General features: G+C 33.4%; 11 protein-coding genes and 3 long non-coding RNA genes across 20 annotated transcripts; 8 read left to right on the top strand and 6 right to left on the bottom strand.

Moving 5' to 3' along the window:
• The first annotated feature begins 2,328 nt into the window (after positions 1-2,328).
• LOC105330330 (E3 ubiquitin-protein ligase TRIM71) lies at positions 2,329-12,800 on the top strand. Of its 4 annotated transcripts, none has more exons than XM_066068300.1 (5): positions 2,329-2,829; positions 3,074-4,784; positions 5,102-9,511; positions 9,803-11,519; positions 12,086-12,800. In XM_066068300.1, the coding sequence occupies exons 2-3, from the start codon at positions 3,113-3,115 to the stop codon at positions 5,443-5,445; spliced, it is 2,016 nt and encodes a 671-aa protein (XP_065924372.1). In that variant the 5' UTR covers positions 2,329-2,829; positions 3,074-3,112; the 3' UTR covers positions 5,446-9,511; positions 9,803-11,519; positions 12,086-12,800. The 4 variants fall into 4 exon arrangements, with proteins under 4 accessions (XP_065924372.1, XP_065924373.1, XP_034328537.2 ...); XM_066068301.1 differs by having other exon boundaries at positions 2,329-2,846; XM_034472646.2 differs by lacking the exons at positions 2,329-2,829; positions 3,074-4,784 and having other exon boundaries at positions 9,268-9,511.
• Positions 12,801-13,121: 321 nt separating this feature from the next.
• On the bottom strand, positions 13,122-20,615 carry LOC105330332 (coiled-coil domain-containing protein 172). 2 transcript variants are annotated; one of them, XM_011431960.4, is made up of 9 exons: positions 20,503-20,615; positions 20,236-20,389; positions 19,119-19,204; positions 17,136-17,252; positions 16,812-16,977; positions 16,359-16,460; positions 15,933-16,035; positions 15,431-15,596; positions 13,122-13,257 (listed from the first exon to the last, which is right to left on the bottom strand). In XM_011431960.4, exons 2-9 carry the CDS (start codon positions 20,318-20,320, stop codon positions 13,192-13,194), a joined length of 891 nt encoding a protein of 296 aa, XP_011430262.3. In that variant the 5' UTR covers positions 20,321-20,389; positions 20,503-20,615; the 3' UTR covers positions 13,122-13,191. The 2 variants fall into 2 exon arrangements, with proteins under 2 accessions (XP_011430262.3, XP_065924374.1); XM_066068302.1 differs by lacking the exon at positions 17,136-17,252.
• On the top strand, positions 20,545-25,133 carry LOC105330331 (uncharacterized). Its single transcript, XM_011431959.4, has 7 exons — positions 20,545-20,720; positions 21,004-21,635; positions 21,874-21,928; positions 22,285-22,432; positions 22,900-23,088; positions 23,395-23,542; positions 24,126-25,133. The coding sequence occupies exons 1-7, from the start codon at positions 20,545-20,547 to the stop codon at positions 24,347-24,349; spliced, it is 1,572 nt and encodes a 523-aa protein (XP_011430261.3). The 3' UTR covers positions 24,350-25,133.
• Positions 25,134-25,736: 603 nt separating this feature from the next.
• On the bottom strand, positions 25,737-27,761 carry LOC105330333 (glutathione S-transferase theta-1). Its single transcript, XM_011431961.4, has 4 exons — positions 27,576-27,761; positions 27,016-27,103; positions 26,564-26,717; positions 25,737-26,272 (listed from the first exon to the last, which is right to left on the bottom strand). The coding sequence occupies exons 1-4, from the start codon at positions 27,685-27,687 to the stop codon at positions 25,934-25,936; spliced, it is 693 nt and encodes a 230-aa protein (XP_011430263.2). The 5' UTR covers positions 27,688-27,761; the 3' UTR covers positions 25,737-25,933.
• Positions 27,762-36,662: 8,901 nt separating this feature from the next.
• LOC105339048 (uncharacterized) lies at positions 36,663-56,044 on the top strand. The gene is made up of 6 exons (XR_010708295.1): positions 36,663-36,822; positions 37,824-37,970; positions 38,876-38,968; positions 39,093-40,409; positions 42,300-42,394; positions 56,030-56,044. It is a non-coding gene; the product is annotated as an uncharacterized lncRNA (long non-coding RNA).
• Positions 44,557-47,736, top strand: LOC136269463 (uncharacterized). Its single transcript, XM_011444449.4, has 4 exons — positions 44,557-44,652; positions 45,625-45,771; positions 46,997-47,089; positions 47,214-47,736. Exons 1-4 carry the CDS (start codon positions 44,574-44,576, stop codon positions 47,522-47,524), a joined length of 630 nt encoding a protein of 209 aa, XP_011442751.3. The 5' UTR covers positions 44,557-44,573; the 3' UTR covers positions 47,525-47,736.
• LOC105348254 (uncharacterized) lies at positions 53,296-57,897 on the bottom strand. Its single transcript, XM_066068370.1, has 6 exons — positions 57,779-57,897; positions 56,285-56,389; positions 56,022-56,141; positions 53,822-54,013; positions 53,652-53,698; positions 53,296-53,562 (listed from the first exon to the last, which is right to left on the bottom strand). Exons 1-6 carry the CDS (start codon positions 57,840-57,842, stop codon positions 53,536-53,538), a joined length of 555 nt encoding a protein of 184 aa, XP_065924442.1. The 5' UTR covers positions 57,843-57,897; the 3' UTR covers positions 53,296-53,535.
• Positions 57,898-59,493: 1,596 nt separating this feature from the next.
• Positions 59,494-69,351, bottom strand: LOC136269596 (cysteine-rich secretory protein 3-like). Of its 2 annotated transcripts, none has more exons than XM_066068369.1 (7): positions 69,217-69,351; positions 66,726-66,781; positions 66,285-66,363; positions 65,296-65,387; positions 64,337-64,427; positions 61,794-61,933; positions 59,494-59,638 (listed from the first exon to the last, which is right to left on the bottom strand). In XM_066068369.1, exons 1-7 carry the CDS (start codon positions 69,263-69,265, stop codon positions 59,543-59,545), a joined length of 603 nt encoding a protein of 200 aa, XP_065924441.1. In that variant the 5' UTR covers positions 69,266-69,351; the 3' UTR covers positions 59,494-59,542. The 2 variants fall into 2 exon arrangements, with proteins under 2 accessions (XP_065924441.1, XP_065924440.1); XM_066068368.1 differs by having other exon boundaries at positions 66,726-66,795; positions 69,217-69,294.
• Positions 69,352-74,531: 5,180 nt separating this feature from the next.
• Positions 74,532-78,428, top strand: LOC105332829 (uncharacterized). The gene is made up of 3 exons (XM_011435552.4): positions 74,532-74,728; positions 76,408-76,531; positions 77,947-78,428. Exons 1-3 carry the CDS (start codon positions 74,726-74,728, stop codon positions 78,336-78,338), a joined length of 519 nt encoding a protein of 172 aa, XP_011433854.3. The 5' UTR covers positions 74,532-74,725; the 3' UTR covers positions 78,339-78,428.
• A 4,584-nt stretch (positions 78,429-83,012) lies between these two features.
• Positions 83,013-85,438, bottom strand: LOC105332828 (uncharacterized). Its single transcript, XR_010708548.1, has 3 exons — positions 85,284-85,438; positions 84,106-84,190; positions 83,013-83,440 (listed from the first exon to the last, which is right to left on the bottom strand). It is a non-coding gene; the product is annotated as an uncharacterized lncRNA (long non-coding RNA).
• Positions 85,439-86,539: 1,101 nt separating this feature from the next.
• On the top strand, positions 86,540-88,389 carry LOC117689992 (uncharacterized). The gene is made up of 3 exons (XR_004602134.2): positions 86,540-86,792; positions 87,171-87,267; positions 87,889-88,389. It is a non-coding gene; the product is annotated as an uncharacterized lncRNA (long non-coding RNA).
• Positions 88,390-89,855: 1,466 nt separating this feature from the next.
• LOC109619318 (leukocyte elastase inhibitor) lies at positions 89,856-91,968 on the top strand. The gene has a single exon (XM_034472652.2). It carries the CDS (start codon positions 90,164-90,166, stop codon positions 91,286-91,288), a length of 1,125 nt encoding a protein of 374 aa, XP_034328543.2. The 5' UTR covers positions 89,856-90,163; the 3' UTR covers positions 91,289-91,968.
• Positions 91,969-96,781: 4,813 nt separating this feature from the next.
• On the top strand, positions 96,782-98,246 carry LOC105332830 (leukocyte elastase inhibitor). The gene has a single exon (XM_034459917.2). The coding sequence runs from the start codon at positions 96,935-96,937 to the stop codon at positions 98,057-98,059; it is 1,125 nt and encodes a 374-aa protein (XP_034315808.2). The 5' UTR covers positions 96,782-96,934; the 3' UTR covers positions 98,060-98,246.
• A 378-nt stretch (positions 98,247-98,624) lies between these two features.
• Positions 98,625-116,605, bottom strand: LOC105346035 (cysteine-rich venom protein pseudechetoxin-like). Of its 2 annotated transcripts, none has more exons than XM_066068547.1 (12): positions 116,375-116,605; positions 114,057-114,171; positions 112,836-112,879; positions 107,473-107,551; positions 107,205-107,296; positions 106,923-107,016; positions 106,310-106,452; positions 105,238-105,323; positions 102,185-102,267; positions 100,761-100,865; positions 100,120-100,239; positions 98,625-99,350 (listed from the first exon to the last, which is right to left on the bottom strand). In XM_066068547.1, the coding sequence occupies exons 2-12, from the start codon at positions 114,097-114,099 to the stop codon at positions 99,235-99,237; spliced, it is 1,005 nt and encodes a 334-aa protein (XP_065924619.1). In that variant the 5' UTR covers positions 114,100-114,171; positions 116,375-116,605; the 3' UTR covers positions 98,625-99,234. The 2 variants fall into 2 exon arrangements, with proteins under 2 accessions (XP_065924619.1, XP_065924620.1); XM_066068548.1 differs by having other exon boundaries at positions 114,057-114,119.
• Positions 116,606-120,543: the final 3,938 nt, after the last annotated feature.

Raw genomic sequence — 120,543 nt, 5'->3', positions numbered from 1 at the left:
CTCAGGAGAGTAGATGATTACATTACTAGGATTCTAATTTTCTGGAACTAAGATTTAAAAATGTGGATATGAGCCTATATCAGTATTTTTCATAAACAGATGAAACATGTTGTTAAAACATTGACATTCGTTAGATACATGTATTATTGATCATGTCTCGTGGCCTAATGTTAGCATGCTATCCGGGATTATACTAGTAGTCGAATCTGAGTTTTCAAACTAAAGTATCATAGGGAATGCAAAAAGGTCACCTATGATAAATAGGTATTTCTAAAACATGCAGGCAATCAACTTCGTAAAAGTTTACGAAGATACTTGTTTGAATTTCATATTTAAATTCATTCTTATTCATCATTGCTAATGAGTTATTTCGCATGATTCATTGAAAGGTCTAGTTTAAAAGCAGCTTATCCAAAGTTCTAACAAATGGACTTGGTGCATGGAAGCATTGACGATCTGTGCACTTATCTGTTTGTTTGATTTAAATGTCTTGTGCAACTAATATTGAACATTTTGACAGTGAATAAAATGTGTAACTGAACTAGATATCTTCATGCCCATACATTGATCTTAACAATTACCAATAAAGCCTATTCCATTAATAGACTTAAATCTTTCGTTCCATCTATGAACTGCAGCTTGTTAATTTTTTACCTTAAAAAACAACTAAATAGTCATTGACAAAATAATGTCATTTATTAATGACGAATCAAAAACTTGTACAAATAAACCACGTCACAAACATATCTTGACAGAAAATCGATGCATTTTCAAACATTGAGGGAGTTCAGATAAGACAAATTTTTTCCTCTCATTAATTTTTGCATGAAAGATTCAATTCTGTTTTAAAAAACAAAACCAAATAATTCATGTCTTGATAATATTCGTCTCCACACATGTAATGCAGTTGACTGATATCACTATTTAAAACAGATAATTACTAATGACAAAGCCTTCTACACAATGCTGCTTTAAAATTGCATCTATAGCACTATGTCTAGAATTATTCCAAACAAATATTATTTTTAATTTTTCTTTTTCAAAATTAATAAGTATCGGATCGACAGAGCCTCGATGTCATCATAAAACATATAATATAATATTTTTTTTTCTATCCATTCTGAAAAAGTATTTCCAATAATAACCACATTTCTCTATTTGAAAAACGAAAAGTAGACATATTTCAAAAATATTCGAAAAGAGGTTTTTTTTATGCCTGATGTACCCTAAGAGCCAACGAGTTGTTAAAAAAGCATATGATTTCCTCCATCATTGGTGATATGCTTAAAGTGTTGTATAAGTCGAGATTAAAAACTAATACCGCTATAATATTTGCATAAATTTATCAATTGACTGAGTCAAGAGACATAAATGTAGCTTTTGTTTGTCCGTCTGTCTGTACAATCATGTATGGTCCATATCTTTCTTATTGAGGAACATTGACAACTCTTACTTTACGCAAAGATTGCTTATTAGGCGATATGTCATGATTTTGACCCAAGGTCATTTAGGAACGTTCAAGGTCATTAAAAAAGTTCATAATTTGTGTCTGCTCTATACTCTTATGAAAAACATCGGAAGTGTCTACTTTACATAAAAATTGCTTATGACCCAAGGGCGTGTCAAAAATTTTACCCAGGGTTAGTTGTGCAAGTTTAATGTTATTTTAAAAAAGAAACTGTTTAATTCCTGTCTAGGCCATATCCTGTAATGAAAAATTATAAGAGGTCAACATTAATCACAAAGATTGTGACCTTTTACATGTATACGTCCTGACCATGAGGTTCGGTAATTAATGCCAGTTTAAGGTCATTGTCAGAAAAATGGGGCATCTGTTACTTTCAAATAAAGAAACACTTGAGTTGTTATATTTTCTTAGCGAGGATATCATTATGAGCTTGCTCACAGTCCTTCTAGTTTACATATTATAGTTTGAAAGATAATCCAAGGATATATCATATCTATATATGTATAATTTATAGCTGCATGCTACTATGCACATAAACAAATTGACAAAGAATGTCGTTTTTCTTTATTTTACAAGATGAAACAAACAATTATTCCATTATTCATATTGTATAATACACATGCATTGAAGAAATTGTTATATTAAATATCTGAAAATTCAAAGCATACAAGGTAGCATTCAATATACCAAGTCCCAAGTATTGATTATTCAAATATGCATTAATCTACTGATCAAATCAAAAACCCTTTGCTAGTCTAGTGATTTAGTTATTTGCCATTACAACTGGCACTTCTCATACCCCTGCTTTGTTGTGTGCGGCAGATACACGATTCTTACAGTTCAAGTTCAAACAAGCTGATTTTGATATCCCTATAATGTAAATTCCCACAATGACTTCCCCCACCAATTGCAAGAAAAGGAAAACTAGAATTATATCAGGTTCTAATGTCTATTACACTACATGTAAAAAGGAAGAAAATGAATCTTCGTTTGTAAAACTGAAAAAATAGGGCAGTGTACATGCATTATTCGGAGTAAATTTAATATATTACGTTGTGAAAGTGTTGTAAATAAAGAGTTTAGTATACATTAATAAGCTTAAACTGAAGTTGCTTGCCTTGTATTGATAAACAGTGAAAAAAGCAAAACATTAACAAATCGTGCTATGAACAATTTCCTTTTAAAAGATTTCGTTCATTACGCCGAACTCTAGCGGCAGTTGGAATGCTTGATATACGGCAACACATTATAATCTGATAACGAGTAAAGCCTAACATTGTCAAGTGATATCTAGGGTTTTTTTATGTATCGCCAGACCAGGAAGTTTAGCGCAATGGATTTACATTATGATGAATGACAAGGTTTGAAGCTTGTAAATGTATATATTTTATGACTATATTCTAGCAATTTCATAGATGTCATGCCACACAATTATCTACATTTGTATAATACATTTGGTTCATTATTTTCAGAAAGCTCTTTCGATTTTTGTGATTTTGTGATGATACATTTCCTGCTTAAGCACACAACAAGACGATACTTTTAGAATGTTAATTATCTACTTAGATAATATTATGTGCATAATCTAACTTTATCGTTTTAAAGGTTAGTTACAAATGTCTACATTCAAATAAGACGTAAAGCATGGACCCCCAATGCAGAGCCCAGGATGCCGTACGGTGCTATATATGTGAAAGATCCTTCCCCTCGATGCATTGTGATGCTTGTAATGTCTGCCTTTGCAAAAGCTGTGTTGGTGAACATCTCTCAGATTTGTCTAAATCTCATAAAGTGGTGCCATTCGAACAGCGGAACGCAACACCTAACTATCCTAGATGTACAAAGCACACCACAAGGCAATGTGAACTTCATTGTGAACAATGTGACATTCCTATTTGTGTGCAATGTGCATCTTCTAAATGTCACCGAGGTCATAAATTTGTTGACATGCTAAAAAATTTGAAAAGCAAACAAAAAGCCTTACAAAAAGATTTGGACGAATTAGAAAGATCATTATATCATAATTATCAAACATTTGCATCAACCATCCAAATAAAGATAACCGATATTCAAGAAACGGCAAAGATAATGGCAACAGATATCGATGCTCAAGGGAAGGTCTGGCACAGAGAAATAGACGTCATAATGAAACATCTAAAATCTGAAGTCAAGAAGATTGAATCCAAACAAATGGTTGTCTTAAATAAACAACAAGAAGAAACAAATCAAATCATGGATGAAATAGAACAGACAATTCTTGATTTGAAGAAAGCATTAGACTCAAATGATATTAACTTTGTATATGCTTACAGATCTAGGAATAACGAATTCAGAGAAATGCCTCCTGACCACAGCCTGTCATTACCAAGGTTCATCCCTGAGAATATTGATACAAAACAGCTTCAAGAACAATTTGGTTCTCTGTCAATGATGCCTGATTTAACCTACGAGAATGAATTCGCAATGAAGACAAAAGTGTCTGATGATGATTCGATATACGAGAATGATTCAACAGTAAAGACCACAGATGCTGAAAACTCGCTTCTTGATGAACCAAAGATGATTGTTGCCAGAAACACAGGTACTGGAACCTTGAATACTGCTGTCTGCTTGAATGATGAATTAATCTGGACAACTGGTCAGAGCAGCATAATAAAGCTTTACAATTTGCAAGGGGAATTACTTTCTTCAATTCACACCATGTCAGGAAACTGGCCATGGGATATTACAATCACAAAGAGTGGAGATCTCTTCTATACTGACCCACAAAACAGAACTGTGAACAAAACAAAAAATGATCAGATATGGACTCTTCCAATAGTAAAAGGTTGGGTACCACGATCTATTTGCAGTACTCTCACTGATGATGTCCTGGTGCTCTCAGTGCGACATGATGATAAACAAACACAAGTTGTTCGTTACACCGGTTCTTCCAAAACGCAAACCATTCAATTTAATGAGAATGGTCAACCTCTCTATTCACCCGGCTGCTACAAAAAAATCATTTGTGAGAATAGGAACATGGATATCTGTGTATCTGACTATGGGGCAGGTGCAGTAGTAGTGGTTAATCAGACTGGTATATTGCGGTTTACATACAGGGGTTACCAATGTACAACAAAGGCATCATTTTTTCCAAGTGGCATTGCAACAGATGGCAAAGGTCGAATTTTGACTGCAGACAGTATCGAACAACGTATCCACATCTTAGATCAAGATGGACAGTTTCTTCGCTATGTGGAACACAAAGATTTACATTTTCCTCGTGTTCTGTGTATAAGCAAAGGTGGAACACTTTTTGTGACTGAGTGGGAAGGTAAAATCTTTTCTTGAAACATGCTAAAACTAATTGAATTACTAATATGACAGAATTCAAGTAATGATCAGTTCAGTATTTATGCTGTAAGAACATTGGCATTGTGTGCAAGGTCAAAATTAAAAAGATGACACCATATTTAAAGTTTTCAAAAACAATGTGCAAATAACCTTACTTTTCATTTAATAAGTCCTTGTACGCATTACATCTGCAATAACTGCGATAACTGCAAATTTAAAGGCTAGAGCTGTTAATATATTAATTTTGTCAGTATGGTCATATGGGGGAAAATCTAAGGAGATTTCAATTTTTTTCAGCGCAAGTGTTTGATGTGGTCGTGCAAGAAACTGAAGGTTCAAAAAGACTAAATTTAGAGAACTGCGGACAGTACAAACTCTATGTCACTATGGCTTCAATAGGTCTGGGGGATTATGACAAACGAGAAGTTAAAGTCAAGTGGCGGTTTGAATACATTCGCAGATATGGCTTCCACTCCAGGACTCTCTTCTCGTTAGAAGCAGGGAGGCGATGTGAAACCGGGGAAGGATTTTTCAATTTTCTAGTACATCAAAACCAAGAACACTTGACGTCGGCCCTTGATAAGGCAACAAGGGTCAACAAAGAAGATGAGGCGTTCTCTGTCAAATTCAAATTTCTTTAAAACTATTTGAAAACAAATGTGACAAATAGAAAACCAAGGTTTTTCATTCAATGCTGGGCTAAAGCTATCATATAATTAGGTGCCTAACCAGATACCACCGCCAATCATTTTTGACTTTCTTTTTTTTTTAAGATTGTTTAAATAGATAATTTCTTATGTAGTATTTAACTATTGGAACAAAAAAACCTATTATATATGTTGATTCCATATGCGTGTTTGAGTGCATCTTTAAAATGTGTGCGTGAGAGAGATATGTTCAGAAAAATCTAACGATGAATTCCAATGGCTCTAGGATATTTCCGTTGCTTGAAAAAATATTGTAACGGTTCTTCTTATTTATTATAAACCGTTCAAATAGCAGATCATTATTTAATGCTTTTAAACTACAGTATTAACAGAATTTTATGTTCTACAAACATATATTTCGTTTAATTAGATTAAAAATCATTCACTCATGATAACAAAATTGAGACAGCAGAATATGTGTCAAGATGCTCTGAAAAGCATTAACTGCAACCAAAATATGATACAGTAGACAAATACACCATTAAAAGGTGTTTTAAAGATTAGGTTTACAAGAATAATCCTTCGATTTTATATTTTATCTTTTTTAAGAGGGCTTGATGGCCGTGGCCATTTTAGACTGTATTGATCTCCTTTAGAAGAAGAGCTCTATCTAAAAATAAAGGAAAATATTACCAAATTTTAATGTTAAAATATATAAATTTTCCTTTACTAAATAATAGTTTATGACCTTAACAAATCATATCTTAAATTTTTCGGTAGATCTGTTGACCATCCAGGCCCCTGTAAGCATAGACGTGAAACGGTTGCCCTTCAAAGGAAATTAGGGATATGTTCTATTATATGTTATATCTTTAAATATATTAATCATTTTATTACACAATGCATCTTGATAAATTTGCACATTTATTCTTTAAGGGGTGGTAGAAAATGGGTGCTCTTTTGACCATGCACTGATTTTGCAGTGACTTCTGCTACTGAACATAGAATATGCAAAGAAAGTGCTTATTCAATTGAATAAAACTTGATGTCTCTGCTTTTGAAATTCATTGTTCGGAAAATTATGTTGCTAGAATCATCAAGGTACTCTTTAGGCCATATAGTATTAGTATACAATTATCTTTTTTCTGTGTTTTAGAAGATGATGAGGATTAGAAATGGAAATGTTCCTTCTCGATGAATATGAATTTCGTGAATGTTGGTATCGTAGTAAGACTGAAACTATAATGTATCAGAAGTGCATTTTGATAACTGTTTTTATACGTCTGGATATTTTAATCATAATTTAATTCTGGTTGTAACGCAGCATTTGATTGGATAGGAAAATTGAGTTAAATTTGTATTACCTGGTTTGCACGTCACAATGCACCAACGCAAAAAACGTACAAATCCGCTTGACGTTACGTTTGAATTTTGAACAGATAAATATCATTTTTAAAAGTAGAACGCGCTTACTTTGTACAGTAAGTTACAGAAAATTCAATTATAAGAAATGAACTCAATATCATCCCAAGTTATACTCGTTAAACCTGGGTTAGAGCAATTTACGCTTTTTTATAATCCGCTTCGCGGATTGTAAAGCGTAAACTGCCCCAACCGAGGTTTAATGATTCATGAGGTTAATAAAATAAATAACCAACTTTAGACATCAAGAATAAAATAAAATATAATTGCAAGTTCGTTTTTTTTTGCTTTAGCAGTTCACAGCACATATAATAGTGTTTCCTTTCTGATAGACTTAATTTTGTACAATAAAAAGCTTGCTTTGACCTTCCCCCTGATACTCGTTTCCACGGATGACGTCACATGTCAGTGTCACTTGTCTGACCTGACGTCTGCTGGGTGGGTCCGCTTGACATCTCTTTGATGCGACCGTCATTTTCATTTCTGTTAATCGGCATATATGTCTATATATCATAGAAATGAACTAAATATCATCCCAAGTTATACTCGTATAACCTGGGTTGGAGCAAATTATGTTTTTTTTTATTATCCGCTTCGCGGATTATAAAGCGTAAACTACCCAAACCCAGGTTGTACGAGTACAACTTGGGATGATATTGAGTTCATTTGTATGATATATATATAGACATATATGCCGATCGGCATATATGTCTATGAGTATCAGGAACTGTACACCGGGCTGATGAGAGTAAGCCTTACGGGCACTGAGGTAAAATTAAGAGTTAAATAAGTTCAGCGACATACACATCCCCGTTAATACTCAGTAAATACACTCGTACCATTTTTTCATAGCTATATCGCCTTTTCTTTGTCATTTCAACTCGTTCAAAATATGTCAAATAATATTAACTGACAGTAAAGACACCAATACTTATGCCCCCATATCATTTTTATTCATCTCTTTACTAAATTGACTTCATTTAATACATTAATTTACACCATACCCGATGGTCTTCTTATTTAAATTAACTAATTTATAAGTTCGTCCCATAATGGAATCCAGTAATCCTTCCCCAATTTCCGTTTTCTATATCGCACCGAATGAACCCTGTTCTAAACATCTCTTTCTCTAATTGGCATGAGTCTTTTTAAATCTCTGAGGTTGTCTATCAAAACTATATCTGATATAGTACCGTGTATTTCTCATAGAACTTTAACAAGATCTAACAACCGTTCATTTTTTTCTTCTCAAGATTTGCTTTTTTCTCTCTCACCAGCATTTTTTCTTTCCATATTTTCCTTTTGTGGGTTTTCGGTTTTCTTTTTAATTTCATTAAGTTTTGACAAAATAGCTTCATAAAGTTTCTTAAGATTCGAAACCTAAGAATCACAACGTCTCTGGTTGTCTTCCAGTTGTTTGGGTTCCTTCTGTATTCTCTTTAATCTCTTGCACGTCTTCTTACTTATATTTAGAAAAATTGTGTTCTTTAGCTCTCTTCTCCGTAGAATGGCTGCTGTGGGTTTTATTTTCAATTCGTGATCCTTGTGATCTGTTTAGGCACACTGTTAACAAATGAACTCATTACAGTCATCACATACTGTATCCAGTCTTAACTGGTATTTTATGCACATTGAAATATGCTGTATAAAATAATGCAGTGATCTAAGGTTTTATCTTTTAAGTATATGTTGGCAGACCGATAATCGTTTTGTTAAGAATTAGAGCTAAATTGATAGATCAAATGTGCAAACTGCAACAAAAATGTGCACGCTACACTCTGGTTTATTCACAAGGACGATCGAGTTGCCAGTAGCTGGATCAGTTTAAGCACATTGTCTGCATTTGCATCGGAGTACAGTTTAGACTTAATTGCAATATAGATATCGATATTGGCAAATTGATGTGCTTACAATATACATAGCATGACTGACGCATCAAATTAGCTATCGAATCTACGTGATCAATTCGTGGTCAGTTGAAAATACAAACAGACAGTAGCCCCGCTTCGTTATAAGTTAAGGCGTTAACCATTTTTTTTACATTGCATTTGCGTGCAGAGTAAAATTAAAAGGCAAACAAGTCAAACGTAAAACTTGCTTAGAAAATAGACAAATATGTTTCAATTATTGTTTAAAGTTCACTTCACATAAATCTCATTCATGTTCATTTTTTGCCATTTTAAATTGTATCATTTTTTCTTTCAATATAAGAAAATGCGTCAAGCCTTTAATAAATCTATTCATTTATAATGAAATACCGGTATGTTAATGTTGTCGGTTTTCATGTAAAATATATGTATTATCATTCAATCCAATTCTACTTATCTGTTCCTGTCATTTTATATTCTAATAAAAATAGTGTACCTTATGTAACACAAAATACTTATATAGTGAGAGAATAATTTAACTTGAATTTGGATTTATTAATTTGAAATTTTCATGTTACATAATTGACAAACACTGGTAGAGCTAGCTTTGACATCCTTTCCCACAATTGTATAACAGAGATAATGGCTTTTAATTTGAAAGGATGATAAAATACTTGTTTATATTAAGTGTTTACATCATGTGATATTTTATTTTTTTTAGATCGCTACACCAGGAAGAGTAGGGTGATTCATCATGGTGTAGTGAAAAGGTTTGTAAATTTTAGATTGATATAAAACTATTTGGTTGGCTGTATATCAACTATCATTCTTTCATACAGTCAGGTATAACTGATTATCTTATACGGTCGATAAATGATTTCCGAACGTTTTCACTTATTCACAAAGCGGATTATTTATCTTCTACCAGTGTCATGTTTTAATGCGTAAATATGTGAAGGGTGAGAATTCATATTCTTTCTTATGTTTTAGATATATGCTCGCTATTCTTTTTAAAATCTTAATCATATCTTGATAAATGAATACACCATTGTCTCTTACAGGTTAATTTTAAAAATATTTATGCCCAGATAAGACATGACACCATGGATCCTCAGTGCAGAGCGCAAGATGTCTTACGGTGCTCCATCTGTGCAGTCTCTATCCCCTCGATGCATTGTGATGTTTGTAATAGCTGTCTGTGTAAAAGCTGTGTTGGTGAACATCTTTCAGATTTGTCGAAATCTCATAAAGTGGTGCCCTTCGAACAGCGGAGTTCTACCCCTAATTATCCTACTTGTACGCAGCACACTTCCAGGCAGTGTGAACTTTTTTGCGAACAATGTAAAATTCCTATTTGTGTGCAATGTGCATCTTCTCAAGATCACAGGCGCCATGAATTTGTTAACATTATGACAATTTTTGAAAGAAAAAATAAAGACTTGCAAGAAGATTTGAAAGAATTAGAAAAATCAATATACCCTAATCATCAGAAATTTGCATCAAACATCCAAATAAAAAAGGCCAACCTTAAAGAAAAGACAAATGTATTGACAACAGATATTGACACTCAGGGAGAAATCTGGCACAGAGAAATAGACGCTGTCGTCAATATTCTAAAATCTAAAATTCACGAGATAGAATCCTATCAAATTGGTGTGCTAGATAAACAACAGGAAGAAATAAATCAAATTATTTTTGAAATACAGCAAGTCATTATTAATTTGAAGAAAGTGCTTGTCTCAAATGATATGTCCTTTGTCTTCAGTAACAAATCCAGGAATACGGAATTTAGGAACTTGCCGCCTGAAGTCAACGTTTCCTTACCGAGGTTCCATTCTCAGAAGATTGATACAAAAAAGCTTCAAGAACAATTTGGTTCTCTATCATCGATGTCTGATTCAATGTACGAGAATGAATTCGCAATGGGAAATCTGGTGTCTGATGTAAATGCAGAAAACGAGAATGAATTCACAATAAATACTACAGGAAAAGAAGCCTCGATGCCTAAAGAACCGAAAATCATAGTTGCTAGAAACGCCGGTCAAGGGGTCTTGAATAGTTTGGTTTGCTTGAATGACAATGAAATTTGGACATCTGGTCAAGACAGCACCATAAAGCTTTACAACTTGCAAGGTGAATTACTTTCGTCAATTCAAACCAAATCAGGAAACTGGCCTTGGGATATAGCAATCACAAAGAGTGGAGACCTCTTGTATACTGACCCAAAAGATAGAACTGTGAATAAAGTAAGGAGTAATCAGATACAGGTGGTGACAAGACTAGAAAGTTGGTGGACACCACGATCAATATGTGGAACTCACACTGGTGACATCCTGGTTCTGGAGGTCAGTTATGATGAAAAACAAACACAAGTTGTGCGCTACACCGACTCATCCAAAAAACAAACCATTCGTGTTAACAGTAATGGCAAGCCTCTCTATTCCTTCGGGTACTACAACAAATTCATTTGTGAAAATAAGAACCTAGATATATGTGTATCTGACTATGGAGCAGGTGCAATAGTTGTAGTGAATCAGACCGGTAAACTGCGGTTTATATATACTGGTTCTCCGGGTACTACCGAGAGATTATTTTTTCCAAGTGGCATCGCAACAGATAGCCAGAGTCAGATCCTGACTGCAGAGAGTAACAGCCAGTGTATTCACATCATAGATCAAGATGGACAGTTCCTCCGCGATATTAAACACAACGACCTACATTTTCCTCGTGTTCTGTGCATGAACAACAGCGGAAATATTTTCGTTGCCGAGTGGGAAGGTAACGCAAAATTATAATATACATGTACCATTGTGTTAAAATGCGAGATTCAATAATAATATGGTTTTTGTAATATAAAGATATTCGAACTGGCATAAATTGTCGTCAGTAAATAGAACTCATCATTAAAGTAAAAAACCCAGGTGCTTGAACATGAAACAAACTCCCTCCCCTTGGCGTGGGATGTTGGGTGGGGTGGCTGTCTATTTTTGACCTTATGAATAGTTGACTTTTCTCTCGAGATCCACTTATTTTTTATAAAGGAGATGGGTGGGCTAAATTGGGGGGTTCTTTTCAGATTTGAAAAAAAATCTCAATAAGAGATTCGACTACTCCAGGTGTCCAAATCGGTGGCTTAATTTCGTCCAGTTTATGTGCTAAAAGCATAAATAATTTTGCCTCTATGCCTTTCATTTTCCATACTCAAATATTAATGATAAACTAACGCTTTTAATAAACTAATAATTCCATGTTTTAAATTTATTCAATAGATACTTGTCTAATTATTAAGATACAATTGTAAAAACAAATATAATAAGCCCTTTAACGAGAGCTTTATTTTTCAGCACAAGTGTTTGATGTTGGCGTGCAGGAAACTGAAACTTCAAGAAGACTGAATTTGGAAAACGGTGCAAATTACAAACTCTTTGTCACTAAGGATTCAATAGACCTTGGCGATTTCAACAGACAAGAAATCAAGATTAAGTGGCCGCTTAAATACATACGCCGATATGGCTTTCACACCAGGAATCTCTTCATGTTGGAAGCAGGAAGGCGATGCGAGACCGGTGAAGGCTGTTTCAATTTCTTTATAGACAGAAATCAAAAAGAGTTAAAAATGGCCATAGACAATGCAGCTTACGATCAAAGCGAGGGGGCGTTCTCTGTTAAATTCAGGACGCTTCGGAAATAAGCAGGAGTTATAAAACTCAAAGGATGCAGGACATAACTGAACTAACTTCTAAACCTTAATGATTCCATGAAAGTTATTGTATTTTATTATATAATTATTTTCGGTATCAGACACCATATCTATCTATCTATCTATCTATTTATCTATCTATCTATCCATTCGTATATCTATCTATCTATCTATCTATCTATCTATCTATCTATCTATCTATCTATCTATATCTATCTATCTATCTATCTATCTATCTAATTGTATTTTCCGTAGTCATACAAAGATAACAATTGTTTGGGTTTTTTATGTTCTCTCATTTTTCAAAGGGTAATCGAAAATGCAATTTAGATTAATCGGATACTACACACCCCCCCCCCCCCCCCAATAAAACATTGTATGACTGATGATAAAATTAATATTTTCATATATATCATAACCTAAATCGTACGACTCAAGGAAGAGGAAACACTTTTGTGCATCATAGTTTTTATAACAAGAAAACAACTCATTTAATTATGATAATATTTCAAGAATATGCAAATAATGGAAAGTGGTTTTTTTTTAACAAAATAAGGATGTAGGTTGATGTTTGAATCGTCCCAACATTTGTCTTCCTTCTAAAATCATTAGAATGGTACAATCCTAATGTGAGACAAATTGTCTTGGTTCCTCTTGACTTTAAAATTTAAGTTATTATTATGAATAAAATAAAAACTAACTTATCTATCAATTAATTCTCAGTGTTTCTTATTCAACTCGGAGTTTGTTTTATTCTCTTTCAAAGTTTGATACTGTCATTTTGTTAACACTTGCTTCTTCCTCATTCATTGGTAACTACAATAAATGATAACATTTTTTTATAAGTCATGATGAAAAATAGTATTTTATAGTTATATAAGGTAATACCATCAATGTATAAAGAATACAAAAGTTAGAGTTCATATAATGGCATAAAAAAAGACAGGAAATATATTTCTGGTTCCAAAAACGGTTGTATATATTCATGTATAATTATACGAAATACGAGATTCAAGAGCCCCTTCACAACCGTACAGCTGGAGTTCAGCTGAGCCAACCACACTGTTTATTTTTAATAGTACATGGAAAGAATAATTACATGCAACACGTGCATAATGTATATGAAGCGCTTAATCTTGATTAACTGAAGTTTAGGATGAAGCACTGACAGTCTCTGTCAAATCACAACTTTGTATACGTAAAATAATTACGGCAACCATGGAACGAGACACACTTCATATTTGATAGGAAACCGTCAGATGGAGAAAACTTATTCTGTGGTATTTTTTTCTTCCCTTAAGAATGATTGCTATATTTAGTACATAACAACACCTCTGAAATATTACGACAAAACTTAAGAGCTCGATTCAATAAAATTATCTGTGTTCTTTAATCATGAATTCACTCTCTTCACTGACAGCTGTAACGCAAAAAACTACATTAAATTTTATTTTATAACAGAATGTTATTCGAATCAAACCCATGAGTTAAATGTAATATTTTTGTCAATGTTTATGCACCCTATAGAGAAAAGGAAGTTCTGATTGGGAAAAACATGATGGACCTTCTATGTTTGTAATATTACAATAAACACTAATAATGGTATCAAAACCCGCGAACTCCCTTAAAATAGATTTACATCATCCACTGACACTTGTAAAGCGGCAAATTAGAAACAGTGTTTCCTAATCAAATTTCTTAATAATTTTTAATATATTTTTGTCAATATTTAGCTAATGAGCCCAAATAGGAAACAGGAAACAGGAAATTACGATCATGGTGGAACAAGAACGGACATACAAAGTTTGTTATTTTACAATAAAAATCTCCGTTCTATTCGCCATTTGAAGCAAAGTAAACCGAGTCCTCAATTATCGCATGGAAGTACAGATCTTTTTTTAAGTTGTATATTTAATCATTTATTTTTGAAGCAAAGTAAACCGAGTCCTCAATTATCGCATGGAAGTACAGATCTTTTTTTAAGTTGTATATTTAATCATTTTTTTTTCAAAAAAATTTGAATCGAGTTAAGTGATTCAGATGAAACGTAAATATATTTAATGAAATGAAATTTAGTTTAAGGCTTTTAAATCAATTAGCACCGATAGTATTCTCTATTTTATAAAAATATTTCATTTATAAAATTAGTTCCTTTATTTTGCATTTCTTATTTTTCTGAGAGGTGACGATTTAAAACCAACAATATTTAGGTAAACTTTTTTAATTCAATGTTTTCTATTATTCGTTACATTTCTTTTAGCATTATTTGTTAAAGGGACTTGGATACTATTTGAGCTCAGAATTTGTAAATTTTAGTTTTCCATTCTCAATAACTAGAATGGTTAAATAATTGAATATGGGTATTTTAAATAATAGGTCAAAAATTAAATGCAAAGAAATCGTGTTCCAAGTAAGATAAAGAGAATGAACTAATTTATTTTGTAAACAAAGCTCTAGTCTTGTTATTGTTTACATATGTGTGTTATATTCATATAAGTTTGAATCGATCAATTTTTGCTTTCTTTTGTGGATAATAGAATTTATAAACATATTACAATGTAATCAGTTTGCCACGAATCATAATTCAAATAAATAGTAATTCTTTTCTTTACAAGATTTGTAAAACAAATATGAGACTCAAGCTTGCTTTGTTTACATAACAATGAATTCTGACCTCTGTATCTCGTTTGTACCTTGATTTCTGAAATTAATATTTTCGTCTATCATTCAAAATGTTTAAACAAAAATAAAAAGAGATTTTAAAATCGTGTTTAGCTCCCTTTGATTTGAATCAGAGTCCGAACTGCATTTTAAGGTAAGTTTTGGAAGGTCTATAATGTGAAATACAATATGACAACAAATTAAACTATAAAGTAATTTTTTTTAAATTAGATGTTTTCCCAAGTTTAAAAGAAATGTTTATGTGGAAAAAAACGGAGACCAATCAAACTGCTTGTGGTTGAGATGACGCGATAAACTGTAGTTTTACCTTTTCATTTGCTGAGGCCTTTGGTTGTGATGACGTCACGGCCCACTTACGTTCCCGTATCTCCTTCTGCCACCAGATCTGCTGTAGGCGCTGGAGCTCGTGCTGTAATGTAGTACACTTGCTCTCCATACTAACTTCGTTTAGACTCTCCAGTTCTTTGTTCAAGCTAAATGAATAGTTAAATTACCACGATGTTTATAATTATTATAAGAATTAAAATACATGTAGAGTAACTTTTAATGTAAAGTTTACGGGTCGACAAGCTACAAACAATTGCAAATGGTTGTTTAAAGTTGAACGGAAGAAAATAAAGAAAACTATACATGATACAAACTTACAGAAACACACAAAAATTAATTATAAAATTTTTTAAACTTTTTAATTCAATCAGAAAAAAAATCTTTTCACGATCCCAAACGTTGGGAAACTCAATCTATAAATGTTTTGCTCGATTCACGCAATGTTCTAAGGTTCTGTTTTCAGACAGGATCCCGACATGTACCTTAAGAACTCTGGATCTCTGTGCGGAATAGCGTTTAGTTCCGACTTCCTTGCACTGAGGATACCAGTCTGCTCCCTGAGTTGTCTAAGCTGTTGGTCAAGTTCTAAATTTAGATTGCAAAAAGGTATATCAATCATCGGTTGTGTCTGATCTTTTGTTACGGACACCCTAACTATACAATATGTCATGTAAACTAGTTATTCCTTTTTAATATATCTTAACAATATTTTAAACGGTATCAAAAAGTTTTTTTTTTCGTTTGTTATACACTGTAAGCAATTTTAAAAAGCATTTGATAGGTAAGTGTATGAAATGTATTATGATATTTCTTTGCAATTGTGAGAATCTTGAAATATGTTGTCATAACTTCTGCAGCTGGTGTTCCTTTACTGTAAGAATGTTTCGCTGTATTTCTGTCTGTAATACCTTTCATTGTTTTTTGAAGACCCTGGGAAGTTTGCTTTTCTCTGTCAAGTTGTGCTCTCAGTTCTTGAACTGCTCTCTTTTTCTCGGTGATTCTTTCAAGCTCTTGCAGAAAAAGGAAACCACAAACATGCAATATGCCACAGAGATGCAAGTTCTCCTTTGGATGGATTTTTCTCATGAATAATTGATTCGCATTTTTTTTTAATCTTACAACGAAAATGCTCATCGAAAAAAAGTTATAATAAAAAAGTGATAATAGAATAGTATTGAAAAACAGAAAAAATACAACATTGTCGTTTAAGATTCCTGGAGAACATTTAAAATTGTACGATGGGCTAAACAAATTTATCATCGAATAAGTATTTACCTCGTACTTCGGTTTAATTGCAAAGAGAGTTGCGATCAATCCATATGGGAGAGAAGGAAAATAAAGAGATAACAAAAACAATTCACCTGATTTGAGGTCATCTTCAGTGAGCCTAGCCTTCACTAGGGCTTGTTTCTGCTCCTCCTTTCTGCGATCATGACCATTGCTTTGTAACCCATAATTCTGTATAAATGTCATTACAACTTGACAAAACAGTTCTCTAGCTTTCTCCCCCTGGTTTTGCATGTCAGTCTGTGTTAAGGGAAAAAATTGCATAAACATTTTTAACTAGATATCGCTCATTGAAAACTGGACCCCAAAATGATATTATCAAAACTTCAATATTCATGAAAATCAAACGATTAGCTGTAGAGAAAGTAAAAAGTGAAACTGCGAGTCAATTCACTAACTACATATTTAGAAATATCGTCTTTTTCCTTCTCTAGAGCTGAAACTTTTTCTTGCAGGATTTTTTCTTTGTTTTCCTCAGTGTTCAAATTGACCTCTTCTTGAATCAATAAATTTGTCTAAAAGGATCAAGCATACATAAAAAACATGGACTGAACATATCAAAAAGTTTCAACTCAAGATTCCTTGTACTTCGCTGCATGAATGGTACGAGACGTATCTAACTGTCATGATGAATATTTGGATTTACCAGGTGGCAGAAGATACACAACTGCCACCCGGTAAATTTGAATTTTACAACTTGACCTAACTATAAGAATCTAAATTCTAAAACATTGATTTTTCACTAATGATTAGGAATATACAATGTAATTTTTCTATATGAGATTGAAAACAAGTTTAATTCCGTCGTTAAGATCTGGTACATCCTAGATTTTTAACAGTAATTCTGTGAGTTGTAATGTTGATATTTAAATACAATTCATCTATCATATAAATACATTTTCTATTATTAAGTTTGACCTATATCTATAGTTTTGAAGCGCACGTTTATTTATGTATTCCTAATATCGGGCGAGTCAAAGTAATTTCCCCAGGATTTTTCAAAACAATTTCCCAACCGTGAATATAATAAACCGATGTTCTAGCTACTTTTTGATGTAAGGTGAAAACCTGTCGAACTTCATGATTAAATACCTAAGAAATGTACATTATACTATTTGGCATCGATCATTTTTGTACCCGAAAAATTAACACGTATATGTAGTATGGTACCCGGATATTCATCTTTGCTCTGAGCCACAGTCTATTAAGAATATCCCCTGTGTTATAATAAAACTATTATCATTGCAGTACCGGAGATAATTTGATGATGAGGAATGCACAAAGAGTGCAGTCCTCTTGGTTCTTTTTTTTTTTTAAATTTATTTATTTATTTTTTAAGAGGCACTTACTGCAGATACAAATTTTAACAGAAAATTTCTACAAAACCAAACTCAACAGATTCCAAAGAAAAAAATAAAACTCTTTATACAGTATAGGGGTTCAAGGGTTCACTTTCCCTAACAGATAGATTTGCTTATGAAAAAATTCAAAGGTTGTCACATCTCTCTCTCTCTCTCTCTCTCTCTCTCTCTCTCTCTCTCTCTCTCTCTCTCTCTCTCTGTGCAATTCTTGTAAGTTAGAGTGCAATAATAATAACAACTAAATTTTGTATTTTTTTTTTTACAAACTATTAATCAACATGGTGACATTTTTTCTATGATGCGCATAAGCGTCGGAACCAGGGGGGGGGGGGGGGGTGTTTAGCCCCCTCTCCTCTATTTTTGCAATGTTAGCTATAACCATACCATAATCTTTTTCTTTTTTTTATTTTTTTATATTTGCTGTCAAGAGCTCTGATAAGTCTAGCCCCCCCCCCCCCCCCCCCCTCTAACTTTCCATTTGCTTTCGACCCCACCGATGCGGATTAGATAATAATCATAATAATATATTCTGATGCATATCCAATCGGACATGCAGTGCACCACCAGGACTTTAAGTCACGATATCAACAGTAGTACAATCAATGGTATTAGCGGCATTTATAGCACTGACGGGTGTTTCCTATTTTAATACAGTCTTTAAGGATCCTTATACGTAGTTATGTATAACTGTGATTGTTAAAATTTTGCATTCCTTTTATGTCTTCAAACAGGTAAGCAATTCAACTCTCATTTAACTGAAATAATTTGTTAACATTAAATTTGAAGCACAAAAAAAACCCTCAAAAAAGATTCGTTCATATGGTGATCTTCGGCCAATATGTATACACACTTTATAATAATTTAAAAAAATTGCACAATACTTGACAGAGAATTGTTAGGTCTTTATTTTTGCTTGTTACTCGATCTACAGCTGACATAGAAAAGAGATTATATGATATTAAAAAAAGTTCAAGGTCACGTTCTATTAATTTAATGATCTATCAAAATGTATTAACTTACTTTAAACATCAGTTCCTTTTTCAGTTCATTGTACTTTTTCTGTAGCCCACCTCCTCTTGCTAAAGTTGATTGAATTCTGCACTTCACTGAAAACGTGGAAATTAATATCATAACGAAGTGAAGTATGTTCGTCTTAACTTTCTTTTCGCCACATTTTTTAAAAAATTAGACCTACCCACCCAACCCCCCAAAAATGATCGATAATTTGCTCTGGAAACATCAATCACACTGGTCTTTTGTTTAATTTTTTCACTGTACTGGGGTGGGGGATATTTTTGGCGAATGGCGATTCGTTTTTTTTTTTTTCATGCAAAGGTCAATTAATTCATCTAATACGTTAAGGGTACTTAAATTATACCAACATGGTATTGGAAACTTGGTATGGTTCGCGCACGTTCGTAAAGTTTGTGTTCTTATGTATATGTACATGTAGCAAGAAAAAATCCGCACAAATTCAACACGAAAGAAAAGTAAAACATCAGTGTCAGAGTGGGTGAGATTGAAATAAGACAAACTCAGAGTATGTATCGGATGATGTAGGATGATATACTTCAGTTTTTGTCAGTATAAAGCAGCTGAAAAAGAATTAAAAAACAATTACCGTATAGAATTCTAGACGTTTTCGGGACCCTATCTCACTATAAAACTGTCAGGCACGATGACGTAGTATCGTTTTTGAAGGGGGCAGCCTTATCGAAAAAATATTGGACAAGCAAAGAAAAAAACCAGTTATATCTACTTCTCCGATCCAGTTTATGAAAATAAATCCTAATTCGTGGGAGAGAGAGAGAGAGAGAGAGAGAGAGAGAGAGAGAGAGAGAGAGAGCAGTATTTCTTAAGCTTCAATATCTCTGTTGATTTCAATAGGCCTACAATGTATATTCACTTCCATTACATGTTCACAAAAAGTGGACTCCATATTATTTCATTTTCATATGTATCTAATTAAAATTAGACCTTTGATCTCGCTCTCTATATATAATGTTACGAGCGGTAACCACACATTACAGAGAGCGAGATGAAACGGTCAAATTTTGATATATATATATATATATATAATTGAGGAAAACGTCTGTTGCAAGAAATAGTGAGGGGGATGGATGGATAAGAATCTTACAGTCATGAAGATACTTCTTCTTCTGTTGTGCATGTAGTTCAGAATGTATAATCTGATTAAACAGATCGTCCAAATTCGTTGACATTTTCTCTTGTTTGTACTTCGCGCGTCTGCTAATACTGACCGATTGACGTCAAGGTTTTTTGGAGTTTTCCTAGCCGGAAGAGAAAAAGTCACGATACACACCGAAATAATTCGGGCGATTGTTGTCAAAACAGTGAGTCACTAGCGGTAATGTCTAAGAATAGATTATTACTCTATATTTACCTTTACCCAGGTATAAAAAGTCAGAAGACCTAGTTGAACAGGATGGCAGAAGGTGGTTGCACAGATTTTAGCGAAAGTGAACAACAATTAGATCTATTGAATATGGAGACCGGAGAATGCGCGAATCCGGATTTGGAACCCACTGCCGTTGTGGAACAAGCAGAAGGGAGAGAGGACAAAGATCTGCAGTTGTCAGCGTTTTTGGAGAAGGCAAAAACGTACGTTATGATTTTATATCGATATTAATTGAACTGTGAAATTAATTGATAACTTGAATAAAGATTGCTTGATCATGTTGATAATGCCTGAACAGCTGCTGAAGGCATATAGGCCTATATATATACCATATATATAGCTTCTTCCAACCAAAAAAAAATAAATAAGAATTTTCTATTCTTAAGTTAAATTCTCAGTTGCTAAACATTAGATCATATGATAAAGACTTTTTAAATAGCTTAACCATTCATTTATTTATAAATTATTTGCTCTCCAATATTTTAGTGATCGTATGTATGAGCTGCGCCAGATCCAGTATGGGGAGAGACCAGTGACAAGCACAGGACATAAGAACGCCATTGACAGCTTTTTTGCCAAGCATCTTCAGGTCCAAGAGGCCAAGTTGGAATCAGGGAAGGAGAATGTTCCAGCAAATGTGGAAGATGTCGATGAAATTCGTCCAGAGACTGTAGTGGTAGAAATCCAAGGCCTTGTTGAACAGCAGAGGGTATCCAGTATTCTGGGAACCGCATTCAGACGACGCCTTGAGAATGTCATTCGTGGCACCCTGTCAAGTGTGTCAAGAGCACCGCGAGCTTCATCGCAAACAAATTCATCTCACAGCAACTCTCCACAATCATCTCAACCGAGCCCACAGACAGCAACAGCTGACGTAATATCTCGAGATGGAACATCTCAAGTATCTCGACAAAGTTCAAATGCATCTACACCTAGCAGTTTATCTCGAGATGGAACACCATCTTGGGTACCTACACCCCCCCGAGTGTCGAGAGACAGTACTCCGGCAGAACCTGATGTACCATACAGACCAAGGTCATTGGAAGTACTTCAGAGAGAGACTGAACGCAGTAGAAGCAACAGCATCGCCAGCTCACGAAGCAGATCTTCCATTAATTGTAAGATATTGATTGCAAACCTATCAATTACATATTTACTACATAATTTGATATTAATTTCAAAATATCAATATAAAAACTTTATATAATTTTACTGTTGTCCACTAAACTGAATATGTCATAATGGCATGTTTTACCTATAAGATAATAATATTTGATAAGATTGAAAAAAGCTTGAAATAATATTTTAATTTTGGCATATTATTTAAAATCTGAAATTGAGGGGTTTTTTTTACAGCAACAGAGAATGTGGTTCCACCTCCACCTGCTGTTCATCCTCCACAGATGAATATGTAAGTGTAATTTACATAGATTTAGGCCAAAATTAAATTATTGTTTGTTTGAAATTGCCTCCCGCCTCATTGAAATACTCCGGGACCGCTGATCAAATTTTATCAGTAAAAAATCAAGAAATTTTTTTAATTGTTTTTTTTTTGTTGCACAACATTTACCTACTTACAAGTTTATTCAGATTTTCATTTTTTACTAATTTTTGATTTGTTGAACTTCCAGTTTGAAAAATAAAAAAAATTCCCTCCCTCCCTACAGGGTCTGGAAACCCCCAGGATATTGATGTGATTTTTCCCTTGAACTGCATGTTCATGTGTTTTTCTAATATGTGTTTTGTATTTAAAAAATACCTTTTCAGTGCCGACATAAGTTCCATACCTCTCCATGTTGTGGAGGAAATGCAGCGCGAGGAATTTGTACAAGAGATCAGTGAACTGGTTCACCGTCAACTGGTTACCTCTACCTTGCAAGGAAACTTCCGAACTACGCTGGAACTGACCATGAGGGTAAGATTATGATTCTGTACTTCAGTTTGCATTTTAAAAATTTAAAATGCAGAAAGAGAGGCCATTCAGAGTTGTCTATCTTGGAAAGAAACATTTACAATATGTACATGTATTTTCTTTTACCTTAAGATATTTTAAGAGAAATTTGGGGTTAAATGATGTTGGAGTTTGAATATAAATACCGTGGAATCATTGTCATTCCTGGAGACCAATTTTTATTTACTGGGCATTTTTCAAAAGATTCATTGTATCAATTTGTGGCTTTTATGTTATGTGTTATGAATAAAGAAATATCATTATTTGTTCAGAATTAAACTCATGTTAAGGGAAACAATACCACAGAATGCTGTACAAGAGTGAAAATACTTTTGCACTCTTAAGATCAACAGCATTTACATATCTGATGTTAATTTTATTTGATTGTTTGAAAAAAAACTATTGAATTGTTTATGATGACCATTTGATAGGATCGCCTGAACGGTTCAGACACTGACGGACAGCGAGTGCAGGAGTTCGTGCGATCGATACAACCAACGCAACCAATCATCCGCAACGACTTCTCCCACATTGGGCTTCCTCCACAGCAGCCAGGGGCAGATAACTGGGACAACATTTCTGTGACCAGTGTTAGTGCTCATGCAGTGCCCTACACACAGGTAAACAACACTGATAAATTATTCAAAGTTCATAGCATTAAGATTTAAATGTTGATTAAATTTTTTGACAAAGAATCAAAAACATATGTTCTCTTTTAGAGTACCGGGTACATATTTTCAGTTTTCCATAAATTTGAACTCATTTGTTTAATACATGTGCCGGTATATAGATTGAGAAGATAACTATGTCAACAATAAGAGCTTTATTTCAAATATGTGTACAGTAATTATCTTGTCACTCATTATGACTGTCAATAATTAGATAAATCAGGTACAAGTACTGTAGTATGAAATGTAATTTTTCAGTCCAATCTGTACCTCAGCCGGGAGATGGCCAGTCTGAAGGCCCAGGTGGAGGAGATGAAGTCCATGCTCAAGGTCAGCTTCGACCTTCAACTTGACATCCAGCGGGCCATTAGACAGGAAGTGGCGGCGGCCATGTCAGAAAAGTCAGGTGAGTCTGAGGCAAATTAATAAAACTGTGATATTTCTCTGGCTCTTTTTCTTGGTTCTGATAAGCTGGCTGAGAAAGAGTTGAGAAAGTCCTAATAATATACATGTTCTTTTTAATTTGATGTACTACGGATAAGTTATTTGTCCCTAAACTCAAAGATGGGCTATTCATGTTGACATACTAAATATTTACTTCTTGAGCATAAAATTGTTATATTTTATATACTTGAGATGTCATACTAAAATGAGTCATTTTCTGTGCAATTTTTCATCAATGCAAATAGAACTGTAGTAAGTTGTATTGACCTATCTACATGTAGTAAATAGTATTTGATGTGAATCCATTACGTATTCATTTAGACCAATAGCTAACAGAACTTTTGTTATTCTAAACTGCTAAAATTATGTTCGCCTAAAATTTCAAAAGGGAGTGAAAAAAATGCCTGATAAGACTGTCTGTGATTTTTCTGACATGTAAAACTCAAATCAGCTCAATTAATTAGTAAATTAAAAAAAAAAAAAATTCAAATTCAATGACTGCAAATTAACAACAATAATTATGATCTTTTTCCTGCGCTTTGTAGATGGGACACGTGAGACAGCGACCTCCAGGCAGTCTCGACCAGTCAACGACTCACACTGCCTGATTTGTCTGGACAAGTTCTCCGACTCCGTGCTCTACCAGTGTGGTCACATGTGCGTTTGTTACGGCTGTGGTCGGCAACTCATGTCCCGTAACTCCAACTGCCCTGTGTGCCGAGCTCCAATCAAGGACATTATTCGCACTTATAGGTGTAATTTTGACTGAATAGGAGGGGTGTAAAATGTTTTACCGTTACCGTACTAAGAACAGTGTGAAATCACATTCTGTTTATAGATAAAACTGCTTTTAGAGACTCAGTCACATATTTGTACAAAAAATGTTGCATAACATTTTCTCATTTATATCTAACTGAAGCATCATCTTCACATAGATTACAAAAGTCATTCTTGAAAGCTTAACTTCACTCATACAAGTTATATCTGGTCCTAATTTGTTCTCAGATTTATTGTCTTTTGAAACAAGTTTTTATTGTGTAGATTAGTCAGCTTATACTAAGTCAACTACAAGTGATTAGGCAAATTTTTTAATGAGCTCTGTGGTTTTCAGTCATGCACTGACTTTCAGGGCATTGTGTTTTGTGATATACATAATTATTACAATGATATCATTTTGTACAATATTCTATTTTTATACATTTTTACATAGTTAAGTATGTGTTATATATACTTTGTATATTTAAATATGTAGTTACATGTATGTGTAATGGCTTCACCATCTTCTGAAAACAGACACAAGACTTTAAAGTCTTAAAAGATGTCATTTGATTTTTCCGTTAAAAGTATGATCAGAATATGTAAATATATTTTCCATTGGTTTATTTTATCCTATAGCTTTTGTCACTGCATGGTTTTATGAGTGTTTTGAAGATGTGCAATATTGATTATAGTCATTGATCAATTGACTAATTGTTAGACGTATTTAATTAAGATACAGTTTTCGTTGATCAGTTTGAAATAAAATATCATTATTATATTAACATTTAAAGAAATTTATGTTATATGTTGTGTAACAATAATCTCCACTTGCTTATAGAGAATTTAAAAAAGTGTTAGCAACACTATATAAATAGTGCCTGTTTGAATTGGGAGGGTAACAGTTGAAATTGACACCCCGAGAAAACCGTTGTCAACCGACGCGAAGCGGAGGTTGACAATGGTTTTCGAGGGGTGTCGATTTCAACTGTTATCCTCCCAAACAGGCACTATTTATTTTATTATACTGAATGTCAATTTTAAAGAAAACTTAACTGTTTTTCTATTGGAATGACTTGAATTCTACGGCGAACCGTACGCGCATCATTTACGCGCATGTAACAATTCGTTATGTTACCCGTTGCCAAGTGTGTTGCTAACTCTGAGGATAATAGAATGGATTATCAACTGCGTCTTAACCAATCAGATTTCAGTATTTAACATGAAAGTATAATAAATGTATATATTATTCAGTATGATAAATTTGCCTTGGTCATTCGCTCATTGAAAATTGTGGTTCAGCATTAATGCCCTTGTTAGCATGCATACATGTATATGTACCTCGAGACAGCAATGCGACTCTTTCTCACTATTGACAATGACAACAAAGAAAATATACACTGGCTTGTACCACGACTTTTATAGCAATTACTTTTTAAAACATATTAAACATGATACGTGTAGTAGAAAGTTATGAGTATTTGCAGGGTATAGAACCAACTATAACTTATGGAATCAATTTTTAAATTCAAATATCTACCGATACCGGGATTCAGAAAGAAGATGTAAATGTTCCAAAATTGGTGTAAGAAGAAATTCACATTTTGGAATTGACTTTTGGGTCAAACATGGCTTCCATTCCGAAAATGACCTCATGGGTCTGATCAAACAGTGACCCTAGTCTCGATTTGACGCGATCGACCCAGGCTTTGACCTTGGCGTTGCTTTTATACATCATCTGTTCACGAACTGGGACAAGCTGGACCAGTTCACACACCCCTAAAAGATCCGCCAAAGTTATTTCATCTCCACACAGGTATAAATTGTTTTTAAGGAAGTATTGGTCAAGTAGTTTGACCATTTCGGCGACCTTTTCCCGGTAAAATTTGACCTTTTCCCAGTCTATCGGCATTCCTTTCATTCTTGGTATCAGAATCTACAAATAGGATGAACGTACGGTGAGTGATCATGAAATCAAGAAATCAATCACATTCAGAATTTACAAGTTAACGATATACAAATGTACATGTACATACATGTATTAGGGGTAAAGGTTAAAACAGAATAATTGAATGTACGTAAAATAGAGTGTATATTTGAGTAACACAATTGCCGATAACGTTACATAATTAATTAACTATCAGAAGAGGTTACATGTGGCTGTTGATAACTCTTGTGATTATTAAGTAATAATTGCAATTGTCTTACATTTGTATACACAAATTACCAGATTTTGGAAAAGCATTGCACAGTTTTGTCGCAGATTTTGATGCTGCCAATTCATGTATTCATCAATTCTGGCAGTAGTTGCAGTGTCATTCTCTGGATACCAGTGGCTTGGTGCTTTGTATTTCTTAGCCAAATATTTCAATATCGCAACACTGCAAAATTAATTGCAAAGAAATGATATTAGCCACACTAAAACTACAGTAGAAATCACAATCGCGTATTTTTATGCCCCCCCCCCCCAAGTTAATCGATCAAATTATTAAATATCATACATGTAATTTATGTTTTATTGTGCGTTTATTTAATTTTTGATATATGGATCCTAAAACTGACATTTTAGGGGTTATGCTGACAATATCAATATCAATGATGTATGTTTTACGAGCTGTTCCTATTTAAAATATGGTTTGAGTTTTATTTTGATAAATAACTAGAGATCGATTGATGTACCTCTCGGTGAGGACAAATCCATTGTCGTCTATGACGGGTACACGCCGGAAGGGGTTGATCTTTCGGAACTCCTCTTGCCTGTGCTCTCCTGTGTATTATTCCAACATATATAACATAAACTTCTAGTTCTCACATGTAAAATGAATTTATCCAAGTAATTGTGATATTGTCTGACGTTGTATACTTTACTTCATTTCGTTTGTTAATATAAAATTCAATAAACGGAAACATCATTAAACTTTGCATGATTGTACTACAACTTTTCAATATTTTTCAAGATATGTTTAGCCTAAAAAGCATTAAAATTTGAAATGTAACACGCATGCTTGATTTTCAATTGAATGTTTTTTTTATTAAGACTGTTGAGACCGCGCTGCAAGTTACACATCTTCCCAAGTCAAGGGTTTCTGATCCCAGGAACCCCTTACTTGGGAAGAAGCAAGTTACACAATGAGTAGAACTTAACTATACCGACCTTCCATGGATTGATAGTATGTGTCAGAATATAGAACGATTGGAACATACTGCCGAGGGTTAAGTAAATGTGCTCAAATTCTTACCTGCCCCAATGGAAACAAAAACTTCATCAAACGGAATGTTGTTTAGCTTTAAAAACATGAACACAGCTCGTGAGGGTTGCGAACCTAGATCGTAGTACAGTTTTAGCGCCATATTCAGTGACAGGTGTAAACCGAAAGAGATCTGTATACATACACCTTTCCTATCGCATACATCGACTGTGTAAATAAATTATCTAAACAAGTTCAGGGGTGTCCAATGTTATAGTAACACTTTTATCGTTAACTAGTGCAACTTTTAGTGAATTGTCTTACATTTAAAAACAGTCAAGGAAACAGTGGCCATGTTCATGAAAGTACGATCTATTTTATCTGAAACATGTATTATTCTGTTAATAACATGGAAATAGAACCAGTGGTAATTAGATTGTGTAGATTTTTAAAAGTTCATATATATATATATATATATATATATATATATATATATATATATATATATATATATATATATATATATATATATATATATATATATATATATTATTCAAAGGCACATTAACTAAGTGAATGTCCGATTCGGACATAATGATCGAAGTGCGCTAAAAACAATTAATCTATCATAATCTTCCCTCATGTGTACATTAAATATATGGAAATTTTTAAAACTCGAAATTATTTCACCAAAAAAAAAAAAAAAACCCAAGAGAAAACACAAAAAACAAAACATATATATGGCAAAAGTTTTCATCGATAACAATGAAGTCGTCAAACAATAAAATGAGGCAGAATTTTACAGACCATTGAAATGCACAATGCCTCCGCGGATTAACCAGTATACTTTATTAGTAGCTTCAATGTTTTCCTCACAATCATCTCGTCGTTTATTATTAAAACAAAAAAACGCTTGATCTTTGGTGATTCATGCGAGATATGAAGGTGGCGATATTGTAGAACAAATACATAACCCGCGTTAGCGGGTTATGTTAATTTTTTTCTTCATAACCCACACAAATCATTAAAGAAAGCATTTTATTGTAACAGTTTATATTTACATCTTTCTTTTAACTAAATAATAAATTGATTGTTAAAAGAAAGTATCAAAGTACTGAAAGTACTGTTAGACGGTGGCGTCGTTTGAAAGTGGCATATTACATGTAATAATGAGTGATGTATGATAATTATTTTTGTAGAAAACCGCGGCCAGTATCGCATTCATGTACTAATACTTAATGCTTACTCGCACAACTAGTCGTGAGTTTCCTACATGGATAACTCTGTGGAAATCGTAGCTGTGATCTCACTCTACACTTTACAAATGCTGTGTCTCTTGGTCGTCATCTTTTGGGAAAGACCCAAAGATTTATCACAGTAGTCTTTGTCGTATAGAAGTTTGTATCTATATTTTGTATTAATATGTTTGTATACTATATATCAGTTGACATTAAAACCCCGTTTGAATGGTTGCCACCACATATTGAATGAATAAATCAAATCCAAAGCGATTTCATCACAGTACGCCCAAATATTTGATTGTTTGAAGAAGGGGAACTTTGGTTTTTTCCTTTTTGACCTTTGGGTTGACCCCGCAAATGGGAACAACTTTTGAAAAGTGTGGATTGGACTATTGTGCTTTAAATATATTGTGGATTTCTCAAAGTAACGAGAACAAATAAAGCTTTGGTATGATAAAATACTTATTTTTACTAACTATTTGGGCATACATATAGTATGTTAATTGTCCCTCTCGACAGCATTTTCCCTCATTTTCTTCACGGGGAAAAAGTTGCAGTCTTGTGGATCATCACATTTGCTTTTTTTCCCCTCATAGTCAGTTAATACATTAAGGTGTAAAGAAAATGGAATGGGTTTACAAGAACCTGTCTGATAAAACTGGTATTGCTTTTGGAGTGCACGTCATCATGAAACAGAAGAGTAAATCAATATTTTATCTTCGACTTTAGGGGATTATTTCCATTTGCTCACAACGAAAGTGAATGAAAATTTTAAAAAATATCATACAGCATTCGGTCGCGGCAGTTTCATTAATCAACGTTTTAAACATTTGTTCTATTGTATTTAGCTATAGATTTATTCAAACCATTTGAATGAATTCGGGAAAGTCACATGTATATTTTATCGCTTCTCAGTACACTTTAACACGCATAAATTACTTGCTACATTAAACTTTTCTAGTAAACTTACAACAAATATTGATTAATTATACAAAATAAGTTTTTAAAAACACCAAACAAACAAAATTCAAGCTGAACGCACGTTTTTCTGACCGTACAGCTGTGTGTATAAAGAAGATGGGGGGGGGGGGGGGGGTAAGATGGCACAACTGCCCTTTTGGTTTAGTTGTAAAATACAATTTCAAATTTAGCATTTTTTCAATTAAATATATTTGATATGTTATTATACAAGTTTACAAAATGGTAATTTCTAACTATATTCAGTTTGAAATATTTCAAAAAGATAAGAAAAAAATAATAAATTTTTAAGTTTTGGTGGTATCGAACCCAAGTTCTATAAAGTTTCCTAATGGCTGGTGCTCTAACCACTGAGCCATTTCATTCACAACAAAGTGCGTTGTTTAAATGCTATATGAGACAATGACCATGAATTTTCGGACTTGTATTATATTTCTAAAACTTTCAATTGTTGAGCTACAAAATGACATTTTTGAACTGTAGTGGGTCATCTCTCCACATTTTTGTTGAGTCCAATCGGTTTATTAAATTCCATTAAACCACATTTAGACTGTAAAAAAAAAATATTGAGCTCAGACCCACTCTATGAAAGAAAATGAATTGAAGTTAATCTGATCTATCTAATCAGTCCTCATATGGTCATTTTACACGCCTTATTCGCCCATCTTCTTTGATTTTATTCTTTGCATGTACTAAACAATAGATCTAGGGTTCGCAAATCCCGGCAATATTTTCGGAAAGCTTTATTTCTGTAGCTCAGCAGAATTCTACAGTCATCTATGAAGCACATTTTTTTGCCTTCATGTTTCATTATTTATCGCAAATATAGCATGAATGTATACGCTACGGCCGATTTAGCATTGTGTTAAGTGATGACACTTTCTAACCGGTGTGTATTTCAATTGCGAGTCGCAACAAACTGGCGCATTTATATAGGCCCGCCTATTTGTAAATGCATGTTGACAAAATGATGCTAACACTTGGAAACAAATGTCGAAGAAAGTTCATAATAGAGTTGTACTCGCGAATTAAGAATCATTTGAGAACAAACGGGGCGATGTTTACGTACATATGTAAATAATGTTATCTGTTAGTGAAAAAATGCCCCAAAACCAAAGAAAAGATGCTCTCTTACATTACCGTTCATTATGTACCATAAATGTATATGGAATATCGCATGTTTTTTCTCACAAAAAAGCTAGCGTTTGCTGCAAATTAGAGATACACGAGCTGACACGCCGTGAAATCCATAAGACGTTTTACAGCATATGTAAAAAAAAATCTGAACTAAAAATCTTTGAAACATCGTAAAATGTAGTTTATAAACATTTAAAATGGCGACTCGATTTGCACGTGAATTTTACAATCCGACGTCGATTAGCGTGTTTGAGAGAAAGTCAGCAGCAAGTAAAGCGTCAACATCTGCAGTAAATATTGTCTGATGAATATTGAGGTGCCTGTAATAAAATTTATGTTTCTACAGACTGAGTGAGGTACAAAATAAGGTACATTGTAAATCACAGGTCAGTCGAAAATTTAACACATTTGTATCGTAAATTTAAAGTTTTTGTGTGTTTGAAAACACATGCACACTTGTAGAAGAAACTGTGCCATTGATCGGTTGAAGTTCAATAAAATGTAATTTATGTAATATTCATTGTCAGTATCTGTTGTGAATTCTTTGGAATAAGCTACAACAACAAAAAATATACTGCTCAACTAAAACTAATGCGTTGAAAATGGCTGAATTTATCGATGAAGCGTAATTGCTGAAATATGAAATGGCAAACCAGTTTAAATAGTGTGTTTCTGACAATTATTTATATCATAAAAAACAAGAAGCAATTATTGTGAGATCTCTTGACCAATTATCGCAGTGATATAGTTTATATGCAGTCCTGATACAGAGTTAAACGTCAAAACTGGCAGTTTGAGCCTTATATTATTAATACCGCGTAAGCAGATAGGGTAACGGCTCATTTAAAATAAAACACAATTTCATACATTATTTAAATGTATGTACAAAATAATTAGCAGCTATAATGCTTAAAATATCTGATAAGATTAAAATGAGTTCTCATACTGAAATCGACACGTAGATAAAACACTGCATACATGTACCTAACAGAGTTATCGTTCGTTATCCGCTAGGGTCCCCGTGAGAAATACCCTTCCGGTCAGGACCGTAGCAATAGACAGTGGCTATAAATAGCCACCGTCTAAAAATTCCCTTAATTACTGTTTATGTATAACAGTGTGTTAGCTAAACGAAACACACGTCAGCCAAATCGTCTCCTGTGAGACTTTGAGCCTGACGCCATTATGATTATTTCGTGCAGTCCGTGATTTTTCGTAGGTCGCTGTAGGTTTCGACCAATCGATGAACAGGGCGTTTCGATTTCAGTCCTGTCAGTTTCAGCCGCTGTAGATTACGACCAACCGATAATAGTCCAGTCCGATTTGGTCGACAAAAAACCTTTCAACGGCAAATAATTATTATTTGGTCCAGCATATTTTTTCAACATAATTAAAGTGTGCTGATTCCAAAAAAATATGCTGGCCATAATGAAAATGGCGTTAAGTAGCTCAAAATGGCGATTCAAAATTGCGAACAACCAAATTTTATATTTTTTTCTTAAAGTCTTTTCATTATTAACAAACAATAATGAAATGATCCAGCTAAGTATGTTATCATATCTAAAGTGTGCTAAGTTTAAGAAAAAATTTGCTGACCTTCCCCAAAAAGCGTTAATTAGGTCAACACGGCGATTCAAAATGGCAGATACCCAGATTTTAAATTTTTTTCCTAAAACATTTAAACTAGGGAAAACGCATAAAAACAATAATAATTCAGACCAGCAAAGTTATTTTTGCATATTAATTAAGGCGTGCTTAGTCTGAAAAATATGCTTGCTATGACAAAAATGGCGCTAATTAGGTCAAAATGGCGGTCAAAATGGTCGCCAGACAAATTCTATAATTCTCTTACATGTAAGTCTTAAACATTGGGGTAACAAACGATTATAAATTGGTTCAGCATAGCATTTTATCATAACTAAAGTGTGCTGATTCCAACAAAATATGTTGATCACGATAAATTATAGTTAAAAATGGTGGACAACCAGATGTCATTAATTTTCGTCTCGCAGTCTCTTTAATAGAAAAAAATAACAATACAAAATCACAAATTGGTCTAGCAAACATATTTATCATAATAAGGTTGTTTCAAGTTTCATGAAATGTGTTGGTCTTCATGAAAATGACGTTAATTTTGTCAAAATGGCAATTCAAATTGATATATAGTAGTAGCCAATTAAATTTCATTTATCTCTATATAGACTACTAAAGGCCTCTTAAATGGGGAAAATGTTTGAATATCATAATTTCAATACTAATGATGTCACTGACAATCAAATTTGAACACTTGTATTAATAGAAAAAATTCCACCAGCTTTTCATTTAGAAAAAAAAAGTTTTCCATTATTAAGCTACAGTATATAATTATGTTATTTATACACTCTTTTTTTTAATGATAAGATATATTGTGATTTGAAATTTGCAAATGTCTTTACCCCGGACGTAGGCCCGTTTACATTCACAGATAAAGGTTCTGCAACCTGTGGGGCAGTTGCAAGCTATCAAATCTAAGAAAGCTTTAGTTATAAGATCTTAAGGTCATTATAGTTCCAGCAACAAACAACCATCAACTAATTTTTTTATCCAATCCCGGCTGGGCATGGTAACATGATAATATGGGCATGCTTATATATGCCTGTCTCCCTATCATTACTTTGGTGTGTGTTTGTTTCCAAAGCGGCATTCAGAAGTTGGAGAATGGGGCTACAATAGGGGGATCAAGTTTTACATCTATATATGAATATATAGAGAAAATCTTTTAAAATATCTTCTTCTCAAAAACTATTAGGCCAGAATAGCTCAAATTAAAATGGAAGCATCCTCAGGTAGTGTAGATTCAAGTTTGTTCAAATAATAGTCCCTGGGGTAGGGTGGGGCCATAATAGGGGATCAAGTTTTACATAGGAATATATAGAGAAAATCTTTAAAAATCTTCTTCTCAAAAACTATTAGGCCAGGAATGCTCAAATTTGAGTGGAAGAATCCTCAGATAGTGTAGATTCAAGTTTGTTCAAATCATGGTCCCCGGGGATAGGGTGGAGCCACAATTGGGTTATACATTTTTACATAGGAATATATGGAGAAAAACTTTAAAAACCTTCTTCTCAAAAACTATTGGGCCAGGAAAGCTCAAATTTGAGTGGAAGCATCCTCAGGTAGTGAAGATTCAAGTTTGTTCAAATCATGGTCCCCGGGGGTAGGGTGGGGCCACAATTTGGGGATCAAGTTTTACATAGGAATATATGGAGAAAATCTTTAAAAATCTTCTTCTCAAAAACTATTAGGCCAGGAAAGCTCAAATTAAAACGGAAGCATCCTCAGGTAGTGTAGATTTAATTTTGTTCAAATCATGGATACTCTGGGTGAGTGGGGCCACAAGTTTTTCATAGGAATATATATAGAAAATCTTTTAAAATCTTCTCAAAAACTATTACAGGTAGGCCAGGAAAGCCCAAATTAAAATGGAAGCATCCTCAGGTAGTGTAGATTTAAGTTTGTTCAAATCATGGTCCCTGGGGGGTAGGGCGGGGCTACAATGGGGGATAAATTTTTATATAGAGAGAAAATCTATAAAAATCTTTTTCTCAAAACTAATAGGCCATGAAAGCCCAAATTTGTGTGTATATTTGCCAGTTGCTTATGTCCATCAATTATATATGAAAAGTAGCTGCATCGTTTTCAAAAAGAATTTAGTAAAGAAGAATTAATCCTGAATAAATGAAACTTATCAAATAAAAATTATTACATGATTTCTGTAATCATTTCATTAGTAAACCTCAGAATAATGAAATGCATACTGATATAACTTCTGACAATATTGTTATGTGACATTTTCTATTTATAGGTACTTTACATCAATCCTATTGCTTCAAAATCTTGAAAGTTAATGGTATTTATGCTTGTGGTACCATCAATACCAGTCGCAAAGGATTCCCACATCAGCTGAAGAACCTAACTTTTAGTGGTCGTGGTGATACTGAACAACTGCAACAAGACAATTTGGTTGCAACAGCATGGAAAGATGCTAAACCAGTAATTGACCAATTTCAGATTGTTGATGGAGTGTATATTGTGGAAAAAAGTATGTTATCCATTTGGTAAATCATCATTTACTTTACAGGTTCATATTGTTTTAACCACATCAGATCCACTTGGAGATGGTCTGACACATCGTCGTGTATCTGGGGGTGAGGTCATACTAATACAGCGACCACCAGCTGTTGCTGCCTACTAGGAGAACTACTATGGTGTTGATCGTGCCATGCAGTATCGCTCCAAGTGTCCCGTTGGTCGACAGTCAAGAAAGTTCTGGAAGTACTTTATGAATTTCATCCTGGAAGTGGCCCTGGTCAATATATTTTTCCTTTGGAAGATGACCCCTGATGTGGTGAAACCAAGATAACATTATTCTTTAGGTGATCTTCATGTTGATGTTTCCATGAGTCTTATTGCAGATTTTTCTAACAGGAAGCAGCCTAGTCATTTAGGAAAACATATGATCACAGCAGTAGGTTTGAGTGAGCATCACAGCATGAAGTTAGATCGACCTCGTGGACGGTGTAAATGGTGTGCAAAAAAGGGCAAGAGGAAGGATGTTGTTTATTGTTGTGACAAGTGTATGATACATCTTTGTCAGGGTGCTTGTTTTCAAGCATATTATGTACATGATCAGCTTCCAATTTTGTAATGAATGCATATTACAGTTTTTATTGTTGCTGTCATTTTTATCTTTATTGTATGTAACATATTAAGTAACTGTCTTTTTTATTTGATATATTTCTCCTGTAGAAGCTATTCACTAATTAGAAATTAAGAGCGAGAAAGAAAGAGAGAGAAAAAAAGAAAGTGAGAGATTTTTTGCTATAACTTTTAATCTGAAAATGTTAGAAAATAATTTAATGATACCATATAAAACACCTGTATTTTATATGAAAAAAGTTGATTGGCATATAAACAAGAATGTATTTCGAGGGTTATTGCTAACTTTGAATGGATTTGATAGAATATAATTATCATAAACATTTCAAGATGTAGGATGTACATGTTAAGATTACATTTTACTAAATGTTACAGGTACACATGTATATAAAAATTTGAATAGTGTAGATTTGGACTCGCTGTGAATTTCCATCATATCAATGTATTTATTTATTTCTTATATACTACCATTATACCATATCACATTTTTTTCTTCAAATTTGTTTTAGTTGAATGTGTCAATGCCTGCAAATTGTCCATAAAATACAGCATTATATTGCTAAATTTATGTTCCAAAGGTTTCCTTTACTACTTGACAATTATTTGTTTGGATAGATTTAAAGGTTAAAAAAATACTATAACTAAATTTTTGGAGCACACAACTTGGACAATTGCATAAATATTTTATTAAGTGTCAACTTAAGTGTCAAGTTTGTAACTTTACAAAGTGTTTAATATTAACGCTTGTTTAATCATGTCAAAAACACTCAAAATACATAAAATGTTGTGTTCTTGACCATATTGTGTTGCCATGGTTACCACAAGGTTGTGACACAGAGCATAGTATGAACCTTTAATACCTTACCTTTCATAATATATATAGGTTACCTTATGTAAAGTCTGTCAGAAAATGTCGTAATTTTCATTTTAAAATTGTTTGCTAAATTCTTAAAAAAAACTGTCAAAACGGCGGCGGTTAAAGGTTTAAGTGGCTTTTTTTATGTTTAAGTAATATAAATTATAACGATTTAAAGGGTCCATCATGTGATCATGTTCAAAACAAGGAAGTGAATTGGTCGATCATATAAAATGAACAACTTTCTTTTAAATCAGCTATTTGCACGGATTGTCAGGCTTGCTATACAGAAAGAGGACACGTTTAAAGATGACAGCCGCGTTAACCTTTCTTTGTGTTGTTTCTGTTTGGAGTGGGGTGTTGTCCGATGTACATGTAGGAGGAATAGGTTCAGTAAAAATTTTATTTTACACTGTATTTTTATTCATAATTGTCTTAATTATAAATCGGATGCGATACCTGTAGATCATCAATGCTGTGTATGATATTTGATAAAGAGGAAGGAGTTGTTCTACGCGGTATTTCCTAACGTACATGTACACATGAAAGGCAAAGTTTTTGTGAATATCTCTTCACTTTTCTTTCAATAATTCCGCTAAGAGAAGTTTTAAAATTTTGACTGATTTGCTCAATTCTACTTTCTCTTCTTTTAATAAATATTAAGATCCCCGTCGCAACGGAAGAACTGGTTATAGAAATACGCTTATACCGATTCTTATTTTTTGATTTTTTATTCATATATATTCCGATCCTTTTGAAGACCTTATCGTATTTACATGTATTCCAATTCCTAAAAGTCATATCTTTTTTGCCTTACCTATTTTCTTTGATTTGTAGAGTTGATATTTCAGAATCATCTCAAAGGATTAATTAAATGAAATTTACAGAAATAATAGAAAATGAACTACTTCCGTTTGATCAAACCATTTTATTTCTTTGTTCTCAAAAAGGGTGTTATATGTTTAACATTTTCCTCATAAACAAATATTGATAGAAACTTGAGATGTTAAGTGATGATTGATTATTTATCACTTGGTCAATATAGATGGGTGATATAAAGATATAAGACCACCGTTTAGCATTTTAAATTTTGTAAAAGGGATATTTCAGCAATGATAAGGCCAGTGTTTCATTAGTGATATTGTTCACTTACATTTATTTTTTCAAATTTTACGTACAGAATGCCAAAATCTCTTAGTTTAGTTAGGACTAACTATTAAAAATTGAAACTGTTTAGTTAGGACTAACTCTTCAAAATTGAAACTGTTTAGCTAGAACAAACTCTTAAAAATTAATTTTTTTTCAATGAAATTCAGCTCAATGTCTAAAATAAAATACCGATTCATGTTTATGAAAAATAAAATGATCTTTTGTCCTTAAAATCCTCAGGCCTTCCCCAGACTGTTGGTACCGAGCTGGGGGTCGCTGACACTCGGCTGAAGTATGTACAGAGTACTGTCACAGGCAGCTGTCGGTGTGGCGGGTCCTCGTGTCAATGCTGCAAGACCATCCGGGTCTTAACGGAGAAAGAAGACGGTAGTAAAAAATTGGTCATATATTCTATCTGATTAAAATCAGATCCTCAATATGCTCCTTGATTTTCTAGCGACAATAAAAAAAAACAAGGATCGGATCGAGGATCTGATTTTAATCAGATTGAATTTTTAATATATTGATTTATTAAGAAACAGTTTTTCTTCATTTTTTTAAGCATGAAGCTTCTATATATAAGTTCATATTTTAAATAAACGTGTATAATTATGATGTTAATTGATATCTATTAAAATCTAGAGGTATCCATTGTGTCTGTTATTACCAGTACATGACGTCATCTCTGGCATGCTTGTCAAAGAATTTCCTTTTTATTCTTTTTGGCGCACAAACCCAAACGACCTCTCTTGCATCACCGAAACATATATCCTCTTTATCACCTCATCACACTCTTGAGTACCCCTATAATCGTATACATTGGCCATGATTTTGCGACAATGATCCTCTATCGTTTTGATTAAATTGTATACATCCGATTGCGACGATGACCATCTGTCGTCTTTAAATTTTATACGTCTGATTTAGATAGTTAAATTTCCCGCAACGCATGCATCCATAGACTACAAAGTTCAATTAAAAGCAGAAGTATATAGATACATGTACAAGTACACATTCAAGTAGTTTTAATAATTTTCTCGCTCACTTTGGTGAATCAATTTCCTGTTAAAGAACCAAAATTGTGCTTTATGGTTTTAAAGTTATGATAATTGCAGATAATTTGCACGTTTTATATTTAACCAAGATTGATATGAATTTTGTATCGAAATAAAGACAGGTTGAAAGAAATGCCAACCTTGGATATCACAAGTATCGGTTATAACGAGAAGTAAAACTATGTCCCCAGCATCTCGTTATACCCGGAAGCCACTGTACATGTTCTTTTTTTGTAGTGTGTATCAAAGTACAATACTTGAAGAAAAACAGTGGAGTTTTGCTTACTGTAACTTGGGGAGGAAAGGTTGTTTACAGTAAAGAAGTGTCAGGTTTGTTATCTTTAATACATGTGACATCAATTTCACTTTCTGATACAATCAATTCAATCTAACGAAAATGGCGACATTTTCTATAATGAATTTAACAATACTATGACGTCATTTCGTGTTACAGTCAGAAACCCGCCAGCAATTTGCCTGAAAGTTCCTTTCCTGAAAAAAGTGGGCAAGCTTTGCGTGCAGTTATACAACATGGATGTCGGTAAAAGTGGTCTGTCGTGATGCGCACGCATATCTCTCAAAGTTGCGTTCATTAAGGTGGTAAAAGTTGAGCTGGGATGCTTCAAAATTCCGTTTGCCGAAGATAAAATAATGGAGGTCAAAGCTGGTTCCAAAATGGAGGTGTTGCTACGTAATCGCGAAAGAGATCTCGAGATGAAACTTTTTGCCATTTATCTGAAGCATTTGTTTCGAGAAGACCAATGAACTTATTCTTGTATAGTCTGACCCATGAATAACTACATGGACACAAAGTGTATAGTGTAGAAGTCTAAAAATTTCAGATGCTTTATTTTTATATGAAATAAGTTTTCAATATTTGCATTTCTATAAAATTTATTCTTTAAACCCATTCCTCGGCAAAAAATGATTGTTTGTCTTTTAAGAAAAAATTAAACTAAGGTCAAAAGATATTGTCTTGTTAAATTTTTGAACCATGCGACAATTTATTTTGCTTCATTCAAACAATGATTACTTAATCATGTTTGACCATCTCAAACCTAACAACTTGAATGTTCTGTCATTGCTGACATAAAATTCACTTAGAGGGTTCTTAGAGGTTTTCAGTTATGATTTACTTTTTCTTTCGATAATCTAACTTCAAGGAAACCCCTTAAATTTGAAGGCAGGCAAACTACGTGTGTTGTTGAAACGAGTAAAAAGACCATTACTATTACTGTAATAAATTCATTACTCTTTATTACATGTAACATTCTCGATACTTGACTCCTTCGTATTTTGATATGTCGCTGTATGTCAAGCAACGTGTATAACTTGAGAAGTCATTTCATACTAGTACAAGCCATTTAATTAACCCAAAATTAGAATAATTATTTACATATTTACAACGGCAGTAGTTCAAACAAATAATTTCTGCCTTGTGTTGAAGGATTAGTGATAAGTTAGATCTTCCCCATCCCTTTTTGAAAAAATCGATGCTATGTGCCTGTTATATTATATAATATTATCGGATGTAAACAATCTTTCTCTCGTGATTTGATGAGTTTATTGAGAACCCTCTCATAACACTTCCTGTTCATCTATCATTTTGACGGCGCTTTATTTATATGTATATAAATCATAAACAAACAAACAAACTCAGAAAAAAACCACATCATAGATTTTTAGAGGGAAATCTTTTGTGAGATGTATGATATACATGAAACAAAACTCCAATCGATAAGGCCATGAAGGCTTGAAGTTTGATTAAATGGTAAGTTAAAGTGGTGGTGATTATCATGTTAATCGTGGGGATAGTTTAACGGGATTTTTCATTTATCCTGAAAAAAGTTTATCTTTTCCTATCGTGTATGAAATCCCATTGTATCGTGTATGAATTCCTATCGTATCGTGTATGAAATCCTATCGTGAATGAAACCTATCGTATCGTGTATGAAATCCTATCGTATCGTGTATGAAATCCTATCGTATCGTGTATCCTGATCTATTGTGCATTTGTTTTTTCTTTTCGTGCGCTCAATCCATTCTATCGGTTATTTTGTGAAAAACTAACTTTAATATGTTGCCTTCAGTGTAATCATTTCACAAGTTCACTTACGCTAAAGATTTTTTGCACACAAGTTTGGTTATATTCCATTTCCAAGAAAATAACTTAACGAGTACTTATCTTTTTTTCGACAAGAATACATTTTTTTCTTTCTGTTTTGTCTATATTATATTTTACACAAAGTTTGATACGTTTTTGAAAGAAATCTTCTTTGGATTGGACGAGATGAATTTAATTGTGACAATTGCATGTTAGTTTCAAAGCCGATAATTGAATGTATTTACGATGGTGCATTTTTCAAGGACCACCGGAGTTCGTCTTCATCGAGCACATAATAGTCTTTCATCATTTCATCGTATTTGATCACCGTAAGTAATGTCCAAAATACCTGCGTCTTTGAAACAACTGACGAGAAAATAATGATTTTATTCAACAAATTCACCATGAAAAAATAATTTATTTGATTTTTTGAAAAAGTACAAACCGAATTTATGGTAACTTTTTTGAATGATTCTTAAGGTCAGACGACACGTTCCTCAACTTTATATTTATTAACTTTTACCAGGAATTTGTTAATGGTTTACTACTACTTTGACAAGCTTTCTTGCAAAAAATTAGGATACCTTGACAGGCATTTCTGCAAAATACTAGAGTTTGCAATTTCTTATATACTCTTCTTGAAGCAACACTTGAATTGAAGATATAAAAACAAATAAATATACAGCACTGCGAAAATTCACCATATTGGAATTCAAACTCGGCCGGGCTTGGGCTTTGAACTCACAACTTCTAGATCCTACACTCCTGACAGTGAGCGGCCACAGCTATAACCACTCTGCCATCTAGGCATACATCCATGTATAAGTAAATTCTAATCATTTTAAAAGTAATTACAAAAATAATAATTTTATTGGAAATCTTCATTACGAGGAGATACAAAAAGATGCTCGAGGAACGTGTCGTATGACCTTAAATTAAAAAAAAAAACCCACTTCACTATTCATTGTTATTATATAAATAACATGAATGTATACATTGATTTACATAATATATTCTACAATGTACAATTAAAGCTAAACAACAAAAAATGAATTTAACTTGCAGATGAATAGAACTTGAATACTGTTATATATTTTAAAAAAAAAACATTTTAAGACATGTTACAAAATCTTAAACAACTTATCATTTTTAAACTATACGAATTTATAACAAGTTAGATTTAATGTAATAAGATTAGATTAATAAAACAAATACAATTATTTCTTAGGTTTGTTCAGTTTATTTCATCGATTCAAGTAATACAAAAACCTTTCGAATTCTTTAATTGACAACTGGTGCTATAGTGAAAAAAGTTCCAAAATACCTGTTTATAAAAAAATAAAACAAAATTATTATAATACAGCAATTCAAAATTCCATACATGCAGAGTTGAGCTAGTCCCAGTAATCGATGATTACTCACCAATAAGGCAAGAGAGATAATCGAGAGAGTTCCACTTCTGTCGGGGCCTAAAGCATATAATCAATATAACAATTATAGTAATACTTTGCTGTGAAATCATACTTGTAAGTTGAGTGTTTAACATTTTTCAAGCAGAAATAAAAAAGAGGAAGAACCAGTGCCTGAGGAACTTGATGGCGTCACTGATGACGTCATCGGACCTAAGGTCACAGTATCAGAAGATGAAACCCGTGAGTTCAGAAGGTACAAAGCTGTAGTTGTAGATGTTGTTTCGTTTGAAGTTGTTGCTTTTTCGGTTGTTGTAGTGGCCTCGGTCGTAATTGTCAAAGGCTGCGCATTAAAGTCGTCTTAAAAAGGGAAAATCGATTGAAATAAGAATTTAATTACCAGAGCTAGAGGGTCGTTTTAATTTGCGTTTGGAATCGATGATATTAAACTTGATCTGTATAAAAAATTCAAATGTTGAAGATAAAATAGTTTAGAATCTTTTCTTATAAGTCAGGGTATATGGTAAGAACTTATTTGATCATACTTGTATCTAAAAGAAAGTGGGCGCTCAAGTTATTAAGTTTGAGGAATGATCGACACGAATCAATTGTGATTTAAATGTCTATAACCTCGAAACGCTACAACTGATTATTTGAAGGTACCACTCTCTAGGAAGTTGAAGCATGTTTTCTGCTATTTAAAAACTAAGTAACATGCTTTCGTTTTTAACAAAAGTTGTCCCAACGGTTGACAGCCTTTCCAGTGAAACCTGTTACATGCATATGTATACAAGTCAGAAAGCAAAACGGTAGAGGACTAGTATAGTATTAATAGTTTATATGCTCTAAACGCCTTTAAATTCGGAAATAAGACAATCATTTAAATACTGTGTCAAACTTTCGAAAAGGTTATACCATCGTTGCAAAAGGACAATAAAATGTTTTCAAAAAAGTCCATATAGTTAATTTATAATTTTAAGGAATGAATTTAATATATATTAGTTTTATACGAGATGAAATAGTTTGGGACTGTTTACGTTTTATAAAATCGCGAAGCATTTAAAAAAAACGCGTAAAGTGTCACAATCCATTTTATATCGTATAAAACTAATAAATATTGAATTCATTGCTTATAATTTAATTTTGTTGCTATCAGTTTTAGATGAAAACGTTCATTTAAGCATTGAATCACTATTTTTTTTAAAAGGTGTGGTTTCATAGCTGCATGCAACGGTGTTTGCAAACAAATTGAGTAACGCGCACTAAAGTTTTCAATGCTTATATTTACGTTTCTTAACATTTATTCTCTTTCCGAAGAAATGATTTATTTTTTTAAATAACTGAAACTGAAATAATCAATGCAATTTGATAGAGGGACATAAAGTAAATGTAAATATTTGGCCTTTAAATTGACATCAAATTGTACAAACTTCAAACGTAATGTCAGATTGATGCGTTTGTAAACATCCATCTTTTTTAAACAGCAGTAGCATATCTTATGTTGAGGTATGTCATTTTTACCGTTTCGAATTCGTGGAGAGAAGATCCAGAAACAAGAAAATAATTTAATAACAGCTATAAATAATAGATTCAAACCCATATTTTGATAACATGAAATACCAATTCAAAGGTTCTTTTGCCAACTTCCTCATCGCAAAGAAACAAAATTAAAAAAAATTGAAAATGTGCCCTTTATCAAATAAGCAATGAAATTTTCATTTTTCCAACGCTCCAAGATTCAGGCCAAATTTGCATCATACGCGCCCACTTTCTTTAAGGTTGATCTGATGTGCAACTGTAAAACAACTTCTATTCGCAACGACTTTATTTCGCAAATATCTTGAGATGAACTTGGTCGTAGCGGGTAATTTTCGCGATCAAAAGCCCTATCTACAACAGTGTGTTAGCTAAAAGAAACACACGTCAGCCAAATCGTCTCCTGTGAGACTTTGAGTTTGACGCCATTATGATTATTTCGTGCAGTCCGTGATTTTTCGTAGGTCGCTGTAAGTTTCGACCAATCGAAGAACAGGGCGTTTCGATTTCAGTCCTGTCAGTTTCAGCCGCTGTAGATTACAACCAACCGATAAAAGGAGCGGGCAGATTTCAGTCTGGCTGTTTCTATTGAGCAATGAATTGACTATAAGTTTCCGTAAGAAATAGAGGGAATCATACTCGGTAGATGTAAAAATGAATCAATAATCCCATTATTTCCAGAAAATATGTCTGTTCATTTGTTTTAAGTCAAATGATCATGCAATTCTTAAGTGGCTTTTTTTAATGTTTAAGTAATATACATTATAACGATTTAAAGGGTTCCATCATGTGATCATGTTCAAAACAAGGAAGTGAATTGGTCGATCATATAAAATGAACAACTTCCTTTTAAATCGGCTATTTTCACGGATTGTTAGGTTTAAAGATGACAGCCGCGTTAACCTTTCTTTGTGTCGTTTCTGTTTGGAGTGGGGTGCTGTCCGATGTACATGTAGGAGGAATAGGTTCAGTAAAAATTTTAATTTACACTGTATTTTTATTCATAATTGTCTATATAATAAATCAGATGCGATACCTGTAGATCATTAATGATGTGTATGATATTTGATAAAGAGGAAGGAGTTGTTCTACGCGGTATTTCCTCACGTACATGTACATATGAAAGGCAAATTTTTTGTGAATATCGCTTCACTTTTCTTTCAATAATTCCGCCAAGAGAAGTTTAAAAAGTTGACTGATTTGCTCAATTCTTCTTTCTCTTCTTTTAATAAATATTAAGATCCCCGTCGCAACGGAAGAACTGGTTACAAAAATACGCTTATACAGATTCTTATTCTTTGATCTTTTTATTCATATATATTCTGATCCTTTTGAAGACCTTATCGTAATTATTCTGATCCCTAATAGTCATATCTTTTTTGCCTTACCAATTTTCTTTGATTTGGAGAGTTGATATTTCAGAATCATCTCAAAAGATTAATTAAATGAAATTTACAGAAATAATAGAAAATGACTTACTTCCGTTTGATAAACCCATTTTATTTCTTTGTTCTCAAAAAGAGGGTTATATGTTTAACATTTTCCTCATAAACAAATATTGATAGAAACTTGAGATGTTAATTGATGATTGATTATTTATCACTTGGTCAATAAAGAAGGGTGATATAAAGATATACGACCACTGTTTAGCATTTATAATTTTGTAAAATTATTTTGATATTGTTCACTTACATTTATTATTTCAAATTTTACGTGCAGAATGCCAAGATCTCTTAGTATAGTTAGGACTAACTCTTAAAAATTGAAATTGTTTAGTTAGGACTAACTCTTAAAAATTGAAACTGTTTAGTTACAAATGTAGAACAAACTCTTAAAAATTAATTTTTTTTCAATGAAATTAAGCTTAATGTCTAGAATAAAATACTGATTCGTGTTTATGAAAAATAAAATGATTTTTTTGTCCTTAAAATCCTCAGGCCTTCCCCAGACTGTTGGTACCGAGCTGGTGGTCGCTGACACTCGGCTGAAGTTTGTACAGAGTACTGTCACAGGCAGCTGTCGGTGTGGCGGGTCCTCGTGTCAATGCTGCCAGACCATCCGGGTCTTAAAGGAGAAAAAAGACGGTAGTAAAAAATTGGTCATATATTCAATCTGATTATAAAATCAGATCCTCGATACGCTCCTTGATTTTCTAGCGACAGTAGAAACAGTAGCGACAGATCTGATTTTAATCAAATTGAAGTTTTAATATATTGAAGTTTTATTTATTAGTCATAAACAATTTTTTCTCCATTTATTAAGCATGAAGCTTCCATATATATATGTAAGTTCATTTTTGAAATAAACATGTATGATTATATTAATTGATATCTATTAATCTAGAGGGTATCCATTTTGTCTGTTGTTACAACTACATGACGTAATCACTGACATGCTTGTCATAGAATTTCGTTTTTACATTAATTTCATTTGGCGCACACACCCACCTTGCAGTGGTCAAGCGACCTCTTGTATCACCGAAACAACGATTGAAACATATGCCCTTAGGGCTAGCACTATATTGCCTCAAGTCACATTCTAGATAGAGTCCCCCTAGGATCGTGTACATTGGTCATGGTTTATTGCGACGATGACCATCTGTCGTCTTAAACTCTTATATGTCTGATTTGGATGATTAAATTTCCGCAACGCATGCATCTGTAGACTACAAAGTTCAATTAAAGGCGGAAGTATATATAGATACACAAGTAGTTTTAATAGTTTTCTCACTCACATTGGTGTACCAATTTTGTGTTTAATGGTTGCAGGGTTATGATAATTGCAGATAATTTACACGTTATATATTTAACCAAGATTGATATGACTTTTGTATCGAAATAATTTAATTCTGATTGTAACGCCTCATTTGATTGGCTAAACAAATTCATATATATCGTATAACATACTTGTCTACGTCACAATAAGACGCGCGTGTGAAACGTATTAATCCGCTTGACGTTATGTTTAAATTTTGTACAAATTAACATATTTTAACTAATTAATGGGCCTTATTATCTATTTCAGGTAGTAGAAAATTAAATTATACGGAATAAATTTAATTTCTACCTATGTTATACGAGTATAACATAACTTGGAACAGTTTACGCTTTTTGATAAAGCGTAAACTGCCCCAAGTTATGTTATATCGTATAACATAGGTAAAAATTAATTTTTTAAACCGCTTCGGGGTTTATAAAGCGTAAACAGCCCCAAGTTTTGTAATATCGTAAAACATAGGTAGAAATTAAATTCATTCCTTAAATAAAGACAGGTTGTAAATAAAATACATGTTCTTTCTTTTTTTTGAAGTGTGTATCAAAGTACAATATTTGAAGAAAAACATTGGAGTCTTGCTTACTCTAACTTGGGGAGGAAAGGTTGTTTACAGTAAAGAAGTGTCGGGTTTGTTATCTTTAATACATGTGACATTAATTCAACTTTCTGATACAATCAATTCAATCTAACAAAATTGGCGACATTTTCTATAATGAATTTAACAATACTATGACGTCATTTCGTGTTACAGTCAGAAACCCGCCAGCGATTTGCCTGAAAGTTCCTTTCCTGAAAAAAGTCGGCAAACTTTGTGTGCAGTTATACAACATGAATGTCGGTAAAAGTGGTCTGTCTGGGTGCGCACGCATATCTCTCAAGGTTGCGTTCATTAAGGTGGTAAAAGTTGAGCTGGGATGCTTTAAAATTCCGTTTGCCAAAGATGAAATAATGGAGGTCACAGCTGGTTCCAAAATGGGGGTGTTGCTACGTAACCGCGAAAGAGATCTCGAGATGAAACGTTTTGCCATTTATCTGAAGCATTTGTTTCGAGCAGACCAATGAACATATTCTTGTATATAGTCTGACCCATGAATAACTACATGGACGAAAAGTGTATAGTGTAGAAGTCTTAAAATTACAGATGCTTTATTTGTATATGAAATCAGTTTTCAATATTTGCATTTCTATAAAATTTATTCTTTAAACCCATTCCTCGGCAAAAAATGATTTGAGTTAATGTTTGTCTTTTAAAAAAATTAAACTAAGGTCCAAAAGATATTGTCTTTTTTGAAACATGCGACAATTTTGGTTCATTCAAACAATGATTACTTATGTTCGACAATCTCAAACCTAACAACTTTCAGCGTTCTGTTATTGCTGACATAATATTCACCTAGCAGGTTCTTAGAGGGGTTCAGTTATGATTTACTTTTTCTTTCAATAATCAAACTTCAAGGAAACCCCATAAATTTGAAGGCAGGTAAAGTACGTGTATTGTTGAAACGAGTAAAATAGCCTTTACAATAATTACTTTAATAAAATCATTACTCTTTATGATTTGTCGCAGTATGTCAAACACGTGTATCATTAATAAAGTAATTTTATACAAGCCATTTAATTAGCCCAAACTTAGAATAATTATTTACATATTTACAAGGGCAGTAGTTCAAACAAATATCTGCCTTGTGTTGAAGGATAAGTGTTAAGGTAGATCCCTACTCAGACGCGTCATCAATTTAGCGGATATAAAAAGCTTTAAAATTGAAAACGATATGTGTTCGGATTTACCGTTTTTTGTTCTAGATTTCAATGTTTAATTGATAATTCTGAATTTGATAAAAGCAGTCAAGTGTAAATAATGTCTACCAGTATATAAATTAAGGCTTTACTATTCAATGAGTCTAATAGTTGGAAATCGTGAAAGTTGGTACTGAGATTTTAGAACTTTTGTGTTTATATATCACTGGCGTCGGAAGCAAATTGAAAGTAAGGGGGGGCTAGACTAATCCTCAGAAATATTGAGGAAAAAAAACAATTCCCAAAACCATGGAAATCCTAATCCGGGGGGGGGGGGGGGGGGGGGGGGGGGGAGTACCTATTCTTTCAAAAAAAAAAAATCTTACCTACCGAAATGTTTTTCCCTAAATCATGAAATTCCTAATCCGTGGGGGGCTAGTATGCCTATGACTCCAACTTCTCAATCTTTTAAGGTAAATTTAGGAACATGGTTATGCCTAACTTTGCAAAAAAAGAAGGGGGGGGGGGGGCAATCCCCCTAGCCCCCCCCCCCTCCCCGGTTCCGACGCCTATTTATGTGCAGATGAAAGGCACTGTTTATCCATAAAATTAATTTGTACTCAAGACATGTAGTTTTGAAAGAAGACTTTAAGTGTTTGTCAAGGCAACGAAATGAAATGCTGTTTTCTGATATATTTTTAAATTGTGTTTATGACACTTTTAGCTTTCTTTGATAAGTGGGTATATGTGTTCTAAGGGTCATAGAAAAAAAAGAAGCATGAGAAGTACTATATTTTTTTTTGCTTTTTAGTTGCAGTAGACATAAATCTAATATTTTAAAGTTTAAAAAAGGGTGTTTAACCATAAAATTTTTAAGATAAGTTAAATATTGTGCAATTATGTAATAATTTTGAAATAGCATTTTTGTAACATTTCATTATAAAATTTCATTTTAATGAATCAAATGATGATAATCACACTTGTACTTACTTTCTTACAAATTTAATGATAAATTAAAACTTTTGAAACTTTGTTTTGCTTAGATATTTTTTAAAACATGAGCCAAATACTGATTTTGGTTGAAATCATGAAATCGAAGAAGAGGGTATGCATCTTCTGGAGACTGTACTGATAAAAGTAGATTGTTAAGGCATGTATTTTTGAGGCTTTTTATTACGTAAGGTATCATTCTACTTAATTTAATGAAAAAAAAAATCCTTACTTTAAAAAATCCTGAGTAGGGACCTATCTTAAGTTAGATCTTCCCTATCCCATTTTCAAAAATCGATGCTACGTGCCTGTCATCATATATATATCTACTGTTATTAGTGTGTAGATGCTCTCAGATGTGAACAATATTTCTCTCGTGATTTGATGAGTTTATTAAGAACCCTCTCATAACCCTTCCTGTTCATCTATCTTTTAAGGGTGCTTTATCTATATTAATCACAAACTAACAAAAAAATTCAGAAAAGACCACATCAAAGATTTTAGAAGGAAATCTTTTGTGAGATATATAATATAAATTGAAACAAAACTCCAATCGACAAGACAATGGTAAGTTACAATGGTGATGATTATCAGATTAATCGTGACGATAGTTTAACGGGATTTTTCGCTTATCCTGAAAATAGTTTATCTTTTCCTAGTTAATATCGTGTATGAAAATTTTATCGTATCGTGCGTGTATCCTGATCTATTGTGCGTTTGTTTCATCTTATCGTGTGATAAACTTATTCTATTGGTCATCTTGTAAAATAAATAACTTTTATATGTCGTCTTCAGTGTAATTATTTCAAAAGTTCAAGCTAAAGATTTTTGCACCCAAGATTGGATATATTTCACGATAACATTCATAACCCTAAAATGTTGTTTGAAATGCAGGTTTTTCTTCGCAGACATTAGCCACTAAAGGGTCGTTAGAACGGATCATAATTACATGTATATGTTTATAATACCGGTGACATATAGTGCCTTTTCCCCCTAGCCATCTTTCCTCCAGGAAAAATGGCTATATAGCAGTTTTTCCCCCACGGAAAGCTCACTATATAGTGGGCTTTCCCCCTTTTTATAGCCAGATTACCCCCACGGAAAGCCTACTATATAGTGGATTTCCCCCAATTTTACTTTCCGGCCATGTTTATTGCGGACCATTCGTGACAATGATTTGTAATAACTGATATGATATTAATTTCTCAAAAAAAGGATAATTATGGCATTTATTAATACATAGAATAAAATACATGGTTTTTCAACCCCAAATATGAACTAAGGCATGCGCCTTCATAACATGCATGTGTCATCATCGTTTATTTTACCTGTTCTCACCCCTTTATGGAACACCTTTTACACGGATTTCGGAATACCTCGAATCTTTTTCATTTAATCGATGCTTATCTACAGTTTTGACTTCGACGTTTTGAACACGTGAGAACACATTTGAGTGAAAATACGCCGGTTTGGAAATTTAATTTTCCAATGTATTACCATCAATGTATAAGCTTCTCCCAGGGAACTAACTGACCAATCTTGACTTCATTTTGTAGAGGAATGGAATAAAAGGGAAAATGTATTACCCCCTTCGTCCAAAAGGCTATCAATTTAAAATTCATACCGTTAGAATTGACGATCTTAAAAACAATTATATATTTCTTCTTCTAAATATCAAACGGGAGACAGGATGCAATGATATGATGAGAAACTGAAATGTTTTAGTTTTACTTTGATTGATGGGGTTCTAAATCATGGTTAAGGGGTATTTTAATTATGTATTAAAAGCATGTGTAAAGTTAGTGTTTACCATTTCGTTTTAAAGTAACGCATATTCATGTTTTTAAGCACATTTCTACGAAACACGAGATATTATGTTGTTAACATTTTAAAAAACAATGAAATGTCTTCACAACCAGAACAATGTCGGTATCTTTGCTGGTTACTTTGGAAAATGTGAAATGGAGCCTGAACTAACTTTATGTTATTATTGTCACTCACTATTTGCTAATTTTTTTCACTTTTAAGTTTGCAACTTGATTTATAAATATACAATTTTGAAAACGATGCTATATAAATCAAGATATACGATTCAATTACATGTACCTAAAAAACTATACTATTTGTTTCATATTTTTGCAATAAAGATTTACTTGTGTACCATATTATTTCTTCGAACAATTAAACAAAAGTAATTAAAAAAACAAAACAAAAACAAAAAACAACCAACACATACATTGTAATGAGCTGACTTTTTTTTTAAAATATAAGCTTGTTCTTCTAATCAACAAACAAGTAAAAAAGTCGTATATGCGCTTCGGTTGGTTATTTATTTTTTAATTTCGGTTTCTCCTTTTATAAATAAAAGTTCATTTTTTTATTTATCTAATTATTTATTATATCATTAGTCATCTTATGAATTGATTAAATGTTTTGAAGAATAATGAATTTTACCCGCGTACCTTTTTAAAAAAATTTGTTCGTAAATTTAAAAAACAAGCAGTAGAATTAAACGTAATTTTCAATCATGTTAATAAAGAAATATATGAGTGAATGTGTATTTTTAAATGATGTTTTTACTTTTCAATGACCGTAAAAATATGTTCATGTGGTCATCTATAGTTTTTGAGATATGGGGCCCTAAAAAATACATATTCTTTATACATGTAATTGGATTTCAAACATCGGGCTCGGAAACAACAAAGGCTCCTACCCTGCATGGGGGCTTAAATTTTCGGTGTCATCTACTCGTGGTATACCACTATTACTGTGAAAATATGGTTACATTTAATTGGTCATCTCTAGAATTTGAGATTCGGGTCCCCACTTATAAACCACTATTCAATCATTATAATGGGGCTTTAATCATCGGGCCCTGAAACATCAAGGGCCCCTACCCTGAGAGCTGAAATTTTCAGAGTCATCTTCAAGTGGTAAACCACTGCCGCTATAAAAATATGGTGATATGGTCATCTGTAGTTTATGAGACATTGGACCCTAAAGAATATGCACTATAATTATTATAATAGGATTTTAAAAATCGGGCTCTGAAACATCGGAAACAAAATTTCTCTAAAATAAAGGTTTAGCCTGGATGAAATTTTCACAAATAGACTAACAGTCTGATAAATTTATCAAGAAATTCTTAAAACATTCTCGTTTAATACAATTTCAGAACACAGAATTATGCATATAAGTGTAAAACTTTTTTCAATAAATTACCTAAATTAAGTTCTATGTGTAATTCCATTACACACATGTTCAACTTTCAGCATTGTCTATAAAAATAATAAATCGGCAAAACAAAACTTAACCTGTACAGATGAATGCAGATATACATGTATGCAACCTGGGAGTGTAGAAACATTGATTTTAATCCTTACTGGATTTCCATAAATATTTTTTATAAAATCTGAACCAAAAACGTGAGGGAGAAACCCTACTATGGGGGAAAAGCTACTATATTGTAGCTTTTCCCCACGGGGGGAAAGGCTACTTTATAGTAGGTTTTCCGGGGGGGGGGAAGCTACTATGGGGGAAAAACTGCTATACAACACCGGTATCAAATATTGTTAAACGTTTTAATATACATGACGGTATGTCTTATAATTCAAATAAGCAAAAGGCAATCAGTTGGAAATAGCTGCGATTTAAAAGTCGCAACTTCTCGTTGCGTCATTTATTAATTATACGTGAATGGCCATAAATCTCTATTCTTTATTTGATTGGATTTTTATTTTGACGATTTTTCAGGCTTTTGCGGACTTGCTATTCACATGTTTATTCACCAGAATACCTTGATTACAAAAATATCAGAACCATAGGGGGGGGGTGGGTATTATATCACCGGAAGTCATGTTCAAAATACCCACGTGTTTGAAACAACTGTCGAGAAAATAATGATTTTTAATCAACAAATTTACCATGATAAAATGATTTATTTGATTTTTTGAAAAACTTTTTAATAACTTTTTTTGGATGATTCTTAAAGTAATAAAAAACAAACCACTTCACTATTCATTGTTTTTATATAAATGTATACATTTATTTATAAATAGATTATATATTGTACAGTGTACAATTAAAGGTAAAAAACAAAAAAATGAATTAAACTTGCAGATGAATAGAACATGAACATGAATACTGTTATATTAAAAAAAAAATGTTTTTAAAGTTACAAAATCTTAAACAGTTTATCATTTTTAAACAATACGAATTTATAACAAGTTAGATTTAATGTAATGAGATTAGATTTAATGAAACAAATACAATTACTTTTTTGTTCAGTTTATTTCATCGATTTAAGTACTCAAAAACCTTTCGAATTCTGGAATTGACAACTGGTACTATAGTGAAAAAAAGTTCCAAAATACCTGTAAATAAAAAAAAAAAAAATTATACAACAATTCAAAATTCCATACATGCAGAGTTGAGCTAATCCCAGTAATCGATGATTACTCACCAATAAGGCAAGGAAGATAATCGAGAGAGTTCTACTTCTGTCAGGGCCTAAAGAATATAATCAATATAACAATTATAGTAATACATGTACTTTGCTATGAAATCATTCATGTAAGTTGAGTGTTTAACATTTTTCAAACAGAAATTAAAAAAAAGATAAACATGTATTACCAGTGCCTGAGGAACTTGATGGCGTCACTGATGACGTCATCGGTTCTGAGGTCACAGTATTAGAAGATGAAACCCGTGAGTTCAGAAGGTTAAAAGTTGCAGTTGTAGATGTTGTATCTTTTGAAGTTGTTGCTTTTTCGTTTGTTGTAGTGGCCTCAGTCGTAGTTGTCAAAGGCTGTGCATTAAAGTCGTCTTAAAAAGGGAAAATCGATTGAAATAAGACGTAAATGAAGAGAGCTAGAGAGTCGTTTTAATTTCCGTTTGGAATCGATGATATTAAACTTTTTGAGAAGGAGAGATCTGTATAAAAAATTCAAATGTTAAAGATAAAATAGTTTAGAATCTTTTCTTTTAAGTCAGGGTATATGGTAAGAACTTATTTGATAATACTTGTATCTAAAAGAAAGTGGGCGCTCAAGTTAGTAAGTTTGCAGGAATGATCGACACGAATCAATCGTGATTTAAATGTCTATAACCTCGAAACGCTAAAATTGATTATTTGAAGGTATCACTCTCTAGGAAGTTGAAGCATGTTTTTTGCTATTTAAAAACTAAGTAACATGCTTTCGTTTTTAACAAAAGTTGTTCCAACGGTTGACAGCCTTTCCAGTGAAACCTGTTACATGTATAGGCGTCAGAAAGCAAAACGGTAGAGTACTAGTATAGTATTAATAGTTTATATGCTCTAAACGCCTTTAAATTCGAAAATAAGACAATCATTTAAATACTGTGTCAAACTTTCGAAAAGGTTATACCATTGTTGCAAAAGGACAATGAAATGTTTTCCAAAAAAGTCCAAATAGTTAATTTATGATTTTAAGGAATGAATTCAATATTTATTAGTTTTACGTTTTAAAAAATCGCGAAGCAGTTTTAAAAAAACGCGTAAACTGCCACAAACCATTTTTATATCGTATAAAACTAATAAATATTGAATTCATTGCTTATGATTTCATTTTGTTGCTATCAGTTTTAGATGAAAACGTTCATTTAAGCATTGGATCATTATTTTTTTGAAAGATGTGGTCTCATAGCTGCAACGGTGTTTGCAAACAAATTGAATAACGCGCACTAAAGATTCAATGCTTATATTTACGTTTCTTAACATTTTTTCTCTTTCCGAAGAAATGATTTATTTTTAATTTTTTTTGCCTTATTCATTGAGTAATGTGCAATTTACGGAAGAGCCATTGGAACAGCCGAATCATGCTGACAAAAATAGTGCATACTAGAGATTTGATAACTTATAAGAGAATTCTATTTTCATTCTGTAATTTGATGAATTTACTTTTGGTATACTAAGAAATTAATCAACTGTTTTCATTTCACTGTTAAAATATGTTTACATCAATGAAAGTCTTGAAGTCACGAGGAGAGTCAGTCATGTTCTTCGAAAAATACTAAAGGAAGACTGTATTCATACGCACCAGGTTTGGTGATTGGGTCTTCTGTGTTATGCGTAAATATCACTGAAATAATCAATGCAATTTGATAGGGGGACATAAAGTAAATGTAAATATTTGGCCTTTAAATTGACACCAAATTGTACAAAATTCAAACGTATTCTCAGATTGATGCATTTTTTAATGTCCATCTTTTTTTAAACAGCAGCAGCATATCTTATGTTGAGGTATGTCATTTTTACCGGTTCAAATTCGTGGAGAGAAGGTCCAGAAACAAGAAAATCATTTAATAACAGCTATAAATAATAGACTCAAACCCATATTTTGATAAAACAAAACACCAATTCAAAAGTTTTTTTGCCAACTTCCTCATCGCAGAGAAAAAACAAATGAAAATGTGCTCTTTATCAAATAAGCAATGAAATTTTCACTTTTCCAACGCTCCAAGATTCTTGCCAAATTTGCATCTTACGCGCCCACTTTCTTTAAGGTTGATCTGATGTGCAACTGTAAAACAACTTCTATTCGCAACGACTTTATTTCGCAAATATCTTGAGATGAACTTGGTCGTAGCGGGTAATTTTCGCGATCGAAAGCCCTATCTACAACCGTGTGGTTATTACACACATAGATGTACGGCAAGCCCCGTTTCGCGGCGAGAAAATTTGCGACGAAAAAAGAGGCTCTCGCAGACCTTGCAAAATTTCTCAAACGCGAATAAAAGTTGGTTTACAGTATTTGTTGACTTTTCGGTTTCTGTAAGGGAACGAACGTTTAGTTAAATAAAACCCTCTTACAATTACAGACGCCACACATGTTTGGACAGGTGTACGGTACGTTTGAGTACTTGGAACAACCCGAGGGCGTTATGGTGTTTGTACACCAAGGAATGTCAGGGGTCAAGGCCGAACAGTTCACTGAAATGTAAAAGTTATTTCTCATGTTGTGAAAGCAAATGTGTTGATATGATATATACATGTAAGAATAAACATCAGCAGAAAACGAAGTTTGATGCCAGAGATTAGTTTCTCAAAAAGCTTACAGCATGAGAAGGACTCACTTGAACACGTGTTTCCCACGTAGTAGGGTCTTCCCAATGAACACGAACATGTGCATTTGTCTATGTGCATAACTCCATCATTTTCACAAATTAAGCCGTTACAATCTGAAAACAAATAATTAACATCGACCCTCTGATAATTAAACGTATGGAAAATTGTTATAGGAATAAATGACGATTAAGCTGCTAGTGATGATGGCAGATAACTTTACAAAATTGGTATATGTCCAAAATAACATTGAGCACAAGGAAATGACATTTGAAAATGAAAAGCACCCCTGTACCTCAATGACCAAATAGCCAAACACAGTAAGTTTATTCTTGGTTAATGGTATTGTTTAGCTCAAATGACACCCCTACGAATGTGTTCGGAGTGTTTTCTTTATCGTTGCTAAGTATGTAATAAATTCAGAGATGCTCGAATAAAAGTTCACGAGATTTCAACGCGATTTGTTTAGTTCCTGTGAAATTTCGAGTGGATGTATGTGTTCGAATAATATTCTCAAAATACATTTTACGTAAGTACTGGTCGTTTTTCATATCACATCCTACTTTGATCGATGTAAAAACATGAACATCTTTTGAGATGTATGTCTTATTTCATCATCTAGCAGTTATTTAAATTAAACGATGATATTCAGAACAGAGTTATCGTTTGTGTTCAACAACGTGAAGAATGGTTGAAAATATAAACATTTGGTTGCTTAATAAAATCATAGCCATGTTTGATGCTTGTGGTGTGCAATACCATGTTTTCAAAAAAAATAATTGGCGTCTGTTTTGCATAAAATCTTAGGATATAGAACAATTTTCAAGGAACATTCTGCATAAAAAAATATAGTCTGTTTCACTATTGATGCTGTTACTAGGTCAGGCGCGGATCGAAAATTATTCCTTAGGGGGGTCTATACTAAGCATGTAAATTGCAGAAAAAAAAACTTATTTTTTGTATTGTCTCAATTAATTAATTAATTAATTAAGACAAACTTTAAAATCAATAAACCTCTAGATTTTATGTTTGACTACAAGTACCTAGATTCTATGAAAAAGACAGTAAACACCAGGCACGTTTTTTACTGCGAAACTGAAATGGTCAAATATAGCCACGTGGTCTAAAATTTAAATGACAATAATATTGACAGGGGTGAATGAGGTATGAACAGACGATTGTGCCATATTTCTGCATGCTGTTCAGCTAGTGCAGGACGGAAGTATGGAAAGGATACAAGGAATGGGTACTGTGGTTTCATCAATCAATATTCGTTGAATACCAGTTTTCCTGGATTTCGTTTTTAAGTTGATCCACGAAATTAAATGTTCATTGAAATGCAATTTCTATTAACATTTAGTATTGACAGGGTCATTGGCCACGAATTTACGTATCTTTGAAACTGTGATTTTTACTATATCCACGAAAATTGACACCCTTGAATATTAATGAAACCACAGTACTGTGTTTATAACGTATATTGTATGGTTCTTTTTCTTTCTTACCACAGAGATTGTTTTTGCATTTTGAAGGACAATCTTGACAACTGGTACCGTTCTTGTAGGGCATGGCGCCAACAAGGTTGCCTCTAGGAAACAAACATGAACATTCACATGCATGCACAGGTCTGTGACAAAGGATTAAGGATAAAACACTAACAAACAAACTAACAAGCAAAATATTTTAACACCTCCCTCCAAGAAAAATGAAGATTGAAATTTATTTATTTTTGTCAATTTCGAATAAAAAAATAACAACAACAAGTATTAAACACAGTAAATGCAATGCAATCAATGTTAATACATTAATCAGGAATTAATCACAACTGCTTGTCCACAAAACTAATATTTGGAAAGAAACATAATATCGAATAACACAAGGTTTTAAAACTTTAATTAAGCAACATAGACTAGCATTTGTACATCGAATTGAATTTAACGTTTTCGGTTCTAGAATAGTTATATTCCAAAATATCAGCATAAATATATGCCAGAAACCACGGTTTAGAACTTAAAAAAACTGATCAAAGAAAATCCGAGGAGGAAGAACGATATTTATCTTATTTGTAGAACATTGAACATTAATTATTAATACTTAATCAAAGGGATTTTGTTTTGTTACATATTAACTATTTTCGTCTATTTCGCATGTGTATTAAGATTTTAAAGTGATCTATTGAACTGCCGGTCAATAGACTGCGATCTATTAGACCGCCGGTCAATAGACTGTGATCTATTGGACCGGCAACGTATTTTAGAAAAAAGTGAAATTGCTACAAGATTAAAAGATAACGTTATTATGTTGATTTTACTATTGTTCTTAAAATTTATCTTCATGGTGTGAAAACCTTCTGTAATTTTATAATTGTAAACTCGAAATACTAAACACGGAATTACATGTAGGTAATAAAACAGTCAATAGACCCGAATTTTTTTCCCGAGGTGCAGGGAACAGCTCAGTATGATCTATTGCCCGAGGCCAACAGCCGAGGACAATAGATGTTGTTTTATTACAAATTAAATATTTGCGTCTATTTTGAACTGCCGGTCAATAGAATGCGATCTATTGGACCGCCGGTCAATATACTGCGATCTATTGGACCGGCAGCGTATTTCAGAACGCGGGTATGTTAATGTTACATCCTCTCGATAGTTCTCTGGGAATGTATATTCCTTTACATAGACGCTGTTTTTAGTACTTGGTGAAACCAAATTCAATGTTATCAAAATGGAGTATGAAATAATTAACAGTTTTAAAGCCTCATATAAGGTAAAAGACTATTTAAAATCTAATTGGTTGAAGACACCTCCTTCTTTGTGTAAACTAATATTAAATTGAGATGTTGTAATGCATGCAACAGGTCTTGTGCATGTGAAAGATAGGGAAAAAATCTTAGTATATTGCATAATGGCACGAACACATCTACAATATGCAAATTGTAAACCCCGAAAACTAAAAAAGGAATTAGGTAATAAAACAATTATTTAATGCTTGAACAGTCAATAGACCAGAATTTTTTCCCTTGGTACAGGGAACAGCTCAGTATGATCTATAGCCCTCGGCCGTTGGCCTCGGGCAATAGATCATACTGAGCTGTTCCCTGCACCTCGGGAAAAATATTCTGGTCTATTGACTGCTCAAGCATTAAATAACTGTATACTGATACTGAGCTGTTCCCTGCACCAAGCATTAAGCATTAAATAATTGTATAATACATTATTCACTATTATCTTCAAGCAAGGTAGAACACTTTTGGTCAGTAGTGGGACTTACGCTGGCGAATAGTTACAAACGTAATAGTGCGTATTGCTTGCGCTACAGTAGGCGTATCCACATCCAACCTTAATGGAGGACGACCACACCACCTTAATAAAAAGATAAATTTATGAACATATAGAATAGCGAAAACATTTATTTTTGTGTGAACTTTTTTATATATTTACTATTAAATATATTAACTAATAAAAAGCAATGTTTAAAAGTTCACCGGGATATAAACTTTTTAACTTGCTGTTTATTTCTTTAAAACATGTACGATATAGTACAAAAACATAAATTAATTGATTAACGAACGAATAAAATAAGAAGCTTATGGGCCACACCGGTCACCTTAACATCAGTTCTTAAATATCTTTCATAAGAGGTAAAGCGAACTTAGTATGCAATTTAGCCAACAAAATAACAATTTTGCAATCATATAGTTAAGTTAAAATATTTCTAAAGAAATCAAAATTACCAGGTTAAAAGAGTCTTAGTTATCTTACATGATATCTTTAAAATCTCCATGTTAAAGATATATTCTACGAAAATATTTAACATACAATTTGAAATTTTGGTTATTTTTAACACTTTTAACCAAAGAAATCTGATAAAAATCATGTTCTAAAGATATTGTAGACAGTCAATACAATGAACTAATTATGGTTTAACATGGTCTATGTACTGAAAATTAGGCAGGAATATTCCATTTAATGACTAATTTATATCATTCATGTATACTCGTATATATTGAGAAGACCATTCGTGTGCTGTATGCAAGGCCTAGCGGTAACGCATAGGTCTTTTTTGATTTTGCGATCGTTGGATTGATTTCCATGAATGTTAATTTTTCACTTAAAGAATGATTAGAACAGAAAGTTTTAAACAACATGCATCTATTCTGCTGGATTTTTAAATTTAAATTCCCTAGTACAAAACACTACCCGTGTACCATTTAAATGCATTTTGCTGAAAATACATGTACATTTGTAATCACGGTTCAGAATACTAGGATACATGTATACATTAAGTATCACCTGAATTGATATACAGAGTTCTAAATACTAATATCTCGATGTTGGTTTCCCAAACTGTGGCAAAGCAGTGGAATCATAAATAAGAACTTAAGGTGGCCGATTTGGGATTTTTTGCAGAAAAACTACAATAGAAAAAACTTTTTTATTTTTCGACCATTTGTCGTTTAAACCAACTCTAGTTTATTTGCATAGTTTCAAAAAATCGACCATCTGGTTCTTTTAGGGGCCAACTCAAAATAAAGGTACATTTACTGTAGGAATATATAGGAAAAAGTCATATCTATATCGAAGAAAATTCATAAGAAGTATAAAAACACAGTATTATACTAGAATGCGCAAAAGCATGCGCAATGAAAACTTCAGTTGGCCTCCTTAAGTTTCGGAAATCATGTAACGTCGTCAAGTACCTGTATCTGTTCTTTGTAAAAAAAAAAAATTCTTTCCGTTAAACGCGGCTTTAGGCTATTATTCTTATATTATCAAAGATTTGAGAATACATAAAAACAATATATAAAAAGAAGATGGATATCGTATCTCACATAATGACATGAATTATTATCATGAGATCAGCGATACACCAACTAACTAATTATCTTTGGCCTCAATGCATCAATTTAACAAAATTGAAAATTACATGTAACTATTTATAATTATTTCTAAAAAAAAAAAAGTATGTAGATAAGAGGATGCTTACATAGTGATATCAATCTTCCGGCAAATATCATAATTTTTTTTCTATGTCTGTCTATGTTGAACTTATAGAAACCCTCTTGGGGCTCCAGTATTAGTCCAGGGGTAACCAATTATACGATTTACATGTACACTCTACACTACCTTAGAGTACATATATACTGATATAAGAAATTGTGCATTGATTTCTAGTTTTTGAGAAATTTTTTTGAAAGAAAATTTCCCTATTGGTTCTAGTTGAACTTTGAAACCCTCTTGAGGCCGCAGTATTGATCTAAATGTCATAGTTTTAACCATATAAAATGTACACTACATGTATCTGAGGATGTTTGCATAGGAATCTTTTAAATTGCAGCATTGTAGTTCTTGAAAAGATAATTTTAATAAAAAAATTTTATATAAAAGGTCAAAAATATGAAAAATTTACAGAGAGACCTTCGAACAGACGACGGAAAACAGATGATCAGAAAAGCTCACTTTAACCTTACGTTCAGGTGAGCTAAAAATTAATAAGTTTCTTAAAGACATGACATACTTGAGTATAGTGCCCCACTCCTGAGTTCGAGGTCCCTCCGTATGTAAACTTGGACACTTCACTGTGCCAAAGATTGACCGTGCTATTCCAAGTCAATTTGGCGCCTCCGTATGCCAAATTCTGACCAGAGGAAAATCGAGCTTAATGAAATAAATTGTAAAAAATATTATTTTATTTGAGCTACAATTTTAAAATTATTAACATAAATTTTTAATTGTGAAATAATCGGATATCTGAAAGGGTGATAAGTATGCATTTCAGTAGAATTAAAATGAAAACATGATGGCTTGAATGTTGTTTTTATATTTATATATATACAACTATACAACATACACTTACTGATAATAATCTGTTTAATCCCTATCGAAATTGAAAACCACATTTTGAATTAACATTTTTTTCCCTCTAAACAGTATTTTTTTATTTCTAAATTTTGTTATTTAAACTTAATTATCGGAGATTATTCTTTGCAAACAAGCATTTGTCATAATTATATTTTTTGTTTATTCATTCAAATTCGAGATACATAGATTACAGGTTCGCGTAGACAAATATCATATAAAATGTGATTCCCGCTAACATCGAAATATTTCAGCCAATTGAGAAACTTTCAATTTGAACGATCCGCAAATACATGTTAAATTATAATGTACTGTTACTCATTTATATCATTGCAGCCGGAGATCGAACCAATAATAACTTATGCATCTTGGATGACCATCACACAGCCAAGACTATGTGATTTACTTATATGTAGATAAGGTTGACTACCGGGTTAGCCAGGATATTACTTGTACATTAATTTAAATCTCTATACATTGCTAATATAGCCTTATTTGTGCGCAATTTTTGGGAGTTGATTTTAATCAACTCTCCTATGCAGTTACTCAGGCAAACCGAAAGTGAAACAGTGTTTGGACCTAAGCACAAATCAACACCGCTGACAACATTTACTTCTAATCAATAAATTCGATGTAATGAGTTCTTAAGCATTGTTTTTCAAGGAAACTAATTTATAGATACCTTGTAAATAGTCAGATTTTAAAGGGTACAAACAATATAGATATTTTTTGAAGTCGTACATTTTATGTATTCCTACGCCAGAGTTTAATATAGTCTCTGACAATCAGACGCTCGGCTGTCTCCGTAAATCTCCGACAAGCAGAGTCTTGTCGCAGATTAACGGATACAGCTGAGAAACTTGAGTTCAATTTTGCTTGAATCAATAAAATTTCTCATAACTATTTCGATTACTGATACGCAGTTTGATGGACTAATTCTTTGAATATTACACAACATGGTTGATATTGGATTTTCACGAATTTCCTGTAGGAGAATTCATATTATTAATAATGTGCGTAATTCAAATGCTTATACTAGGAATTTACTTGCCATTCATGCAAAATTACATATAGTTGATTTTAAAATAAATAATAATCGATAAAACCAACTCCCGTCAGCACTTCAGTACTTTGATTTTACTAGCTCCCTGCACCTGTGTTATTTTTGTATACATGTGTAGTATACGCAAACATTATCTATGGAATCTATACAACTCTAAATACTTTTTTATAGTCGGTATTTTTTTTCATAAGCAATATAAAACTATATGACGGAAATAATTAACCATTATAGTATTTTAGGTATTCGACAATATGCTTTGTATATAATTAGTACTAGATTTTTGTGCTTGAAGTTATTGTATACTTTGTTTGTTCTTATCAATAAATAAATTATAAAAAAAAAAAAATACAACCGTGGCGTCGAACGATCAAATGGACCACAGGTATACATTAACATATGGACAGTTCCATTCCCTTTACCCCCCCCCCCCCCCCCCCACCTACCATCCTTAAATTTTTCAGAATCGCCTACCTGATTTTAAACCCAGTGAATTGACTCTCCTATTAATAAAATACCCCTGAACACTTGCAGGATATTGCAAATTAAAAAAAGAAGAAGAAACATTAAACCAATGCTACATTTCTTTTTAAGGTTCGCCCATCTGCACATCAAAAAGAAGAATGGCGAAGGAATGGCAACCCTGTGCACGAGCACATGCAATCGCAACTTCTCGGGCCGAGAAGTTCCGAGCTTGCAGGAAAGGCCCGAGAAGTTGCGATTGTAGCACATGCTGTGATTTGGGACGGCTTCTATTTGCATAAACATGTATATATTTACATTTTAACTGTGATAACATAACAAGTCAATTTTGAACCCTGAACCCAATAACTTCATAAGACATGAGTGACAAAAAATGGACGAGTGTTATAATAGCATAACCGAAAAACTGTATTGGTTGCGCCGCGTAGTAATACATAGCATGTGCTGCATAAAAATAGTGGTTTTAAAATAATATTTTTTAAAGTGTACAAATGGGAAATAATATAAATATTATCTATCATATCAAATATCAAATCTATCATAAAGCCCGAAGGGCTTTATTGGATTTGACCACGCCCGACCGAAATTATCACTTCATAATACTCGACGAATGATGCCTTATTCTTTAAATATTTATTATCTATACTAGAACACTGTACCTGGAATCCGCCTTTGATAGCTTCCATCGTGTTTGATCTCACAGTTTTCCGCCCACTTCTGTGCCACTAGCGCCACATCGTTGTCCCAACTCTACGAAAATCAGTGCAAAAAGAACTTACTAATAAGAGCTATATGTGTTCAAAGTCAAAGTTAAGTGTGATATCGACTTAAACAATATTTCAATACGTGATTTGGGTCTTTTTTTTTTTACTGAGTATTTAAGTTCACTTTTGTAGTATTTAATTATATTTATTAATCTGTCAAATAAAATATTTATATAATAATGTTGAGAGAAAAACAAAATACAAAAAAATGTCACTCCTCTTTGGTATAAATATTATTTCATAGGCGTCGGAACCGGGTTGGGGAGAGGGGGAAGGGGGGTTTGCGAAATGAAAAAAAAGTGATAAAAAAGCTCACTTATATTGTATATAATTATATTTATTAATCTGTCAAATAAAATATTAATGTAATAATGTTGAGAGAAAAACAAAATACAAAAAAGGCACTCCTCTTTCGTATAATTATTATTTCATAAGCGTCGGAACCGGGTTGGGGAGGGGGGCTTTGCGAAATGAAAAAAAAAGTGATAAAAAAGCAAAATTGTATACTCTCTCAATTTTTCAGAAATTAATATCATTCTTGCAGATTTATGATGTTTTGAACTGTTGTAAGCTCAGGATGAAATAATATGACTATATTTGGCCCGTTTTAAATTGCAAAAATGTTTTTTTTTTCACATTTGCATGTTCGCTTATTTAATGTTTTCTTTTTGTTATTTTTTGTTGTTGTTGTTAATTTGTTTTGGTTTTTTGTATTTTTTTTGTGTTGTTTTATTTTTGTTTTGTTTTGTTTTTTTGTTCTGTTTGTCTTGTCTTGTTTGTTTTTTGGCTTTTCAGTTAGTTCAGATAAACAATATTAACAAATTTAGATTCAATTGTGATATAATAATTCTTACCATTTTCATCATGTTTGTAGCAGGTGGGTTGACCTGTGACCTCAGGAGATTATGCAAATTGACGATATCCACCTTTTCCTGTTCAGTGACACCTAGTGGCATGGGACAAAATCATTCAAAGCACGGGCAAAAAAACCCAAAAAAACAACAACAACAACAACAACAAAATAAACCCTAAATGTTCATTTGAATTTTTGTTTAGCAATTTGCTATACACTATAAATTCTTGTCATAACGTATTTATTAACAGTAACTTTCAGCATTATTCAGTAATTTCTACGTGAGCGGATGGAAGAATGTTGTACTAATCAGCTAGATTGAATTCAAAATGTGATTCACTTAATATCATTGACTTTGCGTAACAGTTAAGTTAATTAAATGATTTATTCACTTGTGTCTATTTTATTTTAGTCATGCGTTAATTTTCAATTGTAAATTACTTTTTAAGAAGAAATTTGCCCAAATCTTATTACAATCTTCACTTGATAGTGCTAATAATGAAGTTTAAAAACAGAAAGTAGAAAATTGACATTTTATTTTATTCAGTCTTTATCCAGTTTGTCGAACATCAGTGATCATATTATAAGTTGAAAAGCTGAAATAGAAGTTCGAGCAAGGTTTTAATTTGGATTTAATTTGAGTGATAATTTTGAAAGTAATATTAGTACATGTATTTAAGAAAGAAAGATCTAAAAGTATCCATTTCATTATAAGTTAAAGTAAAAATATTATTACAATGGCGTCGATCAAATTCTTTTCTTTACGTGTACTTACAAGTAGTAGTTTGGTCATAATCAATGTGATTGAAATAAAGAAAATCAAAGTACCGAAAAAACTGACGAAAAAAATTAACAATATCCCACATGATACGCTAAACTTTAGTCTATACAAATTAAAAGAATAATATTATTGCACATTCAATTATATGATAGAAAAGCGAGAAGAAAAAGATTAAGTTTTTCAGACACACGTATCCATGTTGTACCTACCGGCTTGGGTAGCTTGGGCAGATCTGTTCAGGCAGGCGGAGTGGTTCTCAATGGTAGTAAAACGAGGCTCACAATTTGCCTGTAACAGACCAAAATATATCATTTACACTGTATAGGAAAAAATTATGTTTATTTCTTATCATATAGAAATGATTAATTTTGATTACTTATTGTATAGAAATGATTAATTTAACTAGTACTTGTTGTATAGAAATGATTAATTTAACTACTTCTCGTAAAGAAAAGATTAATAATTTAACTACTGGTTGTAAAAGATGATTTATTTTAATTACTTATTGTTTTAGAAATAATTAATCTTAATTACTTTTTGTATAGAAATGCTACTATAGAGAATATTCACGAATTTTTTGTGAAAATGTGTGTTTGTTGAATGCCTGACTGTTTATTTGTAGTATTGTACAATAACTGAGTATCACTCACATTTGTGCTTCTTTTGAGTCTGACGTCATCCGCTACGCAAGTAAATACCATAACACCTAAAAATATAATACTTATTGACAAGGTCATGCAGTCGTTCTTAAATTACTCTTTTTCAGTCATCAAGTAATATTCAATCATTTCGGTAAACATGAAATTCCATTACGCACTACGACTGCTTTGGAATGCTTAATGTAGTCCTCATAATGTTATTGATCTAATGAATCTAAAGGATAGAGCGAGTACATGTACAAGCAACACAATTCATATCCTCTCTCATTTTGCATAAGACTAATGTAAATTAGTAAGCCGTTAGATGAATCTAGGTACACAAAAGGTTAAACGAGAAGTGTCCTTGCTCCTCTGTCACAGATCCCTTCACCCCAATCCCACCCACCTCACCCTATGTCCGATTTTGTTTTCCTGTAAGTGCATGTTTTTGTTTATATATGTTGCATGTCCATGTGTCGATATAATTTCAGTAGTTCTCTTGTGTAGAGATACCGGTACCTGGTGTTATATACTGGTACGAGGTGGCCAGCATTATTGATATCAGTCTAGCTCATGATCAATTAGGTTTAACAAATACTTTGACAAAGGTAAGAGACGGAGAGACTACTCTACGATGACAAGTACATGTAGGATCATTTTGATACAGGTTTGGGGTAATGCTAAATTTAATGGTTATGCATTGCAAGGTGTAATCATGCCACAAAAGCATTACAAGTAATGCTTATGTAATGCATTACTTTCCAAAATCTAGTGTAATGCTGGTATTACATGGCATTACTTTGCATTACTATGCTCTTCTATGCATGTTTATTTTTAAAATTGTGATGAATTGAATAATTGAAATTGTATTTGATTAAAAATTGTTTTAAAGAAGAAAAAGTCATTCTTGAGATAAAGATACTTGGTCATATGATTAAAAAAAATTAATTAAGAATCCATTCTTAAATTGTCAATATAACTAGCTGTTACAATTAACACAATTTCATAACATTTTAAGAGTATTGTTATAAGGAATATTATATCATTTGACAAATTAACTACAATTAGTTGTGCATTCAATGAAGAATGTGTCAACAACACACAATGCCCCCAGGACTATCTAAGTAGTACCAAAACATTCCAGTGTATTAAGAGGTGCTAAACACCCCAATCCCCACCCTTCTCTTAACTGTGTTCCATTAGAATAGAGAACAGACATACACCCTTAAAAGCAAAAAAGAATGCATTAAAAAGAAGTCACTGTCTCTGAAAGCTTAAAAATAACTTCCAGTATTATAACCCATTTGAAAATAATGTTACTCTCACTCTCTCTCTCTCTCTCTCTCTCTCTCTCTCTCTCTCTCTCTCTCTCTCTCTCTCTCTATCTCTCTGCTGTGTTGTATATTAAGTACAATAGTTTGGACTGATAGAAAATACAAGATTCATGTATTTTATCTGTTATTGCATGGACACTTAAATATATCTTAGATTTTCAAACCCGACAGGATGCAGTTAAAAGATGAAACCTTTGAAATTTCACTGATCATAAAGTGCAACAGCAATCTTGTTCAAGTCATTAAATTTGAACCTGATAGTGAACATAAACCTTTAAAAATGTTAAAGCGTGTTTTATATATGAAACATTTGCAAAAGATTTTTAATCAGCTTTTAAATTACTTTTTTAAAACTTATTGTCGACTTTTCACAAAATAATGGGAATGGTAATGCATTACTTTACTCATGTAATGGTAATGTAATGCATTACTTCAAGAAAATTAAGTAAATGGTAATGGTTATTTAATGCCTAAATTAATGAAGTAATGGTAATGTAATGCATTACTTTACAATGTAATTCGCCCCAAGCCTGTTTTGATATAAATAAAATTACCGCAGGAGTATATCAATTTGGCTAATTCAAAACACCATAAACCTCCAAAAATGAAATTTATTTCTTAAACATTGATAAAGTGGAATATGTTTGCTTTTTATCACCTGATTTTTTAAATATCATTTCGCGAAGCCCCTACCCTCCCCCCCCCCCCAGGGGGTTTCGACGTCTATGGATACATGTAAGTGAAACTTTACTTGAAAGCATTGAAGACCTTACAATATCTAAAGACTTGGTAAAATTACTAGTGTATCATATACATGTATGTATGTACCGTTCAATGATATTAGAACGTTACGTATCATCGTTTAATGCTTAGTAACTAAGATCAATCGCCACATGTACATGCACGAGGCGGCTTTTTCTCACAACTTTCAATTTCAAAGGAATTCTTAATATGTAATTTTACTAAATTTAATGCAAGTAAATTGTCATCTATGTAAAGCTTGGCAGAATTTTCAGGATAATTTATAGACAAAATAACCATGCATGTAATTTAACTTTATGCTTATTGTCATTGTACAATATTAATTCAGTGATCACATTTAAATAAGACAATAATTAAATATTAAGACTCGGATTTGTTTAATAATGTTTCAATGAAAAATAACTTACTTAATATGTAAAACCAGCGGATTCGAAGATAAGGTCCCATATTGTTCATTTATATGTAACCGACTCGTGAGCATTAGAGTAATTGTCAACTCCCAACGATTTGATTGGCATTATATAAGGGTGTAAATGAAAGAGTGGAGTCATTTCCTAAAATGGCGGATGTTGGAAATGAAGACTGGGCATACCATTCAGGCAGTCATCGAGCACCTTGCATAACCACCGTGTACAAGCTACCGACACCAACATCCGACTTGCTTACTCATGCATACTGTCAAAACAATCGGAACGTTTCAGGCCTTTCCGACAACCGGAATGTTTTCCGAGCTCTGCCGGGAAGGTCCGAGAACAAATGCAAGCTGGCTTCCGTAAGGAAAGAGTATAATAGAACAATTTCATCTGAATTACAATGCTTTTTCACACAATGGTATACATAGTATCAACAGTTTAAAATTAAATGTATCAAATTAGAATTTCAACTTAAGTAAATATACTGTTGAAATTAGTAAATTTTATACTGTGTGTCAAATGAATTTAGAATCTGTCGAAAAAATAATAAATAAATTAGTACTATACATTTGAAATTAAAATATTCATATATTCTTTACATCTAGAATCGTTCCGCGAGATTGCCAAAAAAAATCAATAACAACTTTGTTTTAATGAAGGAGGCAAGACATTCAAAAAATTAACCATCAGGTATATAATAAAATACTAGATACGATTTAAATAGCCATAAACTCAAAGAAAATGTGTAAAAAATGTTTTTATTTAGCTTTAAGATTTGAAATTTTTCCTGTATCTTTACATAAGGCTCTCCAAATAAAGGACAGTGATATCGTCTAAATATAGGCACGGCCATCCAGCTATCTGAATTTCCTCTGTAACAAAAAGAGTCAGTGCAAGATTCGACTCGATGTTTTTTTCAGTAGGACCTGTGTTCGACTGGCCCTAGTGTATTCTTAAAGTAACATTTAAGGAATACGGAATCGTTCTTCCAATAAAGACCGAAGGGCTTTATGATAGATTTGATCACGCCCCGACCGAAATTATGCACCTCATAATATTCAAAGAATGATTCCTTATTACTTCTATTTATATAATTAAAGCAATCGTACGATTTAATATTAATTTAAATATACATGAAAATAAGCAAACCCGGCTGGAGCCTCAATTTGGAGGCATTTGCAGTTATGGTTTATATAGTACAAAATCGATATGACTGTAGTATTATCACAGACAAAGGCACTGGAAAATGTCAATATTTTAATTTAACCTCTTCATGCTTGACCATAAGACTTTTAGTTATTTAATCTAAACTGAGATATTTTGAATAATGGGAGCCAATAAAAAAGAACGTTTTTTTTCGGTGTAATATATGCTACAGTATTATTGTTCTTGAATTGGAAAGTATAATACATTATTAATATCAATTGATTGTGGTAAATCTGCAACAGATGCATATATCTGATATGAATATTGAAACTCATTCAACAAAGAAGACACAATTGAAAAGCTCAACATGATTGCGTATTGGCTTGGTCGTTCTACATGTAGCCCTCTTTTAACAAAAGTGCAACAGGAAACGTAAATGATAAAAGAGAAATCATTAACATAAAAGTAAAGTCCAATAACCATACACCATGTAGAGAGCTCTATGCTAATTTCCGCCGTACAAATTTGTTGTTTGTGAGCTTTAGATTTTACCGAGAATTTTGTTTGTCATCATAGCCCTATATGTCATACTTATTTCCCGAATTAGAACTAATTAATGCAATTGTTGAAGCAAAAAGCTTTACAGCATTCCGTTATGCGGTTTCGCTTTGTCTTCAAAGGAGATTATTATGTCTGCTTCATTGAGAGAGAAAAAACGAGGACTATTGTCACATTTCCTCGAAATTTAAATTTGTCTAGAGGCTTCACTGCAAACAACTGTTTCGATTAAAAATTAATCGTTTAAAGAGGTCCGCTTGCTCCTCAGGTTTTAGGTAGCCATTTGGGGTCACATCTAGTCTGAAAAGTCTGCATCACATATTAATTCTAGTAGTTTATTTATATTTAACAATGCCAAATAAACGTTTTTGAATAAGATTGTTTAAATAAAATTACATTTTTATGGGTTTGGTAAGGGACTATATTTTGTGACGGAAGGTTTTCATGAAAATGTACAATTTTCCTAATTCAATAGTTTTAGAGTACTGTTACTTTAGCTTCATATTTTTCAGCACAGACCAAACTTTTAGATTGCGTATTACGATATATTCATAATGTTCTGAAAAACATATTTGAACAATATTTTGATATTTCTATCAATGTAACTTGGCATATTTAGCTTATATTTCATGGAAGTTAAGAAAAAATTAAGTCCAATTTTGGCCTCAAATTAGCTTATTTCATGCTATATCTCAAATGTTTGAGATGTGACCCCTACTTTTTTTTTTTACTTTTGTATGAGACATTAAATGGATATCTCTTTGGTTGCAAAGTTTTGTAAAGATGACAATACTAATATTTTTTTAATTGCGTTATAATTTTATTACTCCAAAATGTGTACTCATCTTAACATCTGTTGTTGTGTTCATTATGTACTGCCTACTAGTATTTGAAGCTACCAGTAGAGCAGTATTTTTCAAACGTTGACTTAGATATTACTTTTGTAGTCACTACATGTGTTCAACTTCATACTGTATCAAAATCATAATTAAATAATAGTTCAAACTATAAACATGTGTTTGATTTCTTCAAATAATCAATTTCCATGCAAACTTTAAGCAAATATTTTGGAAAAATTATCATTTCTTTTTTGGGCCCTATATTTCCACACAAAAAGGATAGCAAAAAATTGCAAAAAAAAAAATAAAACAAATGAACATTTTACGTCTCCATCTTCATATCTTAGTTGTTTTTGGATTATTGACATAACAAGTATTTCAGGTGCCAACCTCCTTACGTGTTAACTATAAAATGAAATTGACAAAAACCAAAAAGTAGATCATTCGAACGATCGATTAGTTATCTAATTGTTGATCTTATACGTCCGCTAAATATTCTTGTAGTAACATATTTGTACTTCTCAAATTCAGGCCTAAACGTGCATTTTTTAATCATTATATGCGTATTTGGTAAATCTTTAACACAAGAATGAATTTATGTTGAATGAAAAATAAGGATTCATTCTTAGAGTATTACGGGGTGATAAATTTGGTCGAGGCTATATATTTTCATTACTATATTGAAGGATTATATCGACTTTTAGTCAATAAACACTAGCAACATAATTTTATATCGCTACAAAATGTGTTTTTGTGAGTTGATTTTAATCAACTCTCCTATGCACTTACTCGGGCAAACCGAAAGTGAAACAGTGTTTGTACCTAAGCACAAATCAATACCGCTGACAATACTTAGTTCCTGAAAATAATCGATAAATTCAGATGCAATGTATTCTGAAGCAATTGTTTTCTCAAGAAAACCTATTTATTAATACTATGAAAATAGTAAGATTTTAAATGGTACAAATAGTTTAGATATTTTTTTAAGTCGTATGTATTCATACGCTAGACTTCAATGTACTAGTCTCGTTCAACCAGACGCTCGGATGTCTCCGTTATTATCCGACAGTCGAGCGTTTGGTTGAACAAAACTAGAGTTCAATCTTGCCTGGATCCATACAATTTCTCAAAAATATTTCGTTTTTGATACTACTTGCCTTGCAAAATCACATATCGCTGATTTTAAAATAAATGATAATCGATAAAATCAACTCCCGTCAGTACTTCAGTACGATCTTCCTTACATTGCCATTTAGAAAGATTTTTTCATTTTAGGTACGCAATTCATAATTTTCTCAAATTGTATTGCCTCTCTAATCATTTGTTTTACACGTAGCGTTACTCCTTTTTATATAAAAAAAACCAACTTAAAACAAAATCATTTCAAAATTCTTACGCATTCTGGAGTTATACTATGGTTTCATAGATATTCAAAGGCATGGATTTTAATGGATTAAATGAATTTCACAGTATCAAAAACACATAAATATTCGTTATAAATGATCATATCAGTACAAAATGTCTTCTGGCCCCGGGCCATAAAACTTACTAATAGTTGAACTCAATTTCGATCTCTTTTCCACAAGGAAAATATCATTTTTGAACCAGTCTTACTTTTCCACAAAGAATATATAGTGGGAAAGTGAGATCAGAGCTTATCTAAGTTTTATGCCCCCGGGGCCAGATATTGCATTTCAGTGACACTCCACCCAGTAACAACATCCACGAAAAGATGAAACCAAGATAGGTGTGGAAATCAGTGTCATATTTACTACTTTATGTAATCAAGAACATAATTGATTGTCGGAATGCAAAGTTACCGAGAACCCACTGTAACTAAACGTGTTTTGAAATGTGACTGTATAATTTGCAGCAACATTTAATTGCATGCATTATAAATAAAAACAAAAGTTGCACAACGTCAAGTAACAGGTGACGAAGTTTATTCCGTTTCGGGTTTGGGATTTTTTAATTATTCGGTGCACTTGTTAGTCAAATTTGTTTACAAAAGATTAAACAAGACAGATGGCCAGTTGCATGTTAAAAAGTGTTATTACGCGTCCTTTTCCGTAACAGATTGATTATTCATAACTAAGTAATGCCTAAATAAAAATGGGACTGAAATATTTGTTAGAATGATAGCATATTAGGCCAGATTTATTTGGATTTAAAAATAAAACTCTCTGTGAAATAAATTTACATGTATTTTGTTTTTAATCCTTTCCTTTAGACTAATTTACTTGTATTTTAAAAGCTATTTTACATGCGATAAATTAGAACTGTCATATTATAAGATTTCATTTTCAGTATTAAGATGTTTAAATTTTTTTATGTCTACAAATAAATAGTGCTACATTCATAAACAAGACCAACCGCATAATTACACATCAGTAAACATTGCCTCCAGAAGAGAGAGAGAGAGAGAGAGAGAGAGAGAGAGAGAGAGAGAGAGAGAGAGAGAGAGAGAGAGAGAGAGAGAGAGAGAGAGAGAGAGAGAGAGAGAGAGAGACAGACAGACAGACAGACAGACAGACAGACAGAGAGAGAGAGAGAGACAGAGAGGCAGACAGAGATTCATGAAAAATTACTAAATGCTGTTAATTAACTTTTAGAATGTAAATTTAAGAAGTGACACATCATAAACACTAAAAGTGCAATGACTTTATATCTTGAAGCACTGAAAGAAAACAAGAAATTCGTTCCTCGATTTTTTTTTCACTGGAATTCCCCTCAAATAAAACAAGAAATTAACATTTTAATGTTGATTGTTTAGGGAGACAGAGTAACAAAGGACTGAAGTCAATGAAAGTTACATAAAGATACTTGATAACCATAAATTATGTGAGGTATATCTGCTCGTTAAGTTCATGGTGTTGGATTTGAATGTAGAATTTTTAGTCGGTGTCATCTTCTAGGACAGGGGTTATTTTAGATTACCTGGAAAGTGTTAAGACGGGAATATGGTAAGTGCATAGATAACATTCTTTATAATAGTTTTTTTTTCATCTTTTATTAAATTGAAATATTACGACAGCCTTTATAATCATTTGTGTTGTACCCTGCTCATCTTAAATGTAATAAAATATTAGAGGATAATAGTTATTATACGAGTAGTATTTCATTTATAAACGCTGGTCCACATAATTATTTGTCAAATTCTTCACTGTGAATTCAATATAATAAATTAACGTGTTTTGGCCAATGACCATGGTTTTTTTTAAAACAAAGACGAAATCAAAAGAAATACAAATGATCAGCAATACACCAAACCTACAACTTTTATTGAATTTACCGATTCGTCCATTTGATCGCTCGCTTGATTTCAAGAGTCTGGTTAAATACACAATTTTTTTCAGTTTATGGAAGATTATATGAGATTATAGGAGAGTATTGTCATAATGTTTTATTGCTGTCAATAGATTCTCCACCATAATCTTCACACTGACACACCGTCGCTTTCCATGATTTCCCATGAAATGATTTAGTGAAATTTTGAAATGTTACAGAGAAACTTTAACAAGAAAATGAAAGTTTATCTATGTTTCTTCCTTTTTCTTTGTTTAACACGAATGAACATTCTCGAAATATCAGATTTTCGGGCGGAAGACCTGAAATAAAAGATTGCTTTTGCGGAAATATCAAAATTCTCTTTTAAAAAGTAGTAATTTGCAAATTTGGTCTGCAAGGTTAGGGTTCGGGTTATTTATTTCTTCACAATTGATGTTACAGTATAGTACCTACATCCAACAGCTGAGACAAAAATGTGAGACGCATGGATTACATCACTATACATTTCAACCAAATTTTTTAAAATAAATGCTTAGATTTGTTTGTGACAAAAGTATGTGCAATCATGAAGCTTCACGTATACCGTATACGGGGAAATATTCGCACCCGTTTTATTTTCGCCCCTTTCGCCCTCGTTGTCAGAGAACGAATTTAAGACTGGGCGAGTTATATGTTGCAAATTACATCCCTCTTAACGCAACTGCATCTGGGCGAATTCAAGATGGGGCGAAATAACTTGCAAGTGTAAAAGGGCGAAAATTACATGGGGCGAAAATAACCTTGTATACAAATGTATATCCATTACGATAGTTTCATATATATTGTACATGTACTTAAAACTCTATCTTAAGAATTTTTTTTTCAAGAAATTCAACTCTACAGTATGTAATATTATTTGTATGCGTTAAAGCGTCATGGTATAGTTAGAATTCTAAATTGTTGTGTCAAAGATTACTTCAACAACAAAAGGGGCCTACTATTTAACAAAGCATATGTGGAGAACTACTTGTATTTGATGATCTTTTAAACAAAATTTACTCTGCTAAATTTTCCACAAATTTTGTATTTTGATTTTATAAAAATGATTTAGTCACAGTTATAAAGGCTTTTGTTGCCCATGTGAGCGACAACTTCTTGGGTATCATCACCATTTATTTTAGGCAGATTATAACTAATAGAATGATTAATTTTGCATTATAATACGTCGGGCTCACTGAAATATATTACATGTACTAGTATTTTAGGGAAAGAACCACACAATCTTATTTCTTTATGAGAGATTAGATAAAAGCAAGATTTGCATTGTTAAACATTAGAAACAGGTACTAGTATACTAGCCGTTTTGATATTTCAGGTGGGTATCCGAATGGTACTATTAACTGTTTTGATTGGTGCATTGGACTCCAGGACGTTCGGAACACCTCTTGTTGTTCACCATATTCTCAGACCGATCCGTACCGATTGCTCAGTACCGGAAGGTAGGTATGCGCTGTAGAAGTCAAACCAAGAGCAGCAAACTGAACTGGAACAAATTTTGGAATGTTGGAACCAACTTTATGTAAACAGCAAATATGATATAATTATGTGAATCTCAATTTTAAAAACAGACAGTTTCTGTTGATTCACAATAAACTTAATCAATATATAAGTTAGAGGATATTGATATCAATCGTTTCACGGGATACAAGCATTGGTAAAATTATATATTTATAATAATTTTCTAATATATAAAATAAGCAAAATAATAAAAATAATTATATAAAATATATAATTTTCTAATAAATTACAAAATTCACTTTAAAACCACAGTACATGTAAGTCTCCAAACTTTGTTCTGGGACTTTGTAACTCAAAGGTAGCAAGAGAGTGATAAAGTACCTGGTCATATTTTATTAAAATTGAGAATTGATTAATGTTTAATGATTATCATTAGTAAGAGGGATGGATGTCTCTCATTGAAATTGATACATGCAATATGTAGGCCCCTGACGTTAAGTACATGATAATCAGAAGTAAAATCCGAAACCTCTATCTATGACTTGTTGACTGACCTTAAACAATAAAATCGTAAATTGCACACGGAAGGTAAAGTTACTCGAAAAGTAAGTGGATGGGACATGTAGAAAACTATGCAGAGAATTAGCTGGGGGATGTCTAAAAAATTGAAAAATCATAAAAATCGGCCAAAAAAATAATGAAAGGGACAAAATTTCTGGAACATTGTGTAAAAAAATTTACACGTCTAGTCTGGTAATTTTCCTCATAAAATGGTGTTAAGGTCAGACGCGACCTATCTTCATTTTTCACTTTTTTTCCAATCTCAACAATGTGAAATTTCCACCATGTAATTCCAAAATTATATTTTCATGTTATATGATACTTTTAAAATTCAAATATAAAGTGTTTGATCGAAAATATATAATATTACTTTATTTATAAGCATTCCAATTCATTTAACATGCTATTTTAAGGAAAATTCTAAATATTCTAGCTCCGAAAAGAGCCTGGTCATGTTCCCTGAATTTTTCGGAATTAACAGGTTTAAATGTTATAATAAATAAGGAATATCATATCAAGAAAAATTATATAAAATTGAGGAACGTCTCGTGTGTCCTTAAAGGTACTCAGTGCTGATTGGAAAATTGAGGAAACTTTCGTTACAGAGTTCCAGAGACACTCTTATAGCTACTGTAACCTGTTTAAAAATACTGTCCCAAACCATCAAAGTCTTCAATCAATCCTAAAATATCCAAATCCACGTGTACAGGCCTACAAGAAATTATTTTTTTCAAAATGCATACATCACAAATTAAAGAGGTTTCTTGTATGTATTTTTCTGTATACACATATAATTTATATCAATTGCGTGTATTTATCTTCTCTTTTTTTGCAGCCGGTTCGAAGCCATTTTTCTACGGTACTAACAACCTAGCCTGTATTTACCTGACACATATCGGGCTTCACAGGAAGAAGCGCTCTCTTCAGCTCCCCGTCCACAGTTTTGTTCATAGCTTCATTTACTACGATGGCTGGTTTGCCGAGTTTGGCACCAAAGACACCACACTCAGGCGCCACAGCCCAAAAAACGCCCACTGTGGTCCCAAAATCATGCATCCACCCGCGGGGTTCTCCAAACTTCCGTTTGACTGCATTAGGAGGTGTGCCTCCAAGTACCATCTTGTGTTCGGACAGTACAATCTGCTGAACAACAACTGTCACTATTTTTCGAACCGGATGATGGAGGTCCTCTGTCACGAGGTCACGTGTCCTTTGTGGTGCTTGTGACTTATGAACTTCTCTGCGGTGTTCCGGTTTAGAAGAAGCAAATTAACTTTTACCAAAGAGTACGTGTCGTCAGTTCAGTTAAAAAAGTATACGTTATATGTATATCTAATAGATTTGGAACTTGTGACATGTTTTACTTCTTAATGGTACTTTACATTAACAGGGTAACATGTATCTGCTAAACATCGCTGGCTTTATGTAAATATGACAACGCACATATGGTCCATTTTTAAACAAATTGCGAAGGGGGAGGTGACATTAGGGTTGCCTGTACCACCCCATTTATTTCCAGGAGCCATTTATCTTGCTTGCACCCCAAATACTTTTTGAAGTTAAAAAAGAAAGTTTACATACACGCCAGATATAAGATTTGGATTTATATTTGGCAGAAGTGAGATGGAATTTTTTTTGTTTACGTTTTTATTCTGTTTGTTCTTTTTTTTCTATTGCTGGCCAAGATTTTTGGGTACAAATAAGTCTGTCTCTCTCATTTCGAAATTCGAAATTGATACTACGGTTCTGGCTTTAACAAGCTAAATAACAGCAAACTTTACCCTGAAACATTTCTAAGTACACATATATTTATTGTTAAACCTTCTGTCACTGATTAATGTGCATGTGCGTGTAAATAAGTATTGATATTTCCCTTTATCTATCGATAGCCTATTTTTTTCTTATAAATCATTTCTCTTTATGTAAAGATTAACGAAAAAGAAACCACTTTGACATTTAATTTTTTTACAGACGTTAGTTGGGAGATGGGACAAAATATGCGCACCAATACCTTGAAACAAAATGTCCGGTTTAAGGTGGTATTAGACACCCATCGTTATCAAATAATACGGATAAATGTATATTATAATCAATATCATTTCACCGGTTTAGAATTTTCAAACTTTTTTTTTTAAAGTTCTTGGAAAGGTAAAAATTATAGATTCGAACTTATGACTTACAGGATAACGCTCTAAACCATTGTGTAACAATTTTGCGAAAAAATACTTATTAAACTATATACTTGATTATATTGTTCCTTTCGATAGGAAATACGTCACGATATGGAAATGTCCCAATCCACATTTAACACATTACCGTCTGTAAAAAGATCTGATATCTCCGTAGTTCTTATTCCTTGTAAAAAGATCTGATATCTCCATAGTTCTTATTCCTTGTAAAAAGATCTGATATCTCCATAGTTCTTATTCCTTGTAAAAAGATCTGATATCTCCGTAGTTCTTATTCCTTGTAAAAAGATCTGATATATCCGTAGTTCTTATTCCCTGTAAAAAGATCTGATATCTCCGTAGTTCTTATTCCTTGTAAAAAGATCTGATATCTCCGTAGTTCTTATTCCTTGTAAAAAGATCTGATATCTCCATAGTTCTTATTCCTTGTAAAAAGATCTGATATCTCCGTAGTTCTTATTCCTTGTAAAAAGATCTGATATCTCCGTAGTTCTTATTCCTTGTAAAAGATCTAATATCTCCGTAGTTCTTATTCCTTGTATCCTTTCTGATATATTTCGTTTTATCAAATGAAATATACAACATGACTATAGTCATGTTGTATATTTGATTTGATAAAATGAAATATATCAGAAAGGACATATAGTCATGTTGTATATTTGATTTGATAAAATGAAATATATCAGAAAGGACATATAGTCATGTTGTATATTTGATTTGATAAAATGAAATATATCAGAAAGGACATATAGTCATGTTGTATATTTGATTTGATAAAATGAAATATATCAGAAAGGACACTTGTAAAAAGATCTGATATCTCCATAGTTCTTATTTCCTTACATCTCTTAAAATACATGAAAACTTATGATCGTTCGAAGCAATGTTGTACTCAAAATGCAGTGCTGCTTTTGTGTTTATTATTTTTATCTAATATTAAAAATATATTAAATTCTGTCGACGATCGCCAGCTTTTACAAAAGGGCTGCAGGATACTTTCCGGATTTCAATAGCGGTAGAGTGAAAGCACTTAGCTAGTAACTGTCAAGGGGACTGAGTCTACTGTTTTGGTTATAATTTAAACAATTAAATGCTTTCTTTGGTGATTCATTCGGGATGTAAAGGTAGCGACATTGCAGAAAAAATAAATAATCCGCGTTAGCGGGTTATGTAAATTTTTTTTCTGCAATGATCGCTACCTTCATAGCCCGTATGAATCATCAAAGAAAGCATTTTATTGTTTATATTTACATCTTTTTTTAACTAATTAATAAATTGATTATGAAAAGTAATTAAAATTCACTAAATTACTGTTTACGTACCTGAGTACATTAGCTAAAAGAAACAGTCAAATCGTCTCCTGTAGGACGTTGAGTCTGACATCATCAAGATTATTTCGTGCAGTCGGTGGTATTTCGTCTACGCGTAGGTCGCTGTAGGTTTAGACCAATCGATAAACAGGGCGTGTCAATTTCAGACCTGCCAATTTCTTCTAAGTTTCCGCCGCTTTAGATTTCGACCAATCGATAAACGGGGCGTGTAGATTTCAGTCTGCTTGTTTCTATAGATCTATGAATTAACTATAAGTTTCGTCAGAAATAGAGGGAATAATACTTGGTAGATGTAAATATATACACATACACACTGCATATCATTGTCACAAAGTCAGACACACCCTTTAAACTTAAAAGACAACCGCTGATTAATTATTAAAATTAAGGAAAAAGGACATTAGCACTATTTTAGATGTAATCTATTACCGACCATTTCGCCGGAAAATTAGTCCTAATGAATTTCACACAGCGTGCTCTTAATAAACACAAATGTGGTACTCCAAAAATAGCTGCAAGAGGTTTTATCTTTTTTGTATTAACATTGTAAAGCTAGCGCTTTCCAAGAAAGTGCATTATTGCTTGGAAATTAATTGAATCACCACATTTGTGTTAAATGTTAAATAGCAATTCGTCCGTATGGATGCTCGTAAGAGTCAGAGGGGGTATATACTGTACATGTATACCGCCCGTTTCCGACGGTCTTCAGTATAGAAATAGTCGAATGCAAGAGAAGATACCACACAAGACGATGACAAAAGCAACAGCCATAATCAAAGTCAATTGTAAAGCGTTCGTACTCATGTTCGTGCATTGCATTGCAATAATTTGGATCGCATTCGGTCGCGTCTGAATACTTTGCATGTTTACTATTTTGAGGAGACTTATAGATTAACGCGACCACAAAAACGTATGCAACGAATGTTAAAGCTCGTGCAACGTATGCGATAGCTCATGCAAAGCCAAAAAATTCCGATCGCAAAGTGCTGTAAAGTGCTAGTGTGCCAATTGTGAAGGATGTTTTTGTAGAGACGTCTTACAACATTAGATGAATCACAACTGTCTATGCGTGTATTTTGCTCAACGTGTCTCATGTAATCGTGCAACATTTTACTATCATTGCACGATTTATCAGCTTCCATTTGCCATCCTCTGCCACCTGTGTATATATACCCTGCACAAGCACCTCTGTTTTAAACCACAATTGACCATCGATGCTGCTGCACCAATACATCCTTGTTGTTTGCTTGGTTTATATATACCCCATATGTATAAATAATTATATATACCGGTATACTGTGGAATCATTTTCATTCGTGAGGTTCAATGTTTGTGGTTAGCCAAATTTTTCCTTGTTCCAAGGGACGTAATTTCGTTGGTAAAAAGTTTAACGTAATTTAAAATAAATACAATTTAATTCTGATTGTAACGCCTCATTTGATTGGCTAAACAAATTCATATATATCGTATAACATAACTTGCCTACGTCACAATAAGACGCGCGTGCAAAACATATTAATCCGCTTGACGTTACGTTTAAATTTGTACAAATTAACATATTTTAACTAATTAATGGGCCTTATTATCTTATTTAAATAGTAGCAAATTTAAGTATAAGGAATAGAGTTAATTTCTACCTATGTTATACGAGTATAACATAACTTGGAACAGTTTACGCCTTTTTATAAACCGCTTCGCGGTTTATAAAGCGTAAATTGCCCCAAGTTATGTTATATCGTATAACATAGGTTGAAATTAGATTCATTCCTTAAATATTAGAATTGCTAGAGTAACTACATGTTCTTGGGGATGTGAATTTGTGGCCAAGAGTTATCCATGAAAACCACAATTTTTCAATTGCACGAACATTTTGTCGCTTCTGCTCGTGCGTAAATTTTGAAAGGGCCTTTAAAAGCGTACACAAAATGGGACCAATCAGCTTTGAATTAAAATATAACTTGTAATCGCATGTAGAGTCACACAAGAGTATCACAGACGTCATTTATTAATTTTAGTTATGAATGAAACAATTAAATATCTTTCCTATCTAATATAGCTGAGGATGTGTGTTTTCACTGCGAAGAGAATATATGAGTATTTAAACGTTAGGTGTCCGTGGAGTATACTTATATACGAGGGAAGGAAATAACAATGCTGCCTATAAGTAACAAAGCATACAACAATGCTAACTTTAAGAGAAAACAGATAAAATAAGTTGGTAAACACGTCCATGGGAAAAGGTCATTAAACAAATTTGTCCATACCTAATTATAAATTATCCAAACTTGCCAGGGATGGAAAAAAAATGGAACTGTTTTCCAAGAATTACATGAACGAACCTGGACCTTGCAAAACTTGGGCTTCTAAAAATAAGTGTTACATTTTTTAACATTTTACTCCAATTTATTTTCAGTGTTAATTTACGCCATACACCAATTAGGACACACTGTGTTGTGACAAAGGATATCCGCCATTCTGTTTGTAAACATGTGACAGTTATTTTTAGTTTTGCTAAATTTCCCAAAGACTCTTTCGTAGTTGCGTGCGCATCCAATGATGCATTCTACCGGAAGAACACTGAATCCCGCTGGATTTTTCTCTGGCTTGATTGGACAGAAGTCTCCGACCATTGGATGAGTGTTTCTGATGACGACGCTGGCATGGGGCCGGGTCCCAAACTCTAAGTAATATCCGTCATACCAGATCCATCGATGGGATATTCCAAATGGGTTGCGATGTACCGATCGCGAGACCCTGCGCGGGAATAACGACATGCACCATATATTTGTTTTTCCGAAATAAAATGGCTCTGAAAATTAAAAGAAAAACTTTGAAACTACAAAATAGTTAACAAGTAATTTATTCATATCATAACTTTACTATATTCATGTACCAGTGCAGTCCTAGGCTATATGTAACCCTGTTGAATGTGTTGGAACCATTTTAACAAGGGCTTGGACTTTGGATAGTTATATCAAAGAGCAATGTGACGTAGGCCTGCCTATTTCATTGCAAGCCACTCAGCCATGGCTTTTGAAATCAACAAGAATTTTATGCCTTTTGAGATAAGACTATTTAATTGAAGCAAATTTCGCTTTAAACCACGTCATTTTTAACTTGTTTTGACGCAAGGAATATTTAACTACGCCCTAATGAATGTCCAAGGTCTTCTTAAAATGGTTCTAAGAGAACAAAATTAGCACAACCCTCATTCTGCATCTTAATGGACATCATGAAAAACTAATCTTTTAATTGTGCTATGGAATTTTATATCTACCTTTCTGAATGGTCAAAAACCTACTAGGGTTTTCATAATTCTTGTTAACATTCGAGCTCTGGATATAAATACTGAGTACTAAATACTAAATATCTAACTATCAAATGAAAAGACTGCATACATTTGCAAAAGAAATACATAAAAGAGAAAGTTAAGAGACAATCCTGTATATATTGCAGTGAGTTAAAAAGACCTACTTCCCACGGGTTGGCAGTTAGCTGTCTTCTTTGGAAAAAGCCACGAAGAGGCGCCGTGAAGGACGGCTAAGGAAAATAACAACACCTGAAATATGAAGCAATATGGCAACGTGAACATAAAAATATGAAATTGTGTAATTATAAAGAAGGTTTTTTCCCAATCATCATATTTTGATAAATAATTCTGGAGAAATATTTTAGATAATTAAGACGATGGTACATGTACAGTGAAGCAAATTAAAGTATCATCTATCAGTGTAAGTGTATATCGATGATTTCGAAAAGAAGTTAAAACTGAAATTTAAAATGGTCTTGATTTTAATATACATTGGTCATTTAAGAGAAATCGCTATCTAAGTAAAAAAAGTAAAAAATTCCAGTGAAGTTGTCTCTCTTATCAAATAGACGATAAACCTTAAAGACCAAGGTTTTAAACCGGCCAGTTTACCTCAGCAAGATTAGTAACTGATGGGCGAAAACGGTATATGGAAGTCAAAGAAATGGATTAATATAAATAAACAAAGTAAGATTAGTTTCATGATCCCGGGGCCACAAAAACTGAGACAATCTCACTTTTAAACCTAGTCTTATTATAGTCTCACTTTATGCTCGCTATACTTTCCTTATGTAATAAAGAGTTCTTAAAACTGAGCCCTTGTAAGTTTTATAGGCCGCAGAATGCTATACAATGTTAATTATGTGTATCCGTGGTGTATCTTGTTTATCATTTATAGGGAAAATACTATTGACCTATGAAAAATAAAATTTGAAAGATCGTATTGATAACATGGCTGTATGCGAAATCCTGTCATGGATCATAAGGAAGTATAGACTTTATGTTCACGTTTAGTTGTTTAATCAAATGTCTTTCACTTGCCATCAAAAAGAAGTTTACAAGTAAGTTTTAAAAGAAATCAGTATCTGTTTATTAAAAAGATAACAAATCTATAATACCTATTCTCAAAGCTAAGAAAATGAAATTGATACCAAAACATATATTATTACGAACATTATTTTTATGTAAAATCTTGGCACACGCAACTGCAGATCTTAATTATGTGTGCACATGAGAATTTGTGTTAGTTTTTATTTTGATTAGGAAATACATTAAAAGCATTTAATGGAAAAAATGAAAATAATGATAAAAATTCGACAAATGAATTCGAAATAGTACTCACAAATGCACCGGTGTTTTTCCCCATTGTCTTAAGCTTTCTATTGCACAAAGACAGACCTAACGCCCAGGATAACTTATAAAGTCTGTTTGGAACAAAGATCTATGACGTAAACAAATCAGGCAGAATGCATCTATCACAAAGTTACAAGTACCTGTCGATGAATGATCGAGAGCAAAGTTCGATCGGTGGTATATATGTACTTCCTACCTGAGGTTAATCACTAAATCTACCTGAGGTTAATTACATTTACCTAGTATGTTAATGAATGCCGTGGACTACATTGCAACTATGTGTGCGCTCCACACCTCAGGTTTCATAAACTATTTGATGATAGGTCAATCCTAAAAACTCTATAGATTGTGTTCTGTAATTAAGTTCAGAGGTGGGGGGGGGGGGGGGGGGGTAAAAAAGCAATCAATAATGGTCATTTCCCTTCCTAACTTTATACCCCCCTTCCCCTTAGGAAAGCCTCCTCTATATTTGAACTTTTAACATCAACTATTGACACTTCTTGTTTATTGTATACACTTTCATTAATATTCACAGCTAGGTGAAACTGTATCGGTTATTAATAAAACCAATATTGTATGTGTTAAACACTGAAAGTGTCCATATATTTTAACACCTTTTCCCGACTTAATATTTTGACTTTTCTATGTGAATTTTCTACACAAACTCTCTCTCTCTCTCTCTCTCTCTCTCTCTCTCTCTCTCTCTCTCTCTCTCTCTCTCTCTCTCTCTCTCATTTTAATATTGTTGCAAACGGGTGGACATTTGAATTGTCGCTCGAGTTTTTTTCTCTAACTGTTTCATTGGCTACGACAAGGAATTGATCAAGATAAGGTGGCCCAAGTAACTTACATAATAAGCATGTTGCAAAGAGGAAGAGGGGAGGAATGCACAATATACATTTTAATATATGATTAATAGATCAAGAATCGAATCTTATTACCAGGACGCATGCATGATAGTACATGTACATGTATAAAATAAGGAACTCTTCCCTTCTGATAAGAAAGCATATGCATTTGTTTTTATCCATAGTATATATTAGGTTACATGTGCGAGATAAAATTGTAACAATTAACTTCTTTTAAAAATACCATTCTGCCTTAAGACGTGTATTTCACAATGTTTATTTCTGTTCTTCAGTTAACAGATTAATTCTTATATATCAAGTAAAGTTTGGTCAGCTATATCTAATTAAATGTGTTTAAAAAAGATCAATGATCAACGAAGACATGACTACACACGACGACGGACCTTCCCCCCAACAATCGCAATAGGTCATTTTTGTGATCCTAATGACCTGGAAACCCATTTAGGAGTATCCATCATCAAATTCGTCATAAAAGAACGTGAATTTAACGCCTCATTGATTGTTTAACTGTTAGTGGAAATAGAACTTGGGTCAAATACCGCTGATCCATCACCATCCTTTTATTTTATTGTGGACTTGAAAACGTTAAATAATTAGTGACTTTTATTTGTTCCTTCAGAAATATGAAGGTAAGCTTTCTTCTTACTACAGTTAAGTTCGTTCATTCATGTAAAAAGTTTTGGTTTGTAGGATTTATAAAAAAAAAAAATCCTTCAAGATTTCCTATATATCCTGTATGGAATACTACCTTAGCGACAATTTCTCCAACTGGACGTTTATCTTCAAAGCTTAAGTTTAATAGTGAAAAATATTAGAATAATTATAAACAAATGTGGTTTTATATAACTCTAATCAATAGTCTATCAAACAGCATATTAATTACTATATTTTTCAGTATCTACTTCTTAGACAGATCTGAGTTTTAAAAAAACGTCGCCTTGAATACCGGCCTAATTATTCAGCACTGTGTTCGGATGTGATTAAAAGTCTTACTTATTTATTTACAGACTCTGCATCGTCTATGCGTCTTTCTACTTGTCATCAGACTCCTTCATAGCACACCTGTCTCACGTGTGCTGAGAACCGACTGCAGGCACGGAGGAGGTGAGGGTGGGCGGGGCCGAAAATCTTACTTTACATGTATATGTAGTCAGTTCGGTCAAATAAGTCTCGGGTGGGATGTCTATAACTGTGTGAATTGATAATCGTAAATATAGTGAACGAGTTGACATTTTTAAAAAAAATTTAGAGGGTTGTGTATATTTTTTTCTGCAATGATCGTTACCTTCATAACCCGCCTGAATCATCAAGGAAAGCATTTTATTCTTTATATTTACATCTTTCCTTTAACAGATTATCAAATTAATCGCAAAAAGTAGGTAGAGTTAACTAAATTATTGTTAATGCACTTCAGTACGTTCGATAAAAGAAGTAGCCAAGTCGTCTTATTTGGTTATTTGAGTCCGACATCATAATGATTATTTCATGCACTCCGTGATTTTACTTAGGTTGTTGAAGGTTTCGACCAATCGATAAACTGGATAGAACTGGATTGTGTAGATTTTAGTCCTGTCAGTATCTATAGCGCTGTGAATTACGTAATTAAGGTTTTCTTAAGATACTGTTAGATATTTGGAAAATGCAAACCTATATGCATGTAATAAAGGCCGACTCAGTACCTTTTAAACTTTTGAAATGATTCAACATTTTTATTTTCTCTTTCAGTATCAACAAAACCGTTTTATATAGGAACGACACACTTACAGTGTATGCTGAAAACTGGTATAAACATGGCACTAAGTCCCCCCTTAAACGGAAGAAAACGAAGAGCTCTTCAAGTTCCGGAGATAGATATGTCGCATTCTTATCTGTCATACGAAAACGTGCTACTGGAATTTGGACTCAATGGTACGCGGATCGAGTACCAGGGTTATCCTATGTTTTCTGAGAGTTGTCCGTCGGCATATTTGCCTGTTCCAGCTGGGTTCTCTTATCTTTCTGTTGACTGCATAGTCAAGTGTGCAAAGAATTATCATATACAATTTGGAAATTACAAAATCTTCAGCAATAACTGTAATACATTCACCAATATAATGTTGGACATTTTGTGCCATGAAATCCGCTGTCCTTACTGGTGTAGATAATAAAGCTAATTTGTGTTTCTCTCGAATGAATAAACGAGTTTCTTAAATTTGAAATTAATATTTACATTGTATATATTATTAATAGGTATTTTTGAAAATTGTATAAAAAAATGTTTATTATAAGCCATTCTCTCTCTCTCTCTCTCTCTCTCTCTCTCTCTCTCTCTCTCTCTCTCTCTCTCTCTCTCTCTCTCTCTCTGTGTGTGTTGTCTATATAGTATAATATATCTTCTTAATTTTAGGTATTTATTGATGATATTTAAAACTTTTATTTAGACACTAGCATATAAAAATGTTGCACTTTGCATCATATAACTGTAAGCACTGGTCCAAGGTTTTATTTCATTAAGATGTATTCCATTAATTTTAAACTAAAATATTTGTAAGTCATATGAAGCAGGTGTTTAAAATTTGATTTTACATTCGTTACTTTCTTGAGGATTTCAAGTTTTTATGTAACAGTGATCACAAAGAAGAAATTCAATTTTTTGTTACGATAAACCACTGATACACGTCTTGAATATAAATTTCTGAGGAATTTTGGAATTTGTTTCTTTAAAACAAATGTGCTTGCTTTAGTTAGCAGATGTTTACTCTAAAATTATTTGAGCATAGAATGTACAAAAAAAAAACCCCAAACCAAAACCAAACCCTCCACCCCTCCAAGAAAAAAATTTTACTTTATTTTTTAAACTACCCTCCCCCCAATTTGCTTTTTATAAAAAAAGCTTGCCTTATTTTTTAAATCCTACCCACCTTCCAATTGCAAAACAAATAGAAAAAAAGACCCCCCCCCCTCCCCACCAAAAACAAAAATCAAAACAAACACATAAAACAACAACAAAAATTAAGAAATTAACGAAACTAGCACAATTAATTGATTGTACGTAGAGAGTAATTTAATTTCTTTTCGTATGTAATTTTTATTCTTTTAAATACATTTAACATTATGGCAAATTACAGAACATTACGCATGTTTAGTTAATCAGAAGTCTATGTCTATACCAATAAAAGTGAGTGCTAACATTTTGAGGATTTTTTTTTAAGGATAAAAACAATGGCGTGAGATAAATACATGTAAAAGCTAAAACTGTAAAAGTACATGTTTTAAAGTAGATCTCTTTTTATAAATAATTAAGTATTATATACAAAAATAGATGCAAGCGTATATGCTATTTTATGTTATCACTACATGCTGCACATGTGCATGCCTCTCAGACTATCGTTAATTATAATGTATCTATAATTGCGCTTGTTGAGTTTAAAGTTTATTTTCAGCTGTCGATACTGTAGTTCTTTTTAATTCAAATATACGTCTTCAGAAAACAATTGAGTTTTTACGGTGCATCTCTTGTAAGAAAAAAAAAACAAATATCGTTAGCTGCAATCTTCTTTGTTTCACATAGGCTACTTTGGCAAAGAACTTATCATGATTAACTACACTATAAATTCTTTTTTATTACACGGTTTTATAAAATACCAGCGCTAGTACAATACAGAGCCCATAAACGTGTTATACACGTATAGAGAGCATGTACACCGAAAACCTGTGGGGAGCCCCATTTACAGGTCAAAATGGATGAAAATTGTAAACAAGAGGGAGGATTATACATAACATAGTGAGGGATGACCAGGTAGAGCAGGTATCCCATGTTTATCGAGCACCACAGGTAAATACAATTACAGCTTTATTGCACACTATAAAAGTGGCAGGCGATCTGTGCACTTTGTGAAATCCGCATAATCCCACGGAATCACGCCAGAACGGAGATAAACACGGAAAGAGACAGGAAGTGATAGAATTTATCAGCTCTACAAAATTTTCAAATTTCAACAGGATCTTTACAAGATCAGTCATGGAGAGTGCAGTCACGGACTTCTCTTTTAAACTCTATCAAGTTCTATGCGAAGGGGGTGGGAATCTGTTTATGTCACCCTACAGTGTATCGGCGGCTCTTATGTTAACGATGTTGGGCGCCAAAGGGGAATCCGAGAGGCAGATAAAACAGGTATTGGGAGTAGCGGGAGTTCCTAACCCGCACCAGGCGTATCAGAAGCTACACGCCACCCTGACAGGAAAGTCCAAGGACGGAGCAAAGCTCGCCATAGCCAACCGGATATTTTCCAAACTCGGTCTGGAGATTAAAGAGTCGTATAAAAAGGAATCGCTGGACTATTACAACAGTGAAATAGAATTGTTGGATTTTGTGGGAAACCCGGAAGAGTCGAGAACTCGAATCAACACCTGGGTTGAGGATCAGACCAACAATAAAATCAAGGATTTGATTCCAGAGGGAGGGATTAATTCCCTTTCGTTAATTGTTCTAACCAATGCTATTTACTTCAAAGGGGATTGGGAAAATGCATTCAAGGCCTCGAATACAAAGAGCGAACTATTTCGAGTATCCGAGACAGAGTCGGGCACGGTTGAAATGATGAATATGAAAAAGGAAAAGTGGCTAATTGGTATGTCCAAATCACTGGATTGCCAAGTTCTGGATCTTCCATACAAAGGGGGAGAACTAAGTATGTTAATCGTTCTTCCGAACAAGGTTGACGGATTGTCGTCATTGGAATCAAGCTTGTCGGCTGACACGTTTCGGGAACTAACAAAGGAAATGTACCGCGAGGATGTCATTGTCTCCATACCGAAATTCAAACTAGAAAGCTCGTTTCAACTGGATAAAGTTCTTGGTGGGATGGGAATCACCGATATCTTTTCCAGAAAAGCCGACTTTGGCGGCATGATGGAAAACCCGCCAGATGGCACTTATGTATCCGACGTCATTCACAAAGCGTTTGTTGAGGTCAACGAGGAGGGCACGGAAGCCGCCGCTGCTACAGCAGTAATGATGAGACTGATGTGCATGCCGCTAGAACCAATAGTATTTAAAGCGGACCACCCCTTCCTTTTCCTGATCAAAGAAAATTCGACCGGAACTGTATTGTTTATCGGTCGCTTCTTGAAACCAACCAACTAATATCTTCAAATGTAAACCATAATTTTTACGAACTAAATTCTATTATCAAAATTAATTGTATTAATACATGATCTTGTATAAATTGCTTATAGCTTTCAATGTTTGACATGTACATTTAATTTGTTATAAGTGTTTTCACATATATTTTGTACTATGAATTATTTATTATATTCATTGCAATACAAGGCAAGGTTCGACAACTCCATTTCCTGAAGTAAACTGTAAACACATACAGCTGATAAAGAAGTAACCAATAGTTTTAGAAAAACTTGTATAAACATGGCTCTAAACGGAAGAATACGAAGAGCTCCTCAAGTTCCGGAGATAGATATGTCGCATTCGTATTTATCATACGAAAACGTGTTACTGGAATTTGGACTCAATGGTCCCCGGATCGAGTACCGGAGTTATCCTATGTTTTCTGAGAGTTGTCCGTCGGCATATTTGCCTGTTCCAGCTGGGTTCTCTTATCTTTTTGTTGACTGCATAGTGAAGTGTGCAAAGAATTATCATATACAATTTGGAAATTACAAAATCTTCAGCAAGAACTGTAAATACATTCATCAATATAATGTCGGACATTTTGTGCCATGAAATCCGCTGTCCTTACTGTTGTAGATAATAAAGCTAATTTGTGTTTCTCTCGAATGAATAAACGCATTTCTTAAATTTAAAATTAATATTTACATTGTATATATTATTAATAGGTATTTTTTAAGATTGTTGATATAATGTTGATTATATACTAGTAGTCATTTTCTCTCTCTCTCTCTCTCTCTCTCTCTCTCTCTCTCTCTCTCTCTTGTCTATATAATATAATACATAATCTTAATTTTAGGTATTTATTAATAATATTTAAAACTTTTATTTAGACACAAGCATATAAAAATGTTGCACTTTGCATCATATACATGTAAGCACTGGTCCCAGGTTTTACTTCATTAAGATGTATTCCATTAATTTTAAACTAAAATATTTGTAAGTCATAAGAAGCAGGTGTATGTAACGATGATCATGTAGAAAGAATTCAATTTTTGTGTCTTGAATATAAATTTCTGAGGAATTTTGAAATTTGTTTCTTACAAACAAATATGCTTGCTTTAATAAGCAGATGTTTACTCTAAAATTGTTTGAGCATAGAATGTACAAAATAAAAAACAAACCAAAGCCAAACCCCCCCCCTCCCCCCACCCCCCCAAAAAATCTTGCCTTATTTTTTTAAACCCTACCCCCTCCGATTGCTTTATATATAAAAAAAAGCTTGCCTTATTTTTTAAACCCTATCCCCTTCCAAAACAAAGAGAGAAAAAAGACCCCCCCCCCCCAACCCAAAAACAAAAAACAAAAGAAAAACAATAACAACAACAAAAATTAAGAAATTAACGAAACTAGCACAATTAATTGATTGTACAAGTGAGTGTTTTGAATTTTTTTTCGTACACAATTTTTTTTCTTTTATTCATTAAACATTATGGCAAATTAAAGAACATTAAGCATGTTTAGTTAATCAGAAGTCTATATCTATCCCAATAAAAGTGAGTGCTAACATTTTGAGGATTTTTTTTAAGGATAAAAACAATGGCGTGAGATAAATACATGTAAAAGCTAAAACTGCAAAAGTAAATGTTTTAAAGTAGATCTCTTTTTATAAATAATAAAGTATCATATACAAAAAAAAAAATCAGCTGTCGATACTGTAGTTTTTTTTATTCAAATATACATCTTTACAAAACAATTGAATTTTTACGGCATCTCTTGTAAGAAAAAAAAAAATGTTTATCGAGCAACACAGGTTAATAAAATTACAGCTTGATTGCACACTATGCATGCACGTAGCATCGTTTTTAGCTCACCTGAACCGAAGGTTCAAGTGAGCTTTTCTGATCACCCGTTGTCCGTCGTCCGTCCGTCCGTCCGTCCGTCCGTCCGTCCGTCTGTCTGTCCGTCCGTCTGTAAACTTTTCACATTTTTGACTTCTTCTCAAAAACCTCTGGGCCAAATTTAACCAAACTTGGTACAAAGCATCCTTATGAAAAGGGGATTCTAAATTGTTAAAATAAAGGGTTCAACCCTTTTTAAAGGGGAGATAATTACGAAACAGTGAAAATAGGGTGCATGTCTTTAAAAATCTTCTTCTCAAGAACCACTGCACCAGAAATGCCAATTTTTACAAAAAAGCATGTATATATAGTTAAGCTTCTAAATTGTAAAAATCGTAACCCCCGGACCAAAACTGGGGCCCCATGCGGGGTTCATAATTTAACATGGAAATACATTAGAAACATGTTTAAAAATCTTCTTCTCAAGAACCACTGCACCAGAAATGCCAATATTTACACAGAAGCTTGTATATATAGTGAAGATTCTAAATTGTAAAAATCGTGACCCCAGGATCAAAACTGGGGCCCCAGGCGGGGTACAAAATTTAACATGGAAATACATTGGAAAAATGTTTAAAAATCTTCTTCTCAAGAACCACTGCACCAGAAATGCCAATATTTGCACAAAAGCTTGTATATATAGTGAAGATTCTAAATTGGAAAAATCGTGACCCCTGGACCAAAACTGGGGCCCCAGGCGGGGTTCAAAATTTAACATGGAAATACATTAGAAAAATGTTTAAAAATCTTCTTCTCAAGAACCACTGCACCAGAAATGCCAATATTTACAAAAAAGCTTGTATATATAGTGAAGATTCTAAATTGTAAAAATCGTGACCCCCGGACCAAAACTGGGGCCCCAGGCGGGGTTCAAAATTTAACATGGAAATACATTGGAAAAATGTTTAAAAATCTTCTTCTCAAGAACCACTGCACCAGAAATGCCAATATTTACACAAAGGCTTGTATATATAGTGAAGATTCTAAATTGTAAAAATCGTGACCCCCGGACCAAAACTGGGGCCCTAGGCGGGGTTCAAAATTTAACATGGAAATACATTGGAAAAATGTTTAAAAATCTTCTTCTCAAGAACCACTGCACCAGAAATGCCAATATTTACACAAAAGCTTGTATATATAGTGAAGATTCTAAATTGTAAAAATAATGACCCCTGTACTAAATCTGGGGCTCCAAACGGGGTTCAAAGATTAACTTAGAAATAAATATGATAAATGTTTTAAAATCTTCTTCTCAAGAACCACTGCACCAGAAATGCCAATATTTATACATAAGCTTGTATGTATAATGAAGATTCTAAATTGTTAAAATAGTGACCCCCTGGCAAAAACTGGGCCCCCAGGCGGGGTTCAAAGTTTAACATATATAAGAAAAATGTTTAAAAATCTTCTTCTCAAGAACTACATTGCAACAGTTTGGGATATTACTATGCATACATCCTTGGCAATTGTAGATTCTAAAGTGTTAAAATCATGACCCCCGGACTAATACTGGGGCATCAAGAGGGGTTTCAAAGTTTAACATAGAAATATATAGGAAACATGTTTTAAAAAATCTTCTCGCGAGCTACAATGTCATTTTTTGTGAGATTACTTTACTTGGATCCTCAAATAATGAAAAATTTAAATTATAGAAGCGATCTAATACTGGGGCTCCAGGAGAAGGGGTTCAATGTTTCACATAAAAAGATAGGAGGGAACATGTTTAAAAATCTAATGGAGGAGAACTACAATGCTTCAATTTGTTAGATTACTATGCAAGCATTCTCAAATTGTAAAGTTTCTAAATTGTGGAAGCCGTGACCCCCAGACTAATATTGAGGCCCAAGAAGGGGTTCAAAATTAACATAGAAATATATAGGGAACATGTTTAAAAATCTTCTTCTCAAGAACTACATTGCAACAGTTTGTGAGATGCAAGCATCATTGGCTATTGTAGATTCTAAATTGGTAAAACCGTGACCCCCGAACTAATACTGGGGCCCCAAGACCCCAGACCAGGGGGTTCAAAGTTTAACATAGAAATATATATCGAAAATGTTTCAAAATTTTCTTCTTGAGAACTACAATGCTACAGTTTGTGAGATTACAATGCAAGGGTCCTCAACTAGTGTAGTTGTTAAAGCCAACCATAAACCCCGGACCAATACTGGGGCCCCAGAAAGGGGTTCAAAGTTTAAAATAAAAATAACATATGCTAGGAAATAGAATGTTACAAGGAACTGTTGTTCAGGTGAGCGATGTGGCCCATGGGCCTCTTGTTGAAAGTGGGGGGGGGGGGGGCAGACTCATCCAAAAAATCTTGACAAGCAAAAAAAAAAAAGGAAATCAGACTTTCCCAAAATCTTCAAAATCCTAATCCGGGGAGGGGGGGGGGGGGGCTGGCGTAGTATATTATTTCTATTTCAATCCTAATTTTCTTATTTTCATATCAATTTTTTAATTTTTTACATCCTCCAAAAAAAGTGGGGGTGGGGGGGGGGGGGGCAACTCCATGTTAATTCAATTTTTTATATGTAAATTTTAAAAAAATTGTTGCTGCGAGAAAAAGTGGGGGGAGGGGGCAGGCCCCCCCCCCTGGCTCCCCCTGATGCTACGTGCCTGCTATAAACAGGTCGGGTACACTACCTTATATGGATAGCATTATTTAACACGTGACAGTATTTTCGGCAAACAGATTCTCCAATCCAGTGAATGAGTTGCAATGCATGACGGTCTATAACGTGTTTACGATTCAACAAACGCACGTGGTATTTGTCTGTTTTTTACACAATATTTAATTGCTTGCCGGAATGTTTGTACGTCTTGATTTTTACTTAAGAAGGTAAAAAAGGAAAGGTTACGTACCATTAACTTTGTTCCATGCTAACATTAAAATTTTTTGTTGTTTTAGTTGATTAATTGTTGCTTCAAAAATGATCAGTATCAAAGGACTGACAAACATACGCATACAAGTACAAACATATGTTGATAAGAAAAAACCCCATCACATTTGTGTATTGGTGACTTTATCATTATGCACTAGAAATAAATACAGGTAACTGTACATTTTTAACATACGTGAATAGCTGCGGTAGTAGAAATGCACAAATATACAAACGCAGAAGCGCAAGCTATATGCAGCATAAAGTAGTTTGTTCGTTAAGCATTCTGATGAATGTCCCTGAAGAAAATATCAACGCGCGTTCTACTAATGTTGTCCCAAATATGGGGGATCACGTGAAAAAAACAGTACTCACTGCTTTTAATTCAATAGGACGTACCTCTTTTGAACAATGACAATGGGGTATTTAAATAGGTTGATATAAGTCCTCATATGCAATATTTTTTGAATGTTAGCATAGAAATTGAAGTTCAGACATAATTGTCTATATTACTTTCGTAAATTCTGAAAAATAATTCAAAATGAGTTTCTAAAGGACAATGCAAAATGGTATATATTTTAAATAGGCTTTGTATATACTGAAACTTGTAGTAGCACACAATGCCTTGCAACTCATTCACCTGATTGGCTTGTCGATAAAAGTAAACAGATGCCTAATTTAGTATGCAAATTTATGCCGACGTCACAAAATATAGTGGTATCGACCTGATAAAAGTAGCAGACGATCTGTGCACTTTGTGGAATCCGCAAAATCCCACGGAATCACACCAGAACGGAGATAAACACGGAAAGAGACAGGAAGTGATAGAATTTACCGGCTCTAGAAGATTTTCTAATTTCAACTCGATCTTTTCAAGATCAGTCATGGAGAGTGCAGTCACAAACTTCTCTTTTAAACTTTATCGAGTTCTATGCGAAGGGGATGGGAATCTGTTTATGTCACCCTACAGTGTATCGGCGGCTCTTATGTTAACGATGTTGGGCGCCAAAGGGGAATCCGAGGAGCAGATAAAACAGGTATTGGGAGTAGCGGGAGTTCCTAACCCGCACCAAGCGTATCAAAAGCTACACGCCACCCTGACGGGAAAGTCCAAGGACGGAGCAAAGCTCGCCATAGCCAACCGGATATTTTCCAAACTCGGTCTGGAGATTAAAGAGTCGTATAAAAAAGAATCGCTGGACTATTACAACAGTGAAATTGAATTGTTAGATTTTGTGGGAAACCACGAAGGGTCGAGAACTCGAATCAACACCTGGGTTGAGGACCAGACCAACAATAAAATCAAGGATTTGATTCCAGAGGGAGGAATTAACTCCCTTTCTTTAATTGTTTTAACCAATGCTATTTACTTCAAAGGGGATTGGGAAAATGCATTCAAGGCCTCGAATACAAAGAGCGAACCATTTCGAATATCCGAGACAGAGTCGGGCACGGTTGAAATGATGAATATGGAAAAGGAAAAGTGGCTTATTGGTATGTCCAAATCACTGGATTGCCAAATTCTGGATCTTCCATACAAAGGGGGAGAACTGAGTATGCTAATTATTCTTCCGAACAAGGTTGACGGGTTGTCGTCATTGGAATCAAGCTTGTCGGCTGACACGTTTCGGGAACTAACAAAGGAAATGTACCGTGAGGATGTCATTGTCTCCATACCGAAATTCAAACTAGAAAGCTCGTTTCAACTGGATAAAGTTCTTGGTGGGATGGGAATCACCGATATCTTTTCCAGAAAAGCCGACTTCGGCGCCATGATGAAAAACCCGCCAGATGGCACTCATGTATCTGACGTCATTCACAAAGCGTTTGTTGAGGTCAACGAGGAGAGCACGGAAGCTGCCGCTACTACAGCAGTAATGATGGAGCTGTATTGCATGCCGCCAGAACCAAAAGTATTTAAAGCGGACCACCCCTTCCTCTTCCTGATCAGAGACAATTCGACCGGAACTATATTGTTTATCGGTCGCTTCTTGAAACCAACCAACTAATATCATGAAATGTAAACCATAATTTTTACGAACTAAATTCTATGTAATAATACATGATCTTGTATAAATTGCTTATAGCTTTCAATGTTTGACATGTACATTTAATTTGTTATAATTGTTTTCACATATATTTTGTACTATGAATTATTCATAATATTCAGTGCTATAAAAGGCTGAGAAATATCAATTTGTTTATTATCTCACTTTTAAAATAATCTTTGGATTTAGGCAAAGTTCGACAACTCTATTTCCTGAAGTAAACTGTAAACACATACATCTGATAAAGAAGTAACCAATGATTAATACCTTTGAGATATTTTAGATGGTACGTGTAACTGCAATTTTTGAATGTAAACAAAATTGGCATTGTTTAATAGTTTAAATATTTCATTCAGGGTTGAATAGCAAGCCATGGATGAAAAGTTTTGAGGCTACGCTACAGCAAAAAAACAGTATTTTATATGATTGTATGTATCGAATGTGTATAAAACCATGTAATTGGAAACAGAAAAATATAAGGACGTTTAAATATTGGCTAAATATAAGCAGAACAATAGAATAATAATAATTATTGTTCTTTTTCTTTATTGTCATAATATATTGTACATTTATAAAGATACATGACGTTACATTGAGCAGTAAAGTAACATAAATTAAGATTTAAGGGTGACCCGACCAACAGATTTGGTGTGTCGGTCGTAAAGATTTCAACATTTTAATTTTCTGATAAAACTACAGATACAAAGCAAAAAAAACATTAAAAAGTTAAGACCCTATTTACCAGGGGCCATGTATTATGGGTACAAATTTGAGTTAAAGTTGATTTTTTATAGTTTACTGTCTGTAAGCAGACAAATAACGTACATATATGCACATAGTTTTGGTGAACAAGGGGGCCTCTATATAATTGTGAGATAACCCCCCCCCCTCCCCATATAGAATCAGGATTTATGGTGTAAGGGTAAGAATCTGTTAGGTTATTATTATTATTATTATTATTTATTCTTCAATTTTATCCCATTGCTTCTTTTACCGATGAATCTTGACAAGTGTGGTCCAGAGATATTTATAGTGACCCCCTCCCCCTTAAAAAACTGTATCAGTTATTTCATACAAAAATGTCTGACACAAAAACATAACACGATATGAACAAACGTAAACATTTACATTCATTTTCAGAAAATTAATCGAAATGAAATCAATACAATCATCGTTGTTAAGATCGATAACCGTGTATTTGACTTGACTGGTTCTTGTCCCCCGTCAGGTGCCGCGAATCCGATCCCAGCATCTGTAAACAAATTGTACTTATTGTCACAATTCTATACCAGAGCGTGTCATAAAACAATACAGTATCACCGTAACCATTCCATACCAAAACTTATAAAACCTTATTAAAAAAAAAGCTTCCATTCTATTCCACATCGTTCCATAAAACAAATATCACTGTCGCGGTGAGAATTATTTTGTAATGACGAGATATTCGAGAACGTCGCGTAAAATTCTTGCACGCGTTTAAGGTGGAATGGGACACCTGTCGATATTAATGTGGACAAAAGAAAAGAAATATCAATATACTTTCACAGATTTAGAATTTTCAAATTTCACAATATTTAACCAAGAAATAAGTTTTCAAATTTTTTTTAGAAAGTTAAAACGTATTAAAGCCCCAGCGGTAATCGAACTTATGACTTACAGGTTTGTAGTTAACGCTATAACCAATTGCGCTAAGCTGTTAAGTAACAATTTCGGAAAAGGAAATATTCATAAAATTAATATACTTGATTTTATTGTTTCGATAGTAAACACGTCACAATATTGAGGTGTCCCATACCACCTTAAAAGTTGGTTTACAGTATACGTGTATACTAGTATATACAAGTGAATTATAATATAAAAGCGTTTATCAAGGACTTACTTGGGTACATAATACAATGCATTTAATATAAAAGTGTTTATCAGGGACTTACATGGGCACGCTTTGCAATATGTAAAAGTGTTTGTCAGGGACTTACATGGGAACGCTTTGCAATATGTAAAAGTGTTTGTCAGGGACTTACATGGGCACACTTTACACATGGTGGGACAGTCCTGGGGGACATTAGTGAACCTGTCACACATTGCTGGGGTGAACTGTGGGCCGCAGATGTAGGAACGGTCCTTTTGACCGGTACAGTTCACTGAAAAAAAGAACAACAACGAAAATTTATCATTATTATTATTACAGACTGAGCTGATTATGGAAATAATACAACATGCTAGTATTCAAGGAAATGATTGCCTTTTGTTCCGTCCAGTTTAAATTGCCCTTACATTTTTTTTTATAAACCTATAAATCATAATATTTGAGCTTGTATCTCTAAATAATTAAATGTATTTAGGTAATGTTTTTTTTACATTAAAAAGAAATTGAACACGGAATATAAATATCAAAAGCAATTTGCATTCTCTACGTGTACACTGACAGAAGCCAATAGCCCTAGGATATCAAGAATATGGTCAGACACTTCTAAAAAAAAAAACATAAACAGGCACGTACATGTACGTATAAAGCAATTAGGTACAATTAAGTATTGCAGAATTAAAAAAAAAATTCAGATAACACGCCGCTGTATTATGGCCGCTTGTTTCCGGAAGTACAATATCTGACGAAATCTCACGTGGCGCGAGATTTGTAATTTCTTACTCAGTCTGTACTTACACTGGCAGGACGGACCGACATAAGTAGTGGTCGGTGTTTTACAGGTGCATGCGCACGCATTAAAGTCCATAGTTCCTCCATTCTCACATGCCTTGCCTTGACAATCTGAAAATAGTCCAGATATGATTAACACTCAATATAAGGTGGTATGGGACACCTGTCGATATTAATTTGTATTAACGTACATTGTAATCATAATGCATAATTCACTGTTTTAGAATTTTCAAATGTTACATAATTTGACCCAAAAATGTGCTTTAAAAAATATAAAAGCCCCAGTGGGATTCGAACTCATGACTTACAGCTTATTACACTGTAGTTAACGCTCTAACCCGTAACGCTACGCTGATATGTAACAATTGTTTAAGTCTGTCCCGAGTTATTGCTTCCGTCATTTTTTGATGATTTTAATAAAAATACACATACCAGTGAAAGAATTACAGTTGAAATCAATGAAATGGAAAATATCCAAGATATCTTCTTTGACAAGTTATCACTTTTCACTCATAAAATTTCACAGGAACGAAAAAATTTTTTTTTACGGATATTTATAATGGAAAATGTTTACATGTATATCTTTTCTCCATTCGGAGGTACTCGGGATACCTCGCGCAATTTTTCAACGTTATTATCCGGGCTTATTGATGGCTGATGCAATGCAAAAACCCCGTAGATTTTTTATTTTGGGATGTATATTGAAACCTGAAGCGGTAGAGGGGGCGTTTCAAAACAGATAATCTGGACATTTTTCCTATTAAAGATGAATGGAGATTGAGCACAAGAGGTATTTATTATAACCGAAATATCAAGCAAAAAGGGGTGAAAGCAAAAACTCGGGACAGTGTATAGAAAGAGAATGATTAAAAATTATACTTAATTGATTTAATTGTTTATTTCGATAGGAAGTACATGTACGTCACAATATGGCGGTGTCCCTTACTACCTTAAGCAGGATCCTGGCTCATAATATTTATTTTAATTACTATTTTTCGAATTGTAATTGTTTTATTCTAAATCAGTTAAACTGAAATTTCTAATCAATGATTCATCTAAAGCCCTTAAGAGAGCTGGATAGTCGAGGCCGTTTTAAGACTATACAAATCTCCTTTAGAAGAAGAGCTTTGCATAGAAATTATCGGAAATAAATTAATTTTTTTACAAAGTAAAATATTTGGAATTCTATTCACCAAAAAAAAATTGATGGCTTCGAAAAAATCACAACCAAAATCTTAAGAAAGATTTGATGTTTAATTTGTTGACCATCCAACCTCCTTAAAATTAATACTTGATTAAATATGTGTGTTAGTAAAAAGATATATCACTGTTCATATTGTTAGTTAAAGGTGGGGCAAAGAAGTGAAAGATTTACTCGAAAAAATTAATTTACGTTGCGTTTCTAATGTGTAATTTACGTAATATCTTACCACATAGATTATTATCACAGCTGTTTGAACATTTGCTGCATGACGATCCCGATTCATACGGGTTATTTATGTCCAGATTACCTCTGCAAAATCAGAAGAATTTAGCTGTGTCTACTTTAATGTATAAAACATACCACGAATAACAAGAGGCCCATGGGCCACATCGCTCACCTGAGGAACAATAGGTATAATACAATCAGCTTAATGGAGTCATAATTAATACAAACTATCTGGACAATGTACAATAATATATGTAGATCCTGTATAAATAAAATCCATTTTTCCCCTGGATATTCTTATGTTTATAATCATTAGTCCCTATTTCTAACAGGATGATTTAATAGTCATATCATATGTTGAGTATTGCAGTTCTCAAAAAGATCCTTAACAATAGTTTATATATGGGATATAAACCTACATCAAACTCTGAACCTTCTTGTAAAGCCAAAGAATTGTCCTGGGGCAAAAGTCTTAACAATTATAAAGAATCATCTGTCTGATTAGTTTCTGAGAAGAAGATTTTTAAAGATTTACTCTATATATTCCTATGTTCAATTTCAACCCCCCATTGTGGCCCCACCCTACGCCCGGGGGTCATGATTTTCACAACTTTGAATCTACACTACCTGAGGATGCTTCCACACCAGTTTCAGCTTTCCTGGCTGATTAGTTTCTAAGAAGAAGATTTTAAAAAATTTACTCTATATACATGTATTCATGTGTCGAACTTGGACCCCTCATTGTGGCCCCACCTTACACCCAGGGGTCATGATTTTCACAACTTTGTATCTACACTACCTTCCACACAAGTTTCAGCTTTCCTGGCTGATTAGTGTTTGAGAAGAAGATTTTTAAAGATTAACTCTTTATATTCCTATGTTAAACTTCAACCCCCCATTGTGGCCCCACCCTACGCCCGGGGGACATAATTTTCACAACTTTGTATCTACACTACCTGAAGATGCTTCCACACAAGTTTCAGCTTTCCTGGCTGATTAGTTTCTGAGTAGAAGATTTTTAAAGATTTACTCTATATATTCCTATGTAAAAGTTTGACCCCCCCATTGTGGCCCCATCCTACACGCGGGGGTCATGATTTTCACAACATTGTATCTACACTACCTGAGGATGCTTCCACACAAGTTTCAGCTTTCCTGATCTTATGGTTCATGAGAAGAAGATTTTTAAAGATTTACTCTGTATATTCCTATGTAAAAGTTCGACCCCCCATTGTGGCCCCACCCTATCCCCGGGGGACATAATTTTCACAACTTTAAATCTACACTACCAGAGGATGCTTTCACACAAGTGTTAGCTTTCCTGGCTGATTAGTTTCTGAGAAGAAGTTTTTTGAAGATTAACTCTATATATTCCTATGTTAAACTTCGACCCCCATTGTGGCCCCACCCTACACCCAGGGGTCATGATTTTCACAACTTTGAATCTACACTACCAGAGGATGCTTTCACACAAGTGTCAGCTTTCCTGGCTGATTAGTTTCTAAGAAGAATATTTTTGAAGATTAACTCTATATATTCCTATGTTAAACTTTGACCCCCCATTGTGGCCCCACCCTACACCCGGGGGTCATGATTTTCACAACTTTGAATGTACACCACCTGAGAATGCTTCCACACAAGTGTCAGCTTTCCTGGCTGATTAGTTTCTGAGTAGAAGATTTTTAAAGATTTACTCTATATATTCCTATGTTCAATTTCAACCCCCCATTGTGGCCCCACCCTACCCCCGGGGGTCATGATTTTCACAACTTTGAATCTACATTACCTGAGGATGCTTCCACACAAGTTTCAGCTTTCCTTGTTGATTAGTTTCTGAGAAGAAGATTTTTAAAGATTTACTCTATATATTCCTATGTTAAACTTCGACCCCCCATTGTGGCCCCACCCTACCCCCGGGGGTCATGATTTTTACAAATTTGAATCTACACTACCTGAGGATGCTTTCACATATGTTTCAGCTTTCCTGGTCTTATGGTTCATGAGAAGATTTTTGAAAATTTCTCGAAAATTTTCATAAATTCCTAATTATCTCCCTTTGCAAAAGAGCGTGGTCCTTAATTTTCACAACTTTGAATCCCCTTAGGCTAAGGGTGCTTTGTGCCAAGTTTGGTTAAAATTGGCCTAGTGGTTCTTGAGAAGATGTTGAAAATGTGAAAAGTTTACAGACAGACGGACAGACGGACGGACGGACAGACAGACAGACAGACAGACAGACAGACGGACGACAGACAAAATGTGATCAGAATAGCTCACTTGAGCTTTCAGCTCGGTGAGCTAAAAACTAAACAATTTAAATTTATCATCGCCTGCGCTCTAATAATACGCAAGTTTATGTTTATACATATAATTTTACAAAACAAAGATAGTGCTAACCTATCTGGGATGAACTGTCAAACTATAAAACGATTTTGGGAAATAAATTATATATTTTTTTCATTGATAGAGTAAATGATATATATTCAAACTAACAGACGCACAAGCAATATTTGGACGCTAGCACTGTTACATGTATGAAGGTATGAGACAGTAAAGAAAATAGTCATGTGTACAGGATATATGTAACTTTGGGACAAAATTGACTACATGTATATCTAATTTAATTAAAAGCAGGGGGGGGGGGGGGGGCAGTGTATCATAGAATTTTGTTCAAGATGCCTACATCCTAGTATGGGAGTATTTTTTTCTGGTAAAAAGAAAAGTAATGCTGTCTGTGTGAGAAAAGTGTTTTTTAGCAGACAATTATTGCCGTCATATGAGAATTTGGTAAACAAAAGAGATATTTTAGATCGAATTATTTAAGAAATTACGTACAAATGGGCAAGCAGTACTACATTGAGTAAGAAATAAAAGGATATGGTTATTGAATTATATGTACCGAATGTTTAGACTTTTTATATACGACTTGACAATTCGAGCTACACAACGTGTAAATATCAATGCCATCAAAGCAGGAAGACAGACAACCACACAGAAAAACAATATTATGGGCAGAGATAACGCCAGAACTTATAAGTTTGTGTTGAGGTTACTGACCCGGGTCCGTAATTACACACGTAACTCCTCGTTGAGCCACAGACGGCAAACCCACAACCTATCTTTATGGAAGTCGCCCAGATAACCTAGAAATAGACCATAATTGTTAAAACATGTAGGTTATATGTGGATGCTTAATCAAATTATAAAGGTAAGCCATCGTCATCGTTTAAATTAAATAACTTGACAAACTAATATAATTATTTTTTTTAGGTAATTTTAATATTATGAAATATGATTTCGCAAAATGGTTACGTAACTGTTTTCCTTTTTAAATAAATGATGTAATTGGTATAGCAAATATTCTCTGCAACGTACTTTGAGAATTACATTAAAATTATATAGGGACACAATTTGAAATATGTTGAAGCATTTAACGTACTATGTTTTAAATATTTATTAAACATCTTGTATATATATTATCAGGCACGTAGCATCGTTTTTGAAAGTGGGGGGGGGGGGGGGGCAGACTCATCCAAAAATTCTTGACAAGCAAAAAAACAAAAACAAAAACAAAAAAACCCCCAAAATAACAAGATTTAAAGTTTCCACAAATCTTCAAAATCCAAACCCTGGGGGGGGGGGGGGGGGGGGGGGGGGGGGGGGGGAGAAGGTGACTTCAATTTGACTCGTCATTTCCTAATTTTCGTAACAATTTTTTACATACTTCCAAAAAAAAGTGGGGGGGGGGGGCAACTCCATGATAATTCATTTTTTTATATGTAAATTTTTAAAAATTTGTTGCTGCGAATCAAAGGGGGGGGGGGGGGCAGGCCCCCCCTGGCCCCCCTGATGCTACGTGCCTGATTATGTAAATGAAAAAAAACCCTCATTGCCACTTTGATAAATTTTAATATTTTCGATTCTACTATCTGTTTATCATTATACGTTTTAGTTATCAATTTATAACCTAACATAGCAGATTCCGAGTAGACAAAAACACATTGTAATGCATTCATTGCCATTAGTTTTAAAGTTTTCATGAAACGCAGCTACTTGCAACTGGTTTGGCAATACTGTCTATACAACGTACCCAGTCCTTCTATTATAAACATACACATTTTTGTTATACCTGGGTATAGTGGCCCACTTTCTTTAAGTCATTGTTTCCCCCCAGGGTGAAGTCCTTGACCTCATCATACCACAGCTTGATCACGCCTGCCCAAGCCAGGTCGTAGGACGCACTGGCCAGGTTCTGGCCCACAGAGAAACGACCTTGATGTAGAAAGGACGAAGATCAATTTTCCTCTAAACCATGTTTAACATTAATTTTTGTAACATCACTTGTCCTTTAGCTGAGCTGATAATGTATACGTGTCAAACCATTTAATTGTATTTGTGTGTCTAAATTTATAAGTGTAATATACATGCAGTCAATTTTGAACTGGTAACGTTTTCAATTGAATAGACTCAATATGATTATAACAACGTTGTTTTTTCTCGACATGCAATCAGATGTCAAAAGAAACTAAAGAGAACAGTACTAGTGCCTTTGTTGATTAAATCAGTAACAATCATAATATCTTCATTAAATTTTGACAACATTAAGTAACATATAAACCGTTTATTTTGTTTTCTCACGATAAAATTATCAGCTTACTAATAGGAATACATAGAAAACTGCGTTCGATTTACTCATCCCGGGTAGGAAACACGACACGGAAAGTTGCGTTCGATTCACTCACCTGGAATACTCCGCTGTCGACCTCCATCATGAACGAGACCCTTACAGGCGTCAGCGTACTTCTGAGCGATCATGGCTATTTCATCATCCCAAGACTTAAATTAAAATCATACGAACCATCTTGATATAAGTTAATATATAAAGGTATTTACAATGAATGTAGATGTACAAATTTTAAGTTCTAGTAATTGAAAATTTAATGGGTCAAACTTACAACTCCAAGTATCACAAATCACGTTCGATTTTAACGGTTGGGGGGCTGTGTTTTGTGACTCTTACTCACCATTTTTGCCATGGCAACAGCACGCGGGTTTACACCTGATCTGTACTCGTTATGTTTACTGACTATTACATTTTTGTCCTCATCAGAAATACCTGCAGGTAAGAAGAGTCAACATTTATCTTTTTGCTTGACAGTCAACATAATTTGTAAGAGTTACAGTTCTTGATTTCTTTATGTTTTCTCGATATATCTGTATACACACACAATAAGTTGACAGAGAGAGAGAAAGAGAGAAGGAGAGACAGACAGACAGACAAACAGACTTTACCGGAATCAGTAGCAATGGCAGTCTTTTGTAAACACGCAGAATGATTTGGAATTACCTGGTACTTCTGAGCACAACTAGTCTGAAAACAAATTGTTCAGCATAAAAACAAACAGCAATAGTCATTCAAGCAATAATAATTTCGACTTTTTAATAATTCATGATAAGAATAATTTATATATAATAAAATAATTTTGGAAAATAATAATATTTCATAATTTTTTAAAATATATTTTATAACTTGAGTAGATGGTCACTGGTCAAGAAACTAAAAGTTTTTTTTTACTGATTAATTAGATTTTGCAAGTTCAATGTATGGCGATTGACATCTTCGCTAGCCCAGGGTTTCTGATCCGCGGTGCGGATCAGAAACCCTTGGCTTGCGAAGATGGGCGATTGAAAGTGTGCGTTACTTAAGTATGCAGAAGTTCCTATGGTGGCAGGGGATAGTTTCGCAGGAAAGACCCGGTCAAAATTTTGAAATAAAGGGAGAACCTGGGGTTTGGCTGGTTATTTGAGGGGTATAAATTGGTAGACTATTTATTGCCATCATTTTGTGGATAGAGGAGCTCATGTCAATTTCATTGATATATGACACTTTAATACTGGTAGCACTTTTCATCAGATATGGAATAAAAATGCGAAACTGAGGCCAAAATTTTCACTTTCGGTTTTGTGCTTGAAAAGTAGGGTGGGTTCAGAACACGAAATGTCACTCGAAAAGAAGGTGATTGACCCCCCATCAATTGGTGATTATTTGCATGGGTATACATTAAGCTACAAATCCTATGGTAGTTTATGGCAGTTGCTCGGGACTGGAGCGTGGTTCTGGACCCGTGAAAATGTGAAAAAAGGGCAATTTTTCAGAAAATTTTGAGACCGTCCCTGGCTGTTCTTTATAGTGCTATATGTAAGTTGTACTTGTTTTATTCTGAAATGTTTAAAAATTCTCAAGAGTTGGGACCATGTGTCCCCTGCATGCAAACCAATTTTAGCAAATTTAAAAATCCACTGAAAAATTAAATCTCATATATGAGCACTATCTGCCTCACATTTCCTCGACCAGAAAAACTATCCCCTGCCACCTTGAAGAAAATGTCAAATTTTTACTAGGCTTGAAATTGAACAATATGGGAACAGAAAAGATGTTCAATGTGTGTAAAATGGGAAACTGGCTGAATTTTTATGATTGCTCAACCCTGTGATGAGATTTAGGGGCCAAAATGTAACAGGGGGTGGTCCATAGAAAAAGTGCAACTTTTTAGCGTTTTGGGTTTGTCCTTATTTTAAAACCCTTTATAGGCATTTTATTCTTATTGATATTAGATGCAGGGTTGAATTTGAATTAACTGAATAATATTATACCATTTTCTTTAAATTTTCTTGAAATTAATTGATAGCCATGCAGTTTTATGAAGTTTTAAACCCATAGTTTTGATAAGAAATTGCTAAATATTGTTCTTTCTCAAGCTAAAACAGAAAAAAGTAGCTTTTATGGCTAAATATATATTTTACATGTGCTACATATAAATTATATGTAATTACATGTAATTCTGAATAGTTAATATTTGCATTTTAAGTCATTATAAATAATTTTAAAATGTCTGATTGTCAAAAAAGCACCCCCCACCCTTCAATTTTCTTCACCAAAAACCCAAAAATAGCCTTTGTTTCACATTTCTCTTGATAAAATCTCATAGGTACACAAAATTGCTCCCATTTAAAACAAAACACATATGTCTGGTTTCTTCTTTATTGAAAATATATCAAGAAAAATTGAATTTGTGTGCATTTTTTAACCATTTGTCATTTGCATGTATTCCGACCTCATGATGGGGGTGTGGTCATGATGTTCAAATTTGGTATTTCTTTATGTGTAAAACATGTATTTCAATCTTTTTAACAAATAAATCTAGATCTTTTACTATTGGTTAAAGAATAAACAGAGAAATTAGGTTTCATCATCATCCGTTCAGCATATTTGGGAACTGACTCCTCGGGTAAGATGCCTGATTGCCATTTTCTAGGTACCTGTCCCTTATATGAAGAGATGAAAGTGAAGTTTTGTGTTCCAAATAAGTTGCTTTTATGTTCCAATAGAGTTTTTAAACCTGTTAATACCATTTAGAAACAAAAAGGTTGATTGCAAGGAGTAATAGTGTGTTTTTTCTTATTCCCATTTGCAGGGGGATAGGTGATACATATGAGTTGAATTCTCCTATATGTTGTTACTAAATGTGAATATTTCAATGTTTTTACATCAGATTTGGATAAAGGTTTCTTGTTATAACTGATTTTAAAAGAAAAAATGTCTTTTGGATTGAAAGAAGTCATGATACATCTTGAAAACCTTACAGAAACAGGTTAAGGTGATTCAGCCGGGAAAGGGGGTAATACTTAAACAGCCATAACTTTTTTATTTTTCAATGAAATCAGACCAAATTTGGAGAGTTTTTACTCAGAATTGCATGAACTTTCTGAATTTAAAGTGTTTTGGTTAGAGAGAAACAAACTCTTAAAGTTAAAGGTGGCAGGGGATAGTTTCGCAGGAAAGACCCGGTCAAAATTTTGAAATAAAGGGAGAACCTGGGGTTTGGCTGGTTATTTGAGGGGTATAAATTGGTAGACTATTTATTGCCATCATTTTGTGGATAGAGGAGCTCATGTCAATTTCATTGATATATGACACTTTAATACTGGTAGCACTTTTCATCAGATATGGAATAAAAATGCGAAACTGAGGCCAAAATTTTCACTTTCGGTTTTGTGCTTGAAAAGTAGGGTGGGTTCAGAACACGAAATGTCACTCGAAAAGAAGGTGATTGACCCCCCATCAATTGGTGATTATTTGCATGGGTATACATTAAGCTACAAATCCTATGGTAGTTTATGGCAGTTGCTCGGGACTGGAGCGTGGTTCTGGACCCGTGAAAATGTGAAAAAAGGGCAATTTTTCAGAAAATTTTGAGACCGTCCCTGGCTGTTCTTTATAGTGCTATATGTAAGTTGTACTTGTTTTATTCTGAAATGTTTAAAAATTCTCAAGAGTTGGGACCATGTGTCCCCTGCATGCAAACCAATTTTAGCAAATTTAAAAATCCACTGAAAAATTAAATCTCATATATGAGCACTATCTGCCTCACATTTCCTCGACCAGAAAAACTATCCCCTGCCACCTTGAAGAAAATGTCAAATTTTTACTAGGCTTGAAATTGAACAATATGGGAACAGAAAAGATGTTCAATGTGTGTAAAATGGGAAACTGGCTGAATTTTTATGATTGCTCAACCCTGTGATGAGATTTAGGGGCCAAAATGTAACAGGGGGTGGTCCATAGAAAAAGTGCAACTTTTTAGCGTTTTGGGTTTGTCCTTATTTTAAAACCCTTTATAGGCATTTTATTCTTATTGATATTAGATGCAGGGTTGAATTTGAATTAACTGAATAATATTATACCATTTTCTTTAAATTTTCTTGAAATTAATTGATAGCCATGCAGTTTTATGAAGTTTTAAACCCATAGTTTTGATAAGAAATTGCTAAATATTGTTCTTTCTCAAGCTAAAACAGAAAAAAGTAGCTTTTATGGCTAAATATATATTTTACATGTGCTACATATAAATTATATGTAATTACATGTAATTCTGAATAGTTAATATTTGCATTTTAAGTCATTATAAATAATTTTAAAATGTCTGATTGTCAAAAAAGCACCCCCCACCCTTCAATTTTCTTCACCAAAAACCCAAAAATAGCCTTTGTTTCACATTTCTCTTGATAAAATCTCATAGGTACACAAAATTGCTCCCATTTAAAACAAAACACATATGTCTGGTTTCTTCTTTATTGAAAATATATCAAGAAAAATTGAATTTGTGTGCATTTTTTAACCATTTGTCATTTGCATGTATTCCGACCTCATGATGGGGGTGTGGTCATGATGTTCAAATTTGGTATTTCTTTATGTGTAAAACATGTATTTCAATCTTTTTAACAAATAAATCTAGATCTTTTACTATTGGTTAAAGAATAAACAGAGAAATTAGGTTTCATCATCATCCGTTCAGCATATTTGGGAACTGACTCCTCGGGTAAGATGCCTGATTGCCATTTTCTAGGTACCTGTCCCTTATATGAAGAGATGAAAGTGAAGTTTTGTGTTCCAAATAAGTTGCTTTTATGTTCCAATAGAGTTTTTAAACCTGTTAATACCATTTAGAAACAAAAAGGTTGATTGCAAGGAGTAATAGTGTGTTTTTTCTTATTCCCATTTGCAGGGGGATAGGTGATACATATGAGTTGAATTCTCCTATATGTTGTTACTAAATGTGAATATTTCAATGTTTTTACATCAGATTTGGATAAAGGTTTCTTGTTATAACTGATTTTAAAAGAAAAAATGTCTTTTGGATTGAAAGAAGTCATGATACATCTTGAAAACCTTACAGAAACAGGTTAAGGTGATTCAGCCGGGAAAGGGGGTAATACTTAAACAGCCATAACTTTTTTATTTTTCAATGAAATCAGACCAAATTTGGAGAGTTTTTACTCAGAATTGCATGAACTTTCTGAATTTAAAGTGTTTTGGTTAGAGAGAAACAAACTCTTAAAGTTAAAGGTGGCAGGGGATAGTTTCGCAGGAAAGACCCGGTCAAAATTTTGAAATAAAGGGAGAACCTGGGGTTTGGCTGGTTATTTGAGGGGTATAAATTGGTAGACTATTTATTGCCATCATTTTGTGGATAGAGGAGCTCATGTCAATTTCATTGATATATGACACTTTAATACTGGTAGCACTTTTCATCAGATATGGAATAAAAATGCGAAACTGAGGCCAAAATTTTCACTTTCGGTTTTGTGCTTGAAAAGTAGGGTGGGTTCAGAACACGAAATGTCACTCGAAAAGAAGGTGATTGACCCCCCATCAATTGGTGATTATTTGCATGGGTATACATTAAGCTACAAATCCTATGGTAGTTTATGGCAGTTGCTCGGGACTGGAGCGTGGTTCTGGACCCGTGAAAATGTGAAAAAAGGGCAATTTTTCAGAAAATTTTGAGACCGTCCCTGGCTGTTCTTTATAGTGCTATATGTAAGTTGTACTTGTTTTATTCTGAAATGTTTAAAAATTCTCAAGAGTTGGGACCATGTGTCCCCTGCATGCAAACCAATTTTAGCAAATTTAAAAATCCACTGAAAAATTAAATCTCATATATGAGCACTATCTGCCTCACATTTCCTCGACCAGAAAAACTATCCCCTGCCACCTTGACACATCAATACAGAATAAACAAGTCAATGAATAGAGATACACAAACCACCAAATAAAAGAATAAAGTTGGAAAAAAGATAAACACAAGACTCACAGATCTTTCGATGCGATGACCAGAGCAAGGAAAGAACAAAACACCTACAAGTAGAGACAGGTGCTTCATAACAAACGGTATTTTGTAGGACGTTTTCATCTTGTCCAGGTGGTCAGAGTGTCCCCCGCGTACGCAGACATCGGGCTCTAATTATGTGTGATGCTTTGGTATAATTGGTGTTGGTTTATGGTTGGGTCAGGGAATATTATGAATGTGATTGACATGTAACCTATGTGTCTTAATGAGAGAGAGAGAGAGAGAGAGAGAGAGAGAGAGAGAAAGAGAGAGATATTAAATATTTTGCCTTATGAAAAATATGTTGTTTTATTATTAATAAACACAAACAACATAACAGTTGAAATAATCATTCTAAAGTCAATAAATCAAATTTAATAGACATTACAAATCACCGGAGATGATATCAACAGCCATCGTTTCAATCTAGAACTTTTGTAATTAAATAAAATAAACAAATATATGCCTTGTGACTGTCATGAAATTGTAAGCAATAAACAAAATGTTCCACGGTTCTTTATGATCAATCAGTGACAAACTTTGATGTGTGGAATATTCATCTCCGAGTGACATTAAGTGGTCTTGCTCTATTAAAATCATGCATAACAATCTCTATTGTTCGGTTTTGAAATCATAATATATTTATTAAAACCACAATCAAACATATCTCTCAACCTTACTAATCTATATATCTTATAAATCTATTATATATATTATATAGTAGTTTGTTTTCTTTCCAAATTCATTTAAGCACAGTTTTTGGACCCATTCTTCTTCTTTAAATACTGTTCATTTGTGATCACTCTGATGTGTAAACTATTAAAAATATTTAATTTTAGTATATGCAATGGAACACGTTTGAAAAACGATTATCCGTCGTAAGTTACATGTATCTTATTTTGCTGTTGTTTTAATCTGCTATACTTTAAATCGTCTAATCATTAATTATGAATTAATTTGTTTCCTAAAGTTCATGTCATGATTTTACTTTTTATAACACTGTATGATACTGTGTTTCGTCACCACATTTTTTTTTTCATTAAGTCGACTAATACATCGATAAGTACTTCCTCCCAAAACAAATAACAAATCCATAAACATTATGTCACCAACCATTGAATACAGAATCTACATGTTCCCGTATAATATCAATACAATGAATTGGTATTCTTACCTATATACATGAAAGTCAATAATTAGTCTTACCTGTGAAAGTCAAAAGAATGACTGGGGTAAGGATTTCTTTCATATTGGACCAACAGCTGCCCCCTATGACATTAATTCGTCGAAATAGAAATAACCAAAAACATGTAGTTCCTGTCTGGAAAGTAAAACCCCAATTGAAAATAACTGGCATTTTTTAACATCTACTTAGGAATCAACTTGAAGCCATCCTTCCGTGTCATATTGATTTTACTTAGCAATTGTTTTTGTTGTTTTTTTGGTGTGTGTGGGGTTTTATTTTCGGAAGCAGACAGACTGATATAAAAAATTGATATTTTCATGAATTCAGATGCATGTATGTAATGTATCATGCGGAGAAATTAGTTAATTTTGATTAGTGTGTCTCTGAAATCCTTGTAATTCATTACGGTAATGTAAATATTCATTCATTTTATTATTTAACCCTGTTGACAAATAATGAAATGAAATAAATAATAATACACGCTAAAATCGTACGTTTTAAAGCAGAAAGCAGCATTTCAGCTTTTGTGATCGGTTCAGTATTTAAATTACCGTAGGTAATCTAAATAACGTAAATTCAAAATCCACATAGACTTCCTTTAACTTATATTATCACGAGAAACAACAAAATAATAAAAATAGTCCTTCCAAATGGCTTGACCATTGAATTATTGAGCTGGCCTTGAAAGGGCGAAGGTATTACATGTACGTTATAATGGAAGTACTATCAATGGGAGTCGTTAACAAATATACGATCTCATATTTAAACGTTCACCTTTGAGCAGGACGGAACCGTTGACTCTAAAAAATGAATGGGTTTACACGACCATTGCAGGCACGTAGCATTAAGGGTGGGGGGGGGGGGGGCTTCTCGTAGCAACTAATTTTTTTTTAAATTTACATATAAAAAATGAATAATCATGGAGTTGCCCCCCCCCCCCCCCACTTTTTGGGAGTATGTAAGGGATTGGTATGAAAAAAAGGAAATTGAAGTTATAGATATACTACGCCACCCCCCCCCCCCCAGTCAATTCAACCTAGTTTTTTTTTTTTTTTGCTTGTCAAGATTGTTTGGATGAGTCTGTCCCCCCCCCCCCCCACCCCCCCCCACATTTTCAAAAACGATGCTACGTGCCTGCATTAAGAAGTATAGCTAGCCTATTGAAACTACAATAATATCTCTGACTTTCTGTTTTATTTTTGTGTATGTAATTTAAATGTCAATTTTCAAAAAAGTATGAATACGTTTTTAGCCATTATAACTAATCGATTTATTAAGGTGAGATACAAACATAATTTTTTTATGAAATATTGGTATGATTAGAACAGTTTTATAAGACATGAAATGTCCTTATCTTTAAAAGGATATTGGGTTAAGGTTTTCAATAGAATAAAAGAAAATTGATGCATAAAATGACTTGAAATATTTCGACAATTGCTAATATGTCCCTGGTTGTAAATAAACACGTATAGAGTACATGTATCGTATTATAGAAAGTAAACTGAAAATAAAATTAAAAGATAATAAAGTAAAAAAAAAATTCCCAGAACTCATATTAGTCGGACAACGACTGTGAAACTTTTTTTTCAATCACTATACATTATGAGAAGTAAAACCTCAGAGTTTACTGTGTATGGCCTTAGGTATAATTATTTTACACAATTCCTAAAAAGTGTGGACGGTCATCTATACCTACATATTAAATATCTCTTTGTACTGCTGGTAAAATGTTTAACCCTCCGCAAAGTAAACTAAACTAACAGGCCTGTATAATGATAAGAGCACACAGTCGGATCAGGGCGTTATACATGTATAACGATAGAAATAAGAAGCCAGTCTCCCTCACACACATCCGTTTACATTGAATCTCTATTAGCAGCTGATCAACAAAGGTCAAAATGGGAGAGTTCTAGATATCAGTTCACTGGTCATTGTTCCGTTTCTCGTTGCTTTCATCGTCAAAACAAATATAGCTGGTTATTAACTTATCTATTAGTTATAAACACTTAGTAATCTCCGGTTGCTTGATATATGTAGAAAACTTTAAACAACTTTATAGGCGATGCTTTTAGTCAGGAGGAGGAAGTAAAGAAGGCAAACGTTGAGATAGTTATCATCAGTTAAATAAAAGAAAAAAATATTTAGGTTTTAGTTAACTTTATCAGCGTTAATAAAAATTAAACTCTTCGGAAACCCCACCAATAAAACTTACTTATCATGTAATCTCTCTCTCTCTCTCTCTCTCTCTCTCTCTCTCTCTCTCTCTCTCTCTCTCTCTCTCTCTCTCTCTGCCTCTCATATTCATATTAAGAAAAAAAGGGGGAAAAATAATACTTACGATTATTTTCCGGATCCTCCGAGACCTCTCGATGCAAATTACGATGTTTAGACCAGCATTGTATATGTATGTTAAGTGTATGTATTTTTGTTGAACTCGATTTGGGCGTCACATCAACAAAGTGGCTCTTTCCGCTCAACGGATTATCCCCAAACAAGCCACACGGTAGTGATCACTTTTATCTATTGTTGTTATGTTAATGAAGAGAAATCTCTCACATTTCTATGTTCAACAGATTAGTTGTGGTGTACTCTACTAAACTGAGCAGGAAACTCAAATGCAAGAAAATAACTACATGTTTACATACATCATCTCTCTCTTTCTATCTTTTTTTTGCATATCTCATGAAGTTATGATGTGCATTTCCTTTACAATTATATATAACATGCATGATACTTTCTTGCAAGCATTTGTGACTTTTTTTTATACATTATGTTTCATAGCATCTCTTACTTCAGGTTTTTTTTTATTAACCTCGAATTTTTATTATAAAAATATATCATCTTACCCAGAAGTATAGGCATAATAAGTGTATATAAAATTTTAATATAATGCTTCATTTTCATTAGATTTCGACACCACATTTCATATAATGTTCAATGACACAAAATCTGAAACAATTTCAAACAAAATTCGTTTCGCATAATGTACAAAGAGTCACCATAATATTCACAAAATTTGGTTTTGATATGGCTACTTTTTTACTCCCTCTTTTTAATTGCTGCAATTTCTGTCAAAGTGGTTAAACTTCGAACAATTGCAATTGCAATTTCAATTTCTATGATAAAAAATGGTTTATTTGTGCATTTTCAGTGACTTACCATCCCATAAATTTATCGAGAGAGATAGCTCGTTCAATTTTTTTTGTTTGACAAGTTTGAGAACTCCAAGATCATTGACCAGAAAATGATAACGATAAGAAAATTTCATTTAATTAAGGAATTAGGAATAATTCTTTGAGTATTATGAGGTGATAATTTCGGGCGGGCATGTTCAAATCTAATAAAAGGGCTTTATGATGGATTTTACCACCCTCCAACCGAAATTATCACCTCACAATATTCAAAGAATGATTCCTTATAGTTATATTATTTCCAATTTGTACACATTAAAGCAACATTATTTTATAACCACTATTTTTTTTATGATGCACATGCTATGTATTACTACGCGGCGTTTTTCGGTTATGCTATAGACACGCCCATTTTGTGTCACTCATGTTTTATGAAGCGATTGGGTTTTAGATTCAAAATTGATTCGTAATGTTATCTCAGACATGACAGTTAAATTGTAAATATTTATCTTTAAGCACCGTAATAATCGAAAGAATTCAAAGACGTCCAAGAAACTTTACAGAACCACGAAGCCACAGAAACACGAGAACTGAAAGTAAACAAAGGTCAAGGTGAAACATACTGAATTAGAAGACAAACTAGAATTAGTTGAAAATCAGATTTCATGCTATATATGAAAGTTAAGAAAGTATGTTTTGTGTTCTATGGCACTGACAATGGGTTATCCATTGTATATAAGGATCTTAAAAGTACCAGGTGTAACAGGTTCCCCGATTTAATGGAGACTGGGGGCAGCACATGTAGACAGTATAATCATACGCCAAAACATACCATCATTCAAAACGCGGGAAAATAGAGAGTGATAAGGCTATCATTACACGCCAAGATAATTCCTTTATTTGCATAAAAACAATAAAACTTGATATTTACATTTTCAGTGTCTTTGTCTGTGATAATACTACGAATAGATTTTGTATTATAGAGTCCAATAAATTCAAATATTTTTGGGGCGCAAGCAGGAGTTTTCCTAATTAAAAAAAATGAAAATCACATTAACATGTCATAATTTTAATATTTAATCGCACAATTGCTGAAAATTATAAACATATAAGTAATAAAGAATCATTCTTTGAATATCATAAGCCTTTTAGGTGATAATTTCGGTCAGAGCGTGATCAAATATGTCATAATATCCTTTGGGCTTTTTTGGATTTGACCACGCCCCGACCAAAATGTTGACCTTATAGTTATACTAAAATAATGATTACTTATTCGTTAATTAATTCAGATATTACATTCAAAACCACGAGAATCCTTCTGTAATTATTAAATATTTTTCCGTGATTCCCTAAAACTCCTCATCGGTATGTTGGAATCTATTTCAAATCAGAGAGCTCACATTATAATCAGAACACGATCAAAACCAAAATCATGGGCCAAGCCCTTTACACCTGAACGATAGAAACTACATGTAAGTGCTGCCAGAAAAGCCTGCTAAAGGAAATGCCATTTGATGTGACCTACCAGGACCGTTAACGTACATGTATGTACATGTAGCACGGGACAGGTTTTTTTTTAATACAATTCTCTTTAGCCAGGGATGTGTATATTTGGAACTCTGTAACTAGAATTTCTCCAGTTCCCATTAAGCAAAAATACATTTCATTCACTTCTAATATGGGAAACGACTAATTCTGAGGAAAATTACTAGTCAGAACGTGTGAAATTTTTCTATGTTTTTTTTTTTTAGATTTCGACTCTTTCATATTTCACCCATTTTTATGATTTTTCAGCTTTTCAGACCTCGATCCCGAGCTAATACCCTGCTAAGGATTGATATTCCGTACCCTGTGCAAGTTGCATGATCGGATGTCAAAAACTTGGCGATGTATAATCTAGTGTCCCACCTAACGACTTTTTGTGAAATTTTAGGTTCCGTCTGTAACTTTTTCACTGTGTAAAGTCGCACTACAATCATATTCGCAAGTTTCGTATTTTACATTAAGTACACATGTACTTAACATTAGAGGCCTTCATATTGCATACCAATTTCAACATGTGTTATCCCTAATAATAATCCTGAAAAATTATTCCATGAATTTTAGCAACAATCATAACCCTTCAAGTACAGCAACTCTCAAAACGAAAATATTGACGCAATCTCTTTAAAATTAGACATTCGGATACCGCTACCGCATCTCAAACTGTTTGAAAAGCGAGGCGGATTCAGAACGTCTTATTTTATTTATTTGATAAAATTAATTGATATTGACGGGTACTTTATTCGAAACTGCCCTTTATCCGAAACTGTTTCTTTCCTAACTCAAAAAAAAAGAGAATCAGGCTCGTTCTAGAAAGTGGAATTTCTAGAACACACAAAGTATTGAATCTAGAAATGACATTTACTTCGATGTAAAGGGAAAAAAGGACATGGCCTGGCGATTTAGTCCGACAAAGTAATTTAGTTGATGTTATAGTGACGGTTATACCGTCTGATAGACAGATGCTATTTTATTCATACAGTCAGTGTAATATAAAAGTCCTGTAACCTAGACCTATTGTGACATTAGTAATATTATACACGTTTTGATTTTGAATAAATGACCAAACTTTTTTCTATAAACATGCATATGTGTTTCGTTCAGCATAATAAATATTGTAATTATAAGTTGCCTATTTTGTTTTTAAAGAAACAGGTCTGCCCCCCCCCCCCCCCCCTCTTTTGGTCGCATTAAACTTGTTTCTAAAATTTACACGTATAAAAAAGTGTATCATCAAGAATCCCCCCCCCCCCCCCCGCTTCTTTTTTGAAACCAGGCGATAAAATGAAGTTAAAATTAGAAAATGAACTGTGAAGCTGAACAGTGAAGTTGTACTACCCTTGGGATCAAAACATTTACAATTACGTAGAAGGCCTCCATGTTAACTTAATGTTTGATTGTTAACTCACCGTGACAGACGCTGTCAATCTAGCATATTAATGGAAACCCCTTTCTACCAGATCTAGGTTAAATTAAAAAAATTCGAGGACGTTTGCTTTTGTTTCGTTTCATCTTTGATTTTGTTCTTTATCCCTGCACAATTCTCTAGGTTGTATTTCATTAAACAATATTTACAACTACCAAGTATAACTTTCTCTGTTTCTTACGGAAAGTTATAGTTAATTCATAGCTCTATAGAAACAGCTAGACTGAAATCTACACGCCCCACTTATCGATAGGTCAATATCCACAGCGGCTGAAAGTGACAGGATTGAAATTGACATGCCCTCTTTATCGATTGGTCTGAATTCGAACCTACAACGACCTAAGTAAAATCACGGACTGCACGCTGTCAGATTCAAAGTCTCACAGGAGACAATTTGGCTGTTTCTTT

The sequence above is a fragment of the Magallana gigas genome, chromosome 8 (genome assembly GCF_963853765.1).
Source record: "Magallana gigas chromosome 8, xbMagGiga1.1, whole genome shotgun sequence".
NCBI classification, from domain to species: Eukaryota; Metazoa; Mollusca; class Bivalvia; order Ostreida; family Ostreidae; genus Magallana; species Magallana gigas.
Note: the sequence above shows the minus strand (reverse complement) of the source record. Positions and strands in the feature narration are given on the sequence as shown.

Coding starts and splice junctions, on each gene's coding strand:
- LOC105330330 (XM_034472646.2), top strand. CDS start 9,845: ATGGATCCTCAGTGCAGAGCGCAAGATGTCTTACGGTGCTCCATCTGT. Junction 11,520..12,085: donor TTTCGTTGCCGAGTGGGAAG/GTAACGCAAAAT, acceptor TTTATTTTTCAG/CACAAGTGTTTGATGTTGGC.
- LOC105330332 (XM_011431960.4), bottom strand. CDS start 20,320: ATGTCAACGAATTTGGACGATCTGTTTAATCAGATTATACATTCTGAA. Junction 16,978..17,135: donor ACGATATTTCTAAATATGTA/GTTAGTGAATTG, acceptor CCCTTAACACAG/ACTGACATGCAAAACCAGGG. Junction 16,036..16,358: donor TCTTCAAAAAACAATGAAAG/GTATTACAGACA, acceptor ATCTAAATTTAG/AACTTGACCAACAGCTTAGA.
- LOC105330331 (XM_011431959.4), top strand. CDS start 20,545: ATGGCAGAAGGTGGTTGCACAGATTTTAGCGAAAGTGAACAACAATTA. Junction 21,636..21,873: donor AAGCAGATCTTCCATTAATT/GTAAGATATTGA, acceptor TTTTTTTTACAG/CAACAGAGAATGTGGTTCCA. Junction 23,543..24,125: donor GGCCATGTCAGAAAAGTCAG/GTGAGTCTGAGG, acceptor TGCGCTTTGTAG/ATGGGACACGTGAGACAGCG.
- LOC105330333 (XM_011431961.4), bottom strand. CDS start 27,687: ATGGCGCTAAAACTGTACTACGATCTAGGTTCGCAACCCTCACGAGCT. Junction 27,104..27,575: donor TTTTGTTTCCATTGGGGCAG/GTAAGAATTTGA, acceptor AATAATACACAG/GAGAGCACAGGCAAGAGGAG. Junction 26,273..26,563: donor CAATGCTTTTCCAAAATCTG/GTAATTTGTGTA, acceptor TCCTATTTGTAG/ATTCTGATACCAAGAATGAA.
- LOC136269463 (XM_011444449.4), top strand. CDS start 44,574: ATGACAGCCGCGTTAACCTTTCTTTGTGTCGTTTCTGTTTGGAGTGGG. Junction 45,772..46,996: donor CTTAAAGGAGAAAAAAGACG/GTAGTAAAAAAT, acceptor TTTTTTTTGAAG/TGTGTATCAAAGTACAATAT. Junction 47,090..47,213: donor TTACAGTAAAGAAGTGTCGG/GTTTGTTATCTT, acceptor TTCGTGTTACAG/TCAGAAACCCGCCAGCGATT.
- LOC105348254 (XM_066068370.1), bottom strand. CDS start 57,842: ATGCCCTACAAGAACGGTACCAGTTGTCAAGATTGTCCTTCAAAATGC. Junction 56,390..57,778: donor ATGCAAAAACAATCTCTGTG/GTAAGAAAGAAA, acceptor ATTTGTTTTCAG/ATTGTAACGGCTTAATTTGT. Junction 53,563..53,651: donor TTATCTTCCTTGCCTTATTG/GTGAGTAATCAT, acceptor TTTTATTTACAG/GTATTTTGGAACTTTTTTTC.
- LOC136269596 (XM_066068368.1), bottom strand. CDS start 69,290: ATGCTCACGAGTCGGTTACATATAAATGAACAATATGGGACCTTATCT. Junction 65,388..66,284: donor TGCCCAAGCTACCCAAGCCG/GTAGGTACAACA, acceptor CCATGCCACTAG/GTGTCACTGAACAGGAAAAG. Junction 64,428..65,295: donor CTACAAACATGATGAAAATG/GTAAGAATTATT, acceptor TGATTTTCGTAG/AGTTGGGACAACGATGTGGC.
- LOC105332829 (XM_011435552.4), top strand. Junction 76,532..77,946: donor CGATTGCTCAGTACCGGAAG/GTAGGTATGCGC, acceptor CTTTTTTTGCAG/CCGGTTCGAAGCCATTTTTC.
- LOC109619318 (XM_034472652.2), top strand. CDS start 90,164: ATGGAGAGTGCAGTCACGGACTTCTCTTTTAAACTCTATCAAGTTCTA.
- LOC105332830 (XM_034459917.2), top strand. CDS start 96,935: ATGGAGAGTGCAGTCACAAACTTCTCTTTTAAACTTTATCGAGTTCTA.
- LOC105346035 (XM_066068547.1), bottom strand. CDS start 114,099: ATGAAAGAAATCCTTACCCCAGTCATTCTTTTGACTTTCACAG. Junction 107,297..107,472: donor TGCCATTGCTACTGATTCCG/GTAAAGTCTGTT, acceptor TCTTACCTGCAG/GTATTTCTGATGAGGACAAA. Junction 107,017..107,204: donor CTGTTGCCATGGCAAAAATG/GTGAGTAAGAGT, acceptor TTTTAATTTAAG/TCTTGGGATGATGAAATAGC.